General features: G+C 43.8%; 5 protein-coding genes across 7 annotated transcripts; 3 read left to right on the top strand and 2 right to left on the bottom strand.

Annotated features, from left to right (window-relative positions):
- Positions 1 to 26545: 26545 nt before the first annotated feature.
- LOC145879113 (uncharacterized) lies at positions 26546 to 35560 on the top strand. Its single transcript, XM_082974852.1, has 3 exons — positions 26546 to 27611; positions 34943 to 35244; positions 35547 to 35560. The coding sequence occupies exons 1-3, from the start codon at positions 26986 to 26988 to the stop codon at positions 35558 to 35560; spliced, it is 942 nt and encodes a 313-aa protein (XP_082830978.1). The 5' UTR covers positions 26546 to 26985.
- A 27898-nt stretch (positions 35561 to 63458) lies between these two features.
- tubb4ba (tubulin, beta 4B class IVba) lies at positions 63459 to 69282 on the bottom strand. Its single transcript, XM_014142538.3, has 4 exons — positions 69128 to 69282; positions 68762 to 68870; positions 64836 to 64946; positions 63459 to 64665 (listed from the first exon to the last, which is right to left on the bottom strand). The coding sequence occupies exons 1-4, from the start codon at positions 69182 to 69184 to the stop codon at positions 63605 to 63607; spliced, it is 1338 nt and encodes a 445-aa protein (XP_013998013.1). The 5' UTR covers positions 69185 to 69282; the 3' UTR covers positions 63459 to 63604.
- An 8455-nt stretch (positions 69283 to 77737) lies between these two features.
- Positions 77738 to 90607, bottom strand: glipr2 (GLI pathogenesis-related 2). The gene is made up of 12 exons (XM_014142552.3): positions 90479 to 90607; positions 84266 to 84292; positions 83664 to 83873; positions 82685 to 82762; positions 82227 to 82415; positions 81935 to 82027; positions 81496 to 81708; positions 81059 to 81136; positions 80296 to 80523; positions 79851 to 80069; positions 79487 to 79564; positions 77738 to 79177 (listed from the first exon to the last, which is right to left on the bottom strand). Exons 1-12 carry the CDS (start codon positions 90495 to 90497, stop codon positions 79011 to 79013), a joined length of 1599 nt encoding a protein of 532 aa, XP_013998027.1. The 5' UTR covers positions 90498 to 90607; the 3' UTR covers positions 77738 to 79010.
- A 9636-nt stretch (positions 90608 to 100243) lies between these two features.
- Positions 100244 to 112088, top strand: fpgs (folylpolyglutamate synthase). 3 transcript variants are annotated; one of them, XM_014142582.3, is made up of 15 exons: positions 100244 to 100455; positions 101547 to 101675; positions 101810 to 101863; positions 102001 to 102065; positions 103196 to 103310; positions 103895 to 103972; positions 104467 to 104528; positions 106343 to 106445; positions 106684 to 106761; positions 107171 to 107318; positions 107475 to 107558; positions 107901 to 108051; positions 108215 to 108290; positions 109782 to 109848; positions 110271 to 112088. In XM_014142582.3, the coding sequence occupies exons 1-15, from the start codon at positions 100312 to 100314 to the stop codon at positions 110651 to 110653; spliced, it is 1737 nt and encodes a 578-aa protein (XP_013998057.3). In that variant the 5' UTR covers positions 100244 to 100311; the 3' UTR covers positions 110654 to 112088. The 3 variants fall into 3 exon arrangements, with proteins under 3 accessions (XP_013998057.3, XP_013998048.3, XP_013998066.2); XM_014142573.3 differs by having other exon boundaries at positions 103196 to 103313; XM_014142591.3 differs by having other exon boundaries at positions 103196 to 103313; positions 107901 to 108065.
- A 1154-nt stretch (positions 112089 to 113242) lies between these two features.
- Positions 113243 to 140397, top strand: gpr107 (G protein-coupled receptor 107). Its single transcript, XM_014142605.3, has 18 exons — positions 113243 to 113404; positions 113811 to 113933; positions 114121 to 114171; positions 114313 to 114404; positions 117702 to 117850; positions 118074 to 118105; positions 119503 to 119559; positions 119654 to 119764; positions 120055 to 120188; positions 120696 to 120771; positions 120939 to 121012; positions 121118 to 121235; positions 121479 to 121609; positions 121790 to 121833; positions 127669 to 127718; positions 128535 to 128618; positions 128869 to 128987; positions 139069 to 140397. The coding sequence occupies exons 1-18, from the start codon at positions 113306 to 113308 to the stop codon at positions 139157 to 139159; spliced, it is 1635 nt and encodes a 544-aa protein (XP_013998080.1). The 5' UTR covers positions 113243 to 113305; the 3' UTR covers positions 139160 to 140397.
- The last annotated feature ends 3782 nt before the right edge of the window (positions 140398 to 144179 follow it).

The raw sequence follows: 144179 nt of genomic DNA, 5'->3' as shown, positions 1-144179 counted from the left end.
TTAAGAAAACTTCCAACTTGATTAGATTGAGCTGCTCTCCCTCTGCTCTCTCCCTCCTCTCTCTTTTTTCCTCTATAATTTCCCTCAACCGCCTTTCCACACCATCTCTTTCTCCTCCACTGCCAGTATTTCTATACAGTAGGAATGCTTGTAACCTCTTAAACTATTATGTCCTAGTTAACGAAATCTCGCATTGATCTATGTTTATGTTTTCATATGCTAATAGAGTATTGCCAAACCGCATGACAGCTGCCTACCCAGACACTGGAGGAATGTGTGTGTGTGTGTGTGTGTGCGTGCGTGCGTGCGTGCGTGCGTGCGTGTGTGTGTGTGTGTGTGTGTGTAGGGGGTTGTAATGTATAGCTGCAGCAGACATCCCTGAGGGAATTCAAAGGAAATTCCAAGGATTTCTATCTGGGTTTTCAGAAACAGCTCCTGCTGAGGATAATAAAGATATCAACATTTAGTTATGTCATATTTCGACTTGAGCTATTTGGCTGGTGTTTGTCAATGTAGCTCAAGGCAGCCGAGCTCAACATTTGTCTTCGTTATATGATGTGAACTCAGATCAGTCCTGAAATATATTTTTTTTAATTCCTGATTTCACGCGGAACGAGGGGGTTTGTTGTTTTGGAAAGGTTGTTGTTTTGAAAGTGTATTGGAAAGTTTCTTAGTAGCTAGCTAACTTTTTAGTTTGGATCCGGCCACGCAGTTGGCATCAGTTGCTGCGCCTGCTAGCCTAGCTGCTAGCTAGCTGCCTATCAAGCTAGTGGGGTTTCTTGAGGACTTGAACGCAGCCCACGATGTGGTTAGCCATTGTGGCTAGGACCGCTGATTGTCCCATGTTTGTGGCTGTCTGGATCCATGCTGTTTGTTGTTTTAAATCTTCACTGTGACCTGTCCTGTCTGGAACTGTGAGGAGTAACAGCGTAATGTACGTTGCTAGCTACAGTACCATGACAAAGACCAAAGCCAGCGGGAGTACCGTTGAGGACAGTGGTGTCTCTCTATCATAGGTGAAGGATCTTTTAAACAAACAAAAAGAGATGTTACAAGAAAATAGCTTCAAGTGTTTTGTCCAAATACTGGTGGATTCAACTAATAAAATAATGAATGACCTGACCACAGAGGTCCAGGGCCTGAAGAACAGTTTGCAGTTCTCCCAGGGTCAGCTCGATGAGTTGAAAAAGGAGAATGGCAAGATGACAACAATCTGTAAGTCATTGAGAGAGGACATCAGTTCTGTGTGTATCCATGATAACAATGATGGATAAATCAGACTATCTTGATGGACAATCTAGGTGGAACAAGATGGTTGTGGACAGAATTACAGAATCTCCACATGAGACCTGGACAGAGTGAGGACAAAGTGAAGGAAATGATCTCTGAGAAATTGAAGACAGCCGCCAGGAAGATTGAGGTGGAGCTAGCCCACAGGACTGGAAAACCCATCACCGGCCCGGGTGACAGACCCAGGCCGATAGTGGTGAAGTTCCTGAGGTTCAAGGACAAGGTAGCTGTTCTGGAAAGAGCCAAGAACTTGAGAGGAATGTATATCTTCCTCAACAAGGACTATCCTGAAGCTGTGCGCCAGAAATGGAAAGAACTTATCCCAGCCATGAAAGCTGCCAAAGCGCGTGGGGACATTGCTTACATCCACTATGACAGGCTCATTGTCCACTCTCCCTCCCAGAAGCCTGGAAGAGATGAGAAAGCCAAGCCTATGGATTTGTAGCTTCAACCGCGCAGCACACACACACACACACACACACACACACACACACACACACACACACACACACACACACACACACACACACACACACACACACACACACACACACACACACACACACACACACACACACACACACACACACACACACACACACACACACACCAATTGATTAATGGACTGCTGAATGTATATTTTGTTTCTCTTACTTTGTTTGCTCTTTTCCATAGTATGTCTATCTCTGATAAGCTACCGATGAAAGGCTGAAAATACCCCATATTAATTAGAGGTCGACCAATTAATCGGATTGGCAGATTAATTAGGGCCGATTTCAAGTTTTCATAACAATTGGAAATCTGTATTTTTGGACTCCGATTTTTTTTTTTTACACCTTTATTTAACTAGGCAAGTCAGTTAAGAACACATTCTTATTTTCAATGACGGCCTAGGAACGGGGGGTTAACTGCCTTGTTCAGGGCAGAACGACAGATTTTTACCTTGTCAGCTCGGGGATTCAATCTTGCAACCTTACGGTTAGCTAGTCCAACGCTCTAACCACCTGCTTTACATTGCACTCCACGAGGAGCCGGCCTGTTACACGAATGCAGTAAGAAGCCAAGGTAAGTTGCTAGCTAGCATTAAACTTATCTTATAAAAAACAATCAATCAATCATAATCACAAGTTAACTACATATAGTTGATTATATTACTAGTTTATCTAGCCTGTCCTGCATTGCGTATAATCGCTTAGGTACACATTGCTCCAACGTGTACCTAACCATAAACATCAATGCCTTTCTTAAAATCAATACACAAGTATATATTTTTAAACCTGCATATTTAGTTAATATTGCCTGCTAACATGAATTTCCTTTAACTAGGGAAAATGTGTCACTTTTCTTGTAACAGAGTCAGGGTATATGCAGCAGTTTGGGCCGCCTGGCTTGTTGCGAACAGTGTGAAGACAAAGCCAGCCCACTTCGCCAAACGGGGGATGATTTAACAAAAGCTCAATTGCGAAAAAAGCACAATCGTTGCACGAATGTACCTAACCATAAACATCAATGCCTTTCTTAAAATCAATACACAGAAGTATATATTTTTAAACCGGCATATTTAGCTAAAAGAAATCCAGGTTAGCAGGCAATATTAACCAGGTGAAATTGTGTCACTTCTCTTGCGTTCATTGCACGCAGAGTCAGGGTATATGCAACAGTTTGGGTCGCCTGGCACGTTGCAAACTAATTTGCCAGAATTTTACGTAATTATGACATAACATTGAAGGTTGTGCAATGTAACAGGAATATTTAGACTTAGGGATGCCACCCGTTAGATAAAATACAGAACGGTTCCGTATTTCACTGAAAGGAAAAACGTTTGGTTTTCAAGATGATAGTTTCTGGATTCTACCATATTAACGACCTAAGGCTCTTATTTCTGTGTGTTATTATGTTATAATTAAGTCTATGATTTGATAGAGCAGTCTGACTGAGCGGTGGTAGGCACTAGCAGGCTCGTAAGCATTCATTCAAACAGCACTTTCGTGCGTTTTGCCAGCAGCTTTTCGCTGTGCTTCAAGCATTACGCTGTTTATGGCTTCAAGCCTATCAACTCCCAAGATTAGGCTGGTGTAACCGATGTGAAATGGCTAGCTAGTTAGCGGGTATGCGCTAATAGCGTTTCAAACGTCACTCGCTCTGAGACTCGGAGTAGTTGTTCCCCTTGCTCTGCATGGGTAACGCTGCTTCGAGGGTGGCTGTTGTCGATGTGTTCCTGGTTCAAGCCCAGGTAGGAGCGAGGAGAGGGACGGAAGCTATACTGTTACACTGGCAATACTAAAGTGCCTATAAGAACATCCAATAGTCAAAGGTATATGAAATGCAAATTGTATAGAGAGAAATAGTCCTATAATTATAATAACTACAACCTAAAACTTCTTACCTGGGAATATTGAAGACTCATGTTAAAAGGAACCACCAGCTTTCATGTTCTCATGTTCTGAGCAAGGAACTTAAACGTTAGCTTTCTTACATGGCACATATTGCACTTTTACTTTCTTCTCCAACACTTTGTTTTTGCATTATTTAAACCAAATTAGACATGTTTCATTATTTATTTGAGGCTAAATTGATTTTATTGATGTATTATATTAAGTTAAAATATGTGTTCATTCAGTATTGTTGTAATTGTCATTATTACAAATATATATATATATAAAAAATAAAAGAAAATTTGGCTGATTAATCGGCAGCGGCTTTTTTGGTCCTCCAATAATCGGCATCGGTATCGGCGGGGGAAAAAAAATCATAATTGGTCGACCTCTAATATTAATATGCAGTGCATTCGGAAAGTATTCAGACCCCTTGACGTTTTCAACATTTTGTAACGTTATAGCCTTATTCTAAAATGGATTACATAATTTCCCCCTCATCAATCGACACACAATATCCCATAATGATGAAGCAAAAACAGGTTTTTAGAAATGTTTGCACATTTATTAAACATACAAAACTGAAATATCACATTTACATAAGTATTCAGACCCTTTACTTTGTTGAAACACCTTTGTCAGCGATTACAACCTTGAGTCGTCTTGGGTATGACGCTACACCTACTCGACAGGTGCTCTCATTTGTTGACTTCTGTAACCATAAAAGCCTTGGTTTCATGCATGTTAACATTAGAAGCCTACTCCCTAAGTTTGCTTTATTCACTGCTTTAGCACATTCTGCCAACCCGGATGTCTTAGCCGTGTCTGAATCCTGGCTTAGGAAAACCACCAAAAACCCTGAAATTTCCATCCCTAACTATAACATTTTCCGCCAAGATAGAACTGCCAAAGGGGGCGCTTAACACCACGGCCATCCTACAATCTAAGCTTGATGCCCTCAATCTCATACAAATTATCAATGAACATACCAGGTACAACCCCAAATCCGTAAACACGGGCACCCTCATAGATATCATCCTAACTAACTCGCCCTCCAAATACACCTCTGCTGTTTTCAACCAAGACCTCAGCGATCACTGCCTCATTGTCTGCATCCGTAACTGGGTCTGCAGTCAAACGATCACCCCTCATCACTTTCAAACGCTCCCTAAAACACTTCAGCGAACAGGCCTTTCTAATCGACCTGGCCGGGGTATCCTGGAATGACATTGAACTCATCCCGTCAGTAGAGGATGCCTGGTTTTTCTTTAAAAGTGCCTTCCTCACCATCTTAAATAAGCATGCCCCTTTCAAAAAATTTTGAACCAGGAATAGATATAGCCCTTGGTTCACTACGGACATGTCTGCCCTTGACCAGCACAAAAACATCCTGTGGCGTTCTGCATTAGCATCGAATAGCCCCCGTGATATGAAACTTTTCAGGGAAGTTAGGAACCAATATACACAGGTAGTTAGGAAAGCTAAGGCTAGCTTTTTCAAACAGAAATTTGCATCCTGTAGTACAAACTCAAAAAAGGTCTGGGACAATAAAGTCCATGGAGAATAAGAGCACCTCCTCTCAGCTGCCCACTGCACTGAGGCTAGGAAACACTGTCACTACCGATAAATCCACAATAATTGAGAATTTCAATAAGTATTTTTCTACGGCTGGCCATGCCTTCTACCTGGCTACCCCTACCCCGGTCAACAGCCCTGCGCTCCCCACAGCAACTCGCCCAAACCTCTCCCACTTCTCCTTCACCCAAATCCAGATAGCTGATGTTCTGAAAGAGCTGCAAAATCTGGACCCCTACAAATCAGTCGGGCTATACAATCTGGACCTTCTCTTTCTAAAATTATTGCAACCCCTATTACTAGCCTGTTCAACCTCTCTTTCGTATCGTCTGAGATTCCCATAGATTGGAAAGGTGCCGCGGTCATCCCCCTCTTCAAAGGGGGAGACACTCTAGACCCAAACTGCTACAGACCTATATCTATTCTACCCTGCCTTTCTAAGGTCTTTGAAAGCCAAGTTAACAAACAGATTACCGACCATTTCGAATCTCACCGTACCTTCTCCGCTATGCTGTCACAGGGTCGTGGAATGGAGACCAAGACGCAGCGTGGATAGTGCTTATTTTCAATCTTTAATGAAGACACTTTAACCAAAAAAACAACAAAAACGACCAACAGTCCCGTCAGGTACAACGACTAAAACGGAAAACAACTACCCACAACCCCAAAGGAAAAACAGGCTGCCTAAGTATGGCTTCCAATCAGAGACAACGAAAGACACCTGCCTCTGATTGGAAACCATACCCGGCCGAACATGAAAACCAACACATAGAAATAGATAACTAGAACAAACCCACATAGAAACAGAAAACCCAAAATACATACAAAACAAACCCCCCCTGCCACGCCCTGACCATACTACTATGGCAAATGACCTCTTTCACTGGTCAGGACGTGACTTATGCAATTTGGTTTCAGAGCTGGTCATGGGTGCACCTCAGCCACACTCAAGGTCCTAAACGATATCATAACCGCCATCGATAAGAGATTACTGTGCAGCCGTATTCATTGATCTGGCTAAGGCTTTCGACTCTGTCAATCACAACATTCTTATTGGCAGACTCAACAGCCTTGGTTTTTCAAATGATTGCCTCGCTTGGTTCACCAACTACTTCTCCGATAGAGTTCAGTATGTCAAATCGGAGGGCCTGTTGTCCGGACCTCTGGCAGTCTCTATGAGGGTGCCACAGGGTTCAATTCTCGGGCCGACTCTCTTCTCTGTATACGTCAATGATGTCGCTCTCGCTGCTGGTGATTCTTTGATCCACCTCTACGCAGACAACATCATTCTGTACACCTCTGGCCCTTCTTTGGACACGGTGTTAACTAACCTCCAGATGAGCTTCAATGCCATACAACTCTCCTTCCGTGGCCTCCAACTGCTCTTAAATGCAAGTAAAACTAAATGCATGCTCTTCAACCGTTCGCTGCCCGCACCTGCCCTCCTGTCCAGCATCACTACTCTGGACGGTTCTGGACCCTTCTCCCCCGATTGCTCAGTTTGGCCAGGCGGCCAGCTCTAGGAAGAGTCTTGGTGGTTCCAAACGTCATCCATTTAAGAATGATAGAGGCCACTGTGTTGTTGGGGACCATCAATGCTGCAGAAAGTTTTTGGTACACTTCAGCAGATCTGGACCTCGACACAACCCTGTCTCGGAGCTCTACGGACAATCCCTTCGACCTCATGGCTTGGTTTTTGCTCTGACATGCACTAACTGTGGGTCCTTATAAAGACAGGTGTGTGCCTTTCCAAATCATGTCCAATCAATTGAATTTACCACAGGTGGACTCCAATCAAGTTGTAGAAACATATCAAGGATGATCAATGGAAACAGGTTGCACCTGAGCTCAATTTCGAGTCTCATAGCAGAGGGTCTGAATACTTTCCGAATGCACTGTATGCAGCCTTAGAAATAAGGTTTATGAAATCAATAACTTGCTAACATCAGATAACATTAATATATTCTCACTTAGATAATTCATTTGATGATACAGAAGTAGCAGTACAAGATATAACATCTATTGAAGAGACAGAAATTCTTATGGGGGAGGTGTTTGTTGTGTATTGTCACGGATCCCTCTGGAACTTTCATTGCGCACACCTGGCCCCTATTCCCACTGATTGTATTTGTATATATGTGCCCTTTGTTCACCATGGTGGGGTCAATTATTGTTACTATGTCCGTTGGTGCGTGTGAGTACCTGTGCTGTGTGTTTTGGGCTTTCATGCCCTCGTGGATTGCGCAGATGATTACGGGTCTCGTCCAGTGTGTTTATCATCGTGCGTGTGTTATTTTGTTATTTATTCAAGGTACTCATCGCTCTTTTGTTTGGGGTTCAACCCTATGTTTTTGTTACGTGTTTGTTTGGTCTTCGTCCCCGTGCCTTTACACAGCACGCTGTAATTTGGGCTGAATAAAAACTCCTATTACGCATTCGGCATCGCCTGTCTCACGAATCTCTTCATGCCAACGTGACAAAATAATCAACCATTAAGGGAGACAGCGGGAATGGCCCGTCCGACGACGCTGCGACTGGTCCATCCAGCGCCACCGCAACTTTGGCAGCTGCCACTGGGTCCTCCGACGTCGCCACCATGGGTCCCTCCGACGATGCAACTTCAGCAGCTACAACTGGCCTGTCTTGACGCTGCCACAACCGGTCCGTCCAACGCCACTGCTACTGGTCCGTCCGACGCCGCCGCAACTTCAGCAGCGGCAATTGGCCTGTCCGTCGACGACGCAACTTCGGCAGCTGCATCGGGTCCTGATCGATCCGCACTGCGTTCCTGTGATCGTCCTCGAGGCTGGTGTCGCTGCTGGTGCAGCGCGTCACGGATCCTTCTGGAACTTTCATTGCGCACACCTGGCCCCTATTCCCACTGATTGTATTTGTATATATGTGCCCTTTGTTCACCATGGTGGGGTTGATTATTGTTACTCTGTCCGTTGGTGCGTGTGAGTACCTGTGCTGTGTGTTTTGGGCTTTCGTGCCCTTGTGGATTGAGCAGATGATTACGGGTCTCGTCCAGTGTGTTTATCATCGTGCGTGTGTTATTTTGTTATTTATTCAAGGTACTCATTGCTCTTTTGTTTGGGGTTCATCCTGTGTTTTTGTTACGCGTTTGTTTGGTCTTCGTCCCTGTACCTTTACACGGCACGCCGTAATTTGGGCTGAATAAAAACCCTATTACGCATTCCTGCGCCTGTCTCCCGAATCTCTTCATGCCAACTTGACATGTATTCAGAGCCATATCCCTGTAATGCTTAGAGAAGATCTTATGTCAAGTGTTATTGAAGTGTTGTGGTTGCAGGTTCACTAATCATATCTAAAGCCTTTCCTTTTGGGGTGTTGCTATAGACCACCAAGTGCTAACAGTTAGAATCTAAATAATATGTGTGAAATGCTTGATAGTAGGGATGCACAATATATCAGTGAACATATCAGAATCGGCCGATATTAGCTACAAATGCCAACATCGGTATCGCCCGATGTCCAGTTTAACGCTGATGTGCAAAACCTGGTTCAAATCCAAAACCGATGTCAAAGCTGACGTGCATACCTATATAACGTAGGTACATGACGTAATGACGCCATGTAAAATGTTGCACTACACGTGCAACACAGCATTCCTAAACTAGCCCACAATGTGTGCTGTGGGGATCGAGTAGTCAACAAGTCGAGCAGTCATTTGAAAATTTCAGCGAGACAACTCAAAGGCGAAATCCATTAACGCCAAGGTAATGATATTCATTGCCCTTGACAATCAACCGTTCTCTGTCGTGGGTGATGTTGGTTTTTGCCGACTGGTCGAGCACCGGTACACACTACCAAGTGCCCTATTTTTCAGATGTTGCCATACCGGAGTTACACAGTAACAGCGTCACTGCTATTAGCCTTACGACTGACATTTGGACCAGCAATATCAGCCCAATAAGCATGTTGAGTCTGACAGCACAATGTGTCGTCAAGGATTTCGTACTGAGGAAAGTCGTATTGCATTCTCATGAATATGCTGGTTGTCACACCGCTGCTGCCATTTCAATGGCATTTGAGAACATGTTTGAAACTTGGAAACATGAACACACTAGCTAGCTCAATTCGAACAACTGACTCGAGAAATAAGCTCATCAACTGCGCCTGCAGCAGACGTGATACCCTCTGTCATGGCATTACAACGCCTGCTCAACAGAACTGCCCACACTGGCTGTGAACAAGCGATTCGGTGGTATTCTCTCTTTACTGTGTCGCCACCATGCTCGATACTATGTACAAGGACCACTACTTTGATGCAGACAAGAAACAGGGTTTACGTGAAATGTTACATACACAGCTGGACAAGATGGAAATGGACACAGTGACAGTGCGCACCGAGGAAGAGAGGCCAGACAGACAGAGCTGAAAATTCACTGCTTTTGACATGTATGATGAAATCTTGGTTTAGAATGAAACGACTGAACAAATGAACAACGAAACAGCACAGCAAGTAAGTGAAAGAAATAGATTTTGATTATGTTTTACTGGTAATGGGGACATGCATAAAAGCCAACAAATTCATTTTTGGGTCAGGGTGGTGTGTGTGTGTGTAACCTTTATTTAACTAGGCAATTCAGTTATTTACAATGACAGCCATCGCCGGCCAAACCCAGACGACGCTGGGCCAATTGTGCACCGCCCTATGGGACTCCCAATCACGGCCGGATGTGATACAGCCTGGATTCGAACCAGGGACTGTATTGACGCCTCTTGCACTGAAATGCAGTGCCTTAGACCGCTGTGTCCATGTGTGTGTTAACTATTTAACTGTACTAGAATGCTTAAAAGGCCACTTTAAAAAAAATATTGGATATCGGTATAGTTTTTTTTTTGTCAAGGAAAATATTGGATATTGGTATCAGCCAAAAATGTAATATCGGTGCATCACTACTTGATGTATGTGATGCAAACAGAGAGGTCTACTTTCTTGGTGACCTGAATATTGACTTGTTTTCATCAAACTGTCTACTCAAGAGGAAGCTTCTCACTGTAACCAGTGCCTGTAATCTGGTTCAGGTTATTAATCAATCTATCTGGGTGTTTACAAACACTACAGAAATAAGATCATCCACATGTATTGATCACATTTTTACTAATACTGTAGAACTTTGTTCTAAAGCTGTGTCCGTACCCGTTGGATGCAGTGATCACAATATAATGGCTATATCCAGGAAAGCCAAAGTTCCAAAAACGGGGCCTAAAATAGTGTATAAGAGTTCATACAAAAGATTTAGCTGTGACTCTTATATGGATGATGTTAAAAATATTTGTTGTCTGATGTAATTAATAAGGAGCATCCAGATGCTGCACTTGATGAATTTATGAAATTGCTCCTTCCAATTATTGATAAACATGCACCTGTTAAGAAACTGACTGTTAGAACTGTTAAGGCTCCATGGATTGATGAGGAATTGAAAAACTGTATGGTTGAAATAGATGGTGCAAAAGGAGTGGCTAATAAGTCTGGCTGCACATCTGACCGGCTGACTTACTGCAAATTGAGAAATGATGTGACTAAACTCAACAAAAAGAAGAAGAAACTGTATTATGAAGCCAACATCAATGACATAAAGAATGATGGGAAAAAACTTTGGAGTACTTTAAATGAAATTATGGGCAGAAAGACAAATTCAACTACATCTTTCATCTAATCAGATGGTAATCGAATCAGATTCATCACAAAACCATTTGATGTTGCCAATTATTTTAATGATTACACCATTGGCAAAGTGGGCAAACTTGAATAGTGAGCCATCATATTCATTCATAAAAAAAATAATAATAAAAGAAAAGCATTGCAAGTTAGAATTTTGGGAAGTTAGTGTGAGAGAGGTGGAAAAATATTGTTACCGATCAATAATGACAAACCTCCTGGCATTGACAACTTAGATGGAAAGCTACTAAGGATGGTAGCTGACTCTATAGCCACTCTTATCTGTCATATCTTTAATCTGAGCCTAGAGGAAAGTCTTTGTCCTCAGGCCTGGAGGGAAGCCAAAGTAATTCCACTACCCAAGAGTGGTGAAGCAGCCTTTACTGGTTCTAACAGCAGACCTATCAGCTTGCTACCAGCTGTTGTAAAAAATGGTGTTTGACCAAACAACGCTATTTCTCTGTAAACAAATGAACAACAGACTTTCAGCATGCTTATAGAAAAGGACACTCAACATGTACTGCACTGACACAAATGACTGATGATTGGTTGAAATAAATTACTAAGAAGAAGATTGTGGGAGCTGTACTGTTAGATTTCAGTACAACCTTTGATATTATTGACCATAACCTGTTGTTGAAAAAACGTATTTGTTATGGCTTTTCAACTTCTGCCATATCGTGGATTCAGAGCTATCTTATCACGTATGAAGGTAAGACCCAGATGCAGACAACGTCGAATTAACAATGGTTTAATAATCCAATGGGGCAGGCAATAGACAGGTCAAGGCAGGCCAGGGTCAGTAAACCAGAGGTGGGGCAATGGTATGGATGGCAGGCAGGCTCAGGGTCAGGGTAGGCAGAGGTCAATAATACAGAGGTGGGGGAAAGGTACAGGTCGGCAACCAGACTCAGGGTCAGGGGCAGGCAGAGTGGTCAGGCAGGCAGCTCAGAGTCAGGACAGGCAAGGGTCAAAACCAGGTGGGCGAGAAAAAGAGAGACTGGGAAAAGCAGGAGCTGAGACACAAAAACGCTGGTTGAGTTGACAAACAAGACGAACTGGCAACAGACAAACAGAAAACACAGGTATAAATACACAGGGGATAATGGGGAAGATGGGCAACACTTGGAGGGGGGTGGAGACAATCACAAAGACAGGAGAAACAGATCAGGGTTAGACACAATCTATCTAATAGAACTCAAAGATTTTTCTTTAATGGGAGCTTTTTTTAATGTCAAACATGTAAAGTGTGGTGTACAGCAGGGCAGCTCTCTAGGCCCTCTACTCTTTTCTATTTTTACCAATGACCTGCCACTGGCATTAAACAAAGCATATGTGTCCATGTATGCTGATGATTCAACCATATATGCATCAGCAACCACAGCTAAGTCACTGAAACCCTTAACAAGGAGTTGCAGTCTGTTTTGGTGCCCAGTAATAAACTGGTCCTGAACATCTCTAAAACTAAGAGCATTGTATTTGGTACAAATCATTTGGTACAAATCAAGTTGTAAACCTCAGCTGAATCTGGTAATGAATGGTGGGGCTTTTGAACAAGTTGAGGAGACTAAATTATTTGGCGTTACACCACACTCCAAAAAGAAAGTCCTGCAGGCTCTAGTTTTGTCTTATCTTGATTATTGTCCAGTCGTGTGGTCGAGTGCTGGAAAGACCTAGTTAAGCTGCAGCTGGCCCAGAACAGAGTGGCACGTCTTGCTCTTCATTGTAATCAGAGGTCTCATATAAATGCTATGCATGCCAGTCTCTCTTGGCTAAGAGTTGAGGAGAGACTGATTGCATCACTGACTCCTTGCTGTCCCCAGTCCACCTGGCCGTGCTGCTGCTCCAGTTTCAACTGTTCTGCCTGCAGCTATGGAACCCTGACCTGTTCACCGGACGTGCTACCTGTCCCAGACCTGCTTTTTTCAACTCTCTAGAGACAGCAGGAGCGGTAGAGATACTCTCAGTGATCGGCTATGAAAAGCCAACTGACATTTACTCTTGAGGTGCTGACTTGTTGCACCCTCGACAACTACTGTGATTATTATTATTTTACCATGCTGGTCATTTATGAACATTTGAACATCTTGGCCATGTTCTGTTATAATCTCCACCAGGCACAGCCAGAAGAGGACTGGCCACCCCTCATAGCCTGGTTCCTCTCTAGGTTTCTTCCTAGGTTTTGGCCTTTCTAGGGAGTTTTTCCTAGCCACCGTGCTTCTACACCTGCATTACTTGCTGTTTGGGGTTTTAGGCTGGGTTTCTGTACAGCACTTTGAGATATCAGCTGACGTAAGAAGGGCTATATAAATACATTTGATTTGATTTGATCCCTTCTTCTTTTTATAACAAACATTAACGTGTGGAAAATCCCAAATTGTTTGCATAGTGTCACGCCCTAACCATAGAGAGCCCTCTGGGTTCTCTATGGTGTATAGGTCAGAGCGTGACTAGGGGGGTTTCTAGTGTTTGTATTTCTATGTTGGTGGTTTGTATGGTTCCCAATTAGAGGCAGCTGGTAATCGTTGCCTCTAATTGGGGATCATATTTAGGTAGCCCTTTTTCCAACCTGTGTTTGTGGGATATTGTTTTGTGTGAGTGCATTCAGCACCACGTAGTTCACGTTCATTGTATGTTTTTTGTTTAAGTTTTCACTGCAAATAAAGATGTGGAACTCAACACACGCTGCGCCTTGGTCCGTCCATTATCACGACCATGACACATAGTCAACTTACACACAGCTCTGACACACACACTTACCCAACCAGACATGCCACCAGGGGTGTTTTCACAGTCCCCAAATCCAGAACAAATTCAAGAAAGCGTACAGTATTATATAGAGCCCTTATCGCATGGAACTCCGTTCCATCTCATATTGCTCAAATGAATAGCAAACCGGGTTTCAAAAAACAGATAAAGCAATGCCTCACGGCACAACTCCTCTCCCCTATTTGACCTAGATAGTTTGTGTGTATGTATTGATATGTAGGCTACGTGCGCCTTTTTCAATTTTTTTTAATTGATGTAGTTTCATCCTTGAGCTGTTCTTGTCTATTAAAGTTCTCTATTATGTCATGTGTCATGTTTTGTGTGGACCCCAGTAAGAGTAGCTGCTGCTTTTGCAACAGCTAATGGGGATCCTAATAAAATATCAAATACCCCAAAAAATGTAGTTTACAGTACATGCCTGGCTTGATAAATTGCTCAAAACCTGGAGGCATTACAGGGTTTTATATCATTTAAAATAATTTGCGTATGGTTAGCATACCTTTTGGATTATGTGACGCCTTTTTCACAAAATGTAGCATGTTACAAACGATGCCCCGTATGGAACAACTATCTCTACTTGCCAAACCTTTGAAAGACAGTGTAGTAAGAGCTTGTACGCAAAAACTTGACTATTGAGATGGATTTTTCCCTTATGAGTACTCCACATCTCATGACAGAATACTTATCTTGCTCATATTTAAGTTGAGATCAACTGAGAAAATAATGTTGACTGAAAATGAATATGACAACACCTTGCTCTAACAGTCAAGTGGAACTCTTTTTCACCCCAACACCATTTCAGATGGAACACCTGTGCTGTTTGATTTCGCTCACAATAAATGAATTCCCTTAAGCACTTGCAAAATACATGTTTGCATCAACTTTGTAATGTTGTAATGGAAACAGTTTTATTCTTAGAATCCCTCTTATCCTGACTAATCATAGAAACTGGGTGGGTCTGTGTTGCCCTGTACCACCAGCCTCCTTGAGCCAGTGCCAACACGCCCGCAACCCTTCACCACCCACCCCTCTCTCTCTCACACTCACACTCACACACACACACTCCCCCCTGCCCGCACCCTTCCACCCCTTTCCCCAAATCTCCAATAGCAGGAGGGAGGCAGTCCAGACACAATATCACTAATTGTCCCGTTAAAGTCGACACACAGAATCCAAGCCAAGGGCCCTAATTAGACACCTAAAAATAAAGGAAGGGGACTTTATGGGGAGACGTGGCCAGTTTGGGGAATGTTTTAATGAGGAGGTAGCGCTGAGAATAGCGTTGTAGTCATTTGTTGACTCAAACCGTGCCCCCATCCACACACAAACACACCACCCTATCATCAGGACTACAGTCAGTACAGCCAGCCACTGCAGGTTGAAGGCTCTCATCAACCGCTCATGTAAATCAGAAATGTTTGTTGTTAGCTACATCTTTGCACCACGTGTATGGTTAATAGGTAAATTACACCAACATTTTGACCTTCCTCAGGGAGTATCTTGTATTATGTTCATGTAACCCAATATTCAGACTAAACCCACGTTTCTATTGGCACTTTGAAGTTAACCCAGGTTGCCAGTGCCAGCCAGACTCAGAGCCATGTATTTAGCTTGCTGACGTTAGCTAGCTAGCTGAACGGTTAGCATTGTCATTAACATAACAGGCTAGCTAGCTGGCTTAATTCCTACCTTGTTTGCCATGATTGGCTATTAGCTAGCTAGCTAACCAAGCAAACTAGATGAGAGGTTTGATATGATGTAGCTAGCTAGATAGCTTTCAATACGACCTGGCCAGCTAGCTAAGTAGCTTGTTTCAACTCTGTTTTCAAATAAATAATATATGTAATGGACACATGCGCCAAATACAACAGGTGTAGACTTTACCGTGAAATGCTTACTTACATGCCCTTAACCAACAATGCAGTTCAAGAAATAGAGTTTAAAAAAAAATTACTAATTAAAATTAAATTAAAAGTAACACAATAAAATAACAATAATGTGGCTATATACAGGGGGTACCTGTACCGGTACCGAGTCAATGTGCGGGGGTACAGATTAGTCAAGGTAATTTGTACATGTAGGTAGGTGTAAAGTGACTATCCATAGATAATAAACAGCGAGTAGCAGCAGTGTAAAAACAAAGTGGGGAGGTCAATGTAAATTGTCCGGGTGGCCATTTTATTAATTGTTCAGCAGTCTTATGCTTGTGGGTAGATGTTAAGGAGCCTTTTGGACCTAGACTTGGCGTTCCAGTACCGCTTGCTGTGCGGTAGCAGAAAGAATAGTCTATGACTTGGTTGACGGGAGTCTTTGACAAATTTTTGGTCGTTCTTCTGACACCACCTAGAATATAGGTCCTGGATGGGCAGGAAGCTTGGCCCCAGTGATGTACAGGGCCGTATGCACTACCCTCTGTAGCACCTTATGGTTGTACGCCGAGCAGTTGCCATACTAGGCAGTGAGGCAACCGGTTAGGATGCTGTCGATGGTCCAGCTGTAGAACTTTTTGAGTATCTGGGGACCCATGACAAATCTTTTCAGTCTCCTGAGGGGGAAAAGGTGTTGTCATGCCCACTTCACTTCTTGGTGTTTTTGGACCATAATAGTTTGTTGGTGATGTGGACACCAACGAACTTGAAGCTCTCGACCCGCTCCACTACAGCCCCCGTAGATGTGAATGGGGATGTGTTCGGCCCTCCTTTTCCTGTAGTCCACGATCAGCTCCTTTGTCTTACTCACGTTGAGGAAGAAGTTGTTGTCCTGGCACCACACTGCTAGCTAACATTAGGTAGCTAGCATTTGAGGGTTGACTGTTCTAATAAAAGTTTATTGTGTAGTGCAAAAATGAATGAAGGATCCAGCTATGGTGGTAATTTCTGTCATGTCAGACTAATGTAGTACTGCTTGTCCATGTGCTAGCTAACAGCAACAAGCCCAGATGATCTAAACGTTGTGCCAGTATCCAGCAGTGATCAGTTTGGTGGTTGCATAGTAACAACGTCACCAGCCCCAATTATAATAGAGCTGGCACCAGTTTTGAAACTGGGCTGCGCTGGCCCGGGTTTCCCTCGACCCAGCTCAAATTTGAGAATTACATTCGAGCCAGCTCGAATTTGGCCCTAATTTTAAGTGCCAGTGGAAATGGGGCTTAAGTGAGATATTGAAAATCAAATCAAATCAAATGTTATTGCTCACATACACATATTTAGCAGATGTTATTGCGGGTGTAGCGAAATGCTTGTGTTCCTAGCTCCAACAGTGCAGTAGTATCTAACAATTCACAATAATACACACAAATCTAAAAGTAAAAGAATGTAATTAAGAAACATATAAATACTAGGATAAGCAATGTCGGAATGGAATTGACTAAAATACAGTAGAATACAGTATATACATATGAAATTAGTAAAGCAGTATGTAAACATTATTAAAGTGACTGGTGTTCCATTGTTAAAGTGACCAGTGAGTCAATGTCTTTGTACATAGGGCAGCAGCCTCTAAGGTGCAGGGCTGAGTAACTGGGTGGTAGCCGATTAGTGATGGCTATTTAACAGTCTGATGGCCTTGAGATAGAAGCTGTTATTCAGTCTCTCGGTCCCAGCTTTGATGCACCTGTACTGACCTCGCCTTCTGGATGCCAGAGGGGTGAACAGGCCGTGGCTCGGGTGGTTGATGTCCTTGATGATCTTTTTGGCCTTCCTGTGACATCGGGTGCTGTAGGTGTCCTGGAGGGCAGTGGGCCCCCTGTGATGCGTTGGGCAGACTGCACCATCCTCTGGAGAGCCCTGCGGTTGCGGGCAGTGCAGTTGTCATATCAGGTGGTGATACAGCCTGACAGGATGCTTTCAATTGTGCATCTGTAAAAGTTTGCCAGGGTCTTAGGGACCAAGCCAAATTTCTTCAGCCTCCTGAGGTTGAAGAGGCGCTGTTGCACCTTCGTCACCACACTGTCTGTGCGGGTGTATCATTTCAGATTGTCAGTTATGTGTACTCCGAGGAACTTCAAGCTTTTCACCTTCTCCACTGCGGTCCCGTTGATGTGGATAGTGACGTTCTCCCTCTGCCATCTCCTGAAGTCCACGTGCCACTCCACTCCAAATTCTGTCTGGATGAGGTAACCCGCTAATGGGTTGAATTGAGTTGATCTGAAAGCTCTTTAAGGTTCACCTCTACAGATGTACCTACAAAGATTCAATCAATTGCAGATAAAGGAAAAGTTTGCTTCAAATGTTTTCATTGTATCGGAGGTGTCACCCATGTTAAAACCACACAACCCACAAGCTGTTCCTCTCGTAGACATTTTCCTTGGATATGGACTCAGAAAGACATGTCCTTTAAACACAACATAAACATTCACAATGTGGTTTTCCTATATCTGCAACTTAATTCAATTGAGGTCTATAGTGCCCATGTCTCCCTCAATCTCTCTTAAAACATTTGAGGGCAGTTTCCTCTGCCTGCTCTTCAGTGCTTTGTGGTTACTGCTGCTTCAGACAGCTGTTCCACTGAACTGTCTAAAAGTAGAGAGACAGAGCGCTAGAGGAGAGAGATAACAGGATATCTGGCCAACAGTCGTCCCCCCTTTCTCTCCCCCTCCTTCATTTGCCGACTATCTGTGTCTTTATCTGGCCAGACTCCATTTGGTCAGCAGTACTCTAATCCCAGACAGGATCCATGTCTGGCCACCGAACACTTCAGAGAGACACAGCACCAGAACTGGAGTCTGGCTGAACAAGCAAAATGTCACAAAGAGCCTATTCACTAAAGTGACAGAGTAAATAGCAATACATTAAGATCCCTCTGATTGCTCCCCAGCTGAACCTAATCCCGGATAGCTCCCCATTGAGCTCACCATTAAAGTTCTGACTTGTTCTCATCACAATTCTCTAACATGGGTACAGACATTAGTCTTGTCTCTCTTTCCACAATGTCAGCTTCTGATATCCGTCAAGCCATGGGTAGCCCACTAAATTGTTAGGATTTTCCACCATCTTTTTCTTACCCTGGGAAGAAGTCCATAGGCCATAAGTGACTGTAACTTGCATTAAGACTTTCTTTGTTTTGCTACAGCTACTACAGGCATTATGAACTTTCAGCATTGATGACTTTCAAAGCCAGGTGCAAAATGTTTTGGATAAATATTTAACCCCTTTTCAAAGCTACGATATATAGAATACATTTCTGAAGAAAAGCAGCTCACTGTCAGATGTCTGCCATGACAACCAGAATTGTCAACTTTCACCAGGGGCATGTCCCCCCCCCCCCCCCCCCCACATTCTCAAATTGCATTTTTGTCCCCCCCCCCAGTTTTATCATTGGAATGTGATACAAAATGAGGCACCGGTGTGCTTTAAGACCATGTGGACGACTCCGAGCGGTCGGGTAGGCTGTTTGGAGTGTTTATCCGACTGGATATAAAAAAAATCTAAAACGTATAATTATTATGTCCCCCCCACTTCTAAAACCAAAGTTATGCCCCTGGTCTTCACCACCAACTGCACATTTGCCAGCCACAAAATAACCCCTGTAACATAATGTACTACTACAGTACCCATAATGCTCTGTTCAAGATATCCACTTATCTTCGTAAAGATTCTTCTTAAGCTAACAAAATGGTGTCTCGTCTCCTTATCGTTACTGTACATGGTGTCAGAAGTGGGGTCCTTATCTGTTTACGTTACTTTATTTTCATGTTTTAGAAAAGTATTTCCAACTCAACAACTCCTGCTCAACAGTCCTGGAGTCCAAACTTAGAACTAACAAACTACAAAATTGTGTAAAACTCATCACTGTCAACACTGTCGTAGCATAATTAGTTTTCTGGACTGCAGACTTAACTGCTTTGCATGTGTTGCCTTCAGTAAGACATTTGATCCACACTGACTCCTATGGAATATAGCTGTAAAAATGATGAAACTTGTACGATTCAAAGCTGGTCTGCATCCCCCAATTTCCCTGGGATAAGACCGTCTGTTGGGTAAATAAACCACTTCATTGAGTGTGAGGTAATGCAATTTGATTTAATGTAATGTGATATTCATCTGTAGGAAATTGCTCACCAGCATCAAAACCTGCGGAGGCCTTGGGGGAAAACCCAGCTGGTTGAACAGATGAGATGGCGGCTCAGGAAGGTATTAACGCCAGTAGAGTTCCATCTAATGTATACCTCCTTTCATTTTCCCCTTCTCACCGGGGGCGAGCCGATTTGAAACGCACTGAAACATAAAAAAATCCCTCACTTTTCCTCAAATATCATCAACAGCTTGGCTCTGAAAGATAATTTTAAGTGATCTACATCCCTCCTCATATATCCTCAAATCCTTTTACACTGTATATTAGTCTTCTATACAGTATATTACTAGTATTTTATACTGTATATTACTAGTCTTTTATACTGTATATTATTTGTCTTTTATGCTGTATAATAGTATTTTTCCTTAAACATTCTTTGTAGAGCTCAGGACTGACCAATGTAGACAGGGCCTAATCCAAGTACATGTTAGCCAGTTAAGCCATACCTGTGTGTATTTACGAGACATTTATGTCGACAGACATCTCTGCCAACTCCTCTCTCCCTTCACCGTTCCTCCTCTTTTCCCTCAATCTGCATGCGCTGTAACAGGGAAAGTGCTCCGTCTTTCCGCTTCAGCTGGGGTTGGCGGAACTGATTAGCATTGCAGGGACAATTAGCAGCAATCTGAGCACCCAAAATAACCCCAGCCGCCATTATCAGCCTACGGGACATGATGCAACAGGGATGGAAATCTCTTGGCCCCAATGTCCGATGACAACGTCACCACAAACACTTGCTGAAGTTGAAAGTTTGTTATGGGTGAATATCTTTCCTGTGTTGTTCTTATGGTTTACAGTATGTGGTTGGTTAGGTGAATGCTGATATATCGGTATATTGTCATCATTATCTGTGCTTTTTCACAAAGTATGTTAGATCAGAACAGCTAGAAAGAGTAAAGTTTCTGGGGATACTCTTTTGCCATGATCTCACATTTGAAAAGGCCGGGCAGAGTTGAGAATAATCATCTCAAGCTCTATTGTCATGCTATGTTTAACAGAAATAGGCACACAATGAAATATTGCCATTTCGCTTGCCATTTTGTTATGTCTGATTGTATTGCTGCCAGCGGAAGCCTCATTTTAAAAGTCCAAACAATCATTTTGAGTGATGATCCGTCCCCCATGTTTCCCACCCTCATGAATGGTCGCTATGGACAATGGGAAGAGATTCTCAAAACAATTGGTAACAAGAGGCCTGGACCAGGGAATACCTGAATCTACCTTTCAACTTTGCACCCCTCTCCGTCGATGTGGTGCGTGAAAGACGCCAGCGTTGTTTTTGATCCGCGACAAGCAGACCATCATATAGACTAGTGATGGAGAGAGGGATTACTGGAGAGAGAGAGGGTAAAGGAAATAAAGTAGGCTCACTAGAATGCACCCGGTTCACTCCTCCATCCATCTACCTTTTTTCTCTCAGTTTTTGTCCATCTCTCAAAGTTTTGAGAACAGGACAACTTTCTATTTTACTGTGCTTTCACAAACCTTGTCAAGGACAGGTCATACGGGTGGGACAGGTTGTTTTTTGGGGGAAAGGGGGACAGTGAGCCTTCTTAAGTGAGTGTTATGGAGAGAGAACAAAAGGGATCTTAATCTGTGAACATGTGGCTCTGATTACGAGACAGCGGAAAATAAACCATAACAGTGCATCGAAACCCAGCTCAATCTAGTAGAGTGGGCTAGGTCCAGGGCTGAACACACACACACACACACACACACACACACACACACACACACACACACACACACACACACACACACACACACACACACACACACACACACACACACACACACACACACACACACACACACACACACGTAAACACACGTAAACACACACACACACGTAAACACACGTAAACACACACAGACATGGTTGACCCTCATGGCCATCTCATTACAGACCGCTGACAGCGTCCAAATGAAAAGTCTGGCCTGGTATTCTATGGCTAAGTGACTCTACCACACATACACAAACACACGTCCTCAGAGGCCACACACACGTCAGGCCGCTTAGGCCCACTCCTGCAGCTCACTTCACACATAATCCCCAAATTTCCTGCAGCATTCCAGCATCATGCTCTCTCTTTTTCTCTCTCTCCCTCCTCTCTCTCTCCCCCTCTCTCTCTCTTTCTCTCTCTCTATCCATAACCCTTTCTCTTTCCGTCCCTTTCCCCTTCCTAAGCCTGTATGTTCAGGGTCACATCTGTCTCTCACTCCCCCTTATTCACACTCCATCTATCTCTGTCTTTCTCCCTCTCTCTCTCTCTCTCTCTCTCTCTCTCTCTCTCTCTGACACACACACTGACACACACACACGCTTGCACCAGCACACACACACACACACACACACACACACACACACACACACACACACACACACACACACACACACACACACACACACACACACACACACACACACACACACACACACACACCTAGCCACGTCCCAAGGGACTTCTAAATGAGCGTCCCTGAAGGATTTACAACATGTTCTCAGATTTATACCGTTTCTCCTCCGCTCAATAACGCAGGTGTAAAGTTGATGTGAGATGTGCTGAAATGCGTCCCTCTGTCTCTCGCCCCGACTAGCTGTTATTGGTTCCTTGTCGGTTTCTTGTCGGTTACATTTAAAAATGTATATATAATAATAATCTTTAACCTTTATGTAACTTGGCAAGTCAGTTCAGAACAAATTCTTATTTACAATGATGGCCTACCCCAGGCCAAACCCTAACCCGGACGATGCTGGGCCAATTGTGCGCCGCCCTATGGGACTCCCAATCACGGCCGGCTGAGATACAGCCTGGAATCAAACCAGGGTCTGTAGTAACGCCTCTAGCACTGAAATGCAATGCTTTAGACTGCTGCGCCAAATTTCACACTATCCTCTATAGTGCACTACATTTGACCAGGGCCCATTGATCTCTGGTCAAAAGTAGTGTACTATGTAGGGAAAAAGGGTGTCCCTTTGGAACGCAATCCATGATTATGTTTCTTTAATCTTTTACCGGTCCAGGGGAATATTGGTTATAACGTAACTGTGTTTTCGACCACAAACTGGCTTCCTTGTCTTTATTCTATGGGTGCCTGGAATTCAATACAACACTCTTTAGCAATGTTTTCACAGAGCACACAAATTTCATCTGCCTCTTCAGTCATATCAGGTAAAGGGTAAGGAAGAGCACAGAGGATAGGAAACCACTTTAGAGGATTGGCCAGCCTCAGACTTCATTACATTCCTAATCTCTGTCTGTTGGCGGTCTCCCAGTTTGGCCAAAGTAATCAGGGTATCTCAATAACATTACAATCACAGTAGAGAGAGAGAGAGAAGTCATGCAGAAGAACAGCTCCTGATTTGTAATAACTTTCTGGTTGTTGAGAGTGAGATTAACACGATTAAATTAGCAAAAGATGCATAGGTAATGAAATTGTACAACTGAAGATCAACACAGGAAGAAAAGATTGACAGAGAGTGAGTTAAAAAACCAATCTTAATCGCGCTAGCTAGCCAAATTCAAATCTGTCAGCTAGTTTACCGTCTAGCTCCAACTGTTTACTGGTGGTAACCATAGCAACATGGCCACTGAGGCAGCGCTAGCAACAGCTGCAGCAGCAGAGACTGAGAGACTTTCCCCTGCTTTTTTAAAATTTCCAGCAGAAATCAAATCAGAGAAGGGAAGAAGCAATTTTAAACACAGAATTCTGAGGGAGAACCCGGAAACTTTATTTACCGACTGCTCACACAACAGGACAGTTACAAACCTGTTATTTTACACAGACCACACTACTGCCTGGCATACAGCTGTAACCAGGCATTTCAGCTATACCACAAAGAAAGGCATCTGCAAGGGAAGGCAAATCCACATTTTTGAGGACAGCAATAAGGACCAGGAAAACAGGTTTCTGATGTTAACATGTACCAGAACGGTACTGTCATGGTCCAGGGCAGTGAGGCTGCACTCAGCTCTTTTGTGCAGGACTTCCCCACCCTAAGGAAGATAGGGGAAACAAAAAAAGACAAGGACAGCACCCCGATCTCTCCCCTCACCTCTGGCACCCCAACAGCAGGAGCCCAGGCCCAGACCTACACCCACACAACAGGTCTATTCTCCCGCCTGCCTACAACCACCAGAGCCAAGACTACCATCAGCCTGCTGAGAGACAGGCTGGCTCTGTTAGAGGTATGGGTTACTGAAGGAGCAGCCCCTCAGCTACACCACCTCCAGCCCAGACACAGACCTTCTACAGAACCAGATCAAACAGTGCAGGACCCAGCTGAAGAACTCTGTCCAGGAGCTGAGACAGAGCCTTACCACAGTGCTTGAGGAGGTAAAGGCCACCATGAGGAGAGAGCCTTACCACAGTGCTTGAGGAGGTAAAGGCCACCATGAGGAGAGAGCCTTACCACAGTGCTTGAGGAGGTAAAGGCCACCATGAGGAGAGAGCCTTACCACAGTGCTTGAGGAGGTAAAGGCCACCATGAGGAGAGAGCCTTACCACAGTGCTTGAGGAGGTAAAGGCCACCATGAGGAGAGAGCCTTACCACAGTGCTTGAGGAGGTAAAGGCCACCATGAGGAGAGAGCCTTACCACAGTGCTTGAGGAGGTAAAGGCCACCATGAGGAGAGAGCCTTACCACAGTGCTTGAGGAGGTAAAGGCCACCATGAGGAGAGAGCCTTACCACAGTGCTTGAGGAGGTAAAGGCCACCATGAGGAGAGAGCCTTACCACAGTGCTTGAGGAGGTAAAGGCCGCCATGAGGAGAGAGCCTTACCACAGTGCTTGAGGAGGTAAAGGCCACCATGAGGAGAGAGCCTTACCACAGTGCTTGAGGAGGTAAAGGCCACCATGAGGAGAGAGCCTTACCACAGTGCTTGAGGAGGTAAAGGCCACCATGAGGAGAGAGCCTTACCACAGTGCTTGAGGAGGTAAAGGCCACCATGAGGAGAGAGCCTTACCACAGTGCTTGAGGAGGTAAAGGCCACCATGAGGAGAGAGCCTTACCACAGTGCTTGAGGAGGTAAAGGCCACCATGAGGAGAGAGCCTTACCACAGTGCTTGAGGAGGTAAAGGCCACCATGAGGAGAGAGCCTTACCACAGTGCTTGAGGAGGTAAAGGCCACCATGAGGAGAGAGCTGGTGCGGGTAAAGGAGGAGATGGCAAAGGAGTTGTCTGTCATCAAGAGGGTGCTGCAGCACAGAGAGCAGACTGTAGAGACTCCTAGAGAGAAGCTGCATCCGCTCACCACCCCTAACAACCCCACTGACCCACCTTTACCCCCTCATACCGACAACCCTTTACCCACACACCCAGTCAACAAGGAGGCTCACATGGTGACCTACTACAGAGAGAAGCTCTCTGGCCCCCCTGACACACATCCACACACCCCTCCATGTACACAGGCCCTGTGTACCCCAGCCACAGACCGTAAACCCACTAATCTGGTAAAACCCACTGAGGTGGCCATCCTCTTTGACTCAAATGGGAAATTCATCCAAGAGGATAAACTCTTCCCTCACCACAAGGTGTCCAAAATATGGTGCCCAAAAACGCAGGATGCACTCCACATCCTCTCCCAGCCTGACTTTGGCACACCAGGCCACTTCATTATTCACACCGGCACCAACAACCTGTGAGAGGAGCAGGAGAGAGTAGGCAGCCTGGTCAACAGAGTAGCAGAGAGGGCCTCTGAGTGGTTCCCCAACTCCCACATCACCATCTCCACTCTGCTGCCCCGCAAAGACTTTCATCCCTGTACCATTCAGAAAGTCAACGCTGACATCACCAGAGGGTGTGGCCTACTCTCGAACGTGCATGTTGCGCACCACCCAACAATTACCCCAGAGCATCTGCACGACCACTCCCACCTGAGGAAGCAGACAGTAGGGATGTTTGCCAAGTCTCTAAAGGACGTGGCACTTGGTAGACAAACACCCTATGCCGCACTGGCCAGAGGACCACCCAGAGACCCCTACCAGACCACAGCACCACCAAGGAGCCCCAGGCCCCCTCAACACTCCAGCAGACCCAGCGCACCCCACAGGCCCCACCCACCACCAGAGCATCACCACTTCCATCGGCTTAACCAGACTGGACCGGGCCCAGCCTACTACACTGCACCAGACCACCACCTCTACCAGAGGGAGGAGGGGGGGGAGGAGGGGGAGGAGGGGGTAGCAGAGAGCTTCCTAGGGTTAGAGGCAGATGCTTGGAATTTAGAGTGGTAGAAAGTGGCTTTAGCAGCAGAGACAGAAGAGGAGAATGTAGAGAGGAGGGAGTGAAAGGATGCCAGGTCCGCAGGGAGGCGAGTTTTCCTTCATTTCCGCTCGGCTGCCCGGAGCCCTGTTCTGTGAGCTCGTAGTGAGTCGTCGAGCCACGGAGCAGGAGGGGAGGACCGAGCCGGCCTGGAGGATAGGGGACAGAGATGCAGAAAGGATGCAGAAAGGGAGGAGAGGAGGGTTGAGGAGGCAGAATCAGGAGATAGGTTGGAGAAGGTTTGAGCAGAGGGAAGAGATGATAGGATGGAAGAGGAGAGAGTAGCGGGAGAGAGAGAGCGAAGGTTGGGACGGCGCAATACCATCCGAGTAGGGGCAGAGTGAGAAGTGTTGGATGAGAGCAAGAGGGAAAAGGATACAAGGTAGTGGTCGGAGATTTGGAGGGGAGTTGCAATGAGATTAGTGGAAGAACAGCATCTAGTAAAGATGAGGTCAAGCGTATTGCCTGCCTTGTGAGTAGGGGGGGAAGGTGAGAGGGTGAGGTCAAAAGAGGAGAGGAGTGGAAAGAAGGAGGCAGAGAGGAATGAGTCAAAGGTAGACGTGGGGAGGTTAAAGTCACCCAGAACTGTGAGAGGTGAGCCATCCTCAGGAAAGGAACTTATCAAGGCGTCAAGCTCATTGATTGAACTCTCCAAGGGAACCTGGAGGGCGATAAATGATAAGGATGTTAAGCTTGAAAGGGCTGGTAACTGTGACAGCATGGAATTCAAATGAGGAGATAGACAGATGGGTCAGGGGAGAAAGAGAGAATGTCCACTTGGGAGAGATGAGGATTCCAGTGCCACCACCCCGCTGACCAGATGCTCTCGGGGTGTGCGAGAACACGTGGGCAGACGAAGAGAGAGCAGTAGGAGTAGCAGTGTTATCTGTGGTAATCCATGTTTCCGTCAGCGCCAGGAAGTCTAGGGACTGGAGGGTAGCATAGGCTGAGATGAACTCAGCCTTGTTGGCCGCAGACCGGCAGTTCCAGAGGCTGCCGGAGACCTGGAACTCCACGTGGGTCGTGCGCGCTGGGACCACCAGGTTAGAGTGGCAGCGGCCACGCGGTGTGAAGCGTTTGTATGGCCTGTGCAGAGGGGAGAGAACAGGGATAGACAGACACATAGTTGACAAGCTACAGAAGTGTAGCCTACTACGCCACACCAGACCACCACCTCTACCAGACCAGAGAGGAAGCCCCACGGCCCAGACCTGGCCCTCCTCCACTCCACAGGGCCCAGCCTACTACCCCACACCAGACCGCCACCTCTACCAGACCAGAGAGGCAGCCCCACGGCCCAGACCTGGCCCTCCTCCACTTCACAGGGCCCAACCTACTACCCCACACCAGACCGCCACCTCTACCAGACCAGAGAGGAAGCCCCACGGCCCAGACCTGGCCCTCCTCCACTCCACAGGGCCCAGCCTACTACCCCACACCAGACCGCCACCTCTACCAGACCAGAGAGGCAGCCCCACGGCCCAGACCTGGCCCCCCTCCACTCCACAGGGCCCAACAGCAGGACCAGCGCAGCTACGCAGAGGTCGTCAGAGGACAGGAGAACCCTGTAGAATTGAGTGAGATTAAACAGCTCCTCTGCACTAAACTGCACTAAACATGCACACACACGGACGAATACACATATACACACACACACACACACACACACACCTATTGTACTAACAGTTTACTTGTTCAATGAATAGGAATATATATATATATAAAACATATTTTTTTGTTGCTGTTATCCTGTTTATCTCACGCAACAACTTATTAGTTAATAGTTACTGTATTTCTGACTGCAACATGAAATCCCTGTCAGTTAGCATGTGGAACATTCAGGGTCTAAACTCATCAACCTATCAGTTAGCATGTGGAACATTCAGGGCCTAAACTCATCAACCTATCAGTTAGCATGTGGAACATTCAGGGTCTAAACTCATCAACCTATCAGTTAGCATGTGGAACATTCAGGGCCTAAACTCATCAACCTATCAGTTAGCATGTGAAACATTCAGGGTCTAAACTCACCAACCTATCAGTTAGCATGTGGAACATTCAGGGCCTAAACTCATCAACCTATCAGTTAGCATGTGGAACATTCAGGGTCTAAACTCACCAACCTATCAGTTAGCATGTGGAACATTCAGGGTCTAAACTCATCAACCTTTAGACTGAAGAGTTTAGCACTGGAGTTCAACACACATCTTAAAGATGTTGACGTCATCATTCTGCAGGACACATGGTGTAAGGCAGACATTGTCACTCACTGTCACACAGGCTACAGAGAGGTAATTGTGCCATCACAGAAACACAGCTCTGTCAATAGAGGCAGAGACTCTGGAGGACTGATCATTTGGTACAAATCTGAACTACAAAACCTAATTGATCCCCTCAAAATTGGTAAATATCACATTTGGTTAAAACTGAAAAAATAACTTGTATTGACAGAAAAATATGTGTTCCTTTGCACAATATATATCCCCCCCTCAGAATCCCCATATTACTCAGAGGAGATCTTCCCCACCCTTGAGGAAGAGACGTGCCATTTCCAGGCCCAGGAAAATGTGCTCATCTGTGGGGACACAAATGTGCCCACAGGAACACTACCTGATCTAATGACCACACGAGGGGACAGCTTTATTACAGGCCATACTGTTTCTAACTGTCTTCATCTCCCCCATAGAAACAACAGTGACAGCACCATCAACAAAAACGGAAGGGATCTGTTGCAGCTCTGTCGAAGCCTGGGTCTGTACTTTGTCAATGGTAGGTTACGAGGGGACTCTTTGGGGAGATTCACCTATTGCTCACCTCTTGGCCACAGCACAGTAGACTATGATTACAGAAATGTTTAATATAATTGTATTTTATTTCACCTTTATTTAACCAGGTAGGCAAGTTGAGAACAAGTTCTCATTTACAATTACAACATTGACCCTTTCTCTCTCAGCTCATTCACTGTCAAGCCACTAACCTTTGTCTGATCACAGCCAAATTACATTGTGCCTCCAAAGAACAAACATGGAAACAATCACACATTCACAGCCCAGTAAGCTGTACAACATCAGAAATTCATACAGATGGGCCCAAAACAGCACAGAAGAATACCAGAAAGCAATCTGTAACCAAAATATCCAAACACTCTTAGATAACTTTCTGGATACCACATTCACTCACAGTAAAGAAGGCATCAATCTAGCAGTAAAAAACATAAACTATATATTCAGGCAAACGGCAAAAGAAGCACAACTGAAATTGATAAAAAACAAAAAGACCACAGATGACAACTGGTTTGATGCAGATTGTAAAATTATAAGGAAAGAACTTAGAACACTATCCAACCAAAAGCACAGAGACCCAAATAATGGTGGCTTACGCCTTCATTACTGTGAGACTTTAAAACTCTATAAACGTACACTGAGAACCAAAAAAGTACAGTACAACAGCAAGCAGCTGACACTAATTGAGGAGTCCACAAACAACTTCTGGCAAAATTGGAAGAAACTAAACAAATCAAAACCAGAGGAATTAGCGATACAAAATGGTGACATATGGACAACCCATTTTAAAACACTCTACAACACCGTTGAAATTGACACAAACGCAGAACAATGCAACATTCATGAGAGGTTGAATGGATTAGAAAAAGCTAGAAAGGACAATGAAAATCCATTGGACTCCCCAATTACTGACCAGGACCTCTATAAGAAACTTCAGGCCCTCAAATTTAAATATGCATGTGGACCTGATGGCATCCTAAATGAGATGCTCAAACTCACTAGTGTGACATTTCAATTGGCTATATTAAAACTGTAATTTGATCCTGAGTGTAGGTTATTTCCCTGACATCTGGAATCAAGGACTCATAATCCCAATCTTTAAGAACGGAGACAAATTTGACCCTAACAATTACAGAGGCATTTGTGTAAACAGTAACCTGGGGAAGGTTTTCTGTAGTATTATAAATGTAAGAGTTCTAAACTTCCTTAATAAGCACAATGTCTTGAGTAAAAGCCTAATTGGATTTATACCAAAACATTGTACAACTGATCATATTTACACCCTACACACTCTGATAGATAAACATGTCCACCAAAATAATACCAAAATGTACGCTTGCTTTATCGACTTCCTAAAAGCATTTGATTCTATTTGGCATACAGGACTGTTCTACAAAGTTATTGAAAGTGGTGTAGGGGGTAAAACATATGACAGAATGAAATCACTGTATACTGGCAATACGTTAGGCATCAGAATTGGCAAGAAAACAATGGAATCCTTTAACCAGGGGCGGGGCCTTCGCCAGGGTTGCAATCTGAGCCCTGCACTCTTCAATATTTACATAAACAAATTGGCCACAATTCTCGAAAAATCCTCAGCCCCTAGTGTTAGTCTCCACAATTCAGAAGTTAAATGCCTACTCTTCGCAGATGACCAATGCCTGCTGTCACCCACAGCACATGGCCTACCGCAGAGCCTGGACCACAAAAAGACCCAAAAAGACTAAAATAATGATTTTCCAGAGAAGATCCAGATCTCAGGGCATTAGACCAAAGTTCTTAATTGGTACAAAATATATAGAGTACTGCACACACTACAATTACTTAGGGTTAAAAATAAGCTCAACTGGACACCTTAATGATGCAGTGAATGAACTGAGAGAGAAAGCACGCAGGGCATTTTACGCCATTAAAAAACAAATACATTTGAAATACCTATTAGAATTTGGCTAAAACTAATTGAATGTGTCATTGAACCAATTGTACTTCATGGCAGTGAGATGTGGGGTCCACTTGCAAAACAAGATTTCACCAAATGGGACAACCACCCCATTGAAACCCTGAATGCAGAGTTCTGTAAGATTCTCCTACATGTCCAGTGGAAAACTACAAACAATGCATGCAGGGCAGAATTAGGCCAATATCCACTAATAATAAAAACTCAAAAAATAATAATTAAGTTTTGGAAACATCTAAAATACAGTGACCCCCTCTCATATCATTACCAAGCCCTGCAATGCCAAGAGCTGAGCAAAGAAAAGAGTCCCCTCATCCAGCTGGTCCTGGGGCTGAGTTCACAAACCTGTTCTACTAACACACTGTAACCTCAGAACCAGAACATCCAATCAATCAGAATAAAACAAATTACAACGCAGTCAAAACAAAACAGAAGCACAAAGCAAAATGTAGTGCTATCTGGCCCTAAATCGACAGTACACCATGGCAAACTATTTGACCATGGTTACTGATCAAAACCTTAGAAAAACCTTGACAAAGTACAGGCTCAGTGAGCACAGCCTTGCCATTGAGAAGGGTAGACACAGTAAAACATGGCTCCCTGTAGAGGAAAGGCTGTGTAACCACTGCACAACAGCAGAACCTGAGACAGAGTTGCATTTCCTGACAAAATGTCAAAATATAAAAGAATTAGAGAGTGTAATTTCTCCAAATTTGAAACCCTTAACCCTTAGAGAGAGAGAGAGCGAGAGAGAGAGCGCACCTCAAAAAAAAATGTACACAGGTAGGTGTGTGTGCATGTGTGTGACAGCCCTAGTAGTCAGTGGAGGCTGCTGTGGGGAGGACGGCTCATAATAATGGCTGGAACGACGCAAATGGAATGGCATCAAACACATGGAAGCCATGTGTTTGGTGTATTTGATACCATTCCACTAATTCCGCTCCAGTCATTACCACGAGCCCATTCTACCCAATTAAGGTGCCACCTACCTCCTGTGCTAGCGGTGTTTATGTAGTGTTTATGTAGTGTGCCTGTGTGCATACTAGTGAGTGTGTGGTTTTGTTGGGTGTGTATACTCCTTGTGGGTGAGGGAGTATAGATAGAAGGTACCCTAACCGCACAGATTCAGGGTCAGACTTTTTTCACCAGCCCACTTGGTTAAGGTTAGGACTGGGGCATTTGGTAATCTGATCCTAGATCTGTGGTTAGGGGCAGATGAGGGCTCTCACATTGAAATGCTGTGTTGGAGAGTTGCTGGGAGGTTTCAATAAAGCTATTTAATTGCGTAGGTGAGGCTCCACTTATAGAGCTGGAGCTAATTGGCTATAAATGAGTCCATCTGGTTTAATTTGCAGCTCGGAGGCAGGGGGTGGGGGGGCTGAGTTTAACCCTATCCATGCTTTTTCTCTGCACACATGCCCACCATAGCGTTTGTGTGTGTGTGGAGACGTCATCTACTTTGTGACTGTCAGTGGTGGCAACCAACTGGCTTATCAGATACCCAGAGAGAGACCATTACAGAGACGAGAGAAGCAGACAGAGACAAAGGAATAGATGGAAAGACAGAGACATTAGGAGAGAGAGAGGCAGAGAGAGGTAGAGAGAGAGGTAGAGAGAGAGGCAGAGAGAGAGGTAGAGAGAGAGGCAGAGAGAGGTAGAGAGAGAGGCAGAGAGAGAGGTAGAGAGAGAGGCAGAGAGAGAGCCAGAGAGAGAGGCAGAGAGAGGCAGGGAGAGAGGCAGAGAGAGGTAGAAGAGACAAAGACAGAGGCAGAGAGACAGAAGAACAAACGGAGACAGGAGAGCGGCAGAGAGACTGAGGCAGAGAGACTGAGGTAAACAGAGACATTGGGGAAGACAGACAAGGAGAGAAACAGAGGTGGGTATAGGGCTCATGATAGGCCTGGGCCTCTGCCATTGAAAACAGAGCGGCCTTCTCATTATAAAGCCCCCCACCTCGGTGAGTTGAGGACTGAGCAGAACGGCACGCTCTCCCCAACCTGCAGGAGGATCCTCCAGGAGATGGCCGCTGTGTGTGTGTGTGTGTGTGTGTGTGTGTGTGTGTGTGTGTGTGTGTGTGTGTGTGTGTGTGTGTGTGTGTGTGTGTGTGTGTGTGTGTGTGTGTGTGTGTGTGTGTGTGTGTGTGTGTGTGTGTGTGTGTGTGTGTGTGTGTGTGAATGTATGCTCTCTTGAGCTGTTTAGAGAGACGATGGCTTCGTGGCCTGGCAAGAAAAAGAGAGAGTAAAGAGAGAGAGAGACACAGACAGAAGGCCTTGTGCATGCACTGACGAGTGATGTCCCAAAGAGAGGAGGGTCTGTGTTGCCCTCTGCTTTCTGGTCTGTCTGTATCTGTATGTGGTGTTGCCTGCCCATGGCTGGCTGGATGGTCTGTCTGTATCTGTATGTGGTGTTGCCTGCCCACGGCTGGCTGGATGGTCTGTCTGTATCTGTATGTGGTGTTGCCTGCTGGCTGGCTGGATGGGATGGTCTGTCTGTATCTGTATGTGGTGTTGCCTGCTGGCTGGCTGGATGGTCTGTCTGTATCTGTATGTGATGTTGCCTGTCCACGGCTGGCTGGCTGGTCTGTCTGTATCTGTATGTGGTGTTGCTTGCCCATGGCTGGCTGGATGGTCTGTCTGTATCTGTATGTGGTGTTGCCTGCCCATGGCTGGCTGGATGGTCTGTCTGTATCTGTATGTGGTGTTGCCTGCTGGCTGGCTGGATGGTCTGTCTGTATCTGTATGTGGTGTTGCCTGCCCATGGCTGGCTGGATGGTCTGTCTGTATCTGTATGTGGTGTTGCCTGCCCATGGCTGGCTGGATGGTCTGTCTGTATCTGTATGTGATGTTGCCTGCCCATGGCTGGCTGGATGGTCTGTCTGTATCTGTATGTGGTGTTGCCTGCTGGCTGGCTGGATGGTCTGTCTGTATCTGTATGTGGTGTTGCCTGCCCACGGCTAGCTGGCTGGTCTGTCTGTATCTGTATGTGGTGTTGCCTGCCCACGGCTGGCTGGATGGGATGGGGTGATAGTGGTGGAGGGGTCTTTGGGGGGTTAGTGTCACAGGCGTCCTCGCAGATTGCCTGTTATTTTCTTTACCCGGGCAGCTCAATCAGGCTGGGTGTGTTTGCGCAGCTTGTTAATCAGCGCGTGTGTGATTACCACTGAGCCACGCTGATCAAGCCCAGAGGAGAGGAGCCAAGGCCCCCACCTTCTTTTCCCTTTCCCATCCTGCTCCCTCTCTTACCCACTCACACAGTCACAGGGTGCGTCCCAATACTCTAAACTGGCTTCTCTCGTTCATCTGCACCGATACAACAACAGAATATGTGAAGGCAATGTGGTGGATCCATACCAGGTATTTGCGGTCAACAAGACAGTTTTTATTTTATTTTTTACATTAGTTTAGGAAAGGAGACAGGAAGAGGAAGATACTTTAGATTGAGGGTTTCCCAAACTCGGTCCTGGTGCCCCCCGGGGGGCACATTTTGGGGTTTTACCCTAGCACTACACAGCTGATTAAAATAATCAAAGCTTGATGATGAGTTGATTATTTGAATCAGCTGTGTAGTGCTAGGACAAAAAACAAAACGTGCACCCAGGGGGGACCCAAGGAACTGAGTTTGTAGACTATTGAGATACACCCACTTTCTCCCTGGCTGGCTGACTGGCTGACTGAGGCCTTTGTGCCTGTGTGGTGGTGGAAGGTTCCCTCCATTGTAAGGTCTGGCACCATCGCCCTCTAGAGGTCTACTATAGCAGTGTGCATACAGGACATCCTACATTAACTCAGTACCCTACGCAGGTCTCAGGAAGGACCTTTCCTCTTGCCCAGAACATGGAATCAGTTTTTTTGTTTACTCATGGAAGTGTTTTGTCTTTGTTGTTTGGGGTCATTAACTGCAATGCACAGTTTTGATATGTACTCCTTGTTACTCATTGTCCATTTCGACTGATCCCACAATACATTGCAAAGCCAGTTGTTCTGGAGGTACTTCTGCAGAACTTTAGCAGTGGAGCTAACCAGGGCTAGCTGACGAGCCAAGGAAACATCTTAAAATAACACACTTGTGCTCACACACACACTTACCCCAAAACATTCAACTACACAGTCCTACAACACATTTAGAGGTGGACTTTTATCTCACAATCTTTAAATATGATTTGCTGCAGGTTCTACGTGGGGAGGAAATCGCCAACTGCTCAGGCACAGCAGGACAAAAGCAGAGGGGACGACCGGTGTGGCGGTGGCGGTCCACCACAGGACGAGCGGTGTGGCGGTGGCGGTCCACCACAGGACGACCGGGTCAAGCGGAGCTGCCCTCCCTGGAGCGTGAGCGCAAACAGAGGCATCCTGGGGAAGTCCAGCGGCTGTTGTACGGAGATTGTGTGTGTGTGTGTGTGTGTGTGTGTGTGTGTGTGTGTGTGTGTGTGTGTGTGTGTGTGTGTGTGTGTGTGTGTGTGTGTGTGTGTGTGTGTGTGTGTGTGTGTGTGTGTGTGTGTGTGTGTGTGTGTGTGTGTGTGTGTGTGTGTGGGCGTAAGGAGATTGTGGACCAAAGAGAGGATGTGACTGGGCCGTGAGATTTGAGTTTTGAGGCATCAGCTTTTTTAGGACCGCTACAAAAGGGATTTTTCCCAGTGCGGTCAAAGAGTGGTCAAAGGTATTTCTGTCCTACTGTTGTGAATGTCATAGGTCTCAGGTCAAGGGCTAAATATCAGTCTCTCTCATGAAATACACCCCATAGTTGTTTGGTGCATATTTTGTCTGTGTCTGTAGGTGTGCATGCATGAAAAAAAAAACGTTTTAGCATACCAGTTGACAGTTAGATGTGTTTGTGTGTGCATGCAAGTCTACATGCATTCATGCGTGTGTGTGTGTGTGTGCGTGTGCGTGTGCGTGTGCACATGCATGCATTTATGTGTGTGTCTTCATTTCACAGGATGTGCTGCACCCCCACCTCCTCCCCATGGCTGTAAAGTGAAAAGGCGTTATTTGCATCTGTGTGGAGGGGTGGTAACGAGCAGAGTTAGATAATTAGTCAGCCTCTCGGGTATAAAATGGTCTCGTTAAGAGAGAGGGAGACAAGGAAGGGCTCTGTCCCAATACTTCTAAATAATGTCCTTTACTTTACGTCCTTTTAGAACAGTAGTGATGTGCAGAAATGAGGAAAGGAAGCTACTCTAGTATTGTATTGGGACACTGCACAATGTGGTTGGTAAAAGGCGAAGAGTGGGAGCAGACCCCATCTTTGGATATTCCATCTGTGAAGATGCTATCTTCATAAAAGACTCCCCTTATATCCCCCTTATGGTTTCAATTATAAGCATTTATCAAATAAAGGCAATGGAAGAGTATTTGATTGATTTGTGAAGTTTGTGGAGATGTATCAAATGAATATAATGAAAACAGCTTGAGGCACTTTGAGTCTATTTTGGATAGCATCTTTCACACCATTTTCTCACAGCTCCTTTCTGTTTCTGCCTCCAAATGACTTTCACATTTTTCTTGGGCCATGGGTCTTCACACAAACTTTTAGAGGGCCGTGGAATTCTTGGAGGTCTGGAAATGCTCTGGATGGGTGGATAACTAGGCCTGGGTGGGTCTCTGTCTCTAACTAGTCCTGGGTATGTCTCTAACTAGGCCTGGTGGGTCTCTAACTAGTCCTGGGTATGTCTCTAACTAGGCCTGGGTGGGTCTCTGTCTCTAACTAGTCCTGGGTGGGTCTCTGTCTCTAACTAGGCCTGGGTGGGTCTCTGTCTCTAACTAGGCCTGGGTGTGTCTCTGTCTCTAACTAGGCCTGGGTGGGTCTCTGTCTCTAACTAGTCCTGGGTGGGTCTCTGTCTCTAACTAGTCCTGGGTGGGTCTCTGTCTCTAACTAGGCCTGGGTGGGTCTCTGTCTCTAACTAGTCCTGGGTGGGTCTCTGTCTCTAACTAGGCCTGGGTGGGTCTCTGTCTCTAACTAGGCCTGGGTGGGTCTCTAACTAGGCCTGGGTGGGTCTCTAACTAGTCCTGGGTGGGTCTCTAACTAGTCCTGGGTGGGTCTCTGTCTCTAACTAGTCCTGGGTGGGTCTCTAACTAGTCCTGGGTGGGTCTCTGTCTCTAACTAGTCCTGGGTGGGTCTCTAACTAGTCCTGGGTGGGTCTCTAACTAGTCCTGGGTAGGTCTCTAACTAGTCTTGGGTGTGTCTCTAACTAGGCCTGGGTGGGTCTCTAACTAGTCCTGGGGGTGTCTCTAACTAGGCCTGGGTGGGTCTCTAACTAGGCCTGGGTGGGTCTCTAACTAGTCCTGGGTGGGTCTCTAACTAGTCCTGGGTGGGTCTCTAACTAGGCCTGGGTGGGTCTCTAACTAGTCCTGGGTGGGTCTCTAACTAGTCCTGGGTGGGTCTCTGTCTCTAACTAGTCCTGGGTGTGTCTCTAACTAGGCCTGGGTGTGTCTCTAACTAGGCCTGGGTGGGTATCTAACTAGTCCTGGGTGGGTCTCTAACTAGGCCTGGGTGGGTCTCTAACTAGGCCTGGGTGGATCTCTAACTAGTCCTGGGTGGGTCTCTGTCTCTAACTAGTCCTGGGTGTGTCTCTAACTAGTCCTGGGTGTGTCTCTAACTAGTCCTGGGTGTGTCTCTAACTAGGCCTGGGTGTGTCTCTAACTAGTCCTGGTGGGTCTCTAACTAGTCCTGGGTTGGTCTCTAACTAGTCCTGGGGGTGTCTCTAACTAGGCCTGGGTGGGTCTCTAACTAGTCCTGGGTGGGTCTCTGTCTCTAACTAGTCCTGGGTGTGTCTCTAACTAGTCCTGGGTGTGTCTCTAACTAGGCCTGGGTGGGTCTCTAACTAGTCCTGGGTGGGTCTATGTTTTGTGGGGCCACTGAGCTGGCGGTAAAGACTCCCATGTTACAGCAAGACCCTCACGGAATTCTGTTGTTGACATATTATACTCGTAACCTTGACATAAGGATGGCATGAGGGCTGCCATAAGAAGCTATGACCGTTCATAACATGACGTGAATTTCATGACACTAAAATTGACAAAAGCAAAACAGTGTAGGTAAATTACAGTTTGTGAAAGTGTTATGTACGCTCCCATGCGTACATAACCGTTTTCTTTTTACTATCACATGTTATGTCAGGTGACATGACATTCTTATTACAGCATCATAACGGTCTTATGGCAGTGTATAACCCCTCTTCCTTCTCTCCCAAGCACTTTCTCATGCCCTCTAACATAGTACCATACTCTCTCCTCTCTCCCTCTACTTCTCTTCTCTCTCTCTTCTCTTCTCACTCTCTCCTCTGTCTCTCCTCTCTCTCTCTTCTCTCTCTCTCTCTCCCCTCTCTCTCTTCTCTCTCTCTCCCTCAATTTCAATTTAAGGGGCTCTATTGGCATGGGAAACATATGTTTACATTGCCAAAGCAAGTGAAATAGATAATAAACAAAAGTGAAATAAACTATAAAAAATGTGCAGTAAACATTACACTCACAAAAGTTCCAAAAGAATAAAGACATTTCAAATGTTATATTATGTATATATACAGTGTTGTAATGATGTGCAGATAGTTCAAGTACAAAAGGGAAAATAAATAAACATAAGATAGATATGGCAGTTTATTAAAATTTGATTTGTTTTCAAATTCTTTGTGGGTCTGCATAATCTGAGGGAAATATGTGTCTCTAATATGGTCATACGTTTGGCAGGAGGTCAGGAAGTGCAGCTCAGTTTCCATCTCATTTTGTGGGCAGTGTGCACATAGCCTGTCTTCTCTGGTCTGCCTTCGACAGCCTTTCTCAATAGCAAGGCTATGCTCACTGAGTCTGTATATAGTCAAAGAATTTCTTAATTTTGAGTCAGTCACAGTGGTTAGGTATTCTGCCACTGTGTACTCTCTGTTTAGGGCCAAATAGAATTATAGTTTGCTCAGTTTTTTTGTGAATTTTTTACAATGTGTCAAGTAATTATCTTTTAGTTTTCTCATGATTTGGTTGGGTCTAATTGTGTTGCTATCCTGGGGCTCTGTGGGGTCTGTTTGTGTTTGTGAACAAAGCCCCAGCACCAGCTTGCTTAAGGGGCTCTCCTCCAGGTTCATTTCTCTGTAGGTGATGGCTTTGTTATGGAAGGTATGGGAATCGCTTCCTTTTAGGTGGTTGTAGACTTTAACAGCTCTTTTCTGGATTTTGATAATTAGCTTGTATCGGCCTAATTCTGCTCTGCGTGCATTATTTAGTGTTTTACACAGAGGATATTTTTTCTGAATTCTGCATGCAGAGTCTCAATTTGGTGTTTGTCCCATTTTGTGAATTCTTGGTTGGTGAGTGGACCCCAGACCTCACAACCATAAAGGGCAATGGGTTCTATAACTGATTCAAGTATTTTTAGACAGATCCTAATTGGTATGTCAAATGTATGTTCCTTTTGATAGCATAGAAGACCCTTCTTGCCTTGTCTCTCAGATCATGCACAGCTTTGTGGAAGTTACATGTGGCGCTGATGTTTAGGCTGAGGTATGTATAGTTTTTTGTGTGCTCTAGGGCAACGGTGTCTAGATGGAATTTGTATTTGTGGTCCTTGCAACTGGACCTTTTTTGGAACACCATTATTTTTGTCTTACTGAGATTTACTGTCAGGGGCCAGGTCTGACAGAATCTGTGCAGAATATCTAGGTGCTGCTGTAGGCCCTCCTTGGTTGGGGACAGAAGCACCAGATCATGAGCAAACAGTAGACATTTGACTTCAGATTCTAGTAGGGTGAGGCCGGGGGTTGCAGACTGTTCTAGTGCCCTCGCCAATTCGTTGATATATACAGTATCTCACAAAGTGAGTACACCCCTCACAGTTTTGTAAATATTTGACTATATCTTTTCATGTGACAACACTGAAGAAATGACACTTTGCTACAATGTAAAGTAGTGAGTGTACAGCTTGTATAACAGTTTAAATTTGCTGTCCCCTCAAAATAACACAACACACAGCCATTAAAGTCTAAACCTCTGGCAACAAAAGTGAGTACACCCCTAAGTGAAAATATCCAAATTGGGCCCAAAGTGTCAATATTTTGTGTGGCCACCATCATTTTCCAGCACTGCCTTAACCCTCTTGGGCATGGAGTTCACCAGAGCTTCACAGGTTGCCACTGGAGTCCTCTTCCACTCCTCCATGACGACATCACGGAGCTGGTGGATGTTAGAGACCTTGCACTCCTCCACCTTCCGTTTGAGGATGTCCCACAGATGCTCAATAGGGTTTAGGTCTGGAGACATGCTTGGCCAGTCCATAACCTTTACCCTCAGCTTCTTTAGCAAGGCAGTGGTCGTCTTGGAGGTGTGTTTGGGTCGTTATCATGTTGGAATACTGCCCTGCGGCCCAGTCTCCGAAGGGAGGAGATCATGCTCTGCTTCAGTATGTCACAGTACATGTTGGCATTCATGGTTCCCTCAATGAACTGTAGCTCCCCAGTGCTGGCAGCACTCATGCAGCCCCAGACCATGACACTCCCACCACCATGCTGGACTGTAGGCAAGACACACTTGTCTTTGTACTCCTCACCTGGTTGCCGCCACAGATGCTTGACACCATCTGAACCAAATAAGTTTATCTTGGTCTCATCAGACCACAGGACATGGTTCCAGTAATCCATGTCCTTAGTCTGCTTGTCTTCAGCAAACTGTTTGCGGGCTTTCTTGTGCATCATCTTTAGAAGAGGCTTCCTTCTGGGACGACAGCCATGCAGACCAATTTGATGCAGTGTGCGGCGTATGGTCTGAGCACTGACAGGCTGACCCCCCCTCCCCTTCAACTTCTGCAGCAATGCTGGCAGCACTCATACGTCTATTTCCCAAAGACAACCTCTGGATATGACGCTGAGCATGTCCACTCAACTTCTTTGGTCGACCATGGCGAGGCCTGTTCTGAGTGGAACCTGTCCTGTTAAACCGCTGTATGGTCTTGGCCACTGTGCTGCAGCTCAGTTTCAGGGTCTTGACAATCTTCTTATAGCCCAGGCCATCTTTATGTAGAGCAACAATTCTTTTTTTCAGATCGTCAGAGAGTTCTTTGCCATGAGCTGCCATGTTGAACTTCCAGTGACCAGTCAGTATGAGGGAGTGTGAGAGCGATGACACCAAATTTAACACACCTACTCCCCATTCACACCTGAGACCTTGTAACACTAACAAGTCACATGACAACGGGGAGGGAAAATGGCTAATTGGGCCCAATTTGGAAATTTTCACTTAGGGGTGTACTCACTTTTGTTGACAGCGGTTTAGACATTAATGGCTGTGTGTTGAGTTATTTTGAGGGGGCAGCAAATTTACACTGTTATACAAGCTGTACACTCACTACTTTACATTGTAGCAAAGTGTCATTTCTTCAGTGTTGTCACATGAAAAGATATACTCAAATATTTACAAAAATGTGAGGGGTGTACTCACTTTTGTGAGATACTGTATGTTGAAGAGGGTGGGGCTTCAGCTGCATCCCTGTCTCACCCCCTGACCCTGTTTTTTTGCCAATTTTAACCGCACACTTGTTGTTTGTATACATGGATTTTATAATGTTGTATGTTTTTCCCCCAACACCACTTTCCATCAATTTGTATAGCAGACCCTCATGCCAAATTGAGTCAAAATCCTTTTTTAAATCAACAAAGCATGAGAAGACTTTACCTTTGTTTTGGTTTGTTTGTTTGTCTATTAGGGTGTGCAGGGTGAATGCGTGGTCTGTCGTACGGGAATTTGGTAAAAAGCCAATTTGACATTTGCTCAGTACATTGTTTTTCGCTGAGGAAAGGTACAAGTCTGCTGTTAATGATACTGCAGAGGATTTTCCCAAGGTTGCTGTTGACACATATCCCACGGTAGTTATTAGTGTCAAATTTGTCTCCACTTCTGTGGATTGGGGTGATCAGTCCTTGGTTCCAAATACTGGGGAAGATGCCAGAGCAGAGGATGATGTTAAAGAGTTTAAGTATATCCAATTGGAATTTGTTAAAGTAGAGTGTGATTTTACTGTGATCTGATAGGGGTGTCAGTGGACTGACTGTGAACGCTCTAAGAGACTCTGTGTTGAGGTCAGTAATAAAGTCTACAGTACTACTGCCAAGAGATGAGCTATAGGTGTACCTACCATAGGAGTCCCCTCGAAGCCTACCATTGACTATGTACATACCCAGTGTCCGACAGAGCTGCAGGAGTTGTGACCTTTTTTTGTTGGTTATGTTGTCGTAGTTGTGTCTAGGGGGGCATATGGGGGAAGGAATGCTGTCACCTCCAGGTCGGTGTTTGTCCCCCTGTGTGCTAAGGGTGTCGGGTTCTTGTCCAGTTCTGGAATTTAGGTTGCCACAGACTAGTACAAGTCCCTGAGCCTGAAAGTTGTTGATCTCCCCCTCTAGGATGGAGAAGCTGTCATCATTAAAGTATGGGGATTCTATTGGGGGGGGATATAGGTAGCACACATGAGGACATTTTTCTCTTTTGAGATCATTTCCATATTCATTTCTAGCCGGATATAAAATGTTCCTGTTTTGAATATTTTAATAGAGTGAGTTAGGTCTGCTTTATACCAAATTAGCATACCCCCTGAGTCTCTTCCTTGTTTCACACCTGGTAGTTTGGTGGATGGGACTACCAGCTGTCTGTAACCTAGAGGGCAACCAGTGGGTCCGTCTCCTTTATACCATGTTTCTTGTAGGATGACAATGTCTGTATTTCCAATTTCTTTGATGAAGTCTGGGTTCCTGTTCTTTAGGCCAAAGGCAGATGACCTCAGACCTTATATTCCAGGATGAGATAGTAAAATCTTTGTGTTCCATAGTGTCTAGTGATGTTTTTGTGTGGTTTAGGCCTGGACCATTACAGTAGGTGTGAGCAGAGCATGTTGAACATCTGATACATACCTCTTAGGTTGCAGGATGGGGCTTGGGCGGGTGTAATAGTGGGGGTTGGGGCCTGTTGCTCTGCTCACGGCCTGGGCATATGGCCTGCTGTCATGTTGAGGTCCTTACCGCAGGGCATGGGGTGGGCAGAAGGGGCATAGGTCTGATATGAGGGGACCTGTATATGGTCTGGCCGGCGTTTGCTTGGGGTGGCCTTAGCTGGATGGGGTGTGGCTGGTGATGCTCTGGTCTGGGTGTAGGTCCTCTTGGAGTGGGTTTTCTCGGTGCAGGTCCTTCGAGAGGGGCTTGCAGGTCTGGGAGGGTGTCTTTTGCTCTGTTGTTCCTGTTTGAAGTGCTGGGGCTACGGTTGAGGGTGACGTCCTTCAGGGTCCTGGCAAAGGTTGGGATTGCTGCCTTGTAGAGATGGACCTGGTCGTAAAGGCCAGGGTGGAGTGGTGGGCCAGGTAGACATTAGGTTTTGAGGCACAGTCTCGCAAAATTATTGCATTCACCCGCTGTATGGTGGCAGGGTGAAAGTATTTTTGTGGTAGCAGGGTGGAGATAACCACTTGTGCGTTGGGGAAAGTGGAAGAATCTTTTTCAATCACTCCCTTGAGTGCTGTTGCCACCCTTTCCTGCTGGGCCCTCAGGTCATTTGTGCCCGTGTGAATTATGATGTGGCTGGGGGACCCTAGTCTGTCCTCTGACAACAGCTCCAGGGCATGCTTTGTGTTTGGGCACCAGAGTTTAGCCACTTTGTGTTTGTGAAAAAGTTTATCCTCTTGAATGTATTTGCCATTTGAGTCAATGAGGAGCACAATCTCTCTCTCTCTCTCTCTCTCTCTCTCTCTCTCTCTCTCTCTCTCTCTCACTCTCTCTCTCCCTCTCTCCCTCCCTTTCTCTCTCTCTCTCTCTCTCTCTCACTCTCTCTCTCCCTCTCTCCCTCCCTCCCTCCCTTTCTCTCTCTCTCTCTCTCTCTCTCTCTCTCTCTCTCTCTCTCTCTCTCTCTCTCTCTCTCTCTCTCCCTCCCTTTCTCTCTCTCTCTCCTCTCTCTCTCTTTCTCTGCTTTGTTCATTGTGAGTGGTCAACAAAGGAGGAGGAGACGGAGCACACAATCAGGCCACTACAGAGTACAGTATCTGTCTCCCCCTCTCCACACAGATGCCGGATGGTGCATTTGGGAAGCACTGATACCGCTTCCCTTATCAACTCTATCACTTCCTTTTTCCCCGGCGACCTAGGAAGAGCATTGTGATGTCACACCGACCCTTCCATTTTCCAGGGAGAGCGAGTGCAGCTGAGAGACACCGACGGATGCCGCACAATAAACAGAGAAATACTTGGTCTTGGGTTGTTTCTTCGGCTCTCTGCACAATATTGTTTTTTTGTTGTTGAGTATGGTACAGCAAAAATGTAAATGTGTTATTGGTCAGACTAACTGTCTGGCGTGCACTTGGTAGGGGTACCAAGTTATGACAATGAGGTTGTTGTTGCTTTGTTTGTGACGTTTTTTTATGAGAACAGATCATAAAATGATGGACTATAAGTTGAAAGGAAGTTGAAAACTGGGTAGAGGGAGAGTATGTTACATCATTCATTTTCATTACACATCCAACACAGAGTAGTGTGTGATTTCAGAGGTCCAAAGGGATCTAGGGAGTTGTGGAAGAGGAGAGGAAAGAGGAGTAAGGGGGAAACTTCTAGAACCCTGTCTGATCCCAATCTGAACCACGGTCGGAAATGAGCGTTGTAATAGAACACTGCAAAACGTTGCACGACCCCGCAGGCAAAGACCGCACCGCCAGCCCTCGTAATACCCTACAAAACAACACACCCTTCAAACATGGCTCCAGCCCTCTTCTCCCTTGTCGCCCACACGTTTTCCATATAAAAAAAAACCTCTCCTCCCCTAATCCTACCCCCTTCTCCCTACCTCCTCCTCTTTGCCCGCCCTGCTCCTGCACAGGAAATGAAAACCATTTTTAAATCATTTCTAAACCGCAGGGGCTTCAGACCAGGAAGTAATCAGCGTGGGAGTGCGAGCTAGTGAGTGGCCAAGGGCCAAGGATGATCTAGGGGTTGAGGTTAGGGTTGGGACAGAGCTACCCTCCTGTCCCTGTCTCTCCCTCTCTCTCAAATTCAAACAAGCTTTATTGGCATGAGAAGAGCAATGCAAATTGCAATTTTGGCTGAAGCAAACCCAAAATAGATAAATCATACAAAGTTACAGTAAAAATAAAATACACCCTAAATACCTTAAGAGAAGTTTCCATCCCTGTGTCCTATTAACAAGTCCTTTCGTATCTGAAGTACTGCAGTAGCCTACTGTAGGTGGTAGGGCCGAGGTGACAAAATCAGGCCATCTTCCTTCCACATTTCAGTGACATCTAGGTAATATAATACATTGGAAATAAAGCTTAAAAGTTTTTGGAGCGATAGCAAATCTCCTTTACATCTTTCTCTCTGTCCGTCCGTCTGTCAGGTCCTCCCTCCTTCCCTCTCTTTTTCCTCAGAGGAGGGTCGTACAGTAAATTGGAAGATGTTCGCATTCGTCTGAGTTATCATCCCCTTTTCTGTCCCTTTGCAACCTCCGCCGACCTCGGAGCAAAGTCGCAAAAGGTGGCCACCTAGGAGACGCTCTTCACTGAATCCAGCTGATATCATCTCCTCTGACATTTCCCCCTCCATTCTATCTGAAAAGACCCAGCCACTGACATTACAGCTAAGCAGCTCAAAAGCCCAGTCAAAGCCCAGTCAAATGGCTCTTTCTTAGACTGCTGGCAGGTCAGTCCCTCTGGGGACCCTGGCTGAGGAATCACATAAAGGGGGATATGACAGGACGCGTCTGGGTCTCAGAGGCTCAGAGACATCGTGCCAAAGCAGGATGGGTCACATGTAACATTGGGAGACCTCAGTTGTCCATAAATATTTTGCTGTGTGCATGGTTTCATCGCTGTATGGTTTGATATAGAGATAGATAGGCCTTGAGCGGCATATGCCTATATGTTTTGACTTCCGGTTTGACCATGAAAACAGTGATAGTTTGTACCAATTTATTCCCACTAGGTTGATAAGGGACTAGGGAGTTTTAACTGTAAAACAGACACATGGTTTCAAATATAAAACATAGAGATGCGTTATGTTGTATTGTAGACAACAAACTAACCCCTCATTTTAGCTCTTGTATGTGGCCAAGCTTACTCTCTAACCCTTCACTGCCCCCTGGTGGGAAGAAACACCTGTTAGTCACACTATAGAGTTGAGGTCAATTCAACAGGAATGTACCCAATGTGAGAGCAATTGATGGAATTGACTGGAATGTTGATGGAATTGCTCCCAACCTTTTGTCTGTCAGCACACTCACGCCTGAACGTCATTTAAACCCCTCCACTCTGCTTGTCTCCATGTATAAGAAAACTTATTTGAAACCAGTTCTAACTGTTTTCTAAATCTCGCTTTATGAGGTAACATGCAGTTACCACGGTTACTTTGTCTTGTTTTGATGAACAGCATTAAAATCTGCATAAGTCTGAATATGTGCTCTGAGACGGCATGTGCCATCTCCACACGAGGGATGTAAGGAAAAAGGGATGGAGGGAGGGATGATGAGCCCTGGTGGGCGAGAGAAGATCAGTGCTTCTGAAAACAGCACGGGTCATTTCTCTTCGCTTCTCCCTTTCATTCCTCCCTCTTTTCTCATGGTGGCGTGGGAGGGTTCATGAGATGGGCAGACCCCACTCCTCCCCCCCTCCCTGGAGACAGATGGAGCGTTCCACTAGAGCTCCTTCCAACTGCAGGGGGCAGAGCGGGGAGAGTGTGACTGACAAGCCGCTCCAGGGGAAAAGACAGAATAGAAGAGAGGGGAAAAATAGAAGAGAGAGGGGAAGAGGGCGAGAAGAAAAAGGAAAGAGGAGGAGGTGAGAAAAGATGAGAGGAGTAAAAGAGGGGAGAGAAAAAGAGTGGGAGAGGAAGTAAAATGTGTGAAGATACACACACAGACATACACACTTTCTTCATCCTTGCAGAGGTCATTCCCCTTCAACACCAGAATAAACTTGAATACCAGAATACGGTTTGAAAGATCCTCAACCAAATGTACCATCTCTGGGATAAGCCACATCCCACAACAACCATAGATAAAGTAAAGCCGCACTGCAACCTTACTCAGAATGTTTGCATAGAATGTTTGCATTCTAAAGACAGGTGTGGTTTCACGTCAATATCCAATGGCAATGTCCACAAGGGGAACGCTTGTTGGGAGTGTTGGTTGTACACTAACATGTCTGCCCCTTCCTATACAGAGTGGACATTCCAAGTCAGTGGTCACTTTTGGAGTCAAAAAGCAAGCCGAGATCTACCGCTCAGATTTTATTATACACGACTTATGCAACATTAACCTAATAAAAACGGTTCTGTAGGAATGAGGTTTGTGCAGTACACCTAATACATTATCACAGCATATTGGCTATGCTTGTCCTGACAATAATGTTCTTCTCAGACCATATTATATTTCAAAACACTAGCATTGATAACAAAATAGATCAGTTGTTGTTTCACTTGCGATAAATGGGAGAAAAAAATGCTATTTTATTTTATTGGACTGATGGTACCTGCATCTGATAGTCAGTCTCAGCAGAGGGAGGGAGAGAGCAGCAGAGGGTCCGCCTCTCAAGGTCCCTGTTCAAATCAAATCAAATTGTATTGGTCACATACACGTGTTTAGCAGATGTTATTGTGAGTGTAGCGAAATGCTTGTTTTTCTAGTTCCGACAGTGCAGCACTATCTAATAAGTAATATCTAACAATTTCACAACAAATACCTAATACACACACATCTAAGTAAAGGAATGGAATAAGAATATATAAATATATGGATGTGCAATTTCAGAGCACACAGACTAAAATACAGTAGATAGTATAGAATACAGTATATACATATGAGATGAGTAATGCAACATATGTAAACATTATTCAAGTCCATTTATTAAAGTGGCCAATGATTTCAGGTCTGTATGTAGGCAGCAGCCTCTGTGCCATTCTCTCCTTTCCTCCGGTGAGACTGACCAGAGAGAGGGGACACCGTCTTCCACCTGATGGTAAAACTGGAGTCGCACCACATTATTTCTGCCTCATTGTCACGAATTCCACCGAAGGTGGCTCCCCTGCCTGCTCGGGCGGCGCTCGGCGGTCGTCGTCACCGGCCTACTAGCCGCCGCTGATCCCTTTTTCCTTTTCGTTTCGTATGTCTTATTGTTTGCACCTGTTCCCCATTTGGTTCTCTTGGTTTATGGTTATTTAAGCCTGTTTAGCCCGCCCAGGTTTGTGCGGGATTATTTGCATCAGTGTTTTGTTATTGGATGTGCTGGCGATTGTATAGTATTGTTTTATGTGCGTGCTGTGTACCTGTTGTTTTTGGGCACCTCGCATTTTCACGCCGGTTGTGTTGGCATCGACCGTTTTTTGTTGTGTTACGGAATAAACACATTATCTCCTTACCTCTGCTCTCTGCGCCTGACTCCTTCCACCACTCCTAGCATTTACTGACAGAATCCCGCACCAGCTATGGAGTCAGCAGGAGCAGCCTCCCCTCCTCTCCCATCGATGGAAGAACGGGTCCTCCATCATACCACCATTCTCCACCGAATCGGCTCAGCGATGGATCAGATGATGGAGAGGATGGACCGATGGGAGAGGAGTGGCCTCCCTACCGCATCCCCCGCACCAACTCTCCCCCCAACAGCTACCCCTCCACCGGCGTCCGGACCCGGAGCCTTGCGCCTGGCTCTCCCCAGGGAGTACGATGGAGCGGCGGCTGGGTGCCAGGGGTTCCTGCTACAGTTGGAGTTGTACCTGGCTACCGTTCGTCCGACTCCCTTGGGAGAGGAGAGCGTAAGCGTCCTCGTCTACTGCTTAACGGGACGTGCCCTGGAGTGGGCCAACGCAGTGTGGTATGGCCCAGACTCGGCAAGGGATCACTACCCCGAGTTCACCCGCCGTTTCCGGGCCGTGTTCGACCACCCAGCAGAGGGCCGGGCGGCGGGTGAACGGCTGTTCCACCTGCGGCAGGAGACGAGGAGCGCACAGGACTTTGCTCTGGAGTTCCGGACCCTGGCTGCTGGAGCGGGGTGGAACGACAGGGCCCTGATGGACCACTATCGTTGTAGCCTCCGGGAGGACGTCCGCCGGGAGCTAGCCTGTCGGGACACTACCCTCTCACTGGATGAACTAATAGACATGTCCATTCGTCTCGACAACCTGCTGGCTGCTCGCGGGCGTCCGGACCGGGCCCTGTTGGTTCCACCTCCAGGTCCTCCAGCTCCCGTCCCTATGGAGCTAGGGGGGGCCGCATCCAGGGGAACCGGAGGAGGAGGCTCCTCCTGTACCCAGTGTGGTCGGAGAGGACACACTACCGACCGGTGCTGGGGGAGCTCCTCTGGGAATCGGGATGGCAGGCGGAGCACTCCTCGTTCACCTCAGGTGAGTAAGCACCAACCTCACCCAGAGCTCCCTGTTGGTCATATGTTAGTTTTAGTAACTTTCCCCTTGTTTTCTCCCTCTTTCCAGCATAAGGCGCTTGTCGATTCAGGCGCAGCTGGAAACTTTATGGATCGTGGGCTCGCGTTAAGGCTAGGGATTCCCCTGGTGTCATTGGACCAACCTTTCCCCGTGCACTCCTTAGATAGCCGACCATTAGGGTCAGGACCGGTCAGGGAGGCCACGGTGCCACTGGACATGGTAACGCAGGGGGATCATGGGGAACAGATTAGTCTCTTCCTCATTGATTCGCCTGCATTTCCGGTGGTGCTGGGGATTCCCTGGCTGGCCAATCACAATCCCAATATTTCGTGGAGACAGGGGGCTCTCAGAGAGTGGTCAGAGGAGTGCTCAGGCAGGTGTAAGGGAGTTTCCATCGGTGCGATGACGGTGGAGAGTCCAGACCAGGTTTCCACTGTGCGCATTCCCTCAGAGTATGCCGATTTGGCTATCGCCTTCTGTAAAAAGAGGGCGACCCGATTACCACCTCATCGACGAGGGGATTGCGAGATAACCCTCCAGGCAAACGCTACACTTCCCAGGAGTCACGTGTACCCATTGTCACAGGAGGAGACGTTGGCTATGGAGACATATGTCACGGAATCTCTGAGACAGGGGTACATTCGGCCCTCCATGTCACCCGTCTCCTCGAGTTTCTTTTTCGTGAAGAAAAAGGATGCAGGGCTGCGTCCGTGCATTGATTATCGAGGTCTAAATTCTATCACAGTAGGGTTTAGTTACCCGCTATCTCTCATCGCTACGGCGGTGGAATCATTTCACGGCGCACGTTTTTTCACGAAATTGGACCTCAGGAGCGCATACAATCTGGTGCGTATCCGGGGAGGAGACGAGTGGAAAACCGCATTCAGTACCACATCGGGCCACTATGAGTACCTCGTCATGCCGTATGGGTTAAAGAATGCTCCAGCCGTCTTTCAATCCTTTGTTGACGAGATTCTCAGGGACCTGCACGGGCAGGGGGTGGTGGTGTATATTGATGACATCCTGATCTATTCCGCCACCTGCGCCGCGCATGTCTCCCTGGTGCGCAAGGTGCTTGGGCGACTGCTGGAGAATGACCTGTACATTAAGGCTGAGAAATGTGAGTTTTTCAAACGAGCCGTTTCCTTCCTGGGGTATCGCATTTCCACCTTGGGGGTGGTGATGGAGGATGACCGCGTTAAAGCCGTGCGTAATTGGCCAACTCCGACCACGGTAAAGGAGGTGCAGCGGTTTTTAGGGTTTGCCAATTACTACCGGAGGTTTATCCAGGGTTTTGGTCAAGTTGCTGCTCCCATTACCTCACTGCTGAAGGGGGATCCGGCATGCTTGCACTGGTCAGCAGAGGCGAACAGAGCGTTCAGTCGCCTGAAGGAGCCGATTACCGACGCTCCCGTGCTGGCTCATCCGGATCCCTCTTTGGCATTCATAGTGGAGGTGGACGCGTCCGAGACTGGGGTGGGGGCCGTGCTATCACAGCGCTCGGGCACGCCACCCAAACTCTGCCCGTGCGCTTTCTTTTCCAGGAAGCTCGGGCCGGCAGAGCAGAACTATGACGTGGGGGACCGGGAGTTGTTAGCTGTGGTCAAGGCTCTGAAGGTGTGGAGACATTGGCTTGAGGGGGCTAAGCACCCTTTCCTCATCTGGACTGACCACCGTAATCTCGAGTACATCCGGGCAGCTAGGAGACTGAATCCGCGTCAGGACAGGTGGGCCATGTTCTTTACCCGTTTCCGGTTCACGATCTCTTATCGGCCAGGTGCACAGAACACGAAGGCCGACGCACTGTCCCGCCTATATGACACCGAGGAGAGGGCCATCGATCCGGCTCCCATCATTCCAGCGTCGTGCTTGGTAGCTCCGGTGGTATGGGAGTTGGACGCGGGGATCGAGCGGGCGTTACGGTTGGAACCTGCACCATCGCAGTGTCCGGCAGGTGTTCAGTACGTGCCGCTTGGTCTCCGGGATCGATTGATTCGATGGGCCCATAATCTCCCCTCTTCGGGTCACCCTGGGATCGAGAGGACAGTGCGGAACCTGAGGGGAAAGTACTGGTGGTCCACCTTGGCCAAGGACGTGCGGTTGTATGTTTCCTCCTGCTCGGTGTGCGCTCAGAGCAAGGCTCCTCGACACCTGCCTAGAGGGAAATTACACCCCCTCCCCGTTCCACAGCGGCCGTGGTCGCACTTGTCAGTGGACTTCCTCACTGACCTTCCCGTCTCTCAGGGGAACACCACTATCCTGGTCGTTGTGGATCGGTTCTCGAAGTCCTGCCGTCTCATCCCGTTGCCCGGTCTCCCTACGGCTCTGCAGACTGCGGAGGCCCTGTTTACCCATGTCTTCCGGCACTACGGGGTGCCCGAGGACATCGTTTCTGATCGGGGTCCCCAGTTCACGTCCAGAGTTTGGAGGGCGTTCATGGAACGTTTGGGGGTCTCGGTCAGCCTGACCTCAGGTTTCCACCCCGAAAGTAATGGGCAGGTGGAGAGGGTGAACCAAGAGGTGGGTAGGTTTCTAAGGACGTATTGCCGGGACCGGCCCAGGGAATGGGCGAGATACGTCCCATGGGCAGAAATAGCCCAAAATTCCCTACGTCACTCATCGACCAACATGTCACCGTTCCAGTGCGTGTTGGGCTACCAGCCGGTCCTGGCTCCATGGCACCAGAGCCAGACCGAGGCTCCTGCGGTGGAGGATTGGGTGCAGCGCTCGAAGGACACTTGGAGAGCCGTCCAAGACGCACTCACTAAGGTGAGTGGACGGCAGAAGAAGAGCGCTGACCAGCACCGCAGTGAGACCCCTGTGTTTGCACCAGGGGATCGAGTCTGGCTCTCGGCTAGAAACCTGCCCCTCCGCTTGCCCTGCTGGAAGCTGGGCCCGCAGTGTGTAGGGCCGTTTAAAGTCCTGAGGAGGATAAACAAGGTGTGTTACCGGTTACAACTTCCATCTTACTACCGTAGTAACCCCTCGTTTCATGTGTCTCTCCTCAGGCCGGTGGTGGCTGGTCCCATGCAGGAAGGTGAGGTGCCGGAGGTTCCTCCACCCCCGCTGGACATTGGGGGGTCCCCGGCGTATAAGATACGCGCCATTCTGGACTCCAGACTTCGGGGGGGGGGGGGGCCTACAGTACCTCGTCGGCTGGGAGGGGTACGGCGCGGAGGAGAGGTGCTGGGTACCTAGGAAGGACATTTTGGACCCCCCACTACTGAGGGAATTCCACCGCCTTCATGGGGATTGCCCTGCGCCTAGTCCTCCGGGTCGCCCTCGAGGCCGGTGGCGGCGCGCTGCGCGAGCCGCGCGTCAGGAGGGGGGTACTGTCACGAATTCCACCGAAGGTGGCTCCCCTGCCTGCTCAGGCGGCGCTCGGCGGTCGTCGTCACCGGCCTACTAGCCGCCGCTGATCTCTTTTTCCTTTTCGTTTCGTATGTCTTATTGTTTGCACCTGTTCCCCATTTGGTTCTCTTGGTTTATGGTTATTTAAGCCTGTTTAGCCCGCCCAGGTTTGTGCGGGATTATTTGCATCAGTGTTTTGTTATTGGATGTGCTGGCGATTGTATAGTATTGTTTTATGTGCGTGCTGTGTACCTGTTGTTTTTGGGCACCTCGCATTTTCACGCCGGTTGTGTTGGCATCGACCGTTTTTTGTTGTGTTATGGAATAAACACATTATCTCCTTACCTCTGCTCTCTGCGCCTGACTCCTTCCCCCACTCCTAGCATTTACTGACACTCATGTACAAATTCATGTTGTTCTTCTGACCAGAGAAAATGAAATATTCCTCCATATTAAAGTGAGACAGGAAGAACAAGCTGCTAATAATAAAAACGCAGGGCTGCTGATACACTTAGCTATTCAATCATTGCAGCTGCAGCACAAGTGGAAGTAGGTAAAGCGAGTTTTATGTTTAGTAAAAGTGTTGAATAAAAACAGTGTTGGCAGTGCTGAATAAAAATGTAAATATTAACTAAATTGTAAAAACAGCAGCTCTTTGCTCTATTCTTTAATAGTGTCTTTCTGATCATGGTTTTAAAAATTATGAAATATTATGTAGGCTAGTATGAAACTTGGGATTCGTGGAAGTTGTAGGCACGGTGATTTGAGCTATTCGATTGGCCAGCATTGTAGGCGCACTTGATTTAGCTCTCCTGGTCTGCCGGGGAGGCAGAGTTTGTCCCTTCAGATAAATGAAATAGTTAAAAATGTGAACACTTTTCGTATCCAGTGGCCAGGGCTTCTGAATGAAGTGCACCTACCACAACAGCGCAAGACGAATAAATAAAAAATAGGAGGGCAAGGCTAAATCGTTGGCTTTTCTACAGAAACGTTAGTTGATCGACTAGGAATGCCTTGCGAACAACCGGTTGGTGACCAATGTTCTAAGTGAATCATAGTGCTGTTTTCTTTATCTGCATTTGATTGAATTTGGGCCTCGGTCTGGGATAAAACAGACGCCCTGCTTTTATGCCGCGTTAATGTGCTATCGGAAACTGAGAACCTGAAGTATTCAATTTAATGGTTTAGTTTATACTGTGCTTCCAAGTGGTAAATATCAGTAGGAAACTCAGATAGCGTCGTGTACCCCTGTAGTTTCCTAGTTCCCGAGTAGCACAAGAACGCAGCATTAGACTCAATGATTCTGATTGACTGAACAAGAGTGAGGTGGGTTTCAACCCGAAGGGATTGAAAGAGCAGTCTTCTGCCTGAAGCTCTGAGTGTCACAATATTCCCATTTTACTCCCATGAGTCCCAATTTTGCAGTGACACCATGGGCATTTCAGTAACACTTTCTATCAACCAACTGTGTGTAATGCATTGGGAATACATTTATGCATTTATGTAGGTTAGTATAAGGAGTTGTGAACTGGGATAACGCTTACAGTAAGCCTTACAATGCAATATATTGTTCCAGTTTTTTTATATTGTTCCAAGTGCTAGGCTTTTTGTGTTTGCAAGATTTGGACTGTATGACATTGCACTGCATGTCTGTGTTTGTGTACAGCGTTCACATGTCTGAATGTTTGTGAAGCATCTGAAAGTGTGTCAGTGTAAGAGAGAGTGCCTTGGACAACATCTTCTCTGTATGATACAGACGTCTGGCATAACACACACACGTACACACACGTACACACACACGCACACACACACACACACACACACACACACACACACACATACACACACACACACACACACACACACACACACACACTGAACCCCAGGATTTCGACAGCTCCAGTGCGGCAGGCCTTGATTGATGAGCCCATTCCAAATGTTTTTTCATCCAAATCAGTGGGAGTTTAGCTGCCGCACGCATTTTAATACCAAACAAAACATTAGCCTGAGAGTCCCTGGGCTGCTTCCCTCTCCACGGATTTCATTAGTCATCTCTCTGTGGCGAACAAACGCATGGCTCCGCATGGCTCCGGGACACGGAGGGGTAGAGATGGAGAGATGAGAAGGAGGAAGGGAGGAGAGATGGAGGGCAGGGGGCCATTAGAGGATGATAATCTCCTTCTGTGATGCTTCACCGATAGGGAAAATCCCAGAAAGATTCTGTGGAGAATGTGTTCTTCTTTCCTGGAGCTGGTTTCAACCTGAGTTTTGCTTTTTGTTTTTCACCTCAGGACCTCTCAGTCGCTGTTTTGAGGTACTCTCTTGTTTAGCAAAACAGAGTGGTTCTCCAACCCTTATTAGCAAAGGGGCCACGGCTAATAGGGCAATTGTAGAGGAGGGCTTTGGGTTTATTTTTTATATATTTTTTTACTTTATTGGCAAGAAGTACAGGAACAAAGTGCCCTGCTTGATTCCAATGTCTCCTGAAAATAAAAGTTCAAATGAAATCTCAACCCTATTCAACCACTTCCACTCTCCCAACTCCCTTGTCACTGTGGAAAGGGAAAGGATAGCTTCAGCCAGCCAAGCCTTGGCATAATATGATAATATATGCCACTCCACCACACAAGCCATACTTGTATGACTGCGTGTGCCCCTCTGGAGCCCCTCTGGAGCCCCCCCCCCCCCCCCCCCCCAAAAAAAAAAATAAAGATTTATGTGTGGGTAATGGCTCATACGGCCCCAGACTGGGTTCATTTCAGCATAACCCTGCTCATCCTGTCCCTACTGGGCTCTAATGCAATTACACCCCCACATCTGCAGGGGGCTCTCTCTCCTCTCTGTTGCCCCGGCCCCCGTTTTTGGAGGGGCAAGTCGGGGAGGAGGTGGTGGAGGGTTTGAGGCGGGAGGTTCGCGTTCATGATTCGCGGTTAATCAATCATCGCGCCGCCTTAATGACGTCCCGCTGCTCCCCTAATGTCTTCTGGCAGGGGCGGCCGCCGCTGGCTCGGAGCTCACGCAGGCACACATATGGCCGCCGCGAGTGAGTGACAGGACCCCTTTTGCGCGTGGCGCCCCGCACGCCGGATGCCATCAGCCACACACAGCCGCCGCCGGCAAGGAGTGAAACGATGGAGAAAAAGGAGAGGAAAGAGAAAGGAGAGGCGAGAGCCTCTTGAGTCCTGCGTGCCTGCCTGCTTCGCTGGGCTCCACTGTCAAAAGTGAGGTGTCAAGAACAATACAAGTAGCGCATGTGAGAGACTTAGTGTATTATCTCCAACTTATTTTTGTAACACCCCGAAGAAGTGTGAGCTCAGTTCATTAACTTTTTCACAGAATTAGTACAGAATATTACATGATTGCATCCTCAGAGAGACTCATTTTGTGGTTTCTTTTTCAGAAGATACTAGGGAAGATACTTAAAATGTACAGTACCAGTCAAAAGTTTGGACACACCTACTCATTCCAGGGCTTTTCTTTATTTTTAACATTTTTTTTACATAGAATAATAGTGAAGACATCAAAACTATGAAATAACACATATGGAATCATGTCGTTAAATAAGTTAAATGAATCAAAATATATTTTCTATTTGAGATTCTTCAAAGTTGCCACCCTTTGCCTTGATGACAGCTTTGCACACTCTTGGCATTTTCTCAACCAGCTTCATGAGGTAGTCACCTGGAATGCATTTCAATTAACAGTTGTGCCTTGTTAAAAGTGAAGTTGTGAAATGTCTTTCCTTCTTAATGCGTTTGAGCCAATCAGTTGTGTTGTAACAAGGTAGGGGTGGTATACAGAAGATAGCCCTAAGTCCATACTAAGGCAAGAACAGCTCACATAAGCAAAGAGAAACAACACTCCATCATTACTTTAAGACATGAAGGTCAGTCAATGCAGAAAATGTCAGGAACTTTGAAAGTTTCTTTAAGTGCAGTCGCAAAAACCGTCAAGTGCTATGATGAAACTGGCTCTCATGAGGACCGCCACAGGAAAGGAAGACCCAGAGTTACCTCTGCTGCAGAGGATAAGTTCATTAGAGATACCAGCCTCAGAAATTGCAGCCCAAATAAATGCTTCACAGAGTTCAAGTAACAGACACATCTCAACATCAACTGTTCAGAGGAGATTGCGGGAATCAGGTCTTCATGGTTGAATTGCTGCAAAGAAACCACTACTAAAGGACACCAATAAGAAGAAGAAGACACTTGCTTGGGCCAAGAAACATGAACAATGGACATTAGACCGGTGGAAATTGTGAGACGCAGAGTAGGGGAACGGATGATCTCTACATGTGTGGTTCCCACCGTGAAGCATGGAGGAGGAGGTGTGGGGGTGCTTTGCTGGTGAAATTGACTGTGATTTATTTAGAATTCAAGGCACATTTAACCAGCATGGCTACCACAGCATTCTGCAGAGATACGCCATCCCATCTGGTTTGCGCTTAGTGGGACTAGCGTTTGTTTTTCAACAGGACAATGACCCAAAACACACCTCTAGGCTGTGTAAGGGCTATTTGACCAAGAAGGAGAGTGATGTAGTGCTGCATCAAATGACCTGGCCTCTACAATCACCCGACCTCAACCCAATTGAGATGGTTTGGGATGAGTTGGACCGCAGAGTGAAGGAAAAGCAGCCAACAAGTGCTCAGCATATGTAGGAACTCCTTCAAGACTGTTGGAAAAGCATTCCAGGTGAAGCTGGTTGAGAGAATGCCAAGAGTGTGCAAAGCTGTCATAAAGGAAGCGGGTGGCTACTTTGAAGAATCTCAAATACTACATGATTCCATATGTGTTATTTAATTGTTTTGATGTCTTCACTATTATTCTACAACGTAGAAAATAGTAAAAATAAAGAAAAACCCTTGAATGAGTAGGTGTGTCCAAACTTTTTACTGGTACAGTAAGTGTGTGACATTTAATCCTGTTCATGTACAAATGGCCCTTTTCTTTCACATTCCTTTAGGATGGTAGGTAGTGGAATGGTTAGAGCGGGTCAAATCCTCAGGTCTGACAGGAGAATATGGTGGCAGTGAGCCGGTGATGGTTTCTGGCATCAATCTCCTAGATGCTGTCCTCTGCCGTTGTGCCCTTGAGCAAGGTACGTAACTCCTTTCTTCTCCAGGGATGCTGCACTGCTAACATGATTGGGCTCAACTCTATTTTGATTCATTCCATTTGAGAACAGAGTTCAATACAATAATTGAATAAAAAAATGGCATTAAAAATCCTCATAAAAAATCAATGCCACTTTTTGATCATGGAAGAGGAATTTCAAATGAATCTCCTGAACTGACTACAGTGAAATGGAAACAACCCCACAACCAGAAAAGCAAATGACCCAACAAGAAGTACACCAACACTGGCATTTGTGAGCAGTGTGCATCATTTTCCATCCTGGCCTCTCTCATTGGTGGAGATAATCCATAGTGCCGTTTCCATGGCGAGGTAGAAAGAGAGTGATGGAGGAGGGGAGGTGAGGGTGGGGGGGTACTCTTTGGTCGTTGGCATTTGCATGCAGAGGGGGTGATGGTAAGCCCCATCTGTCCACCGGAACGCTTCCTAATTTATGTTAGCTGTTGTTGTCGTTGTTGTCACTGCTCTCCACATCCAACATCCCTTCCCATCTCTCTCTCCTTCTCTCTCTCCTCAGTGGTAGTGACAGCAAAGTAGCTCTGGCACTAAAAGAGCAATCCATCATCCGTTTAGAGCTCCACTTTGACACCATGAGCAGAACAGTGTGTGTGTTAACACTGGGAAGATTAAAACTAAGGGGCCTCAGGTGATTGGTGATCGCTAGAGAAATAGGAGACATCTGATGACAAATACAAATAGACTCCCACATCTGATACTGTCAAAAACAGAAAAGTAGTGGTCAAGGCTTAGCATGGACTACTAGATGTTTGTAACCATTTCTGTAGCCTGATCCCAAATCTGTTTGTACTATCATTTCAGCTCCTTGTATGCCAAAGGAGTGGCAAGCAGTGGAATGATGGTACAAACAGACTGGTACCAAGGCTACCATTTCTGCAGTTACCATGCATGAACCATCATTGCAGGTTGGATGTTTTATAAAGGGAAATGACTGGTTTGTTGTGATGCAGAAGAAAGATTTTGGCAGAACTTGCCAGGGATGTGTCTCATTAAGTATTACAATGTGATGGTCATTGTATTGAACAGTGTGTCATCGAAACATGCTCAAGGCATGACCGCACATCATAGAAAGGTTTTTAAAGAGTATCTGTTGCTTTTTTCAGCTTAAAAAACAGAGACTAAGGGCTCAATTCAATCCGTATTGCGACAGTTCAGCACTATAGCGAGATTGAAATTGAAGGACAATGTTCCCGCGTTTGCGGAGACTGCATTCACAGTAAACGCTGCATACAGTGCATTCGGAAAGTATTCAGACCCCTTGACTTTTCCACATTTTGTTCCATTGCAGCCTTATTCTAAAATGGATTAAACATATTTTTCCCCTCATCAATCTACACACAATACCGCATAATGACAAAGGAAAAACAGGTTTTTAGAAATGTTTGCACATTTATTAAAAATAAAAAACTTAAATATCACATTTACATAAGTATTCAGACCCTTTACTCAGTACTTTGTTGAAGCCCATTTGCCAGCGATTACAGCCTTGAGTCTTCTTGGGTATGACTCTACAAGCTTGGCACACCTGTATTTGGGGAGTTTCTCCCATTCTTCTCTGCAGATCCTCTCAAGCTCTGTCAGGTTGGATGTGGAGCGTCGCTGCACAGCTATTTTCAGGTCTCTCCAGAGATGTTCGATCGTGTTCTAGTCAGGGTTCTGGCTGGGCCAATCAAGGACATTCAGAGACTTGTCCCGAAGCCACTCCAGTGTTGTCTTGGTTGTGTGCTTAGGGTCGTTGTCCTGTTGGAAGGTGAACCTTCGCCCCTGTCCACGGCCCTGAGCGCTCTGGAGCAGGTTTTCATCAAGGATCTCCCTGTACTTTGCTCCATTCATCTTTTCCTCAATCCTGACTAGTCTCCCAATATCTGCCGCTGAAAAACATCCCCACAGCATGATGCTGCCACCACCATGCTTCACCGTAGGGATGGTGACAGGTTTCCTCCAGATGTGACGCTTGGCATTCATGTCAAAGAGTTCAATCTTGGTTTCATCAGACCAGAGAATCTTGTTTCTCATGGTCTAAGAGTCCTTTGTGTGCCTTTGGCAATCTCCAAGCGGGTTGTCATGTGTCTTTTACTGAGGACTGGCTTCCTTCTAGCCACTCTACCATAAAGGCCTGATTGGTGGAGTGCTGCAGAGATGGTTGTCCTTCTGGAAGGTTCTCCCATCTCCACAGAGGAACTCTGGAGCTCTGTCAGAGTGACCATCGGGTTCTTGGTCACCTCCCGGACCGAGGCCCTTCTCCCCCGATTGCTCAATTTGGCCGGGCGGCCAGCTCTAGGAAGAGTCTTGGTGGTTCCAAACTTCTTCCATTTAAGAATGATGGAGGCCACTGTGTTCTTGGGGACCTTCAATGCTGCAGACATTTTTTGGTACCCTTCCCCAGATCTGTGCTTCGACACAATCGTTTCTCTGAGCTCTACAGACAATTCCTTCAACCTCATGGCTTGGTTTTTGCTCTGACATGCACTGTTAGCTATGGGATCTTACATACAGTACCAGTCAAAAGTTTGGACACACCTACTCATTCCAGGGTTTTTCTTTATTTTTACTATTTTCTACATTGTACAATAATAGTGAAGACGTCAAAAATATATTTATATTTGAGATTCTTTAAAGTAGCCACCCTTTGCCTTGATGATAGCTTTGCGCACTCTTGGCATTCTCTCAACCAGCTTCACCTGGAATGCTTTTCCAAAATGTGCAGACGTGCAGTTGCAAACCGTAGTCTGGCTTTTTTTATGGCGGTTTTGGAACTTCCTTGCTGAGCGGCCTTTCAGGTTATGTCGATATAGGACTTGTTTTACTGTGGATATAGATACTTTTATACCTGTTTCCTCCAGCATCTTCACAAGGTCCTTTGCTGTTGTTCTGGGATTGATTTGCACTTTTCGCACCAAAGTACGTTCATCTCTAGGAGACAGAACGCATCTCCTTCCTGAGCGGTGTGACAGCTGCGTGGTCCCATGGTGTTTATACTTGCGTACTATTGTTTGTACAGATGAACGTGGTACCTTCATGCATTTGAAAATTGCTCCCAAGGATTAACCAGACTTGTGGAGGTCAACAATTCTTTTTCTGAGGTCTTGGCTGATTTCTTTAGATTTTCCCATGATGTCAAGCAAAGAGGCACTGAGTTTGAAGGTAGGCCTTGAAATACATCCACAGGTACACCTCCAATTTACTCAAATTATGTCAATTAGCCTATCGGAAGCTTCTAAAGCCATGACATAATTTTCTGGAATTTTCCAAGCTGTTTAAAGAAACAGTCAACTTAGTGTATGTAAACTTCTGACCCACTGGAATTGTGATACAGTGAATTATAAGTGAAATAATCTGTCTAAACAATTGTTGGAAAAATTACATGTGTTATGCAAAGTAGATGTCCTGACCAACTTGCCAAAACTATAGTTTGTTAACAAGAAATTTGTGGAGTGGTTGAAAAACGAGTTTTAATGACTCCAACCTAAGTGTATGTAAACTTCCGACTTCAACTGTATATACTGTATTCTATTCTACTGTATTTAGTCAATGCCACTCCGACATTGCTCGTACTAATATTTATATATTTCTTAATTCCATTCTTTTATTTTTATATTTGTGTGTATTGTTGTGAAGTGTTAGATACAACTGCAGTGTTGGAGCTAGGAACACAAGCATTTCACTACACATGCAATACACATATTTAGAAGATGTTATGTGACCAGTGGTGGAAAAAGTACCCAATTGTCATACTTGAGTGAAAGTAAAGATACCTTAATAGAAAATGACTCAAGTGAAAGTCACCCAGTCACTATTACTTGAGTAAAAGTCTAAAAGTATTTGGTTTTAAATATACTTAAGAATCAAAAGTAAAAGTATAAACCCTTTCAAATTCCTTAAGCAAACCAGATGGCACAATTTTTAAAAATGTTTTATTACGGCTAGCCAGGGGCACGCTCCAACCCTCAGACATAATTTACAAACCAAGCATGTGTTTACTGAGTCCGCCAGATCAGAGGCAGTAGGAATGACCAGGGATGTTCTCTTGATAAGTGTGTGGATTAGACCATTTTCCTGTCCTGCTAAGCATTCAAAATGTAGCAAGCACTTTTTGGTGTTAGGGAAAATCTGTGGAGTAAAAAGTACATCATTTTCTTTAGGAATGTAGTGAAGTAAAAGTATAAAGTTGTCAAAAATATAAATAGTAAAGTACAGATACAAAAAAAAAACTACTTTCAAGTATTTTTACTTAAGTAATTTACATCCCTGTACGTGACCAATATCATGTGATTTGATTTAGAAAGCTGAGACTTTTGAAGACAGAAGGATGTGCAGATTTCACAGAAAAGAAAGAAAATAAAACAGATTTTAAAAGGCCCAATCGTAAGAACCCTACCCATTAGTCAATGAAACTGTAGGAGAGATGGTATTCTATTCAATGTCTTCATTATTCACGTTCTTGTCTGGAGTAGTTCTTCATTGTGATTGCGCCATCTGCTGGATGTGGTCTATACACAACTCTGGGGCTGCTGCAGTCCAATTCTCTACTCTTCTCACAGAAATGTGCACTTGCTAACCCTACCGCAATGATTGGTAAGGCATTGGATTGGTATGCCAGAGCAAGGGAGTTTCTTACCCCAGTCCATTTGCTAACACATGCCAGATCTTACAACGCCTGGATGGGTATTTCAAGTATCAGGTAACCACATATGTTACAGCAACCTGTCAGTCAATGAAATGGCACGCAAGCATTGGTTATTGCGTGTAACGTCGGAGCAGGGGAAAGCAGCCAAAATCTTGGGACAAGTTCCTCTGCCCAAGCGTGGCTGACGCATGCCAGCGGCTGGATAGGTATTTTACTTATCTAACCACATATGTTATAGCAATGGTCGAGTTCGTTCGACGTGGCTTGGTGCCCCAGGTGGGCGGAGTTTGCGAATTTTAGACTATTCCATTGGTCTATAAGTGAAATCTCCATTCACCCGGGGCACTGGGCCATGCAAAACGAACTCCACCAATCTCTGTCTTGACGCAGTCGATGACGTGGCACTCTACCTTCTTGCCTTTGTGCTGTTGTCTGTGCCCAATAATGTTTGTACCATGTTTTGTGTTGCTACCATGCTTCCATATTGTGTTTCTACCATGTTGTTATGTGTTGCTGCCATGCTGTGTTGACATGTGGTGTTGTTACCATGTCTTAGGTCTCTATGTCATGTGGGTTTTGTCCTATATTTTTAATTTCCCATACCCACAGGAGGCCTTTTGGTAGGCCATCATTGTAAATAAGAATGTGTTCTTAACTGGCTTGCCTAGTTAAAGGTTAAATAAATAAAGCAGAGGAACGCATCCTAAAACTGACACCAACCTTAACCAAACCCAACTTTAAACTATTCAGAAATTAAATATGGTTTTTCCCTTCAGCCATAGTCTTCCTCTATGCTTGGACAGATAAAAAGCAATTGGCAAAATACTTTGAAACAAATACTAGGCAAGTTTGACTTGAATAAATATGAAGGCTTACAAGTGGCAACAATTCCATATAAAAAAAAGTTTAAACGTTATGCATAAATGAGCTAAAATCTACCCTCCAAATTAAATTATCACTAAATTTTTCAAGACTCAGTAAAATATTTTTTTTGCAGGTGACTGGATTTAGCCCTTTACATGGTCAGTATTGTGAATTGATTACTGAAATATTCCACAGCCAACCTTAAAATCACATTTCTATGTGGAAGTGGGCCATTTGCAATGATTGTACCTAAAGTGTGTTGTATAATTGATTTGAACACTGAGGTGGATTGACTTAAAGAGCACAGGAGACAAAATGCTATCAAAGTTATGCCTTTAATAGAGATTTGGTTCGAAAGCTGGAATTTGACAGCTTGAGAAGGCCACAGTGAAAAGGGACAGACAAGACAAACAGGACACTGAAAAATGTCAGTAAGGCATGTGAAATACACATGACACGTCTTTACGCCAGCTCCTCCTCTCCTTCCTCCTCAAACTCTCCCTCCTCCTCGGCGGTGGCGTCCTGGTACTGCTGGTACTCAGACACCAGGTCGTTCATGTTGCTCTCAGCCTCGGTGAACTCCATCTCGTCCATACCCTCCCCGGTGTACCAATGGAGGAAGGCCTTACGGCGGAACATGGCCGTGAACTGCTCGGAGATGCGCTTAAACAGCTCCTGGATGGCCGTGCTGTTGCCGATGAAGGTGGCGGCCATCTTGAGGCCGCGGGGAGGAATGTCGCAGACAGCGGTCTTGACGTTGTTGGGGATCCATTCGACAAAGTAGCTGCTGTTCTTGTTCTGGACGTTCAGCATCTGCTCGTCCACCTCCTTCATGGACATGCGGCCCCTGAACACTGCAGCTACGGTGAGGTAACGGCCATGACGTGGGTCGCAAGCCGCCATCATGTTCTTGGCATCGAACATCTGCTGGGTGAGCTCGGGCACAGTGAGGGCCCTGTACTGCTGGCTCCCCCTGCTGGTCAGGGGGGCGAAGCCCGGCATGAAGAAGTGGAGACGGGGGAAGGGCACCATGTTGACAGCCAGTTTACGGAGGTCAGCGTTGAGCTGGCCAGGGAAGCGCAAGCAAGTGGTGACCCCGCTCATGGTGGCTGACACCAGGTGATTGAGGTCGCCATAGGTGGGCGTGGTAAGTTTAAGGGTACGGAAGCAGATGTCATACAGAGCCTCATTGTCAATACAGTAGGTCTCGTCGGTGTTCTCTACTAGCTGGTGGACTGACAGGGTGGCATTGTAGGGCTCCACCACAGTGTCTGATACTTTGGGCGAGGGCACCACACTGAACGTGTTCATGATACGGTCGGGGTACTCCTCGCGGATTTTGCTGATGAGCAGGGTGCCCATGCCCGAGCCTGTGCCCCCACCCAGGGAGTGGGTGAGCTGGAAACCCTGTAGACAGTCACAGCTCTCTGCCTCTTTCCTCACCACATCCAAAACAGAGTCCACCAGCTCTGCTCCCTCTGTGTAGTGGCCCTTGGCCCAGTTGTTTCCAGCTCCACTTTGGCCTGCAGACAAACAAAATGGACCAGGAAGTTTTAACAACATATAGTAATGCCCCAAATGAATACAATATCCATTGTAGCAATATTAAGACGCTTCTTCCTTAGGATTTAGTCAGTAGTATTCATGAATACAAGTCATTCTCAAAATCCCAAAGCAGAAAGCCAGGGCTCACCGAAGACGAAGTTGTCTGGTCGGAAGATCTGTCCAAAGGGACCCGACCTCACAGAGTCCATTGTACCAGGCTCCAAGTCCACCAACACCGCACGGGGGACATACTTGCCTCCTGCAAAGCAAAAGAGAAGCGTTTGAGGCATTGCATTGCCCACGAAACCATGAACGACCACCAAATACATTGGTCACTAATTTTCTAATCAAGTTCAACCAGTGGTGTTATGTGCGGGAGCGCAATTCTATACTTTAAATGTCATAATTACTCAAAGTTTGTACCGACAGATTTAATATCATTATCGAATATGCATAAAATGCATTGCATTCATCACTGTCAATCGTGAATGATAATTATTCACGTTTTACCGGTGAAATGTCCAAACGGCATCTGCATGCTAATCATTTGATCACAAATAGTTGAATAGGAATATGCATTTAGATCTTCTTGAATTACTGTTTCGTGAGCAAATTACAGTATATGGTGTTAAACTATTACCCTTCCTTGTATTTTGTTTCAATGAAAGCATAGGTAGGGCCAGATTAATGCAGGGGCTTACTGGTGCTGAAGCCCCTGGGCCCAGGCCTGTGGGGGACCCAAGAGGCAGCAAAATGTTTTTCCTAAATAAGGATAGAGATATATATATATATATATATATACACACAAATACATTTAGTATACATACACAGTATACATATACACACACAAATACATTTAGTATTTTTTATTTACTGCAACCGCCAACGACGGACTCAGAGCCCGCTCTCAATTAGCTAATCGTCAGATAGGGGAGGAGATGAGGTAGGGGCCCACATGGGTAACTGGGGGGCCCTGCCTTGATTGGGTAACTGATTAATAAAAAATAAACTGCATAATAAATAAATGTGACTGTTCAATTGTATGAGTCAGGGGCTGGGCCCATGTCCAGCCCCTGACTCACACTATTTTTGTCACTTGTTGCTGCAGTTTGGCAACGCACTCAGCAAGTTGGTTAACTCTAAACTGCTATACATATTTGGTTTGTTGTAGTTCATGGAAAATTTGTGGTAATTTAGTATAATTTATTTAGAATGTATGCATGTATATATATTTTTATCCAATCACAGGAGCCCGCTCGCAATGTTCAAAATACACCAGAGAGCATAATTTAGCCACAGAGGGGTCAATAGTAAAAAAATGAAATAACTGGACAAAGTTTTAGCACAAGCAGGTAACTGCTAAAATAAAGGAAACACCAACATAAAATGTGTTAAAATGGTGTTAGGCCACCACGAGCTGCCAGAACAGCTTCAATGAACTTGGGCATAAATTCTACAAGTGTACATAACCATGCCAGGTAAATGCACCCCACACCATAACCCATACTTTTTATCCCTTGTTTACTCAAGTGTTTCTTTTATTTTGGCAGTTACAGGTATGCCTACAGCTGGGAAGGTCATTACTTTGGGCAGCATGCGTGCCAAACATACAGCTTGTTTGCATTGTGGCCATAGACATAATCCATAGAAGGGTTTTACAACCTCTTACCATGGCAATTTGACTTTTAAACTCATGGGTACATAAGCAATGGCTGCCAGTCCTGACTTGAATGGGAACTGCCATCTATGGATTCAATTAAGGTTGTTCGAGGCTGTAGGTTTGCCTTTTGCAGAATTCAAAATACAATTGCGGGAAAAATGTACAGTTTGGAAAGCAAATGTCTACTGCTGAAAAGGGAAGACAAATCTTCCTGTAGAACCCAAAAAATATTTTGCAAACAGCACTGTTTTTCAAAGTAGTTCATCTTGAGGCTATTACCAAGTCGAGCGTATCGGCCATCACCGTGTTTAGCCTATGGCTTCATCTTCATCAGGTGAGTCAGTGTGCCACTGGACATTTTATTGAGTAGTTTACTGTTAGAGACATGGATGTCATGTACATGAGGTAGAATTGCATGAAATTATTTTTTTCTCAGACCCCTGCCCCCCCAAAAATTCCCCTGTAGCTTATACCACATCGCAAATGTTATTATGGCTTTATTATAAAGGGACTTTTCCTTAAACAGTAAATTATGTACTGGAAGGGGGGGGGGGGCTATAAAAATACAAATCCCTGGGGCCTAGGATTTCTTAATCTGTCCCTGAGCATTGGCTAGATCCTGCCTACTGGTGCAAGCTGTTGAGTTTCGGCAATGCAGCTTCAGCGAGCTAACCATCCTAAAAGCACACAAGAAATGACTGAGGAGGTGTTCTTGGTGTAACAGTAAAATAGGCCTACTGTGCTATATGCTGTTATGTTCTGTAAAATAGGAAGTAGTGGAAAAAGTAACCAATTATCATACTTGAGTAAAAGTAAAGATACCTTCATAGAAAATGACTCAAGTAAAAGTAAGACACCCAGTAAAATAGTACTTGAGAAGAGTCTAAAAGTATTTGTTTTTAAATATACTTAAGCATCAAAAGTAAATGTAATTGCTAAAATATACTTAAATATCAAAAGTATAAATAATTTAAATGTATTATATTAAGCCTCATTTTCTTGTTCTTTTTATTTACAGATAGCCAGGGGTACACTGCAACACTCAGATATAATTTACAAACGAAGCATGTGCTTAGTGAGTCCGCCAGATCAGAGGCAATAGGGACGACCAAGGATGTTCTCTTGATAGGCTCTCCAGAGGATGGTGGTGCGGTCTGCACAACACATCACCGGGGTCAAACTACCTTCCCTCCATGACACCTATAGCACCCGATGTCACAGGAAGGCCAAAAAGATCATCAACCACCCGAGCCACTGCCTGTTCACAACGCTACCATCCAGAAGGCGAGGTCAGTACAGGTGTATCAGCGCCGGACCGAGAGACTGAAAAATAGCTTTCTCTCAAGGTCATCAGACTGCTAAATAGCCATCACTAACTCAGAGAAGCTGCTGTCTACATTGAGACCCAATCACCTGCCACTTTAATAAATTGATCACTAGTCACTTTATACAATGCACTCTAAATAATGCCACATTAACACTATTATATATATATATATATATATATATCTATAGCCGCTCGGCCATCGCTCATCCATATACTTACATGTACATATTCTCATTCACCCCTTTAGATGTGTGTATTAGGTAGTTGTTAGATATTACAGCACTGTCTGAACTAGAAGCACAAGCATTTCGCTACCCTCCATTAACATCTGCTAACCATGTATATGTGACAAATACAATTTGATAAGTGCACGAATTGAACCATTTTCCTGTCCTGCTAAGCATTCAAAATGTAACAAGTACTTTTTTTTAGGAATGTAGTGAAATAACAGTTGTGTGAAAAATATAAACAGTAAAGTACAGATACCCCAAAAAACGACTTAAGTAGTACTTTCAAGTATTTTTACACCACTGAAAATAGGCCTACTAATCATTATGCGATCTTACAAGACACTCGGACAGCGTCGTACATGAGTCCCAAGTCCATAACAAACTGTTGAGGACAACCCCTCGTAGTTCTGTCTGGAGTTCCTATTAGGTTGGATTTGGTCTGCTCAAAGTGTGCGCAGAGCGCTTCGAAGTTGGGCCAGGTAAGAGCTCGCCACCCAGCGCGTTCCCATACGCGGCCTAGTTTGGGGTATATTTGTGGTAATTTAGTATTGTAACGACCCTGGGTTTATTAGAACGGTTATCGACTCTGCCGCTTCAGCATGCTTTTGCGGCACAGTCGATAGCGCGCTAGACTTCGGGCTAGAAGGTCGAGGGTTCGAGACCTGCTTCCTGGCCGTTTCATTACAGTATAATATATTTAGAATTTATCAGAATACATTTTCCAAATATATTTTTAACCAGCTCCGTGTAGGCCCCTATTCTCAAATTGAAAAAAATGTGATCTAGCAGCACTACAACCATATTTTGTTTAAATGACTAGAGAATATATAGAACTAACAGGCTAATAGAGGACCTACCCGTGGCTTCGTTGTAATACACATTAATTCTCTCCAGCTGAAGGTCACTGTCCCCATGGTATGTGCCAGTGGGGTCGATGCCATGTTCGTCACTAATCACTTCCCAGAACTAGAGGAAAGAAATGGAACAGGTGTTAGCTCCAACTCACATCCCAAAAGATATGCTAGCGAAGCAATTTACAGGGAATGAATCAAATACAGAGCAATTACAATACAGAAAACGTGCATATGTAGCCTAATAGTAGTAGCCTAGCTAGATAATTTATTTATAACTAACGTTAGATAGATAAATTACAGACAATGCAAGGCAGGGCTACGTTACTGAGCTTTAATGAAGGGTGAAATAGTCTGGAAAGTTGAACCAACCTTTGCTCCAATTTGGTTGCCGCACTGACCAGCCTGCAAATGCACAATTTCCCTCATTTTGAGTGAATTAATATTTTTTTTAAAACACAGGTGAAGTATAACTGCCGCTTTCGGATACACTGAAGCAAGAAAGAAGAATACGCGATTCAAAATCGGAGGACTGATTTATAATCAGTGGCAACGGAAGATTATGAATGCTATTGGTTTAAACACCCGTCAATCATAGTACAACTGTATTTCATTGGATAACAAAAGTTGATTCCTAGCTTTGATTGGCTCTCACGATATAGTAACCTGTTGTCAGTGGTTACAGAAATGGAAACATTGGAGAGTCGCTGGGATACTTTGGGCTAGGAACATAAAGAGATCTCTTTATGTTCGGGGACTTTGGGGATACTTTTGTATTCTTTGGAACTAGGAAAGCTTGCAGGCGGTATCATTGAATACGAAGCTGGCCAACAAGGTTTATTGCTACACAGAAAATGTAACCAAACAGCACTCAAGATATACATTTTCATGTAAAAACATGTTACAAGTTTGATAAGGTTTCCTCAATTTCTTCACTTTTGAAACAATGCATTACATGAAACTAATGCTTGCTAGATAGTAATTTTACAAGTAGCATAGGTGCAAGCGGGTATAAAACTATAAGAAGGTCATAGCAATTCATCATGGGATATGTTTGAAAAGAAAATAGAATTTATGACTGGAATGACATTTAAATTGTGCCAGATATTATCTTTGTATTACCTGCAAATACATTGTGAAGTAAAAAATAGTAAAGGGGCTATAAAAAAAAATATTGAGTCATCAATAGGCTAAACTTATTGACATGGCTGCATTGATGAAATGAGAAGAGCAACAATAATGATTGAAAAAACATTCAAGTCCACTTGCATATATAATAATAATAATAATCATACATTTTATTTGTAATATGCTTTTGTTTTATTTCATATCAGAATTTCCCTAGTAGTTTTAAGACCAGTTATTTGCTATCATTCTCTAAACATTGCGTACAGGCTGCATCAAGTTAACACCCTCAAAGCACTTTGCTGCCATTGAGAGAGATAGAGATGTGAATAACACATAATGGCAATATATCGCTAATAGTAGACCTGGAAAACATTAGATTAACAAAATGTGACTAAAATGTTCATCCTTAGGAAAGAACTGAGGGTTCCTGAGGCCAATGCTGTCCCTATATCCAGTAGAATGTGATTTAGGCTATGAAGTATTTGTTTTGTTTGGAGACAACTGATGGCGACCATGGTGATAGTCATGGTGATGACAGCTTTGGAGGAGGTTGTGCGTTGACTTTGGACAGAGTCCACCCGGCATAATAACTTGACATGCAGTATTGAAGTTCTTTACTTTTTACAACAACTTTCCATTTTGTGAGTGACAAATAAACTATGAATCATCAAGGTAGTTTAGTTTCACTTGAGAATGATTTTCTATGCCCCCAGTCTATAAATGTTTAAGTAGTTTGTATGCAACTCAGACACATCAAGTTTATTAGATATACATTTGTAATTCAAGCGATGGAGATTTCCAGTGGATATGAATGACCTACAATACAGCTAAAGTACCCCATTATTTTTGTATTTTACCTTTATTTAACTAGGCAAGTCAATTAAGAACAAATTCTTATTTACAATGACGGCCTAGGAACAGTGGGTTAACTGCCTTGTTCAGGGGAAGAACGACAGATTTTTACCTTGTCAGCTCAGGGATTCAATCCAGCATCCTTTCAGTTACTGGCCCAATGCTCTAACCACTAGGCTTCCTGCCTAGTGATGCAGCTACCTGCAGGCTACCTGCTGCCTGCCTAGTATTAGCGATGCTTGACCATCTCACATATCTCTTCTTCCTATAGGTATTTACTTCCTATTAAAAAGACACCTGTATGACCAAGGCTATGCTAGCAAAGAGTGCAGGGATTGACCATTGTGATGCAGCTCCAGAATGCACACAGTAAAATCACTTTAAAGGGGCTGAGGAGAACATTTTCCAAAACGAGGACATGGGAAAATTGACTTGCCGTCCTTTGTTTCTATTCCAGGATGTTTCTATTGTCCTCATTTAACCAGACTTCCTTTGAGTCACCACTTTCTGTTGTTTAACCCATATTTTACCAGGGTTTTTATTATGAATACATAAATAAATTCCCCACTACAGAAGGTCAGTGAGTTGAACACAGTTGAATTCAGTAGCTTGGCTTAAACCTCACTACTGAATGTTGTGGTGGTAGTAAATATTGGCAAGACTGCAACAGGACTGTCTGTACCTTCTATATTAATCTTCACACCATATGTATGGGTGCCTCATTTCATTGGCGAGAACAATACTGCCTTTATAAAGCACTTTAAAATGTTATAGAGAGGCTTGAAGGGCCTTTGCTCCACTAGGAGTTGAAAAATAATACATTAAGTATATAGCTGTTTGTACTTAAGTCTCAAAGTACTTTAAACAGTATCCAGCACAATACTACCTACATAAGGAGAACCTCCCTGAAAGTATTTTTTAACATTTTACCTTTATTTAACTAGGCAAGTCAGTTAAGAACAAATTCTTATTTTCAATGACTGCCTAGGAACAGTGGGTTAACTGCCTTGTTCAGGGGCAGAACAACAGATTTGTACCTTGTCAGCTCAGGGATTCAAACTTGCAACTGTTTGGTTACTAGCCCAATGCTCTAACCACTAGGCTACCTGTCTCTAACCACTAGGCTACCTGTCTCTAACCACTAGGCTACCTGTCTCTAACCACTAGGCTACCTGTCTCTAACCACTAGGCTACCTGTCTCTAACCACTAGGCTACCTGCCGCCCCGAGCTGGGTGTACTTCACGTTTCACTGGCCTGAGACTTTCATCAACAACCCTTGTTGGAGTACTGGTGCACTAGTGATTTCTAAGCAAATAATTATCCCAGATACTGGACTACTGGACAACTGCTGAGCACTCTAGTACAAAATGTCTGCTAATCACCAAGTTGGCTGCTATACACATTGGAGGTGGATGGGGTGAGTGACCCACACAATGTAAATCAGTGGTTCCCAACCAGGGGTACTAGGACCCCTGGGGGTACTTGGCCTATGCACAAAGGGTACTTGAGAAGACTCATGAGACCATAGGCCTACTGGTAGAATGGACTTGAGGGCGTACTTCAGGGGTACACTGGGCAGAGCAAAATTCAGTTGGTGGTACAGTAACCGAAAAATTTTGGGAACCACTGATGTAAAGTACTTGTAGAGGTGAAAAAGTTGAAGACATTTAAATAGAATCCCTTACTATCACAATGACTAGAACCTGAACCATCCCTTCAGATAATCCCCTCTTTCCCCAACACAATTTTATTGAGCTAAGTATCCATACCACTATTAGCTGGCGAGCTAATTGTCAACGCAGAGAGATCCCCTAGGCAACCCCCGGAGGTCCCAGTGCTGTGTTGTACATGTCGGTTCTGCTGTGTCATTTGGTTTCCCCTCAAGGCAGAAGCGTTGTGTGAGGCAGCACTTACATTATTCAGAGCTAACATGAGATGGGTGTGTGCATGTGTGTGTGCTTGTGCGTGTGTGTGTGTGAGGGAGAGCAGGTGCGGAGGAGACCTGAGCAGGCGCATCACAGCATCAAATGAAAGAAGGGAAGAGAAACCTGTCCTGGCAAGAGGTAATAAAGTAATTGAAGGCATTATATGCCATATGTTTGCATGCTTGGATGGAAGTGAACTTGTCAACTCATCTGATATGGGTAGGGTTGTTCTCAACTCATCTGATATGGGTAGGGTTGTTTTCAACTCATCTGATATGGGTAGGGTTGTTTTCAACTCATCTGATATGGGTAGGATTGTTCTCAACTCATCTGATATGGGTAGGATTGTTTTCAACTCATCTGATATGGGTAGGGTTGTTCTCAACTCATCTGATATGGGTAGGATTGTTTTCAACTCATCTGATATGGGTAGGGTTGTTTTCAACTCATCTGATATGGGTAGGGTTGTTTTCAACTCATCTTATATGGGTAGGGTTGTTCTCAACTCATCTGATATGGGTAGGATGGTTGTCAACTCAATTGATATGGGTAGGTTGGTTGTCAACTCATCTGATATGGGTAGGATTGTTGTCAACTCATCTGATATGGGTAGGGTTGTTGTCAACTCATCTGATGTGGGTAGGATTGTTGTCAACTCATCTGATATGGGTAGGGTTGTTGTCAACTCATCTGATGTGGGTAGGATTGTTGTCAACTCATCTGATGTGGGTAGGATTGTTGTTAACTCACCTAATAAGGGTAGGATGTAGTCAGCTCATCTGATAAGGGTAGGATGTAGTCAACTCATCTGATAAGGGTAGGATGTAGTCAACTCATCTGATAAGGGTAGGATAGAGTCAACTCATCTTATAAGGGTAGGATGTAGTCAACTCATCTGATAAGGGTAGGATGTAGTCAACTCATCTGATAAGGGTAGGATGTAGTCAAGGGTAGGGTTGACAACCTGGTACAAGAGCTGCTGAAAGACAGTACATTCAGATTATCACGCACGCACACACACACACATACACCCACGCCAACCTGAAGATAAGTAATTTAGCAGTAACTTCCTTGTAAGTGTCTATTAATTGACTTGTCAGTTTACAGACAAATACTAATTTATCCAGATTTTTTATGTTTCGAAGTTGACCATATTCATGTATAGTCATCCTCTTCAGGGTTGGGTATGTTACTTTCTGAATGTAATCCATCACTAGTTTCCTGTCCAAAATTGTAATCAGTAATGTAACTTTTGGATTGCCCAAACTCAGTAACGTAATGATCTGATCACTTTCAGTTACTTTTGGATTACTTCCCTCATAAAAGCCATTAGACGAAGACAAAAAGGATCCATCAAACGCATTTGGTGTGTCATAGGGCTTGCTCAGGTGGAACAAACTTAAAACTTGCACCTTTTCTGAAGAAAAAACAAATTTGCAAACATCCTTTCTGAATTTAAAAGTAATCCTAGAAGTAATCATCTACTTTTTCAAAAGTATCTCTAATCTGATTACAATATTTTTGCTGGTAACGTAATATATTACAGTTACAGTTTTTGTTGTAATCAGATTACATGTAACTGATGACATATAGCTGATAACATGTAACTGATTACATGTACTTATTACATATAGCTGATTACATGTAGCTGATTACATGTAATCAGTTACTCCCCATCCCTCATCCTCTTGTATTATACTGTACATGTATTATCATGTATTATGTATTATCATGCAGACTTTTTAAACAAAGGACCAAAGAAGGGTCTCTAACGAAGATACTGTTACATTGAGGGTCTGAGACTAGGTCAGTAGAGTAGTCACAATAGAGTGGCCTGCAGTGCAGACAATACTGCCAATGAGAAAGAGAGAGACAGAGAAAGAGACAAGCGGGAAACATTTGTTGAAATTACATAATTGCAACATGAAACCGGTTGAAATGACATAATTATAATGTAATTTTTGACCAGTTTTGACCAGTTTTGCCCACCAGGAGAGTGAGGGAGAGAGAGAAAAAGAGTGCAAACGTAAAAGAGAAGGAGGGAATGAGAGAAAGAAAGAGGTTATCAATAATGTAAGCCTGGAGTGCTTTACGCTGTCCAACTGGCTCCACCACCCAGTGTTTGTGTGTGTGTGTGTGTGTGTGTGTGTGTGTGTGTGTGTGTAGGTCTTTAAAGCTCACTGGTATCGGCTGTTTCCATAGAGTTGTTTTTGTTTTATCAGTCAGAGGGGAGCTTTTGTTCCCACCAAAGTAATTTCCTCTGGAGATCACCCACAATAGGGGAGAAAGAGAACAATGTTGGAACACCTGCGCGCACGCACGTCAGCACACACACATGCGCGAACATGCACACACATACAACTCTAGCACAACTTTTCTGACCATCATGTTCTAAGTACTCAATTGTTTTATACTTGAAAAGCTGTTTAGATTATCCATGGATATTCATTACAGCAAAGTCTCAGTGTCAGTTATGCAGCAGTTGAGATTTAAATGTGACTCTTTATCCTCCTGTTTTATTTCCTAATTAGTCAAGTGAGCTGCCCGGCATTCCACAGTGTTCGTTACGGGTGGGATGTGTGTGTGCTGCTTGTGTGTGCTGTCTGTGAGTTAAACAAATACACCCAACTGTCAAACTTACTTAACTCGTGTTTAAAAAAAAATGCGCCCAATCAGGTTGCCCCTGAGCAGTCAGGGGAGGACCAATCATCACATTGCCCGCCAAGCTTGACTTACATTTCTGGCTTGCCAACGGAGCGCCAGATACAGAACACCTGGAGGCATTTTAGAGCGGGTCTCACCCTCGAATGGAAAAACATGTCTCACTGCCTACCTATTTAATAACATGACCTAATGTTTTTGTCTGACTTCTATTTGGGTGGTAAAGCTACAATGATATGCTTAGGCATTATGAGAATTCTGGTCCAAAATGGGTCTTATCAGGTCAAAGGAAAATATTATGTTATGTCCTGTTTTAATGTTCAAGACACACGCAATTGATATCAAATCATTGCTGCACTGTTCACATTGTTAGTTATGCAGAGAATTTAAGATTCAAATGTGCCTCTCTCTTTACCTTCCTTTTTTTGTTTCCCAATCAGTAAAGTGAGCTGTCTGGTGTTTCACAGTGTTTGTTAGGGGGGTGGTTTTTGTGTGTGTGTGTGTGTGTGTGTGTGTGTGTGTGTGTGTGTGTGTGTGTGTGTGTGTGTGTGTGTGTGTGTGTGTGTGTGTGTGTGTGTGTGTGTGTGTGTGTGTGTGTGTGTGTGTGTGTGTACAAGAAGGGGACCTCACCTAACTATCAAACTGATTCAACTCAACTTAAAGGTAGAATAATATGCTTAGGTTATAGCTGTTATACGAATTTTGTTCCAAAATGGATTGGATATGTCAAAGGGAAATATTACGTTATATCCTGTTTAATGTTCAACACACATACAATTGATACCCAAACCATTGCTACACTGTTCACAGAATGTTTTTGGTTGGAATATTATGGACGAGTACCCATATCTTTGGACAGATGGAGGTTTAAGGGAACAATTATTGACCTAAAACTTTCTGGGATTCGACAGTGTTGGCTGGCTAGCATCCCACTCACCCCTCCCTTGGGAGGCAAGGCCTCTGGCCCACATCCTATCCCCTAACATACTCTTAGCTTGTTTTCTTCTCGTACCACTCTGTCGCCTCTCGCACGCACACAAACATGTATTGTGTAACATGGGGACTAAATAGACCAGCCTGATCACTAGAAATAGGCTCTGATTTCGGACGTTTGAAAAGGTCCTGAGAACAGGGCTCATCGCAAAAATGTAGAACTATTGCCACTGGCCTGAACTCATTATGCTTGGAGGCGGAGTGCGCCGCTTAGGCCGAAGCGTGCTGTTGTGACCACTGCGCCAGGGCAGTTCACAATGCTCTACCAAGCCAGGAGAATAGATTATACCTGATGGAAACAGCATGTTTAGCCCTAACCTTACTCGGAATTAATACCTAAACTTAACCCTTTGAGTTGTTTTTGTTTTAACCCTGTAACCACGCAGAATTAATGCGTTAAAAATAAACTTTCATCCATAAACATTTATTCGAATTTTGACTGTTTAACTTTAAATTTGATCCCCTACTATTACTTTGATATCAGTGTTCTTTAGTTACCAGGTTGTATGTACAGAGTTATTAACATGTTACAGTAACTTGTCAGGTGTTTTTCATTTTCAAAGTGATAACAGAATGTTCTCGATGTTGTGTTTGTCATTACCAAATAAGCTCAATTAATATTCCAAACTATAAACACAGTAGTTATAATTCTCAAAGCACATAGGTAGAAAACAGTTTCGTGCACCATATTCCTGCTTTATTGTTATTATCCTATTTGATCCCTGTCTATTCAAACTAGAATGCAAAACCAAAAGCTTCTGAGCTTTTATCTGCTGACCTTGTTTAAAATGTGACTATGATGGCTCTTATATAACAACGCGTCACTTTTCCTCCTAGGGATATAGAGAACAATGGTGCAATGTGATGCCATGCTATTCTAGTTTCTGTTTGCATTCTCCATGCAAAGCCTGTCTGTCCCTGTGGTTACAGAAGCAAGTAACGATTGTTCACCCTGTCTGTCTGTCTGTCTGTCTGTGTGTGTGTGTGTGTGTGTGTGTGTGTGTGTGTGTGTGTGTGTGTGTGTGTGTGTGTGTGTGTGTGTGTGTGTGTGTGTGTGTGTGTGTGTGTGTGTGTGTGTGTGTGTGTGTGTGTGTGTTTTAGCATACCAGTTGGCAGTTAGATGTGTTTGTTTGTGTGTGCATGCAAGTGTACATGCATTCATGCATGCGCGCGTGTGTGTGTGTGTGTGTGTGTGTGTGTGTGTGTGTGTGTGTGTGTGTGTGTGTGTGTGTGTGTGTGTGTGTGACAGATTCTTTACATATCTCCAGTTAGAATGCCTGTTTATTTGACTGGGAATACAGTGAAAAGTAACAAGCTGCTTCCCTCGGCTGGTGGAAGACGGCAGCAAGGATGCTAACTAGATGTAAACTCTAGTTTCATATTTTTTTCAGCGTGTGGCACAAATGTTACAACCTACAAACATTTAATTCCACCATTTATTGCTCCTTGTATGTCAACACAGTGCAGTCTCGGTCTGTATGTCAACATGTTTGATAAACATCAATGAATACATTTAAAAAGCGAGCATTTCTTTATTCATGTACAGTAAATGACAAAAACGTGCACGAGATGAAAGGCATTACATTTCGGGTTTTAAGTAACTGTCCAGTGTTTCCAGACTTCTACGAAATATGACCTATAGCTAATCGCATTAGCGCACATTAGCTCAACCGTCCCGGGGGTAGGACACCGATCTGTAGAGATCCTTATTATATTTGTTTGAATGGTGTGGACATACCCCAACAACAGAATGATGTGGGAGTATACCGGTCATTAGAAATGTTCATGCAAGTTGACCACTGATTGGCCAGCTCAGCGGGCCAACATGACATCATGTTCTATGAGGAAATAGCAAGCGTTTATGAAACCGTCTATTTGAGATAGAAGTTTTAAAAAGTTAAGTTCAAGTTACACTGATGGCTCCTGGCAACTGCGTGTCGCGTTAGAATGGCGCCATCTATGGAAGACAATGAACTAACAAAAAAAGATTTGTAGCCTTCCAAAAGAGGACAAATCATAGCAACAACCAAAGATAACAGCAACAACGTGTTTGCCCAGATAAGCACCCCATTCCTATAGAAACCTTTGGTAGTGCCGGCATACATACTACATATGTACATCCTTTGGCCGTCTCTCTTTCCAGTTCTCTGCTGCCAATGACTGGAACGAACTACAAAAATCTCTGAAACTGGAATCACTAATCTCCCTCACTAGCTTTAAGCACCAGCTGTCAGATCAGCTCACAGATCACTGCACCTGTACATAGCCCATCTATAATTTAGCCCAAACAACTACCTCTTCCCCTACTGTATTTATTAATTTTATTTATTTTATTTTGCTCCTTTGCACCCTATTAACTCTTTTTCTACTTTGCACTTTCTTCTACTACAAATCTACCATTCCAGTGTTTTACTTGCTATATTATATTTACTTTGCCACCATGGACTTTTTTTTTTGCTTTTACCTCCCTTATCTCACCTCATTTGCTCACATTGTACATAGACTTATTTTTCTACTGTATTATTGACTGTATATTTGTTTTACTCCATGTGTAACTCTGTGTTGTTGTATGTTGTCGAACTGCTTTGCTTTATCTTGGCCAGGTCGCAATTGGAAATGAGAACTTGTTCTCAACTTGCCTACCTGGTTAAATAAAGGTGAAATAAAATTAAAAAAAATAAAAATATGACTCAGACTAAAATGTGCTTCCTTTGGTTTTCACGTTGTCATGGAAATAGCCTGGGTTGGTGATGTTGCCCGCTGGGTCGTAGAACGCCACGGCGATAAACGTTCCCCGCCCACTGGTCGCCAAACCCACGCCTACTTGCTTTGAGGACTTCCAGACCATTTGAGTGAAATTACCTAGGACAAGAGTACCACCAATCAACTGATTTTCTTTTTCAAACAAACGCCAAATGCAGAAAATAATACATTCTCGGCCAGCATGTCTCACTCCTAACAATTTCTTATAGACTTTAATTGTGTTTCATGTCGTAGGGGTTGTTGATTATGGTAAATTCACTGCCAGGGAGCACTGTTGTTTTCCTGATTTTGAGTTTTATTAAATAATAGCACAAAATACTTTCTATATTGTACAGTGACTGTTGTGGATGAGGTTATATATCAATAGCATTGTGTTGTTATGAGGTGTCAGGGCACTGGACACCTTACCTGCTCCACTCTGAAAACCAGGGGATGAGAAGTTATACTTCTCAATCTCCTTGTACCAAGACTCGGCCACATCTGATCCTATAATTCATATGCAAGAGAAGGACAATATATAAATGATTTCACATTTTTGGGAACTTTACAAGCATTGTGCAGAGCCTTCTCCTGCGACCCCATACAACAACAAACCAAAGTTTTGGGCAATTGACAGAGACTTTGGATTGTCGACTACTATGTGAACATCATATCCAGTATCGGAGTTAGTTCATGTTACTCATACTTCATATTGGAATTAGGCCCTTGACTTTCTTTTTACTCATTGGCCCTTATAAGCTGTATGTCATTGCAGTGCAGGTATGTGCCTCACCAGTAGGGGTCGCTGTGCTGGAGCCAGAGCAGTAGAATATGTTCTCCCCGTGGCCTTTGCCGCTGTTCATCAGTGTGTTGATGCTCACCAGGTGAGCCGCCCAATCCTGGGCCTCACTAGTGAGGGCAGGGCTTAGCACCAGAGGTAATGCCCCATGCTGGCTCCGGTATTGGTTCAGAGACTTCAGAAGAGCCCGGCCGAACTGGCCAAGCTCATTGGCTATACGGGACATGGAGAGTTACATGGTATATTAAGTCTTTATTAATCATTAAAAAGGTATGAGTGACACTTTGTGACCCCCACTCATAGTGCCTTCACAACAATGTTGTAAGTCGCTCTGGATAAAAGCGTCTGCTAAATGACTTAAATGTAAATGTAAATGTCGTAAACCTGTCATAAAGCATCATAACAAGGTTCACATTACACGCTCTGTGATGCTGCTCACCTGACAGTGAGTTCACAGCCAACGCCTGCATTCTCGAAGTGACGACCTCCACTGGCTTATCGGTAACTTTCGACCCTTTTGGCATCACATTCTGAGCGTGGTAACCGGGGTTGCTGATGTTGCCAGCCGGTTTAAAGTGTGCCACCACGACAAGCATCCCCGTGCCACCGTTTGCCATGCCGACGCCCACCTCCTTGGAGCTACGCCACACCAGTTGTGTGAACTGCCCTGAAACAGATGAACAGAGAAGAAAAAGAGAGGGAGAGGAAATGAAAGAGAGGGAGCGATGATTGACAATGGGGCACAATTATCACCAAATTATTTTGGATTATCAATACGTTTAACATTGAGGAAAATATCAACGCAAGGCGGACTTTAAACATGACACGCTGTGGTCAGAGTTGACTGTTTAAAGCAAGGTGTAATTTTTAGAGCAATTTTTTTAGACCCCTTTGGCGTAGCACATTACATTACTGTATACTCCCAAGTGGCTCTCGAGTGGTGCAGCGGTCTAAGGCACTGCATCTCAGTGCAGGAGGCGTCACTACAGTCCCTGTTTCGATTCCAGGCTGTATCACATCCTGCCAAGATTGGGAGTCCCATAGGGTGGCGCACAATTGGCCCAGCGTCGTCCGGGTTTGGCCGGTGTAGGCCGTCATTGTAAATAAGAATTTGTTCTTAACTGACTTGCCTAATTAAATAAAGGTTACATTTATTTTTTAATAAAAAATACTTCTTCTTCTTTTAATGCTGATAGGTTTACCTGTTTTTTCCTGATGTCCTGGTTTGGAGAAGTCATAGTTCTCCTCTTGTTTGTACCAGGCGTCCACCACCTCTTGACCTTATCGGAAAAAGAAAGAAATAAGTCATACATTAGATGAAAAATGTGCACACCCTGAGGGATCCCCTGGGAATGTAATTCTTGAGAAAGAAGTGGATGTTCAGCCGGCAGATCCAATGGTTAGGCATATCCAAAGGTTAGGCATAGGGTTCAAAATTGGTTAGGGTTAGGATTAAGGTTAGGGTCGGGGGATGGGGTTGGTGAGGTTAGCGTCAACGTTAAGGTTATGGTAAGGGTTAAGGTTAGGCATAGGGTTAGCGATCCCCATCCGGAACCATTCAAAATATGCCAGCCATATATACTGCCTATTGAGAAATCCCTGTCCCTGCAGACCATCCAGTGCTCCTGGTTCTCCCTACCCGTAGCAGTGCTGCCCGCTGACCCCGTCTTGGCCCAGATATTTTCACCATGGGGGGAGGATGAGTTCTTCAGCACCCGCTCTCCCAGTAGAGTTTCTGCCCATGCCTGTGCCCCCTGACTCAGGGCTGGGTTCAGTGTGAGGGCTGGGGCTCCGTGTGCCATCCGCTGGTTGTTACACGCCCGTAGGAAGTCTCTGTGGAACTGGCCCAGGTCTTAGAGCAAGCAGACAGACAGACAGATGGACTGCACTTTAAGTTGAAATACTTGTTCCAATTCCTAACGACCGAGACACTTGCGAGTATTTGAAAGGATTGTATGGCTGTAAGATTTATGGCCAAAATTCAGAGGGCAAAATTAGGCCTACAACCTATCCAATATTATTATGTTATCTTTACATAATGGGAGACATTTACTGAAAATGTATTTAAAACATCTCACCAGTGCCGTTCGCCTGAGGAGGAGCCTTATATGCAGGTGAAAAGGATCTGGCCATTTTAGACTGGGGTACACTCAGGCCCCCTCTTTCTCCGGCTGTAAGAAAGAAAATATATTTGTCGGTTGAGAGATTGAGGTATTTGATGCTGTGTCATACAATGGGTTAATTCAGAAATACCTAGTTTATCTTTAGTAGTAGCTTATTTGCCGAGAGACAATCGTAACTGGGCTGTTGTATGGGATTTAAATATAATTGTCTTTTCCAATTTTTGTTCACCAATCAATGATGTGTTACCTGTGGGGACACATTTGGGTGCGCTAGAGGTGGAGCTACCCAGTGGTAGGACATTCTTCTCAAAGTAGCCCGCGTTGCACATGTTGCCAGCTGGGTGGTACTGGCCCACTACAAAGATCGTTTGCCCATCTGTGGCCAGGCCCACACCTACCTCGCTGCAGTCCTTCCAAACCACCTGGGTGAAGTGACCTGGAAACAACAGCAGGGGGCACTGTTAGAATAGAAGTCAGTATATGTATATGCTCAGTATGTCGAGGATGGAGAGCAACAGGTACTGTAGGAGGCCTATTTGGACACTGTCAGTGATTGGAAATAGAGTCAGATGTGGTCTATGAAATTAATCCAAATAAACAGGTGATTCATTGGCAAGGTTAAACTCCATGAAATAACTTTTCTTTTTTATTGTGGTGGCAGTACACACCTGTTTTACCCTAGAGTCTGCCGATTGTGTATCTCACCTGTACCAGAGCTGAAGCCAGGCTTATTGAAGTGGTAATCTTTGATTTCACTGTACCAACTGTCCACTGCATCCTTCCCTTTAAAATACAATCAGAAAGAGATAAAAAGCAGAACCAATTTGTTATCAAATGAGCATTCAGGAAAATGATCCACTCAAAATCAGTCTGCATATGCTAGTTAATAAATGGAGAGGTTAAGTTGTGTACACAAAATATCCACTGTAGGCTCTATTCAATACTGTACTTTCCACTAGTTGAGCTCTGCTTCATATTCTGTTACGCAGGGCGGAGCAGGTGAAGCCAAGTGCAGACTCAGACGAGGAGACAGGGATAAGGTAACTAAGGTATTTATTGAAAAGCGGGGGGGGGGGGGGGGGGTGCAGGCCAGGGGAAGCTCGGGCAGGTAGCAGGGAACCAGGAACTGAGGCTGGGGCAAGTGGAGTAGGGGCAGGGTATGTTGTTCCGGAGCGGAATCCAAGTAAGCAGTAGAGCGGGGGTCCAGGGCAGGGAAGCAGGACTGACAAGACGAGGGACTGGAGGCAGGGACCAGAGTCAGAGTGGACAGAACTGTAGCAAAGCAAAAAGCAGCGTCAAGCTAGGGAAAACCATGCAACAGGATAACACGCTCTATGCAGGAACAAACAGCTTGAACCACAGACTGACTGAGCAGAGGCTACAAACTGGCAGTGTGGAAATGGCAGGGCTGAGTGTTTGTAGATGCCTTGATTATGGAACAGGTTGCAGCTGGTGGGGATCTGCTCTGCCTCCAGCACACCTGTCTCCCCTCACACAATCACATACACACAGAGAGAGAGAGAGAGAGAGAGCACTAGGGGAGTGGTGGCAGGTTAGGGAGACACAGTATGAGAAGTAGAGGGTGTGGCAGGAGCAGATGTAACATATTCAATGTATTGCACAATAAAGAATTTATTAGATTTTTTTTCATTTTTTTCATTTTTTCTTTCTGACATATGCTCACCAACAGGTTTTTTGGGGATTGAGCTGTATGCGTAGTAAAGGTTTTCTCCATGATCGGTGGAGCTATGCTTCAGGCTTTTGATTGACAGAAGATGGTCTGCCCATTTCTGGGCGGAGTTACACAGGTCTCTGCTCAGCGCTAGGGGCGGGGCACCATGCTTCCTGCGATAGTCATTATGAGCATCCACAAACTCCCTCTCAAAACCACAGTCTGGAAGACAGACACACACACGCGCACACACCAAAGATAACCGGTATTACATATTGTGTTTCCAATTACTATAACTAAGCAGTAAAACCATTTTTTAAACATCCCTCACAGCTACAGTTAGACTGAAATCATTTGATATTTTCCCTGAAAATCATTCATCTTTAAACTTCTTTACAGTTCAAAGGAAAATATTCTTCCTTCAAGGTTCAACCATATTGAAGTTATGTTTGATTGAGGTTAGCTAACAGAATAACAAGACTAGTTAATGATGTAGCTAGTAAATAGGGAAGTCTATGAAAAGCAAAAAAAAGGAGGGACAAAAATAAATCCTTTGGCATAGAGAACAATAATGTCTGATGTAGTGGAATGATAGTGGAAAAATATTTACTCACCTGTCATTGTTTTGTTCTTCCGCTGAACTGCAACAGGAACAAGAGTCAACATTAGTGATTATCGTGACAGATTATCTGTTGGAATGTTGGAATCATGTACTAGTTTGTTGAAGGTCAGTCAAATCGGAAAATTTCATGAACTTTTAATGTTCTTCAAGTGCAGTCGCAAAAACCATCAAGCACTGTGATGAAACTGGCTCTCATGAGGACCGCCACAGGAAAGGAAAACCCAGAGTTACCTCTGCTGCAGAGGATAAGTTCATTAGAGTTACCAGCCTCAGAAAATGTAGCCCAAATAAATGCTTAACAGCGTTCAAGTAACAGACACATCTCAACAGCAACTGTTCAGAGGAGACTGCATGAATCAGGCCTTCATGGTCGAATTGCTGCAAAGAAACCACTACTAAAGGACACCAATAAGAAGAAGACACTTGCTTGGGCCAAGAAACATGAACAATGGACATTAGACCGGTGGAAATTGTGAGACGCAGAGTAGGAGAACGGATGATCTCTACATGTGTGGTTCCCACCGTGAAGCATGAGGAGGAGGTGTGGGGGTGCTTTGCTGGTGAAACTGACTGTGATGTATTTAGAATTCAAGGCACACTTAACCAGCATGGCTACCACATTATTTTGCAGCGATACGCAATACCATCTGGTATGTGCTTAGTGGGACTATCATTTGTTTTTCAACAGGACAATGACCCAACACACCCCCAGGCTGTGTAAGGGCTATTTGACCAAGAAGGAGAGTGATGGAGTGCTGCATCAGATGACCTGGCTTTCACAATCACCCGACCTCAACCCAATTGAGATAGTTTGGGATGAGTTGGACCGCAGAGTGAAGGAAAAACAGCCAACAAGTGCTCAGCATATGGGGGAACTCCTTCAAAACAGTTGGAAAAGCATTCCAGGTGAAGCTGGTTGAGAGAATGCCAAGAGTATGCAAAGCTGTCATAAAGGCAAAAGGTGGCTGCTTTTTGAAGAATATAAAATATAAAATAGATTTTGATTTGTGTAACCCTTTTTTGGTTACTACATGATTCCATATGTGTTATTTCATAGCTTTGATGTCCTCACTATTATTCTGCAATGTAGATCATTGTAAAAATAAAGAAAAACCCTTGAATGAGTAGGTGTGTCCAAACTTTTGACTGGTACTGTATATCTTAATTGATATATGGTGCTTGATTTTGGACCATATTCCAGACCTAGACTAATTGATTTTTGTTATTTGTGTGACAGCCTGAGATCCCTCCAAAGTCTCTTGCTTATTGCTACAGTGAGTCACCACTTAGCCCACCACCCTCCAGACAACCATTGGCATTCACTCACTCATATTCACACACACACACACACACACACACACACACACACACACACACACACACACACACACACACACACACACACACACACACACACACACACACACACACACACACACACACACACACACACACACACACTGCCACCACCCTAATCAGTAACCTTCCCTATAGTTCTGTTGAGCATTAGACTGCTTCCCCCTCAGCATCTGCCTGTCCACATATCATAGTCAAAAGATTAATGCTCCTCTTCCTGCTACCCTCCTCTTAGCCCTCCATGTCTCAATTATAGTGCATCTAGACCAGCTGATCAATTAAATTGTTGGAGAATTGCCAGAGAAATTGGATTACCCCAGTGTTGTAGGTCTGAATGAATGGTACGAGTATTTTCTCGACTGACATGTTCTATAGTCTGGCATCACTACAGTCCCTATCTGTTTTTAGAGCTTAGAGAGCAAAGTATGATTTTTTTTAAATAAAGATATTCTAACTATCATTATTATCTACACTCTTAGAAGTAAAGGTGCCTGGAAGAACCTTTTGGGTTGCCACACTGGCGGAACCTTTCCAGTTGAAAAATGTTCCTTGAGGAACCCCACTGAAAGGGTCTTCAAGGAACCCCTGTGTAAAAGTTCAAACAGGAATCTTTTTGTGATGGGAGGGGTTACATTTTGAACCTTTTTAAAATAATATATCGTAGAGGTGGCAGATTGGAGATGTGGCTTTTTAGAGGCATGGCTTTCAGATAGTTATTTTTGGTCACCCGTAAATGTCATTCCTGTTCATCATCTTAAGTTTGCACACTGCAAATTATAATGTTCCCTGAATATTTATGCATATTACATATTCTAATATAATATGAATCATATTAACATTGCTGATTACACACAGTAATAAAGTGGTAACTATTCCAACTTTGGGATTTACACAGGCTCTTGAGGAACATATACACCTCTGTTAGCCTCATTGAAGCTAAAACACTGTTAGTGTTCAACCTTAACATGTGACGACAATACAACAGAACAGATGAATAAGAACTACATTTACTCAAAAAAATCTAGCTTAAAGCCATGCCCCTACTAAGCAACGCCTCCACTCCAGGGATCCGACAGGAATCCATTGCGACATTGAACCAATAAAGATTCTTCCAAGAATCCCTCAAATAACCGAAGGTGCAAATATGAACCATTGACTAACAATGGTTCCTTGAGGATCTCCAGGGTTCCTCAAGTCACCACTAATTCTAAGAGTGTACCTGGATTGTTATTACTGTATTTTCATTAGTAGTAGTAGTGGTAGTGGTAGTAGTAATAGCAGTAGTGGTAGAAGTAGTGGTGGTAGTAGTAGTAGTACTACTGGTAGTAGTGGTAGTGGTTGTAGTAGTGGTAGAAGTAGTGGTGGTAGTAGTAGTAGTACTAGTAGTAGTGGTAGTGGTAGTGGTTGTAGTAGTGGTAGTAGTGGTGGTGGTAGAAGTAGTGGTAGAAGTAGTAGTAGTAGTAGTAGTAGTGGTAGTAGTAGTAGTAGTCATGGTCATGGTAGTAGTAGTGGTAGTGGTAGCAGCAGTGGCAGTAGTCATGGTGGTGGTAGTAGTAGTGGTAGTGGTAGTGGTAGTAGTAGTAGTAGTAGTAGTAGTAGTAGTAGTAGTAGTAGTAGTGGTGGTGGTAGTAGTAGTAGTAGTAGTAGTAGTCATGGTCAAGGTAGTAGTAGTAGGAGGAGTGGTAGTGGTAGCAGCAGTGGCAGTAATAGTAGTAATAGTATCTGATTTCACAAACCAACTTCTTCACCTCTATTGGAAATGGAAAAGCTTCAGCACAATGTCCAATAGCCAAAGATGAAAGTAACCTAACACCATTATGCTTGCCATGCGGAATCGAAGAACAAAATAAATATTGTCTCAAGTTCACCCTGACAAGGTAGCAACATATTACAAACACATTTCAAAGAACAGCATGTGTATTTCAGTAGAAAAGATCATGGTGGACCAACAGGTTTCCAGGTCAGACGGTGTCATGTGGAAGAGGCAGTCAAATAAAGCTATGTTACCTGCTTTTTACTATGTGAACTATACACGATTGTCTTTCATCGAGTACAGGCTTTGACTACTAGAGAGCTTCACACACCCAATATTTCGTTTTTGTTTTTGCCTAACATAATAATAATTTGTTCATAAAAATATTGAAGATAAAAGTTAATGACATAAGCAGTTTTAGGTTGTGCAATACCAACTGCTAATATGTGTTTGTCACTGGTATCCCTGTATTATTGTATAATTACTGTATTGTGTATTGGTAAAATATATTCTCAAGCCCTGGCGGCAAAATACACTCTTACTGCATGATTACATGATTACATGTTTAATTTCATTGATTTTCCCATTTTTGCTATGTATGTACTGTAACTGACTAAATGTATTCATATTTCATTTAACATTATTATTTACATATTTTGATTTTGATTTATATATCACTCACAGTAAATCTAAGACTTACAGTCAGTCTAAAATACATTTCCAGCTAGTATAATAGCCTCGTGCAGTGCTAGAGGCGTCACTACAGACCCTGGTTTGATCCCGGGCTGTATCACAACCGTGATTGGGAGTCCCATAGGGCGGCTCACAATTGGCCCAGCGTCGTCCAGGTTAGGGGAGGGTTAGGCTGGGTTAGGTCGTCATTGTAAATAACAATTTGTTCTTAACTAATTGCCGGGTTAAATAAAGGTTAAATAAAAAATAAAAATGCGTACCTTATTAAGATTCCCAGTGATGCACCACTTCCTCCTCTGCCCCTCTCTCTCTTTTTCTCTAGTTGTTTCACTGATATCTCCCTCTCTCTCTGTTTATTGCTGTGTGTGGTGATTGCGCAGTCCTATATGTACAGCAGGACAACCCATCCTCCATTCCATTGAAGGAGAGATTCCAAATAAGAGCTATCGGCATTTACAAACAAATTCATACGAAAGAACATCACACACACACACACACACACACACACACACACACACACACACACACACACACACACACACACACACACACACACACACACACACACACTCACACATACAAGCTCTAACCTGCAGCATCAGTTCTATGCTGTTTCTTGTCTGTGTTGTCACTCTTACAATAGGAATTCCATCTCACTGACGATTATGTTGATAATGTTCTAGCTTTGTGATGGAAAACTTACTATAAACGTTGTCATTGTAGGAATCTGGAAAAGCAACACATTACCATGTATAGCTGCATAGCTGAATATTTATGACGTAATCTTAACTAGTTATTTGTCATTTTAATTTTGGTGTGACTGACAGAAAAAAAACGAATAACTGATTGCATTTATATAGCACTTTTCCAGATGCTCAAAGTGCTGTAAGGGGGAAACTCACCTCTTCCACCACCAATGTGTAGCACCCTAAGGTGATGCACGGCTACAATTTGTGCCAGAACGCTCACAGCACTTACGCTATCAGGTGGAGAGGTGAGGAGAGATATATTCCAATTGGAAATCAGGGGATGATTAGTTGGCCATGATGGAAATGGGTCCGGTTTGGGAATTTAGCGAGGACACCAGGGTTAACACCCCTACTCTTGCGATAAGTGCAATAAAAAAAAATTGGACCACAGAGAGTCTGGACACTCGTTTAACGTCCCATTCGAAAAGGCGGGTGAAACAAAACACAACACAACAACACAACCACACCGACAAACAAACACTACCACAGAAACAAACAGTACAACCATACAGTGAACAACAGTTAAGAAACGAAACAATGCCCTATTATTTGTACCAGAACGGAGAGGTGAGGAGTGATACAGTATAATTCAGAGTAAAGTGCTTGGTATTGACACCAATCTCTTCAATATGGTCAACCAAGTATGTGTGCAAGGTATTATGTTTAAGGAAGTGCTTTGTGAGTGTACACACCAAGAACACTTTACATTCATCAAACTACTAACATATAAAACCAAAAACAAATGGCAATTATAGTACGCCTTTAAAATACATTTTACAACACAATTTCAAACCATGTCATTGGTTTGTCCATACTGCTTACAAGGTAAGTAGACAAATAAGAAACTTTGTAATTTGGGTGAATGTGCAATGGTATGTAATTGTGTTTGGGTTTGTTTTGTGTGTTCCATGTTGTACATTTCTATAAAAAAAATGATTAAAAGAAGGTTTCACTAGCATCGATCTATACAGGATCTAACACCTTCCTGACAGGAAACAGGAAATGAGTGACTCAAATTTGTAATAGTGCATCTCTTTATGCAGACTGAAGATTATATTTGAGTTTTGTTATCTGGTACACTCAAGACTCACTATCTAGGTTAACATGGGTGTATAACAGTGGCATAAAGTCTGGGGAATTTCACATTGAAATGTCAAGCTTATATACACCAGATTTACCATCTCTGACTCACTGTGATGTTAACTCATCGACCCAGAGTGAAACTCAGACTGTTGTGAATATGGATATCAGTTTTGATCTGCCATCAGTTTTTACTCTGGCATCTAACATCAACCAGACATTCTTTCAACGAGGTTATACCTTGAAGGAATTCTATTTTTCTTGGAACTGTCACACACACAGTAAACTAGTTACAGATTAAGTGATTTGAGACAGCTCTACTGGTGTTTTTAATGTTCCTGTATTGTTAGTACAGTAGTTTATCAGACCCTGTCATATCGGTTACATTTGTGTGTTTGTGTGTGTGTGTGTGTGTGTGTGTGTGTGGTGTGTGTGTGTGTGTGTGTGTGTGTGTGTGTGTGTGTGTGTGTGTGTGTGTGTGTGTGTGTGTGTGTGTGTGTGTGTGTGTGTGTGTGTGTATAAATGCTGATGTAGAAGTAATTCATATCTGCAAGGTGTGTTGGAGACCTCTCACCTGCAAATCGGAAGGCCATGTTGACACTACAGCCTCAGCTTGATCCTTTTGGGTGGGAGTAAAGTGTAGTGAAGTATATTCAGATTTCTTTTGCACCCTACATCTAGAGAGTACACTCATCTGACACACAGGAAGGAAGCTGTGTCACCAGTTGGGAACGTTCCTCTATTGTTCATCGCAACACACCGCAAAATGTAAACAAGAAAACAACACACACGTTAGTCAATGATACTTCTGATTCTGTTGTGACAGAGTGGCCTATTAAGATGTGATGTTGTCCGGCGTATTCAATCAAAACCGCTAACCAGGTATACAGGACAAATGAAAAAAGAAAAAAGATTCCTGTGCAAACATTATTTTATTGAGTTCATGATTTTCTTTAATGTGCGTTCTTGCAGAAAAAGGGAATTGTTTATAATGAAAATCTGGTTACCAGTTTTGGTCATGGAATTGAATAAACGGGAGAGAGTGCCGACCTAACCGATCCATTGAAATGTCAGAATGAACCAAAAATCTATTCTTTGTAGTTTACAGTAACACTTTATTAAGTACAGTACTGGTACCTATGCCATTAATGACAGCAGAAGGAAGGGGTCTTTTTACAAATACAATGCAGATTTACAGTAAAAAAATGTATCCACTGTAGAAATAATACTGTATGCCAAGCCACCCTGTACGCAATCTGTATGCAATCTGTATACCTATCTCTGAGAAGGTGCTATGTACGTATAACATAAACGTCTAGTTAACTTTAACCTTAACCCCTTACTCCTAACCCTAACCTTAACCCTAACAGTAACCCATAACCCTAACCTTAACCCCTAACCCTACTAAGCTAGCATATGGAATTATTTTAAGATGATCATACCAAGGGTCATTTAGCTTGGACCTTATTTTTTTATATTTTCAGTGGTATTGTTAACAAACACGCCCCCATAAAGAAAATGAGAATTAAAAACAGGTTCAGCCACTGGTTCGACTGTGATCTTGCAGAGTTACTCCACCTCAAGAATTGCATTTGGCGAAAGGCTCGGCACACGCATACTCAGGCTGACTGGCTCTCGTTCAGGCAAATGAGAAATAAGTGCGCTCAAGCTATCCGGAAGGCCAAAGTTAGTTACTTTAAGGAGCAGTTCTCTCTCTGTGGGTCTAACCCCAAGAAGTTCTGGAAAATGGTTAAAGACCTGGAGAATTAACCCTCCTTCTCACAGCTGCCCAAGTCCCTTAAAGTTGATGATGTGGTTGTTACTGACAAGAAGCACATGGCTGCGACTATCCCAGATGCTTCTCCCTCTTTTTCCCCTGCCCCGCAACAAAGTTTCTCCCTGCAGGCAGTCACTGAGTCCGAGATGCTAAAGGAGCTCCTGAAACTTGACCCCAAAAAAACATCTGGGTCAGATGGTGTAGACCCTTTCTTCTTTAAGGTTGCTGCCCCTATCATCGCCAAGCCTGTCTCTCCTTTCTGGTGAGGTTCCCATTGCTTGGAAGGCAGTCACGGTTCGTCCTTTATTTAAAGAGGGAGATCAAGCTGATGCTAATTGTTATAGGCCTATTTCTATTTTGCCCTGTTTATCAAAAGTGTTGGAAAAACTTGTCAATAATCAACTGACTGGCTTTCTTGATGTCTATAGTAGCTTCCGCTCAGGTTATGGATGTGTCACTGCAACCTTAAATGTCCTCAATGCTGCTATTTTTATTGACTTGGTCAAAGCTTTTGATACGCTAGACCATTCCATTCTTGTGGGCCGGCTAAGGAGTATTGGTGTCTCTGAGGGGTCTTTGGCCTGGTTTGCTAACTACCTGCAGTGTAGAAAATCAGAAAATCTGCTGTCTCAGCCACTGCCTGTCACCAAGGAAGTAGCCCAAGGTTTAAGCCTAGGCCCCACGCTCTTCTCAATTGACATCAACAACATAGCTCAGGCAGTAGGAAGCTCTCTCATCCATTTATATGCAGATGATACAGTCTTATACTCAGCTGGCCCCTCCCCGAATATTGTGTTAAATGCTCTACAACAAAGCTTTCTTAGTGTCCAACAAGCTTTCTCTACCCTTAAACCTTGTTCTGAACACCTCCAAAACAAAGTCATGTGATTTGGTAAGAAGAATACCCCTCTCCCCACAGGTGTGATTACTACCTCTGAGGGTTTAGAGGTTTAGGTAGTCACCTCATACAAGTACTTGGGAATATGGCTAGACGGTACACTGTCCTTCTCTCAGTACATATCAAAGCTGTAGGCTAAAGTTAAATCTAAACTTGGTTTCCTCTATCATAATCGCTCCTCTTTCACCCCAGATGCCAAACTAACCCTGATTCAGATGATCCTACCCATGTTAGATTACGGAGACATAATTTATAGATCGGCAGGTAAGGGTGCTCTCGAGCGGTTAGATATTCTATACCATTTGGCCATCAGATTTGCCACCAATGCTCCTTATAGGACACATCACTGCGCTGTATACTCCTCTGTAAACTGGTCATCTCTGTATACCTGTCACAAGACCCACTGGTTGATGCTTATTTATAAAACCCTCTTAGGCCTCACTCCCCCCAATCTGAGATATCTACTGCAGCCCTCATCCTACACATACAACACCTGTTTTGCCAGTCACATTCTGTTAAAGGTCCCCAAAGCACACACATCCCTGGGTCGCTCGTTTTTTCAGTTCGCTGCAGCTAACGACTAAAACGAGCTGCAACAAACACTCAAACTGGACAGTTTTATCTCAATCTCTTCATCCAAAGACAATCATGGACACTCTTACTGACAGTTGTGGCTGTTTTGCGTGATGTTTTGTTGTCTCTACCTTCTTGCCCTTTGTGCTGTTGTCTGTGCCCAATAGGGTTTGTACCATGTTTTGTCCTGCTACCATGTTGTGTTGCTACCATGTTGTTGTCATGTTTTGTTGCTACCATGCTGTGTTGTCATGTGTTGCCTTGCTATGTTGTTGTCTTAGGTCTCTCTTTATGTAGTGTTGTGTTGTCTCTCTTGTCGTGATGTGTGTTTTGTCCTATATTTATAAAAAAATATATATATATTTTTAATCCCAGCCCCCGTCCCCGCAGGAGGCCTTTTGCCTTTTGGTAGGGCATCGTTCTAAATAAGAATTTATTCTTAACTGACTTGCCTAGTTAAATTAAGGGTAAAGACATTTTAGAACCCCTTTTGGTGTCAACAAATATATTTGATGAAAAGAAATTGTACACTCGGTGTATACTTCCATTCATTTTTTTAACTGGTACTGGGCTACATTCAGACCAGTCTTGTGAGGCTTGTGGGTGTCCTAGAGCAATGTACGTGTTCATGAGAGTCTCACCTTTCCATACAGTGGTCATTTTAGTGTGTAGCCCAAACTGTTTGAACACTACAGACATAAGTTGGCAGATCGGCAGTAGAGCAAAACGGAGAACACCATTGTGTTGGTGAGAGTCTCATCCTTCCATAGAGTGGTCATAACACATTGTGGGCCAAACTGTTGAGACGCTACAGATGTTTTCGTGAGAAGACCGGTTTTCACCTCAGATGCGGAAGGCTGACATCGGCGGATGCGATGTATTGAGTTGCAGCCCATGCAAAAAAACAGATATCTCTAGCTTAAAACAGACAGATTTATTATTTTTTATTATTTAAATGTTATTATGCCGGTGGCGGAACTCAGCGATGAGGGCTGGTCCAGGATGTTCCAAGCAGGGACCTAGCACCCCTCCTCTGGGCCATAACCATCTCAGTCAAAAAAGGAACTGGAATCCCCTGCCCCGAGGTCGAACACTCAGGAGGCGCCTCACCGGGTAAGTGGATGTCCGTCGATGAGATGGGGGAGAGGGGTGGGCCTGGAAACAGGAGACAAAGGGCTGTGAGACAGAGGTTTAATCCTGGACACATGAAAAGTGGCATGTATACAGAGGCTAAGAATCTTAGCGATGTGGAAAGGGCTGATAAAACAGGGGGAAAGTTTACGGGACTCCACCCAGATGGGCAGATCCCGAGACAGCCATCCCCTCTGCCGAAGACAGTAGCGGGGAGCAGGGGTCCGGTGGCGGTCCGCCTGTCACCGATACCTGGAGGTAGTCTTGAGAAGAACAGACCGGGCTCTCTTCCAGGTAGGGCGACAGCGGCGGACTAACTTCTGGGCCGAGGGTATGCTGACCCCTTCTTCAGGGAAGAGCGAAGGCTGATATCCTATGGAACACTCGAAGGATGAGAGACCAGTGGCCGAGCAGGGAAGGAAGGGTGTTGAGGGCGTATTTCATCCATGCAAGTTGCTGGCTCCAGGTGATGGTGTTGGAGGAGACGAGGCAACGAAGAGCCGTCTCCAGGTCCTGATTGGCTTGCGCCGACTGGCCGTTAGACTGGGGTGAAAACCAGAGGACAGGATGGCCGACGACCCAATCAGTGTGCACAATACTTTCCAGAACCGGGACGAGAACCGCGATCAGAGACCATGTCCACCGGAATAACCTGTGTTAAATATAGAGAGTCTGGGAACATCAAACAAATGGGGAAAAGGAACCATATTTTGTTAAAAAAACCAGTTGGAAATATGCTTGATAACGTAATGAGTATGGATTTCATTTCAGTTGTCATCTGAGACATTATGATTGATGACAGGACGACATAAACTGTACCTGGGAAAGTATCCACCCTCTAGTTATCAGAGTCACATGGAATTGTTATGCAATTGAAATGTTTGATATTGAAAATGTTTGTTAGGAGATGAAATGTAATTTTAGCTTCCAAACGAGAGAATTGGGTTTTCATAAGGAAAGTGCCCTGCTCGATCAGTGGCCCAACCCTGTGAAGAGACAGCGGTTATAAACGATGAAACACCTCCCTCCCCCTCTCCACTATATAATCCTTTGACGAAAAGATAACCCGGTAGTTCCAGTACGGGAGGTCTGCAGCCTCTACGTTAGAAGGACACACATGTCAAGTACAGAACTAAGCCAACCTCGGCGTGAGCTTTGGTGGCGAATGGTATGAACTTTGAGCTTATTCACTACAGAAGTGCTACTTCCTAGCCGTTGAGTTAGCAGCGGCCACTGCTTACGTGGGCTAGGAAAGGACGGACGACGGATCCAGTCTAACAGACGGACGAAGATACCACCACTTATCCAATTTACCACCAGAGACATTCTTAAGAGTTTACAGGAAGATCTGTTGGCCAACCCGGCCAGCATCTACGACCAATCTACCGAAGCGCAGCTCAGAGTAAATATTTATTGCATTTTCCTTTTCCAAATGGGCGGTAATTTAGAATGCATAAGATAATGTATTTACGATAGCATAGCTGCTGTTTCTCTGTTCCTAAATCTTCCCGCTCTTTCATTCAAGCCCAACCCCCTTTCCTTTATGTAACCAGCTTTCATACAGGTTCCGTTCACCAGGGACGTTTTCTGTATGACATCATTGTATTCTGTGTATTTGTAATTCTGTGTGATTAGTTAGGTATTTAGTAAATAAATAATTAAACCCAATTTGGTATTGCTGATTCAACTTGTTAGCCAGGGTTCGTGAAGATAACCAAGAATTTACAACTTTCATTATGAGACTGAAAATAAGACAAGGGTTAACATTGACTGCTATCGATGTAAAATATTACTAAGTATTTTAAGAGTTTATTCGGAAGATAACGGCTCTATAAACGTTCTTCCGTGGTGCCCCGACTTTCTAGTTAATTACATGTACATGATTAGCTTAATCAGGTAATATTAATTACAGAGAAATCATTTTATAAGTTAGCATGTCATATCACTTAATCCGGCATAGCCAAAGACACGACAGCAGAGTCCAGGACAAACATCTGGTTAGGTCCAACTTTGAGAAGATCGTAGCCCCCGGAGAGGCTCGAAGACCGAGGAGATCAGTGGTAGCGGGTATTGTTTTTAACTGTGATGCCATTAAGGCCCTGGTAGTCGATACACAGGTGCAGGGTTTTGTCCTTCTCCACAAAGAACCCTGCGCTGGCGGGGGAGACAGATGGCCGGATACACCCTGCAGCCAGGGAGTCCCCAATATACCCTTCCATCGCCTTGGTCTCCAGACCTGACTGGGAATAAAGCCACCCCCCTGAGGTGGTGTAGTGCCCGGGAGAAGGTCGATAACGCAGTCGTAGGGCCGATGCGGAGGAAGTGCTGTGGTGCGGACCTTGTTGAAAACCTGGAGATCCTGGTACTCTGTGGGAACAGCGGAGAGGTTGGAGGCTTTTCCCAAGCTCGCAGGAAGATGTCCTGTGCCGACTTCAGACAATGAGCGTAGCAGAACGGGCTCCAACCCTTGATAGAACCAACAGTCCAGGCGATGAGGGGATTGTGCCTCTGAAGCCTTGAAAACCCCAATACCACGGGTACCTGAGAAGATTCGATGAGCAGAAATTGCATAGACCCACTGCCTGACACTGCCTGACACTCGCAGATTGATCGGAACCGTATTGTGGGTGACTGCCAATAGAGTGAACGTCCGGCGCTCTGACGTCCATGGGAATGGAGAGGGGTTGAGTGGGGATACCCAAACTTTGACACCAGGGTAGCGTCTGTAAAACTCTAGTCAGGCCCAGAGTCAATGAGTACCCGGAGAGATTTAGACCGGTCATCCCACAGCAGGATGGCATGGAGCGCAGTACAATTAATGGGAGATTGGAAATTCTCTGTATGGCCCACCAGCGTACTCGTACTTACTGATGAGCCTGGTCTTTTAATGGACAGTTAGGAATTATATGTCCTGTAGTTCCACAATACAGGCAGCTCTTGGTGTTCAGTCTGGGTAAACATTCGGCAGGAGACAATCTAGCTGTGCCAAGTTGCATATGCTCCGGAGGAGGCAAGTCGGCAGACCTCTGTGATACCCGGGGGAACTCGGATTCTCTTGGTAATGTTGAGGCCGGGGACTTCCGGGATTCCTCAGAGGTAAGGTGGATCCGTGGATGAACGAATGTGACTGGGAACAGACCACTCCCTCCTACGTTCCTGTAGTCGCCCATCAATCCGTATGGTCAAGGCGAGGAGAGAGTCGAGATCTATGGGCAGCTCCCGGGCTGTGAGCTCATCTTTAACCTCCTCCGATAATCCATGAAGGAACGGGTCGAACAGGGATTCCGTGTTCCAGGCACTCTCGGCGGCCAATGTGTGGAAATCGACAGCATAGTCTGCCACACTACAGGAGTCTTGACGTTGGAGGAGTACCTTCTGAGCAGCCCCTCTCCCAGACAATGGAGAATCGACCACCTTTTTTACCTCTGCCATGAACTCCTCCAGACTGAAGCACACGGTAGATTGTTGCTCCTACACCGCCATAGCCCAGGCGAGAGCCCTCCCGGACATCAGCGTTATCAGGTGCTCTAACTTTGAGCAGTCCGAGGGTAAAGAAGAGGGCTGCAGCTCGAAGATGAAGGAGCACTGGGAGAGAAACACCCAACAGGTTCCTGAATCTCCAGTGTAGCGCTCCGGAGGAGGTAAGCAGGGTTCTCGAGGAGCCTGGGGAGACCCGCTGCTGACAGCGGGGTTACTGTGAGGCTACTGTTATGGCTGGCTGCCTAATAGATAATCTGCGGAATTGCTCCAGCAATGTGTTGAATGTGTGGTCATGACGTTCCACTAAGTCTGGAATCCTTCCATAAGATTTTGAAGTAACTCCTTGTGTCTTCCAATGGTGGCTCCTTGGGAGGATACGGTGTTGCAGAGCTGGTCCGAGTCTGCTGGGTCAGTGATAGCCAGTTCGTAATGACAAGACTCAGGAAAAGACCCAGATGCAGACACAGGAGGCAGATAGTTTGAATCTCAGATGTTTATTAAAAAACAGGGGCCAGGCAAACGGCAGGTCAAGGGCAGGCAGAGATCAGTAATTCAAGGCAGAGTCAAACAGGGACAGAACGGCAGGCAGGCTTAGGACAGGCAGAATGGTCAGAACCGGGTGGACTATAAAACAGAAACTGGAGTTACTGGAAAACGGGAAAACACACTGGTAAGACAAGACAAGACGAAATGACAACAGACAACCGCAAACGCTGGTATAAGTACACAGGGGATAATGGGAGAAAATGGGAGACACCTGGTGGGGGTTGGAGACAAGCACGACAGGTGAAACAGATCAGGGTGTGACAAAAAGTCACCTTTTATTGTGATATTGAAGTAATTAAAGGTGTGGAGAGAAAATATTTGAAAACTGACTTCAATATTTTATGGTGCTATAAAAATGTCCTGCAGTGAGTTATAAAGTATTGGTTTAGAATGGCAATGACATATTAACTGTATTAACTGTATTGTAACATCCAGCTCGGTCTCGCATATTCATGCATGAATAGGACTTTGAATGCACAATGTTGTAACTACAATTCGGTCCCCATGCTTTTCTATACCAAGTCCCTCATGTGTACATGCCTCTCCGATGGCCTTAATGACCGTTCTGACACCAATGTAGCAAATTTGGCGATAACCCTGACTGGGACTACGAACCCAGTTCCAGCGACTGTCAACCCAACATCTCAGCCGTTACACCAAGAGATCCACAACTTTTGACAAGGTCACTACATTAAGGTCGTTCCAATATCCTCTCTATCACCTGTGGCAAACAAAATCAACCTGAAACAAACACACTCACAACATTGCCGATACTGTTACGGATTGCACCTTTAAGCGTCTTTGACATGACCCACTTGGCTCAGACGTCAGTTCAACGTCTATTCCACATTGGTTCAATGTAATTTTATTGAAATGACTTGGAAACAACGTTGATTCAACCAGTGTAGAGGTTTCAAGATTGTTTCCTGTCCTGGATTTATTTTTTACATCCACTTTGATATACCACTGTATAATTAAGCAATAAGACTCAAGCGGGTGTGGCTGTTCTTAAGCACAACATGAAGCGGAGTGCCTGGACACAGCCCTCAGCCGTGGTATATTGGCCATATACCACAAACCCACGAGGTGCTTTATTGCTGTAAAAAAAGAACAGTAAATAAGTATTTTTGTGTCATACCCGTGGTATATTGTCTGATATACACACGGTTATAATCGCAAACTGAGAGACTAAAATTGGAATGTACTGTATATGATTCGGATAGGTCATGTTGTTATACCGCTCATAGTAGTATGGTGCCACCTTGTGGAATATTTCGAAAGGAAATACTCTTACACCAATTCCACATCCAGAACAATAGATGACAGTAATTGATGGAGAGAGAAAACAATACTAAAAAAGCCATGTCAAGGTCCTGCAGAAATTTCTATGAATTAGCAGCTAATTAGCATTTCATTTTTGAGGGATAATACAGGCAAATATATTGATAAAAGTCACCTTGGCCTCATGTAGGGTAAGCCTACACGAGACACAAACCGAACGAATGGTGTAAAAATGATTGGAAACATTTCCCTGTTTGACCGCTAGGTTATATGGGTAGTATGACTCAGGTAGTATAATGCGGTACTCTATAGATTCCTGCCCTTGGTGTGGCTCTTTCACTGCTCCTGGCATCACTACACCACCACTGTCCATATGATTCAATTAGCCACTGACTTGCTCATTTGCACCTTCACATCCATCTCCTCTCTCCTATGAGCATAATGTGTAGAACATCATTAGATCCAGCTTCAAAAATGTTGCTGTCTTTTTTTAAGAGAAACGGGGCTGGCAGGTAGGATTTAGTTCCTCCTTGTTTCTGGCCCACACTCCAGTACAGTAGGTGGCGGTAATGCACCATAACGTTGGATGCCAACCGCCGATAAACCCACAGAACAAGAAGAAGACATTTCTCTCAAGAGGCGTGGCGTGACGACACCACGCTCTGACAGGAATATCGCCCAAATTTGGCGGCAGTTTCCTGTGTGCGCTTACACAAGCCCCATGATGGTACGCTTTTCTCGCGTGTTGGAGCGGGGCTCCGTATTTGCCGCGTTCCTCCGCCAGAAGGACTGGTCGTCCAAGTTTACCACAGTGAAGTATTCAAGTACAAAGGCAGAACCGCGACTTCACAGAATGGAGTATCAGGTAAGATACTGTGGCTATCATCTGCTAGCCAATATGCTAGCAAGTTAACGTACTATCTAACGTTAGCTCGCTAGTTTGACAAGTTTATGGCTCACGTTCAACTTGATCAACAGCTTGCTATACATACAAATAAATGAGCCATTTTGCTGCTTCGCCATCTATCTAGTAATCATTTACCTTCAAATCAGCAAACTAGTGTCCACGTGCAAGGGACATATACTATTAAAACTACCGAATGTTGCTGGATTGGACTGGTTTTGGGGTGAACATTAGCTAATCTGGTCTCTGCTGCAAGTTATTAGGCTAGGCAGCATGGCGCGTGTCCGTTTTAGCAAACTTCGCAGCATGAATGTGTTGAAGTTATTTGTCAATAATAATAAATGTTCCACTGAGCAATTGAAATTTTTGTTAGCCTACTTAAACTACTTAGTATGCAAACCCCAACGCCCCAATTAAAAAAGTTCGTGTGTACTGTTAAGACAGTAAATGTAGCTACTGTACCAACCATACCTGCTCAACTTTCACTTACTTGCAAGCTAGCTATTTCCACAAACGGTCTCTACTATCTCTAGCTGGATAGCTCAGCCCACAGCCGGCTACGTGTGGCTGGTAATGTCATGGTGCGAGATTATTAACAAAGTAAATATAGCTACCATGGTAAACTCATGCATTCAACAGACAGTGACAGTCTGCTTAAAGTTTAGACCGTTCTGTAGCATGTGAAATGATTTTGTTAAAATGTAAGCATTTTTCCCCCGTTATCAACTATAGTCTTAATGAAACACGTGTGTGTATTGAACACTACAAAGTGGAATTGGCAAGGTTTTCATTTCATGGTCGGCAGGTAGCCTAGTGTTTAGAGCGTTGGACTTGTACCCGAAAGGTTGCAAGATCGAATCCCCGAGCTGACAAGTAAAAAAAACTGTCGTTCTGCCCCTGAACAAGGCAGTTAACCCACTGTGCCTAGGCCGTCATTGAAAATAAGAATTTGTTCTTAACTGACTTGCCTAGTTAAGTAAAGGTAAAATAAAATGCCATCCAAGAGATATTAAAAACGACATGCACTCTTGTGTTTTTTTTTGCCACTACAGGACGCAGTGTGCACCCTCAATACCCTACAGACCAATGCCTGTGCCCTGGAGCAAGTGCGTCGAGAGCGGGGTCACCCTCAACTCCAGCTCCAGGCCATGAGGGGCTTCCTGGAGCGAGCAGGCCTGGTGGTAAATATATTCTACAGCAGTGTCTCCCCCCTACCATTTATTCTGGAGTAGCTAGCTCTCTTCTGGATTGTCATTTGAAATGGTCAAGAATTGATTATCTACTAATCTAAATGTTTTCCCGTTTTGATTCCAAGGTGGAAGAACTTGACCATCTCAATATCATTCATGTCACAGGAACGAAAGGAAAGGTGTGTGTTTAAATCCACTAATTTATGAGCTAGCCCCAAGCTTGTATATTGTGCAAAGTTTGCCAAACAAATGTTGTAAACAACTTGATATGGCATTGTGGGAAGAAGGTGAGTAATGTTTCAAATTTATCTTTCAGGGGTCAACGTGCGCCTTCACAGAACATATACTGAGAAGTTACGGTTTTCGGACTGGATTTTACAGGTACATATCAAGAAGTATCAAAACCAGAACAGTCCTGCCTACAGAAAATTAATTGTTGAAAAAAAGGGCTGTTTTGATGCTGAGTTAAGGACATTTACTTGTGGTTACCAGCCTCATCCAGTTAACCCAGCCATAATCTGTCATCTGATTTCCTGCATGAAACATTATTCATTAAGTTCACTGACTGCTGAGCCAACGTTCTTGTGTAGTAGTTACAGAGCAGTGGTCACGATCGACTGTGGCTAAATCGAGTGTGCCATTTGCGCTGGCCAATCGGATAGCTCAAATCACCAAACAGCATCCACAACACTGGCCACAGCCTATGTGAGATTTCATAACTTTTAAAACCATGGCCAGAGACTGTCAAACAATACAGCAAAGAGCTGTGGCTTTTGAGTGAGTTCATGTCTGGTTTTTATTCAGCTCTGTTAACACTTTTTTTTAAATATATATTCAACATTATTACAAAACACAACGCACTTCTCCCTACATCCACTCGTGCTGCAATTAATGATTAGCCAAGTGTATCGATAGCCCTGGGTTTCTATTGTTATTAGCAGTTTGTCTATTTTAATATTGAGGAACATTTCACTTTCTTTGGTCATAGGAACAACATGAATTTGTGCATGATGCGGTGCAAGACAACTGGGAAATCGGAAATCTCCGCCTTCAGTGCGTTCAAGACAACTGAGAACTCAGAAAAAACGACCCCACTGGGAAAATTTGTTTTGAACAGTCATCCAAGTCGGAAACTCTGGAATCTTTCTAGAGCTCAGACTTTCCGACCTGAAGATCAGACGTCATGATTTTACCAATTATTATTTTATATAAAAAAAAAAAATATTTATTAGACCTAGCCCGCTGCATAAACCTCATTCGTACAGAACTGTTTTTATTAGATTAGTGTTAGATAAACATTCCCGTGTTTTGGATTTTTAACCCTTCTGAAGATGTATTGGAGAAATGAGACTCATTTTAGTCATAAGAAATTGAGAAATGTTTCAGTGAAGTTCTACTCTACTGCAAAGGTTCGCTTACCATACCCCTGTTTTTAAGAATGAATAATCCTCAATGATATTTTAAGTCTTCATGTTTTTGACTGTTAACACATCCTTTTCTGTCGATTGCAGTTCCCCACATTTGGTACAAGTCAGGGAGAGGATAAGAATTAATGGAAAACCAATCGGCAAAGAACTCTTCACAAAATATTTCTGGCAGGTGTATGGACGGCTGTATGAAACCAAGGTAGTTGTGTAAAAAGGTTCCGATTCCAATTGTAGTGAAGGTTTGGAGTTCAGCTTTCTGTGCTCCTGGTCTTTGACCTCCAAGGAGATGGGTGTGTCCTTAATGTGTTTCAGAATATGACACATTCTCCAACCATGACAAGTTGCTCCCTCTTTTCCTGTAGAGAAAATAAAATGTAATTAATAAATTCTTCAAATATCTTCAAGTTGGACGTACTAATCAAGTACCACTGTCTGAACTTGAAACTAAACGAGTTCTTTTCATTCATTTAAAATAGCAGGGCCATTCACAATTTGCCTGTAAGCGTTATACATCTGGGCCTGGGCCATTGCCTGAATTCAGCCCACTTTACCTTGTGTAGTATTCCTGTCTCTAGCCTTAAGAACTGATAATTGAGTTTAGGAAGGAAATGAAAAACATCTCGTCCTATAATGACCAGTGCATGTGTGTCATATGATTTGTTGTAGATGTCCCATGCTGTAGCTGTCGCCCTTAAATGAGGTTGTGTATCTGCTCATTGAGATGTTGAAGAGATATTACAAAGCTGTTATAGTAATATCCTGTTGACCTTTGACCCCTCTCAGGACACTCACGGGGGGAGTATGCCTGCTTACTTCCGCTTCCTGACAATCCTGGCCTTCCACGTCTTCCTGCAGGAGAAGGTAGGTCGCTATAACCAGTGTACCACATCTCTCATATCAGGTCCTGTATTACCCATCATACCTCTGGTGTCCCTGTGCAGCGTTGCTGGGATGTCTGGGGCTGGTGGTTGCTCCCTTTCCGTTCAGTCCTTGTTCATTTCGTCACACACCTGATAGGATTGGCATGAAAAAGGAGACAAGGGGGCCATCATGTTTTCCAGGCGCTTTAATGCATAGTGGTGACCCATTGGTGACCTTTTATATTGGTGGTGGTGTCTTCATGGCTACTAATGAGTCACAACCTGTACTGGTAAACGTTTCTCCAGAGATTTATGGCCTATCTGTCACAGGGTGGGATCGACTCATCAAATCAGGAAGTAAATTACGTTTCATGACTCAATTCTTCTTGGTTAAAAAAAAATGGCACTCATCAATTCTTTCAATTGACCTCTTGAAATGACTGAATAGAAATGTGGGTTGAGCTCAGCCACCCATATTGTCGTCTTGTGATGCAGGTGGACTTGGCAGTGATTGAGGTTGGGATTGGTGGAGCCTACGACTGCACAAACATAATCAGGTAAGAAGCATGGATTTGGATCCTATGGGATGGGAAACAAACAGGATTTAGTTCAATGGTCCATAATCACCTTTAATTCGATTAGCATCATAGAGATCTATTTCTATCAGCTGCAGCTGATGTAACCATTCCCTCTCATGGAATCCCCCTCTGCAGCATACCCTAATTCCCCTCACTGTACCCCCTGGCTCAGTTCCAAAGTCTCTAGTGACTACTGCTGTGTGCCTAATGTCTCACTGAACTCACTCAACAAGCCCTTCCACCATTTTGTCCTATGGTGCGACCTCATTAACAAGGCGTGACTGACTGTCTCGTCAAGCCTCCCATTTGTTAGCAGCCCCATTTTGCAATGAAAGGTCTCCATTTATTGTTAAAAATCAAATTTATTGGTCACATACACATGGTTAGCAGATGTTAATGTGAGTGTAGCGAAATGCTTGTGCTTCTAGTTCCGACCATGCAGTAATATCTAACAAGTAATCTACCAATTCCACAACAACTACCTTATACACACAAGTGTAAAGGAATGAATATGTATATATAAATGAGTGATGGCCGAACGGCGTAGGCAAGATGTAATAGATGGTATGGAGTACAGTATATACATGTGAGATGAGTAATGTAGGTAATGAAAACATATAAAGTGGCATTGTTTAAAGTGGCTAGTGATACATCAAGATGCAGTAGATGGTATAGCGTACAGTATATACATATGAGATGAATAATGTAGTTTATGTAAACATTATCTAATATAAAGTGGCAATTCATTACATACATTTTCCCATTATTAAAGTGGCTAGAGATTTGAGTCAGTTTGTTGGCAGCAGCCAGTCAATGTTAGTGATGGCTGTTTAGCAGTCTGATGGCCTTGAGATAGAAGCTGTTTTTCAGTCTCTCTGTTCCAGCTTTGATGCACCTGTACTGACCTCGCCTTTTGGATGATAGCGAGGTGAACGGGCAGTGGCTCGGGTGGTTGATGTCCTTGATGATCTTTTTGGCCTTCCTGTGACATCAGGTGGTGTAGGTGTCCTGGAGGGAGAGTTGATAGAGCGAGAGAGACATTAGGTGCTATTTTAAGAGGGTTGTTGAGAAAATACTTTTTTAATGAGCTAAACACTCAAAAGATGTGATGTAGGCACAAGCATTCAGGTTTGATATGCTTATCTACTTCTAACTATGTATGGCATACATTTTCTACGCTGGACAAATTATTCATTTGACTTGCCCCTGTACTTTCCCATAATTGAGATGCAAATCATTCTCGCCTGTAGGACCTCTCCATGGTCAGATCAGAGCTAGTACTACGGTAGATGGTCACCAACACGAGAACTGGCAGATCTGACATGCAGTTAATTTCTGTTCTCACCCTTCACCCACTGGTTACACTTCCAAAACAAGCAGCTAATACAGACTAGTTAAAGGTAGCGCTATGACGTAGATGCACAAAGTAAACCACCTAGTGGGTCAATTTCCGCAACCACTAAGAGCGTTGAAACACGAGGCTCAACTTCTCTGTTTTGTTCCCGTGGCTACCACGCTCTAACAGCGTGCAGTGAACCCGTGCACATGCGCAGATGCTGTGAGATCGGAGTGTTGCGTGTCGCTCACCTCTACCACATGGCTGTCATTTAGAGTCTACCTTTAACATGAAATCTGATTAAAAATCTAATTCATGCAGCCTCTGCATGCAGTATCATACAGACCATTTATCTCACTCTCACTTTCCCTGCTGTATAAACAAAGTTATTTTGTGTGACGATCCATTGAGTCCACTGAACTCTGTAGTCTATGCTCTGTATGTCCTCCTCTGACAGGAGGCCGTGGGTGTGTGGCATCGCCTCCCTGGGTATAGATCACACTTCAATACTGGGGGACACCATCGAGAAAATTGCCTGGCAGAAAGGGGGCATTTTTAAGGTTAGATTGCAGTACAGTGTAACTCTTGCGTTGTCAAGGCTGCACTTTTGATACATTCTGACTCAGAACTTTTTCAGAACAGCACCTCTAGAATGTAATAAAGTAGCCTCAATTGACGCATGATTGTTTAATGCATGTAGTAAAACACCAATAAAGCCACAAGTGCTAACATTTGACTATGCTGAAATAAACAGTAGTAGTTACTGACGTTATTTAATGATTTCTCGTGTCTCCTCAGCCAGGTGTTCCTGCCTTCACTGTGAAGCAACCAGACGGCCCTATGATGGTTCTCAAAGAGAGAGCAAAGGAGATTGGGGTGAGAGCCAATAAAGAAGTCATAAAACAAGATACATTGTCTGTAGACTGTTTGTAGATACTTGGCCTACAATCAAGTATGAACACTGTTTCCCCTGTATTTAGCAGTGGTGCACCACTTGATACATTTTGGAGTAAAATGTCCTTTTAAAAAGTCACCAGAAGTGACCTCAGTGGTTTAATGGAAAACATTATCCTGGGCGGGCATATGACAAGTTTCAAAGAGCCTCGTCAAAATTCTATGATGTATGCAAGCAGTAAATGAGCAAATAGTTTAATAATGTCACATTTCAGGGTAACACAAACAATGGCATAATATCTGACTTTGGTGTAAATTTTGATCGTTGATATCTATCCCTTGGACTATCCTTGAATAACTTGACTTTCTCCTACCCTCTCTTCCTCCTCAGTGTCCTCTCTGGGTGTGCCCAGAACTGGAGGAGTACCCTGCTGACTCGGAACCTCTGCGTTTGGGCCTGGCTGGCCACCACCAGCGCTCCAACGCCTCCCTTGCCCTGCAGCTCAGCCACAGCTGGCTACAGAGACGCTGCCTTCCTGGTAGGTGGGAGTGAGTGTTTGAGGCTGGTCTGTGGGTGGTAGGGTTAAGGAACAACCTGGGTGTACACAGGTGTGAGATTATTGGACACGGTATGTTTTGATTGTGTGGTGATTTCAGGTCATGTGTATTCCTCATCTTCTACTCTTCTCCTGTAGACCAGAGCATCCCTTCCCCCGCTGACGAGAGTAAAGGCGTGTCGCCGGCCGCTGGCTTCCAGCCAAGCCCCATTATGGCGAAAGGTCAGTTCAAAAGAACAACTCCAACACACTCACCTGCAAAATAACAGCCTCTGAAACCCACGGGGGTGAACACAATCACCTGAGCATTGATAGGTCATGAAAATACTAAGTGTTTTTCTCAGAATTTGAGGATGGGGAGGGGGGGTTGGCTTTATAGCAGAGGACTATGTGGACTGTATATCAAGGTCCATGGTTCGTTCCCCTGTTTCAGCACCAACAACCAAGGAAGCCTCCAGCGCAACTTCCTGCTTACACATATCCAATCATTTTAGATCTGCAGTAGATGCTAGGGTTCCATTTTGGTATTCAGCAACAGTACATCGCTCTCCTCTTGGGCGGTAGGGCTGGAGGACACTGAGTGGCCGGGGAGGACCCAGACTCTGAAGCATGGCCCAGTCACCTACTTCCTGGACGGGGCCCACACCACCCGTAGCATGCTGGCCTGTGTAAGCTGGTTCAGCGAGGTTGCCTCTCAACACGAAAGAACCACAGGGTCAGTATCTGCGTGTGAGTTTGTGCTCCATTACGTCTGTGTTGTCCTGTCAATTGTGGTCTATGCACCTTACTATTTGTTGAGCTCTGCAATTCAAGCGAAGTCTGTCAGTTGATAAACTCTGGTATCCTAACCGTATACCTGCCCCTATGTCTCCTCACAGTGGTCCTGTGGTCAGAGTGCTACTGTTCAACGCCACAGGGGAGAGAGACTCTGCAGCCATGCTTAAGTTACTGGTGGTGAGTACACTAGGCTGGGTTAACTGCCCAACAATGATAAGTACTAAACATTCAAAATCAATGTTTCCAATCACAAATGATGTCAGCCCATCCTGTTGTGATGGTATTGTCATATAGTGCATTTGAAAAGTTTTCAGACTCCTTTCCTTTTTCCACATTTTCTTATGTTAAAGCCTTATTCTAAAAGGTAGAAACAATGATTTCATCCATCTACACACAATACCCCATAATGAGAGGGAAAACATGTTTTTAGAAATGTTTGCAAATTTATTACAAATAAACAGATGCATACAGTTGGAAGTTTACATACACTTGGGTTGGAGTCATTAAAACTCATTTTTCAACCACTCCACAAATTTCATGTTAACAAACTATAGTTTTGGCAAGTCGGTCAGGACATCTACTTTGCATGACACAAGTAATTTTTCCAACAATCGTTTAGACAGATTATTTCACTTATAATTCACTGTATCACAATTCCAGTGGGTCAGAAGTTTACATATACTAAGTTGACTGTGCCTTTAAACAGCTTGGAAAATTCCAGAAAATCGTCATGGCTTTAGAAGCTTCTGATTGACATAATTTGAGTCAATTGGAGGTGTACCTCGGGATGTTTTTCAAGGCCTACCTTCAAACTCAGTGGGGATGTTTTTCAGCAGTAGGGACTGGGAGACTAGTCAGGCTCGAGGGAAAGATGAACGGAGCAAAGTACAGAGATGAAAACCTGCTCCAGAGCGCTCAGGACCTCAGACTGGGTGATGGTTCACCTTCCCACACAACGACCCTAAGCACACAGCCAAGACAATGCAGGAGTGGCTTCAGGACAAGTCTCTGAATGTCCTTGAGTTGCCCAGCCAGAGCCCGGAATTGAACCCGATCGAACATCTCTGGAGAGACCTGAAAATAGCTGTGCAGCGACGCTCCCCATCCAACCTGACACAGCTTGAGAGGATCTGCAGAGAATAATGCGAGAAACTTCCCAAATACAGTTGTGCCAAGCTTGTGGCGTCATACCCAAGAAGACTCTACTGGCAGCAATTTACAAAGGTGCTTCAAAAAAGTACTGAGTAAAGGGTCTAAATACTTACGTAAATGTGAGATTTTAAATTTACAAACATTTCTAGACATGTTTTTTCCTTGTCATTATGGAGTATTGTGAGTGGGGGGAAAAACTATTGAATACATTTGAGTAAGGTTGTAAAAAAATGTGGAAAAGGTCTAGGGGTCTGAATACTTTCCAAACGCACTGTATGGACAGCAGCTAGCCTAGTGGTTAAGACCGGTGGGCCAGTAACTGAAAGGTCACTGGTTCGAATCCCCAAGCCGACTAAGTGAAATCTGTATGTGCCCTTGAGCAAGGCATCTAACACTAATTCCTCCTGTAAGTCGCTCTGGATAAGAGCGTTTGCTAAATGACTAAAATGTAAAAATATATGCCATGTTTGTCGGACAACTGTAACTGATAGTTTTTTTTCTGTATTGGGTTTTCAGCCATGCCATTTTGACTTTGCTGTGTTCTGCCCCAACATCACAGAGGCCATTGCATCATGTAACGCAGGTAAATCACATTGTGATTTTTAGCCAGGCATAACATACATCAACTACGTTGTCAATGACTGCGGCTTGACAGATCAAACAGTAGCCTAGTATGACTAAATGAATAGCTCTGCCGTTGTAATTATGCAGCGCTATCTGTGTTAATCATTGGTGTAGATGTGAGCATGTTCTCACTTCACTGTCAGTGGAAGGGCAAAGAAAGATGTTGCTGTGTTAACATGGTGTCCATACCAGCAAACATTGTCATAAATCTATTGGCCGACGTGTTGCTTTTCTGTTCTGGCTATTAATGTTTGAAAAGTGAAAATAAAATAGTTCTGCATGGTACAATCTGCCATTTTAAATTATACCCATTTTGATTCTGGAAGAATCTAGCATAGTAGCATTGTGTAACCTTTCCCCCCCGAACGCCTTCCCTCTCAGACCAACAAAACTTCAATGTCTCCGTGGAAAACATGCTCACCCGTTGCCTGGACAACCAGAGGAGCTGGCGCCTGCTCAACGGCCAGGAAGAGAAGCCCGGCGCCCAGCTGCTCATCTCCCGCGACGCTCTCCCCCTGGTGGCAGCCGAGCGCCGCAGCAAAACCCTAGTCTTCCCCTGCATCCTCAGCGCCCTCCAGTGGCTCAGCCAGGGCAGGGACTCTGTCTTGGCACACCCGGACAAGAGGGTCATCCCTGTCAAGCCCAGTGTGACAGCCAAAGCCGCTCCGCTAAGAGATGCCGCTGGCATCCACGTCCTCGTCGCTGGAAGCCTCCATCTGGTTGGGGGCGTCCTGAAACACCTCGACCCTTCCTTTGCCTCTTAAAGGGATGGTTCTGTCAGAACAGCAATAGATCAGATTGATTTGTCTGGTAAGCAGAATCAAGAAGAAACCCTCTCTGGAGAGGAAACCCTCTCTGGAGAGCTAAATGCTGGGATATCATGCAGCCTAAGGGAAAGCTTGTTAGCTATGCTTACTGGCAGGTTATTACATTTGTACCAGGGAACAGGGTTTTATGTCACCCCCAGTCCTTGGTAAGCCTAATAGAAATGGCCATTGCTAGAACCTTCTATTTCAATTGATAAATAGAGGGCTCTGGCCAATACAAGCTCATGTCAAATGTTTTAGCAAGTACCACACAGAGCCTTACTGAGATCACACGTTATTTTATTTTGGCAGGGAGTCATTTGGAGACCTTGGTCTCTTTTACAGATGAGCCCTATAATGACATTTAACATGTACACTATGAAAAGAAATCCAGAGGTACAAAACAATCAGTGTAAGGTTCTGGTACAAATTCCAGACAGACACCAAAGGAAGCTTAAACTAGATGTATTACACCCAAGGTGGATGCTACAGCTCCATAGCACACAAACCGGTCACACATGCATGTATATTTCTACCTTCTGGCTAGGTGGGGTCACCTCTTTGTGTCTAGGATAAATAGTCAGTCTTTGCTGGGCAAGAACTGTCTGTTCCTCCCTCCTATTGATGTTGGCATGAGTCCAGATCCTTTGTGGGCAGGTGTGTGTAAGAGAGACTATAGTCTCTCACACACAATCTAAACCCCCCCCCCCCCCCCCCCTGCACTGCAATAAATCTCCAGTCCCAACATCCTAACCAATGACAAGTTATTACTACTAAGTGGATTATGCAATTATAAACTGGCTCATGCAACACAAACAGATTCAAGTCAAATAGTCTCCAACAATAGAAAACACATATTAACCCTAAGTCTTATACTTGAAGCCAAAACTGTTTACATGGACTCTTGGGGGGGTTAATTTGTGCGCCTTCCAGTATGACACGGATGTTGACTGTTATTGTTTACGCGAAGTGGTATTGTGCTTTAAAAGCGTTTGAGAAGAAGGCAGTGGGACGGTAGGCCACTAAAATGACAGGTTATCCAAAGAAAGTGTGGAAACGGTTAGTCACCCAGTACGTTTCTTTGGGTTGTGTACAAGAATGGCTTTCTTTCCTGTCCATTTCATTGCTACCAATAAAAGACATAGGGAGAGGGTTGCAACATGAACTGGATTTCTTACAAAGAAAACAGTTTAATTTTTGTTTTATTTCACTATTTCCTAGTGAGATCCTCATTTGCCGATCTCGCAGACTTGCATTATTTGTTGACTGTTCTTAAACATTTCAAATGTGCTTTGTGTAGCTATCATTGTGTTGGTAAATCAGATATTCTCCACTGTTAAATAAAAAATGTAACACCTCTACAATAAAACTAGACCTTTAGCGTTGAGCACGATGTAAACTAACATGTCTGTAAATTACTCTAAGGTGTCATAACCGATAAGTATTTTATACTGCAGTTGCTTTGTGACCATTAACATTTCAGAATGTTCACTGCCTTGTAAATGTGTGTCTGAGAGCGCAGTTGTATGTCCACTGTAAAGAAACCCACAATCACACTCGAGGTAGGGTGTATTCGTAAGTCGGTATCTGTTGCAAAGTAATCTAGTAACCAAATGAAACAAAACCGGGAGGGACCTACCTAAATTTGTCCAATAGAAACTATTTTTAAAGTTTTCTGGTGTGGAGGAAACTGTTTCTGATGGAAAATGTTTGGCAATGGAAACTGACTAATGAATAAACCCACCTCCCCCACACAACAACAACAAAAAATCACCAGGGGTGTAATCACTAGGAACCAAATGGAATGAAACGGGGAGGGCTCTACATGAATTTTTCCAATAGAAAGTAGAAATTCTTGTTTCTTGTTGCAAAACGTTTTGGGCTAATGCTTACACCCACAGTACCATGAAAATTAGCACTTCAGGTGAGTAATTGGCCCTGTTCTAGTCTGATTATATTGCAGTCATGCTGCAGTACACACAGCAACTAATGGGTGCCCTATTATCGACTGCACAGCCAGGTATAAGATTGCTACGTCATATGCTACAGGTAGCTGATATGATCCAGGCGTTGTGCGATCTGGCAGGTGACTGCAATGTAGTTGGCCTGGAATGCAGCCAATATTTCCCTGGGGTTTGGAAACTGCTAGACTATTCCCAAATCTCTTTCAAAGTGGTCTTAACATTTCAGAGAAATTCTATAGTTTTAAATGTATGTGCACTTAAAATAAATTAATAATTAACAGATGTGTTTTCTTATGCATCATATTGTCCAGTTTGGAAGCACTAGTATTAATGTGGTTACTGCATTTTCAACTCTTTCCATCATTGATATTTGGTGATTGACTTGCTTTGTATACGGCCTGGAATGTAGCCAATGTAATGAAGATGAAATTGTTTTACATTCTCAATGTTTCAAGCAGAACATGTAAATTGTTGTTAAACAAACTAGGGAAACTACCAAAAATACAAGGAAAAATGTATTACCCAAAACAAAAGATTATCTTAAACGCAAAACAAGAAAAACGTACGACGTAGCAGAATTTTTTTATGCGTCACTGCGTAAATCCTGCCGGAAGTGTGTTGCTTGCAATTATGCTTTTTTAGAAAAATGGCGACCGACAAAATATATATGTTTACGGCTACTATTGTATTATTTTTGTTATTTCTCAGAGAAAGCCATTGCAGGTTACATCATCTTAAACTCGAGGTAGGTTTATTTGCCAGTTTCATATTGCCGCTTACTGTCTCAAGTGAATAGGGTTTCATATGCCAATCAGACCTAGCTGCTAACCAGCTAGCGGTTCATCAAAATAAATGCATCGTCTAGTGTAGGTAATTACGCGTGAATACGACATGAGGTCTCAGTACTTGCTCGTCTCTAATTGTATTTAACATGTTTATCCACTGAACGTTTTAGCTAACAAGCAACACTTGTTAGCTATGTTGCTTTTGGTTTAATAGCTGGCCACCTTGTACTATGATTTGAAAATGGTAGGCCACAATTATTGACTAAGTGTGGTGGCCAGCTAATCTCTAATTCCCTGATACTACAATGTCAATTAACAGTGACCTTGATCAAAATCACATTTTGTTTGTCACGTATATTCTTTCAGGATGACATTCGGCAGAAAGTCCACCTGAACACTTTTGGCTTCTACAAACATGGTTACATGATAGTGAATATGTCCAGTCTTACCCTTACTGGGGAGGATCTGGACAAGATTGACAGCTCCACGGTAAGATCCATTTAAATGTCTGTCAGTGGTCTGTTCAATAACTGTTCTAGGAATTGTCATTGCATGAGAAGTCCCATTGAGAAATCTCAACATTGGGAAATGATGTAGCCAGGTACATTTAATCTTCTTTACAAAATGCATGGCTCTGACCAACATCTATTTTGTAATCTGCCTGTTTCCAATTCAGGTTGGATTCAGTCTGGATAGGACAAGCAGCAATGGCTTCTCTACGTATTTAGTGAGTATCCGTTCTAGTCTAGGATGATCTGTTTGTTGTTATTACTGAAGCTTTTCAACATGGACTAGGCCTACACAGGAGCTACTCCTACTAACAGGATGAGATCAATAATGTTTGGTGTGTGTGTGTGCGTGTGCACAGGATGATCAAGATCTGGACTACTGTGTCCTTAAGAAGTCTCCCAGCAGTGATGTCGCTGTGGCACTGCTGTTATTTGACTTCAAGAAAAATGAGTGAGTTTCTATCTGACCGCAGGGAACCCCATGTACCCTTCTACAAAGTGTTACCATTGTTTACAAATAGTTTTTTTATTTAACCTTTTATTTAATCAGGCTAGTCAACTTGATGGCTGCGGTTTTACAGTCCCCTAACCAATTGTGCTATTATGTGGGGGGTTTTCACGTTATTTCTAACTGTTTTGTACATAATGTTTCTGCCACCGTCTCTTATGACTGAAAAGAGCTTCTAGATATCAGGACAGCGATTACTCACCTCGTACCGGAAGAAGATTTTTTTCTTTAACGAGTCGGACATGAAGGATTTACTCCAGACACCCGACAAGGCTCTCATCATCATTTCATTCACAGGAGAAAGAGACAGATAGATATATATTGGGGATGTAGGTCTGGGTGCCTTGTAAGGATCTGACGGCGAGTGGGTAATCTGCCTTTGTACATTGGTAATCATTTAAGAAAATAGACTCACTACGCGCACATACATCCTACCAACAGGGCATTAAACTGTAATATCTTATGTTTCACCGAGTCGTGGCTGAATAATGGCATGAATAACATACAGCTGGCCCTTTTTTACACTTTTTTGGCAGGATAGAACAGCAGCCTCTGGTAAGACAAGGGGTGACGGTCTATGTTTATTTGTAAACAAAAGCTCGTGCACGAAATATAAGGAAGTCTTGAGGTTTTGCTTGCCTGGGGTAGAGTTTCTCATGATAAGCTGTAGACCACACTATTTACCAAGAGAGTTTATCTATATTCTTCGTAGCTGTCTATTTACCACCACAAACCGATGCTGGCACTGAGTGCAGTCAATGAGCTCTATATGGCCATAAGCAAACAGGAAAACGCTCATCCAGAGGCGGCGCTCCTAGTGGCCGGGGACTTTATTGCAGGGAAACTTAAATCTGTTTTACCTCATTTCTACCAGCATGTTACATGTGCAACAAGAGGGAAAAAACTCTAGACCACCTTTACTCCGCACACAGAGACGCACGCGTACGAAGCTCACCATACATTTGGCAAATCTAACCATAATGCTATCCTCCTGATTCCTGCTTACAAGCAAAAATAAAAGCAGGAAGCATCAGTGACTCGGTCAATAAAAAAGTGGTCAGATGAAGCAGATGCTAAGCTACAGGACTGTTTTGCTAGCACAGACTGGAATATGTTCCGGGATTCTTCCGATGGCATTGAGCGTGGTTCAAAAGACTTCTTAACAACTTCTACCCCCAAGCCATAAGACTCCTGAACAACTAATCAAATGGCTACCCAGACTATTTTCATTGCCCCCCCCCCCCTTTTAACACTGCTACTCTCTGTTTATTATCTAAGCATGGTCACTTTAACTCTCTTCTACATCTATATATTACCTCGACTAACCGGTGCCCCCGCACATTGACTCTGTACCGGTACCCCCTGTACAGTGGGGGGAAAAAGTATTTGATCCCCTGCTGATTTTGTACGTTTGCCTACCGACAAAGATCAGTCTATAATTTTAATGGTAGGTTTATTTGAACAGTGAGAGACAGAATAACAACAAAAATATCCAGAAAAACACATGTCAAAAATGTTATAAATTGATTTGCATTTTAATGAGGAAAATAAGTATTTGACCCCCTCTCAATCAGAAAGATTTCTGGCTCCCAGGTGTCTTTTATACAGGTAACGAGCTGAGATTAGGAGCACACAGAAGCAATCAGATTCCAAACTCTCCACCATGGTCAAGACCAAAGAGCTCTCCAAGGATGTCAGGGACAAGATTGTAGACCTACACAAGGCTGGAATGGGCTACAAGACCATCGCCAAGCAGCTTGGTGAGAAGGCGACAACATTTGGTGTGATTATTCGCAAATGGAAGAAACACAACAGAACTGTCAATATCCCTCGGCCTGGGGCTCCATGCAAGATCTCACCTCGTGGAGTTGCAATGATCATGAGAACGGTGAGGAATCAGCCCAGAACTACACGGGAGGATCTTGTCAATGATCTCAAGGCAGCTGGGACCATTGTCACCAAGAAAACAAGTGGTAACACACTACGTAGTGGTAACACACTACGCCGTGAAGGACTGAAATCCTGCAGCGCCCGCAAGGTCCCCCTGCTCAAGAATACATATACCTGCCCGTCTGAACTTTGCCAATGAACATCTGAATGACTCAGAGGACAACTGGGTGAAAGTGTTGTGGAAAGATGAGACCAAAATGGAGCTCTTTGACATCAACTCAACTCGCCGTGTTTGGAGGAGGAGGAATGCTGCCTATGACCCCAAGACCACCATCTCCACCGTCAAACATGGAGGTGGAAACATTATGCTTTGGGGGTGTTTTTCTGCTAAGGGGACAGGACAACTTCACCGCATCAAAGGGACGATGGACGGGGCCATGTGCCGTCAAATCTTGGGTGAGAACCTCCTTCCCTCAGCCAGGGCATTGAAAATGGGTCGTGGATGGGTATTCCAGCATGACAATGACCCAAAACACACAGCCAAGGCAACAAAGGAGTGGCTCAAGAAGAAGCACATTAAGGTCCTGGAGTGGCCTAGCCAGTCTCCAGACCTTAATCCCATAGAAAATCTGTGGAGGGAGCTGAAGGTTCGAGTTGCCAAACGTCAGCCTCGAAACCTTAATGACTTGGAGAAGATCTGCAAGGAGGAGTGGGACAAAATCTCTCCTGAGATGTGTGCAAACCTGGTGGCCAACTACAAGAAACGTCTGACCTCTGTGATTGCCAACAAGGGTTTTACCACCAAGTACTAAGTCATGTTTTGCAGAGGGGTCATACTTATTTCCCTCATTAAAATGCAAATCATTTTATAACATTTTTGACATGCGTCTTTCTGGATTTTGTTTGTTGTTATTCTGTCTCTCACTGTTCAAATAAACCTACTATTAAAATTATAGACTGATCATTTCTTTGTAAGTGGGCAAATGTACAAAATCAGCAGGGGATCAAATACTTTTTTCCCCCACTGTATATAGCCTCCCGCAATTGTTATTTTGCTGCTGCTCTTTAATTATTATTATTATTTTTCTTTTTAACTTAACAGTTATTTTTCTTAACTGCATTGTTGGTTAAAGGCCTGTAAGTAAGCATTTCACAGTGCATGTGATAAATCAAATTTGATTTGGTTTAAGAACAAATCATTTTTACAATGACACCCTGGCAAGAGTTGTGGGTGGAATCATATTGAGGAGTGTGACTTTAAACAGCCAAACATTATTTTTGAAGTTATTGCCAGCGGCATGTTATACCATAACTTTGTCTAAACATGTATTTTGTTTGTGTGTGACTCAGGGTGAAGATGAAGATGTCATCTGAGGAGAATGTGTTCCCTGACATCCTCCCTGGCCTCCGAGAGACAATAGGCATTGAGTCTGGAGCTGACCAACAGAAACCTGTAAAGGGGAAAGATGACATAAACCCTGTGGGAGACCATGGTGATGGTATGGTTCCACATTACAGTTCATACATCTTTATTTAGGGCTGAATAAGTATTGACTTGAGATGAGGACATGTTTTAAACTTGCATTGATGGTAGATTTACGCCAAAGTTCGAGGTAGCTGAGGAATTCTGCATTTGAGCAGCGTAAGTTATGACCAATGGTTGAATATATTGTTTTATCTGTTGTACTAAACTTGTTCTCAATGTTGTCATTTAAATCCTAGGTGAGAGTAAACCCAAGCGGGATGTTGCAGAGGTAAGAGTATTCATATAACATATACTGAACTCAAATATAAAAGCGATGTGCAACTCATTCATAGTTTTTTCTGAGTTACAGTTCATATGAGAAAATCAGTCAATTGAAATAAATTCATTAGGCCCTAATCTAGGGATTTCACATGACTGGGAATACAGTTATGCATCTGTTGGTCACATATGCCTTTAAAAAGAAATGGGCCAGGATTTCCTCACGGTATTTTTGGGCATTCAAATGACCATCGATAAAATGCTAATGTGTTCATTGTCTGTAGCTTATGCCTGCCAATACCATAACCCCACCACCAATATGGGGCACTCTGTTCACAGCGCCAAAGACATGTTCTGCGGTTGTGAGGCCGGTTGGACATACTGGCAAATTTTCTAAAACAACATGCGGCTTATGGTAGAGAAATGAACATTACATTCTTTGGCAACAGCTCTGGTAGACATTCCTGCAGTCAGCATGCCAACTGCACGCTACCTTTAAAACTTAACATCTGTGGCTTTGTGTTATGTGACACAACTGCACATTTTAGAGTGGTCTTTTATTGGCCCCAGCACCTGTGTAATGATCATGCTGTTTAATCAGCTTCTTAATATGCCACACCTGTCAGGTGGATGGATTATCTTGGCAAAGGAGAAATGCTCACTAACAGGGATGTAAACACATTTGTGCACAAAATTTGAAAGATATAAACTTTTTGTGCATATGGAACACTTCTGGGATAATTTATTTCAGCTCATGAAACATGGGACCAACACTTTACATGTTGTATTTATATTTTTGTTCAGTATAGATACTCTGTCACCCTTTGACCTCAACCAATGTATGAAAATAAGTATCTGGATCTCAGTCTTGCTCCCTTGTCCATTTACCCATGCCGACGGCACGCAATAAAAAGGTACATCTTTTTCATTGAAGCCCTGGTGTCTGGCGGTTTTTGTAAGCAAATTACAAAGATCCTGAGGTCACACCATTAAAATGCGTGACCGTGTTTTCATAATTTATACAACTTTGCTCGTGCACATTTGAATTTAAGTATTTTTCAACAAAACGTTTTGTGAAACAAGTTTATTTGCACAGCAATTCCAACATGCTTTATCTCTGGGTTGGACTGTCACTGTTTTTCCTCTGAAAACTGATTAAGTGGTTTTGATTGATTTAGTGGATTTGATTCACCAAGGGACCTGTTCTCACTTATCTATGTCGGTCTGTCACCGAATAGAAATTGTACTGGAAAACCAGTGGCTCCCAAGGGCTGCATCCCAGATAAAGGGTTTTACCCAGTTACTAATTTAGCCAAGGGTTTGTGAATGAGGACTTTTTAAGGATTGCGATCCAGCTGTCGTTTCATCAAAGCACGTCTTCTGATCTCACTCTCTTGATATTCACAGAAAAAGGCTGAAGTGCCTTTTCCACTCCATAGAAACAAAGAAGTCTTCTCCTTTCAGGTAAGGCTCGTTCACCAGGCTAATATAATTTCTTTAGCTTGAGTTGGGCTACACAGGTCACAGGTTTTTGTTTTCCCCCCCTCCCTGTGTGCAGTTTCACTTCAACGTCAGCACAGACGAGCAGCAAGGCCTGTACAACTTCTACTTCCACAACTGCTACAGCAAAGACACTCAGATGGTTAACCCCCTCCGCTTCAGCATTGAAGTGAGTGTGTTTCTTTCACCCTCTTCGTAGTTTTCTTTTGTTGCAAGTTGAAGTTTGTATCTGATTTATCGGGTGGGATTTTTCCTGATTTGTCAGGAGGATGTCATTCCCTATTCATACTTCATTAAAATGGACCTAGCCCCGTACCGATATCCACTTTTTCCTCATTTTCTATGTTGTCTAAATCACATCCTGAACATTATTCTAGTCACACTTGCACATTGTGTCTGAATGGTCAAGTTTTCAGATTGCTATATCTACTGTATAACCAACATTTGTGATGCTTTCAGATCAGCATCGAGGAGAAGAACCCCAACAGCTTCCTGTCTGCTGGGGAGATCCCCCTGCCCAAGCTCTACATCATCATGTCTATGTTCTTCTTTTTCCTTGGCACACTGTGGTTGCACGTTCTCCGCACTCAGCGGTGAGTTTTTGTCCCTATTCAGAGGGGTTGGAAGACACATTTTGATTGAATGCATTCAGTTGTGCAACTGACTAGGTATTTGATTTTCTTCACTAATCTGATCAGTCAGCATGCCACAGTGTGCTAACCTTTGTCATATGTCATGACCTTTTACCTCAGAGTGCTCTGACTGCTCTATGAGCTCCTGAGCAAATGCTGTGGAAATACACTAACTGTAAGTTGGTCTAGAAAAGAGCATCTGCTAAATGACTAAAATGTAAATGAATAGCAGTGGTCTTGCCTCAGTCACACCTGCATTGTTTTACATTGACCAGTAGAGGGCACCAGATAGCCAAACATTTATCTACATACCAACGTAATATCATGGGGATTACCCTACTCTTCAAAATGTTTTAAGGATAACTATTTCCCTTGTTGAGATTAATTATTAATGTAATGGCATAAACCTAACCAATGTTAATTCCCTCTTTTCTCTCTACCCCCCCTCTCTTGTTCTTTCTCTGGCAGTGCTGATGTCTATAAAATCCACTGGCTCATGACTGCTCTCCCCTTCACCAAGTCTCTATCACTCATCTTCCACGCGGTGAGCACACTGACTACAATCCAAGCCTTGCTGTATTTAACTGCAAAAAAAGGGGTGCTTCCAAGTTTTGAAGTAAAAATTCAATCAAATAGAATATAGTTTAGTTTGTCCCCCTTTTCTATATCAGCTTGAGTCATTAACTGATGTCTGAGACATTTGTCTTCCAGATTGACTACTACTACATCTCTAACCAGGGCTTCCCCATAGAAGGATGGGCTGTGGTCTACTATATCACTCACCTGTAAGTCTCACCAGTAAAATGGCCTCTGTATCTCCGCTTCACCTGCACTGAAACTTATCAATGTCACCTGGTATGAGCGAGCAGTGCTTGTGTTTCTTCCTGCAGACTGAAGGGGGCACTCTTATTCATCACCATTGCTCTGATAGGGACCGGCTGGGCTTTTGTCAAGCACATCCTCTCAGATAAGGACAAGAAGATCTTCATGATTGTCATTCCACTACAGGTACAATACCATCCATCTAGAACCATCTAACTGTTGAGGCAAGATTACCATTGTACTTGATAACATCTACAATAACATGGTAGGCTGATCCTAGATTTGTGCCTAAAGGCATGGCTACATGATGATGGGTCATATTTATATAGTGACAAGGGATAGGCTGATCTTAGAAATCTTTACCCAAAAAGCAACCTAGTGGGGACTGCAGTGGCACTGATGGGAGCACATAACCATTGACCCCTCCAGGTGCTGGCCAACGTGGCGTACATCATCTTAGAGTCTACAGAGGAGGGCACCACGGAGTACGGCCTGTGGAAAGAGGTGCTCTTCCTGGTGGACCTGCTGTGCTGCGGCGCCATCCTCTTCCCTGTGGTCTGGTGAGTTCTGAGGTTCTCTATGGGCAGTGTTTCCCCTAGGTTTTGGTTTTCTAGGTGCCCCGCCCCAAAGTACCCAGAGACCAGCTGATTTCTTTGAAAGAGCGATTATTTTAGATAATGGCTGCTCTCCTCCAGTTTTTCACTTGGTATGACATTTCTCATGTTCTCACTTGTCCACAGGTCCATCAGACATTTACAAGAGGCCTCATCAACAGATGGGAAAGGTAGGCTTCCTTTTCGCTTAAGAAAACGTTCATTTTTGTGAGCCAGTGCTTCTCTGCAGTTGGCCACCTTACTGCGACAGCATATTCAATAACAAGGGCAAGCAGGGAGTTAAAATCTTTCATCTAATGGGACATTTCCACTTAAAATCAACTCCATATCCTCATGTCCATGGTCCTACTCCCAACCACAAATTTTAAAACTGTGGTCTGGAATAGTTTTTCACCCCAGCTATTTTCCTGTTACAACCCAAGTAACCTCTCATAAAAGTTGAAACAATTCCAAAGTCTTTTGAGAAAAAGAACAAAGTAGTTAGTGGAGTGAAATGGTGGTCTGTGAATATTTTAAGGGCAAATCCTGATCTAGGTCATGGGCAGTGTTATTTTTGACTTTCTCCTAAAAGCTTAGTTTTATAGTGAGTGTTTTGCTCTGTCGTAGCTGGATGCTCTCTGACTGACTAACTTATTCATTGCCCTTCACTGTTTGTACTTCACCCTGCATTCGTCATCATAGTTGGTCATAGTTCAGCTTTATTTGAACCATTCACTCATCCCTCCCACGCATTCAGACATTGAGGAAAGTTGGGGTCATTGGGGTGGTTCATTTTGAGGTTTATAAGAGCTTTGATTGGTTAAAGCTCTGATTGGCATATGATGGTCAGGAGCTGTGGATGTGAATGAGAGCCTTTAACTATTTCCATGCCAGGGTTTACATGCTTATAGATGCACAGTTCCACAATCTTTTGTTGGTAAACCAATGTCTCGGTAGCTCGTGTGGCTCAGTTGGTAGAGCATGGTGCTTGCAATGCCAGGGTTGTGGGTTCGATTCCCACGGGGGACCAGAACGAACATATGCCGCTGCCAAGTCATATTTACAAGGAACTTGCTATAGCTCATACAAATGTGAAGGCTCCAGGTTTATTTATTTCATTCAAAAGAAAGATGGATGAGTCAGATGGATGAGTCAGGAGAGAACCAATAGAAGCTTTTTTCTGACTACGTCACCCATCGCCTGCCTGTAGCATGCTGTGCTACCCATAATGCTCTACAACATATTTGGTTTTCTCAGTAAAGATATGCTGAAGCTAACATAACGGTGTCCCGTCACCTTGCCAATGCACTGCCAAATAGGGTCCTTTTTTAGCTTTTTGTTCTGTGAGCGTAGTCAGTCGACAGCAGTAAGGCCTCTCAAAGCATAGCAGGATACCCTATGGCAGGGGTAGGCAACCCTGTTCCTGGAGTGCCACAGTTACTGCAGGGTTTTGTTCCAACTAGGCACCACATCTGGCCAACTGAGCTCATTGGTCAGTTTAGTGATTGCCTAAATTCAACACACCTAGTCTTCCAGGTTGGTTAAATCAGAAACATGAAGAACCAGGGTCGCCGACCCCTGCCATATGTTCTCACTGCTGTCCCTAAGCGCTCGTCTTTAGAAAACTACACCAGGATCTAATGCCATTGCCTTGGTGTACGAATTGGCTTTCTTTTCTTCCCGAAACGCTTTATCTTTGTCCTAAAAGAAAATAAAAAGCTACTAAAATGGCCTGTTCCTGCTCACCAACATTTCCTCCATATGTGATATATAATATGGTCTAGTGCCTTTGAAACTCAAAGCCAGTTCCATTGCATTTTTTTATCGATCCCCTCTAATCAGGGACTGCTTTAGACCTGGGACACCAGGTGTGTGCAATTATACTGAACATAAAACGCAACATAACAATTTTACTGAGTTACAGTTCATATAAGGAAATCAGTAAATTGAAATAATTTTATTAGGTCCTATCTATGGATTTCACATGACTGGGGAGCCAGGCACAGCCAATCAGAAGGAGTTTTTCCCCACAAAAAGGCTTTATTACAGACAGAAATACTCCTCAGTTTCATCAGCTGTCCGGGTGCCTGGTTTCAGATGATCCTGCAGGTGAAGAAGCCACATGTGGAGGTCCTGGGCTGGCGTGGTTACACACGGTCTGCGTTTGTGAGGCCGGTTGGACGTACTGACAAATTCTGTTAAGCGGCGGCTTATGGTAGAGCAATTAACATTACATTCTCTGTCAACAGCTCTGGTGGACATTCCTGCAGTCAGCATGCAAATTGCACGCTCCCTCAAAACTTGCGTCATCTGTGGCATTGTGTGACAACACTGCACATTTTAGAGTGACCTTTTGTCCCTGATGAAATCATGCTGTTTAATTAGCTTATGATATGCCAGACCTGTCAGTTTCGTGGATTATCTTAAAGGATAAATGCTCACTGAAAGACGTGAACAAAATTTGAGAGAAATAAGCTTTTTGTGCATATGGAACATTTCGGGGATATCTTATTTCAGCTCATGAAACATGGGACCAACACTTTACATGTTTTGCGTTTTTTATAATTTTGTTCAGTTTAATTATCGGGTAGAACAAAGAACCATCACTCTCCAGAACTCTTAGGTTAACCGTAGAATACCACTGGCCTATTGTGCTCCCCTTCTTGTTCCATGCAGAAGTTTTTCTATTGAAGTTTTCAGCCACCTCATTAATTCCCGTTCTACTCATGCGCTCATGCCCATTCTACTCATGATTAGACCAGGCGAGGAAAGGGAAAAGCACAGCTACCAGATCTGTTTCATTACTGAAATGTCAGGCCTTTTCACATGCATCCAGTTTGGGCTCATCTCATCAGGGCACTGTAACAGACATATTTTTTTATAGCACTTGTCAATGAGCTGGCTCTCATGACATTCCTATCATGAATGGGAGCTCATAGAAGGTTCTGTCTGTGTGTGAATAGGGTCAAATGTCTCATTTTGGACATTCCACCGTTTTTTAATTGAACAATAGGCAGTATGATATAGGACAGATCTCACCAAATCCACAGCTGTTAGTCACCAAGAGATTTGTTTGTGCCATTTTGACTGTAGAGGGAGTTCATACCATATATTCTTGGTGTTGGTGTTATAATTACTAGTTGTTTAACAGATCAAATAGAAATGTAGTTTTGGTTAGACAGCAACCCATCGCGTACAATTCAATACGAGAAAAAGTTGATTTTCAGTCAACATTCATGAAGATTAAGGAATCATGCCTTCAAGTGCTTTTTCTCTCTCTGAGTGACCTTTAAAATGTAATTGATTGACCAGTTCCACGTGGTTGCTCCTTAAAGTCAATGAACAGCCCATCGAGATAATGGAGTAACCATTCCAAATGAACTACTCACTGTTTGGTTCCATGCAGCTAATTGAGTTTTGTTTCCTCCTCAGTGCACCTGTATCAACTCCCTTAGCGCTTCGCTTCTTAGTGTCAAAATTGTGTGTGCGCGCACGCACGTTTGTGTACAGTATGTGGGGTACATATGATTTATTCATCAGAGCAGACGTAATCACTCAGTCACATGAATGTCTGTATGTCTACCTCGTCTGCTAGAAAGCGCAGGAGACTTTTTCTAAATGATTTAGGGTTGAATAACCTTGTGTAGCTTCAGAAGTCTGTCTCTATGGGTAGGTAACCACCATAGGCTGAGTAGATTACGGCACAAAGCGTTAAAATTCCTCGATTCAACAGTAGGTTGTTATGGCACTTCCATAATTGCTCACCTGGTTTCAAAGTGGCCTTTTTTGTCCTAACTAGGCCACAGTAAGATCCACACTTGATGCTTACTGTCCCCTTTTTGAAGTCCCACTTCTGTGGAGGAAGTTGTACAGTGTGAGAATGATAAATGACTGTACAAGTCGCCCTCCATTTCTTTCCCCTCGGGTCACATTTCTGTTGGAAGGGGTTCAGATTGTATCAAGGCACTTTGCAGTGTTATTACATCCAACACAGCCTTCTCTGATGGGGCCTTTTTAGCCTTCTACGGATTTATATTGGGCCAAACGTCTTGGATCACTTGCTTTTTGAATCATCATGCAAAACTCATAAAATTAGAGTTTTAATAAAAAGTCTCATACTCTACTTATAGAAAACCTTTTTCTTCATCTCCTAACTGCTCTAAAAGGTGTCTCAAATGAGCCATGTTTATTTTTGGAGGGAGATGACAGATGTTGTGTGTGGAGGTCGACCGATTATGATTTTTTTTAACACCGATACCGATTATTGGAGGACCGCAAAGAAGAAAAAAAGAGGCGCTACCGATTAATCGGACGATTTTCTTATTTTTATTTATCTGTAATAATTACAACAATACTGAATGAACACTTATTTTACCTTAATATAATACATAAATTTAGCCTCAAATAAATAATGAAACATGTTCAATTTGGTTTAAATAATGCAAAAACAAAGTGTTGGAGAACAAAGTAAAAGTGCAATATGTGCCATGTAAGAAAGCTAACGTTTAAATGCCTTGCTCAGAACATGAGAACATATGAAAGCTGGTGGTTCCTTTTAACATGAGTCTTCAATATTCCCAGGTAAGATGTTTTAGGTTGTAGTTATTATAGGACTATTTCTCTCTATACGATTTGTATTTCATATACCTTTGACTATTGGATGTTCTTATAGGCACTTTAGTATTGTCAGTGTAACAGTATAGCTTCCGTCCCTCTCCTCGCTCCTACCTGGGCTCAAACCAGGAACACATCGACAACAGCCACCCTCGAAGCAGCGTTACCCATGTAGAGCAAGGGAAACAACTACTCCAAGTCTCAGAGCGAGTGATGTTTGAAACGCTATTAGCGCGCACCCGGCTAACTAGCTAGCCATTTCACATCGGTTACACCAGCCTAATCTTGGGAGTTGACAGGCTTGAAGTCATAAACAGCGCAATGCATTGTGAAAGCTGCTGGCAAAACGCAGTAAAGTGCTGTTTGAATGAATGCTTATGAGCCTGCTGGTGCCTACCACCGCTCTGTCAGACTGCTCTATCAAATCATAGACGTAATTATAATAAACACACAGAAATACGAGCCTTAGGTCATTAATATGGTCGAATCTGGAAACTATCATCTTGAAAACAAAACGCCTTTTTCTTTCAGTGAAATACGGAACCGGTCTGTATTTTATCTAACGGGTGGCATCCATAAGTCTAAATATTCCTGTTACACTGCACAACCTTCAATGGTATGTCATAATTACGTAAAATTCTGGCAAATTAGTTCGCAATGAGCCAGGCAATGAACGCAAGAGCAGTGACACAATTTCATGTTAGCAGGCAATATTAACTAAATATGCAGGTGAAAAAATATATACTTGTGTATTGATTTTAAAGAAAGGCTTTGATGTTTATGGTTAGGTACATTGGTGCAACGACAGTGCTTTTTTCGCAAATGCGCTTGTTAATTCACCCGTTTGTCGAAGTAGGCTGTGATTCGATGAGAAGTTAACAGGCACCGTATCGATTATATGCAACGCAGGACACGTTAGATAAACTAGTAATATCATCAACCATGTGTAGTTAACTAGTGATTATGTTAAGATAGTTTTTATAAGTTTAATGCTAGCTAGCAACTTACCTTGGCTTCTTGCTGCCCTCGCATAACAGGTAGTCAGCCTGCCATGCAGGCTCCTCGTGGAGTGCAATGTAAGGTTAGAGCATTGGACTAGTAACCAGGTTGCAAAAACGAACCCCCTAATCCCTCCCGAACAAGGCAGTTAACCCCCGTTCCTAGGCCGTCATTGAAAATAAGAATGTGTTCTTAATCTGACTTGCCTAGTTAAATAAAGGTGTAAAAAATAATATAAAAATAAATCGGCAATCGGTGGCCAAAAATACCGATTACCGATTTGTTATGAAAACTTGAAATCAGCCCTAATTAATCGGCCATTCCGATTAATCGGTCGAACTCTAATTGTGTGTTACTGAAAAGCTCTCACAGGTCTTTGCTATTTTACTAATGAATGTCATTTTTTTTTGCAGCTGCCATCAACCTTGCCCAGTTGAAGCTCTTCAGGCACTACTATGTGATGGTAAGGTTCCTCTTTTCATGCCCTTCAGACACTCTGTCTCCTCACACACAGCTCCATCAATACACACTGCAGGTGTGATGATAGGTCACACAGACACGCTTGCACACACCGATGCATACACACAGCCACATGCACGCCTTTTTAAATGGAAACAAACCAAGCATTGTGTCTACGTCCGTCTGTACAGAACTCCCTAAAAACACTCCACTTCGACACAAGTGACTTTTCGTAGCAAGTTTGGAGAGCATTTTCGCTAACCCTGCTACGTTAATTATCCTGACTTGCTAGGAAAAGTGGTAGCTGTATTGAAGTGGTGTGTTTTTAGGGAGTCTGTACAGTATATGTGTACACAGGTTTTACTTCATCTTTCATCTATTCCACTTTGGTGGAGTGATTACAGCTCCCTCTTTGTATTAGTTGAATCGTGAATAGCCACGTATGAAACCCCTCCATAAAGATATTACAACTGTTGAGGTGTCTCGCTCTCTGACATTGTTTTTTATTTCTTTATCTGTCTTGTTGGTGTTTAAAATTATCATATCTTATTGTAATGTCCACTCTGCATACCAAATGGGTTGCGCTTTAGTTTTCTCGCTTTCTCCCCCATCGCTCTCTGTTGGATCGACGTTCATATTGTCAGCCAATGCCAATCTTCCTGATTATGCCTTGTAAACGCGTTTTGCTTCCTGTTTCTCCATTTGCCTGTGTCTCTTGCTCTCTAAAAAGTGACTGAAAAGAAGGATGCTCTGGTGTCTTGTTTATATCTGTGTTAAGAAAATTGTTTATCTAATGCCTGTATTTCTCTCTCTCCTTCAGATTGTATGCTATATTTATTTCACCCGTATAATCGCAATTCTCATCAAGTTCATTGTTCCCTTTCAGTGGAAGTGGCTGTACCAGGTGGGTGTCCACCTATGTTTTGTTAAACGGTAAAATTATATATATATATATATATACACAGTAGTCCAAGTTAAATACTTTAACAGTATGTTAATCCTTAGTAAGACCAGTTTTGATTGAAAAAAAACAACATTTTTGATCCATTTTGAAAGGCTTTTTTTAATTTTTTATATGTTTAGCTGTTAAAATTGTGTCAGTACATTGTTCTTTCTACCCATGTCTCTTTCTTGATCTCTCTCCTTGTCTTCAGCTATTGGATGAACTGGCCACGCTGGCATTCTTCTTCCTGACGGGACATAAGTTCCGCCCGGCCTCCTACAACCCCTACCTGCTGCTCTCTGTGGAGGACGATGTGGAGATGGAGGAAGTGTGAGTCTGACTAGCACCAAATCATTATCAAACCCAAATCATTATCAAACCCAAATCATTATCAAACCCAAATCATTATCAAACCCAAATCAGCATCTTGGAACGTATAGTCAAAGCTCAGACAAAATGTGACTGACCTCGATTCGGTCTTACGTAGCAAAATTTGAAATGGAAATAAAATTCTGCTTTGAAAATTGATAAACTTATGACCCCACTTTTGAGAAAATGGGCCTTGAATGTTGGGACACCTACTGGAAGCTCTTCTTTGTCTTAGCCCCACCCACCTCTAAGGATTCACATGAGGCCATGTGCTAAACATGGAGTATGGTAGTGTACAACCAAAGATTTCAAGATTAAAGGCGGGTTTATATTACTTCTATCGACATGTCTACATGTCTGTATACAGGTGTCGCAGTGACATCATGAATTTAGTATATGTCAATCTACCAAACCAGGCAACTAAAAGCTACTTTCTAAACAATGTTTTTTTTTCTTCTTCTAGCTTGTTAGAATGTGTAAACAGTACAGTGAAATGGTTACTTGCATAGTGGAGTCATTTGTTTAGATAGCTAAACGGTGAACTTTAATCCCAACATATAATGTTACTGCATTAATCTACAGGTAGCTAAAGCTAACCAACTAGCTTGGTTCAATGTTAGGTAGCTAGCTAACTAATGGATCTGAGATGTGAATAACATTACTACACAGATCATACACGTAACGTAACGTTAGCTAGCGAGCCAGCCAGCTAACATTAGCTAGCCAGCTAACATTAGCTAGCCAGCTAACATTAGCTAGCCAGCTAACATTAGCTAGCCAGCTAACTGTACACTTGCAATGAAGACGACTTTCTGACAAAATTAGAAACGTATAATATCTGAAAATGTATGTAGCTAGATTCTTACCCGTATATACATGGATGAACGCTTCTCCCTCTCTCACGGATGCCATGGTTGCCCTTAGTTTGAAGATGTAATCCAGACAGGTATTTTATACAAGTCTTCTGTGTTCTCTTTTCGACTCCCTCCGCATTTGCAATCAACGCCTGGATTTTCTCCATCTCCTTAGCTATCATACTCTACTTCCACCGAGCATTCCAATGATTAACTCGGTCCTCCAGAAAGTGGAGAGCCTTAGCAACACTTGTGCAGTTCTTCGTGATATCTTTCAAAAAAGCTGCGTTAGACAGGATTACCTACACATACTAAGAAGCTGATGTTATAGACGGAAGCATGCTACATGGCAGACCAAATCAAACTCATCTCTCATGTCCAGCCCATCCATTATCTCAGCCAATCATGGCTAGAGGGAAGGTCCTTTCTTTTTCTGTGGCTAAACCAACTAGGCTCATAATTTTAACAATTTTATTAGTATTTACAGATGGCATACAAGTTTGTTTTTAAGGCACATGAAAGTTCACATGTTACAGAAGGCATTTCTGCCAAAAAACGCATTTTGATCAAATAAAATAACTTTCAAATGCCTCAACCTGTGAAGTAGTGACTCGCGACATATGCCTAGTTTCCTGAAACGAGTCACAAATACCTTTTGGCTTTTGTCTCGAATTTGTCACTACAGGTCCGGGAGTATTGTACGCTTTTTCACACTGCTGAGCCAAATCAAGTGAGTCAAGTTGTACTGGTCTGGCCTGGTTATGCATCTACCATAGGGGCTCTATTCATGCTGGAAAGGACAATGTGAACGAAAAAATATTAGAGCCAGCACAGTACGGTTTGGGTTGGCATGATGGTGTCAAAATAGAACCCTCACTTACTTTAAACCAGGCACCTTGCTTTTTTGTACTTCCTCTATCCTTACTTGCCATTGTGGCCCACATGAAAAGCTGTGTGAGTTTTATCGCCTCCCCCTGTTGTTAAGTGTCACCCCTCCCAATATGGTCTGGTCTGAGGACAGCTGTGTGACTTCTCCCTATCAGCCTAGGTGCCACCTGTTCAACGCAAAGAGTTCTACCAAGGCCCCTGTGGCACCCGATGGGAGGAACCCAATTAAAGTGGAACTGACAGCATTTTAGTAACATGAAATCTTATTCAAATCTGTTCATATACACCCCCAGCAAGAATTATTATTATTTATTTATTTATTTTTACATTTTCTGACAAGCGAGAACATAGCTGAGCAAGGCACTGTTCCCTGGGCGCCGAAGACGTGGATGTCGATTATGGCAGCCCCCTACATATCTCTGATTCAGAGAGGTTAAATGCGGAAGACACATTTCAGTTGAATGCATTCAGTTGTACAACTGACCGTTTAGATATCGTCATTTTTTGTACATTTATAGAATGTTTGGGAAGGATGTATAGTAAGGCATTTGTGAAAATTCGAAGCAATATATTGGGAAAGTGGCCATGCATTTGAACAATTGATAGACACTGCAGTACATCTGTTCTGCAGTGAGTCTACACAGAGTCTACACAGACCAGTGCGCCATAGCCAATCAGAGCTACAGTAGGCCTATATGCAATGAAGCGATTTGCCACACAGGCCTGCCATCATTCACTTTGAACTGGATTGTGTGTTTACAGGCAGTAGCAACAGCGTGACTTTAGATCATTCGAAAACATTCGACAAAAGCCACAAAATATTACCTGAATGGATTTCTGCAAATGTGTAAATACCATGGGAGTCATTGTTTTTTTTGTAAAAATATGGCCCTTTATAATATCCACATGATGCTGTGAATATAGAATTTTAACATATTAAAACAAGAAATAAATTATATTTGTCCAGCCTCTGACCCTAATCAAAAAGTATTTAATCACACAAATGGAACTATAGGTCGTTGTAACATTTAAATGTATAATTTTTTTGCACAGCATGGTTCACCGGTGCGGTTGAATTCAGCATTTCTGTATGGTGCACTCAAAATGTAGCTATTGTAGTTGAGTAGCCAACCTAGGCTACTGCTCAATGTTTCTGTAATAGGCCTACATGCCCGTTGCATGGTGTTGTAGTTTTTTGGTTATTAATTGTCAAGCTTTAAAAACCAAGTCAACATTTTAGTAGCCTAGCTAGGACTGTGGCATGTCTGTACACGTTTCCCTCTGCTGCATGCTGTAAACGGGACACACGAAGGTAGCGCAGTTGAAGCTGCGAGCTCATCAGGCTGTAATTTTATAAAGTAGATGACTCAACTGTTGACTGATTTTTATACTCTCGTGTGTCCTATTCGGTCCACGGGCCTTGTTTGTCACGCGCGCTAGTCAATTAGTCACGTTATGACTGACTTGCGATAATTTCCCTTGCTAGTTCGAGTGTATTGACATTCCCAACCTTAGTTCCAGTCATCTGTGTTTGTCCAGAATATTGAGTAACTGAAACGGTGCATCCTGAATGGAGGCAGCAAACAATGTACCAGACCAGCTGTGATTTACAACCTGATAGCAATATGTTTGGGACTACCAAGAAATGTATTGGTGAATTATATTAATCATGCATTGAACTACATCCATCTATTCTGCCCACAATACCTTACTGTACGTCATGGAATTTTGATCCAAATAGAATCTATTTTTAAAACCTCTTATGAAGTTGGTTTTGAAGCATAAACCGTGAATTTGATGTTTTTGACTTATATTATGATTGTCTGTTTGTTTCATATCTGCGAAGTAGTTAAAACGCTGTCAGTTCCACTTTAAAAGGAACATGGATATTTGGTGCTCCAACCTACATACAGTACACCAGCAGACCTGCTTCCATTCACCTTGTCTACCGTTTTCTTATTTTAGACGCTTTTATCATTTTTTTACTCAATCTGTTTTTAGAGTGTCAGTATGTCGACGTCCCTGAGATACTTAATCAATGTCCTCTCGCCCTCCTCCCGAGCTTTCATCCTCCCCTCCCTCTCCATTTCTCTCTCTTCATCCCTCCATCCAGGTCACAATGGAGCCTGCCGCACTTGTCTTCCTCCCTCGTTCCACCTCTCTCCAGGCTCTTCTACCTGTTTTCTCTCCTTTTTTGTTCTTTATATCCAAAGTGTAGCTGGTGGCACCATGTGTCCTTGTTCCCTGTTCTCTCTAGCTCCCTCTGTGTAGAATGTTGTATCTCACCCAAAGGGACCAAACACTTCCCAGAACCAGCTCTATTTATCAATTATATATACTGAACAAAAATATAAACGCAACATGCAGCAATTTCAAATATTTTACTGAGTTAGTTCATATAAGTAAATCAGTCAATTTAAATAAATAAATTAGTCTCTAATCTATGGATTTCACATGACTGGCAATACAGATATGCATCTGTTAGTCACAGATACTTAAAAAATACAAGTAGGTACGTGGATCAGAAAACTAGTCAGTATCTGGTGTGACCACCATTTGCCTCATGCAGTGTGACACATCTCCTTCGCATAGAGTTGATCAGGCTGTTGATTGTGGCCTGTGGAATGTTGTCCCACTCCTCTTCAATGGCTGTGCGAAGTTTCTGGATATTGGCAGGAACTGGAACATGCTGTCGATCCAGAGCATCCGAAACATGCTCAATGGTTGACATGTCTGGTGAGTAGCCATGGAATAACTGGGCCATTTTCAGGAATTGTGTACAGATCCTTGCGACATGGGGCCATGCATTATCATGCTAAAACATGAGGTGATGGTGGTGGATGAATGGCATGACAATGGGCTTCAGGATCTTGTCATGGTATCTCTGTGCATTCAAATTGTCATCGATAAATTGCAATTGTGTTCGTTGTCCATAGCTTATGCCTGCCCATACCATAACATCTACCGCCACCGTGGGGCATTCTGTTCACAACTTTGACATCAGCAAACCGCTCACCCTCACACCGCCATCTGCGCGGTACAGTTGAAATCAGGATTAATCCGTGAAGAGCACACTTCTCCAACATGCCAGTGGCCATCGAAGGTGAGCATTTGCCGACTGAAGTCCGTTATGACGCCAGACTGCAGTCAGGTCAAGACTCTGGTGAGGAGAACGAGCACACAGATGAGCTTCCCTGAGACTGTTATGACAGTTTGTGCAGAAATTCTTCGGTTGTGCAAACCCATAGTTTCATCAGCTGTCCAGGAGGCTGGTCTCAGACGATCCCGCAGGTGAAGAAGCTGGATGTGGTTACACCTTGTTTCTGGTAATGAGGCTGGTTGGACGTACTGACATATTCTCTAAAACGACATTTGAGGCAGCTTATGGTAGCGAAATGAACATTAATTTCTCTGGCAATAGCTCCGGTGGACATTCCTGCAATCAGCATGCCAATTTCATGCTTCCTCAACTTGAGACTTCTGTGGCATTGTGTTGTGTGGCAAAACTACACATTTTAGAGTGGCCTTTTATTGTCCACAGCACAAGGTGCACCTGTGTAAAAGATCATGCTGTTTAATCAGCTTCTTGGTTTATCTTTGCAAAGGAGAAATGTACAGAAATGCCTGCACACACAACTGTAGCTCTCCTAGGAAGAAATTTGATCATTCTTGATTTAGGGCCTGAATAATCTTGGTAACCCAGAACAAAAATTGTATGTAATTTGGTCAGATGCTCAATTATTTAAGCAAGTTAAAAAATATATTAAGCACCTCCCTTAAATGGAAACTGCAAGTCTATGGACCCAATGTTCTTTCCGAAATTCAAAAGATGTGAGCACCTGCGAAATCGTGATTTTTCCAAATGATTCGCAACACAAAGATCTGCGTACTAGACCAAAGTTCCTCGTTAGTTGTTGCATCCCACAATCTGTTGACAGACGCTGCTATCATTTATGTTAGGTTCATCTGTCCACGAGAGATTAGGGCCTGAATGCCAGGAGTTGGCTGGGTGGAATAATGAGCCTATAGCACACCTAGCAAGACTGCTACAGCAATGGAGCGCGACAAAGGTTCAACTATTTGGGGCGAGAAGCAGGAGTGCCAGGTGCAGCTGGTTAACTGGGTCTAGGCTGCGCCGTCCTCCCTCTCCCCCTCCCTCTCCTGTCCGGCTTCTAGCGTCCTGCTCTCCTCCCGCCGGCCTGGATGCCCAGAATTGGGTCGCTCGCCTGGGGAGCTGGCACCAGACCCACAGACCAGGAGCTGAAGGGGGAGTGGGGACACACTCTCACACACACACACACACAAGCGTACAGTAATGACTTTAAACTCAGGGGCGTATAATACAGACTCACCTGTGAACATGTACACAAAAAAACAAATCCAATGCCTGTTGTCATGCATGCTAAAATGTGTTCAAATACATACTGTAGCATACACACACAGACTCGGGCTCCACATTTTCTACACACTTCTTTCCCCCTGTTTACTCCTGACGGGCGGGGCTTCAGTGGATGTTCTGAAAAGGAGTGTGGTATATAGTTGACTCAGCTGCCGGGTTTATGAAGATGTCTTCTCTTCCAAGCTGTTATTGAACATCATGAGGTGGTGGTGGTTGCTTTTGAAATGTCTTTCTTGGCCTTGCGTTATTGATTATTCCAGCCACAACTCCTCTTAACTCACATTCAATACATCTAGTCAGTCCCAGTACACATGTTTACTGAGGCAAGTCAAGAAAATATGGCTTTTGCGTTCTCAAGAGGACTTTAAATATATATTTTTTTCATGAAATGAAATGGAGGCCTGTATTCTTAAAGCCTCTCAGAGTATGAGTGGTTAAGGTCCCCTCTGTCTATTCATCATAATCTACAGGCAAAACTGATCCTAGATCAACACTCCTCCGAGAGGCTTGATGAATATGGGCCCAGGTAATGTGGCTTGATTCTCTGTCTGGAGGTCAGGAACTTCCCTACAACTGTTTTGTTATATGCATGACCTAGTCTGTAACTGTTTTTTTCTAGTGGCTCATCGAAGTGCATTCAACTAAGATAGGAGAAACAACCAAAGTATGTGATCAGAGTAAAATACACTATGCTGCCATGGGTTATGCCCAACTGTGGGATCTCATGTGGTGTCCCTCAAGGCTCTATTTGAAGCCCCATTCTATAAATAATCAACATGCTCTCTCTTGTCCTCCTGATTTAACCCTCCTGTTGTGTTTGTTTCATGTTAATTCATTCTGTGTTCCCAGTCCAAAATGACCGCCCCATTATAGCTGATTCTAAATCCATAATAATACATATATTATCACCTAATGTTAGATATTTTTGTCAACTTAAGTTATTGTGAACATTACAAGTTTTTAACTTCTATTTGCTATTTATGGCCTGTAGGCCTCATTGACCTGAGTTCATACAACTCGTTGTTGAGTAAAAAAAAGCACCATGTATGGATTATTCTGACTATAACAAATACTCAGATGAAACGTATTGTGCTATTTATCACAGACTACTTTGTGTCAAAGTTTAACAAGGACTCTCCTCACCAGTGTCATGATCAAAGATATGATCAAGAGCCTCACATACATACATCGTTTGGTCATTATGCTGCCACAGAATGAATTGTGAGCAGGGCCTTAAAAATGCTTTAGATACCAGAGCTGTGAGAAAAGTTGGATATATTATTGAAACAATGTTGCGATTGTTTGTGAGAATGCCAACAGGTGTGGTTCCCGTGGGGGGGGAAAGATTCTATTGAGGAAAGGTTCCCATGGGGGTTGCCATGGAAGCCAAGAAGGGGAGTGAGGTGTGTGTGTGTGTGTGCTCAAACGCATGCATGTGGGGGTCTGGGAGAGCAAGTGGGTCCATCTGATGAATGGGCATGTGCCTGAACTCAATTTTATACACTTATTGTAGTTTCACCGATTCACTTCTAATGACTGGTCATTTTTGACCGGGAACACCACGGCTGTAAAAAAGTTAAATAAATCACCCGAAATGTAATGAAAATCATCAAAATGTATTTTGTATGTTCAGATGTCTTGTGTGGACAAAGTCATGGAACCTTATGACAATCAGATTAAATTAACTACATTTTTCAGAGAGAACTTGTAAATCGGTCCAATTCGACCAGAACACAGCAGGTGGGTTAAAAATAATGGTGTTCACTTCTGTGTGTCGTCAGTCTAACATTAGATCTACATCAAAACAGACCTGGACACCCTCGTGTACATAAAGAATCCCACACCGGAGGACTATATACAATCTGTATTTATACTATACCATTTAAATTCATACACTACGTGTTAGGGACATTTTCAAAGTGGGACCACATACAGTATGAATTAAACATGCGCTGTATGTTTGTGGAGGAGCCTGAGGAGGCTTTCAAAGAAAGTGGAACATTCTGAATATTTCAAAAATTCCTTCGGGTTCTTTAGATGGTACTTCCATTTTGTGTGCTTGAGGCAGGTATTTGGTCAAACTCTACCTAGAGGTAAGCCTTGATTTGGATGCCTAGATTTAAAAAATATATATATTTCACCTTTATTTAACCAGGTACGCCAGTTGAGAACAAGTTCTCATTTACAACTGCGACCTGGCCAAGATAAAGCAAAGCAGTGCGACAAAAACAAGTTACATGTGGGATAAACAAACGTACGGTCAATAACGCAATAGAAAAATCTGTATACAGTGTGTGCAAATGAAGTAAGGAGGTAAGGCAATAAATATGCCAATAGTGGCAAAGTAATTACAATTTAATAATTACAATTTAGCAATTTACACTGGAGTAATATATGTGCAGATGAGGATGTGCAAGTAGAAATACTGGTGTGCAAAAGAGCAGAAAAACAAATATGGGATGAGGTAGGTAGGTAGTTGGTTGGATGGGCTATTTACAGATGGGCTATTTACAGATGGGCTGTGTACAGCTGCAGCGATCGGTAAGCTGCTCTGACAGCTGACGCTTAAAGTTAGTGAGGGAGATATAAGTCCCAAGTTCAGTGATTTTTGCAATTCGTTCCAGTCATTGGCAGCAGAGAACTGGAAGGAAAGGCGGCCAAAGTAGGTGTTGGCTTTGGGGATGACCAGTGAAATATACCTGCTGGAGTGCGTGCTAAGGGTGGGTGTTTTTATGGTGATCAGTGAGCTGAGATTAGGCGGAGCTTTACCTAGCAAAGATTTATAGATGACCTGGAGCCAGTGAGTTTGGCGACGAATATGTAGCGAGGACCAGCCAACGAGAGCATACAGGTCGCAGTGGTGGGTAGTATATGGGGCTTTGGTGACAAAACGGATGGCACTGTGATAGATTGCATCCAATTTGCTGAGTAGAGTATTGGAGGCTATTTTGTAAATGACATCGCCGAAGTCAAGGATCGGTAGGATGGTCAGTTTTACGAGGGTATGTTTGGCAGCATGAGTGAAGGAAGCTTTGTTGCAAAATAGGAAGCCAATTCTAGATTTAACTTTGGATTGGAGATGCTTAATGTGAGTCTGGAAGGAGAGTTTACAGTCCAGCCAGACACCTAGGTATTTATAGTTGTCCACATATTCTAAGTCCGAACCGTCCAGAGTAGAGATGCTAGTCGGGCGGGCGGGTGCGGGCAGCGATTGGTTGAAGAGCATGCATTTCGTTTTACTAGCATTTAAGAGCCACGGAAGGAGTGTTGTATGGCGTTGAAGTTCGTTTGGAGGTTTGTTAACACCTTGTCCAAAGAAGGGCCAGGGCCAAGAAAGAATCACCAGCAGCAAGAGCGTCATCATTGATTATATAGAGAGAAAAGAGTCGGCCCGAGAATTGAACCCTGTGGCACCCCCATAGAGACTGCCAGCGGTCCAGACAACAGGCCCTACGCTTTGACACACTGATCTCTATCTGAGAAGTAGTTAGTGAACCAGGCGAGGCAGTCATTAGAGAAACCAAGCCTGTTGAGTCTGCAGATAAGAATACGTGATTGATTATCTTTTGTTCAACTAACTTATTAAATGTCAACTGTCTGCAACATGCAGCTGTTTCTTATACTGGTTGGGTGGCTAGGGATAGCTAATAAACCTGGTTATTTGGGTAATTTAATGGTCTGGGGCCAGTTTATCATAGTACTTAATCCAAATCCAATGGTCCTTGCCCCTGAGCTGCCCGGATGAGGGACTATCCAAATGAAGTTAGACCAATGTTTAAAGATGCTTGTTCCATCTGTACTGAATGTTGGGATGTGGTGGAGGTTTTCAGGGTTTACATTTATTTATAAAAAAAAAATGTTTTGGGGACTAAATCCTATGCCTTTTCTGCTGCCTCCTCAGAATAACAACCTCAACGGCGATGGGGGACGGAGTGAAGAAAGTGAAGAGGAGTGCAAATGGACCGACGGAGGAGCGGGAGAGCATGGCCTGATGGGAGATGTAGTACCCCAGCTCAGCCAAATACAGCGACTCTGGACTATGTGGCCACAAGTGTGGCGACGGACACTCATTGCCCAGACATGAATTCTTAACCCACTTCACTTGTGTGGGTAGCAGCCCAATATTAACAGGGGAACCCCCAACTATGGTTTAACAATGGTGGTTCTAACTGTATCTATGTGTATGTTAATGTATATCAATGAAATGACCCCCCTGAATCAGAATTCCCTTTGATGTTAGAGTGAAGGAAATGTGGGGACTCCAAGTAACTAAGTCCACAATTCCTTGTCTGTTTTGATTGATACACTGAGGCTGCTGTGCTAGGTAATTATTTATCTTTATTTATTTTGTAATGTACATACAGCATGATATCTCCTGTGACTCACCATCTGCCACACACACACTCACAACCAGATACATTCTGATGAGGAGACAATGTCAAAAGCCAGTGGTAAAGAACAAACACTGTATATTTATTTATCCCTTCTTGCAAACCATAAAGTGGAAAAACTTAAATTATAGTTTTAATGAAATATACCATCTCACATAAACTGACAGATCTCTTTTCTATTCACCTAAGTTATTTGTGTTGTGCATCAGAGTACTGCTGTCTGCCCTATTCTTCCTTAATTTGTGGTGCTTCATTTGCAGTGGAGTGGTACTGTGACTTACGTTTGTGAGATACTTACAGATGCCCATTTGGGTCAAGGTTCCCTGCCTCGTGTGAGTCTAGCTTGTGGGTTGCAATTTCTTTTGTCAGCAATAGTCATTTTCAGGGAAAAATCCATTGGCCTGTCAAGTTTTATTTTTGGTAGCAATGAAACTTGTCTAACTGCTTGAGAAACTGAAACGCCATATAGAATATACAATATTCTCGATATACCATATGTTCAGAGGTGACTGATAAATTTATGTATTTAAAGTCAGTATGGCCAAAGCGGAAGACCACATCTTCTGTGGCGGAGAGGGGTATACTGACCGATGATGCCATTATTTGTTGATCAAGATGTTGGTATAATGTCTATATTTTGTTCATATAACAGTAATGCAAAACACATTGGCCTCCAGACCAGAAAGCAATGGGAGATAGATAATTATGTTTGCTGATGTTTGATGTTGCACATAAGCTGTGTTTGTTTAAAGACTCCATATATCGTTAAATTACAAAAGGAGATGAACAACCATGTAAATACTTTATCCTCTGTTCATAAAGGCTTTTTTGACCCTCAATTGACGTCTTTTGTTTTTAAAGCTGTCTTATTAATTGTCCCTAAATGCTATGCATCACATTTTCAGAGCTCAATTAGAATTTTGATGGGGACATGTTTAAAAGGGGGTCTGGAAGAGAGGCATGTAACAAAAGCCCTCGCCCACCCTTTCTTGTTTGTTTGGGAACAGGCTTTTTTGATTTCTGTGGCCTTTGAGGGAGACAGATGGATGCTTTCAATAATACATTGACAGGCTTGAGATGTGTGGGAGGTTGGTTAGTCTGGCAGCACAATTCGGAGGGACTGCTCTCTCGTCATGTACAGGAGGCTGCTGAGGGGTGAACGGCTCATACTAATGTCCGGAACGGCGCATATGGAAGGGCATCAAACACCTGGAAACCATGTGTTTGATGTATTTGATTCCATTCCACAAATTCCGCTCCAGCCATTACCACGAGCCCATTATCTCAAGGTTCCACCAACCTCCTGTGTTGTGTGCCACTGAAAGCAATTTTACAGATTTGTTAGAACTGTAAAAACATGAATACACAAAATGTATTTATACATTGATAAAATGACAGATAACGGACCTTAAAAACACTTTTATTGTAAAGTAGATAACAATAGAAAAGTCTAGTGGATATTGCTAATAGTCTAGTTTTGTAAACATCTGTCAAAATTATTTAATTACGAATATACTTTTTTTCTCAATTTGCTTTGAATAAAGCATCTTTGTTTAACATTAGCCCTACACATTGCGGATACTGTAGTAGCCTGATATCAAGAAAAATAATCGTCCATTATGTTTGAATTTATTCAAATGCCTGTATTTTGGTACTGCTTTTCGAATGAGACTAGAAATGAGAGAACGGGTCATGTGACCCTTGCATGGCATTGAAAGGGGAGATTTCATTAAAACACGCCACTTCGATACAGCTAGGACTGGAAGTACATTTTTTGTAGCAGGTTAGGAGAATTAGTTTAAGGTTAAGAAAAAAGTTAGGGTTTGCGTAAATGTTCTCTTAACCTGCTACGAAAGGTCACTTCCGGTCGTAGCTGTATAGAAGTGTGGGGAGACTATAAGGACACAGATTACGTTGGGGGTCAGACGTGTCCTTATAGCCTTTTCCATAGAAGAGCCATGGTGCAAGCTTTTAGGGTGTCCCATTGAAGGGGTCGAAGGATCACGTGATGTCAGACTAGGGGACACACTCACTTCAATCCACTTTGATATAAAGTGATTTTCATAGCAGAGAGCATTTTCCTAAACTTAATTTAAGTCTCCTAACCTGCTATGTTAATTATCTTAGTCTGCTGTGTAAATTTCTCCTAACCTGATACGAAAAAGTCACTTCAGTATCGGTGTTTCATGTCAGACTAGATGAGCTGGAGAGCAGTTCAGTCAGTTGGCGACTTGGCAGAAGTGGACAGAGAGGGACAAGAGTCAGCACCGACAGGACAGGTGGCACTGACTTCGTGCAGAAGGGATGAATGAATAGGCCTACCCACATTATCTGCTTCAAAGGCGAAGAGGGAAGTCCATCCCACATTTTTCGACTGTCCAAAGCCTAAAACGTTCCTCTTTTTTCAAATTCATGAAGAGGTGAGCCTGGTGAGGTGAACAGCAAGTGAGGTAAACATTTGACAACAACAAAAACATGTTTTTGAAAATGACACTTTTTGGCAGGGTCCATAGGCTAGGCCTACAGAATAGACCGCAGTCTAGCACGAAGATAATTTTTAAATAATAATGTTTACATTTCTTTCTTATCTATAATCTCTATAATGAATGGATTGGAACTTCAATATTGCTCCAAACTTGCTATGCAGTCAAATGTACTCGTTTTGACCACCTTGACCAACATGCAGCCTACTTGTAGGTCTATTTTGGTTCAATTACATTTTTATTCCAGAATTGCACTCATATTTAGTATAGGGCCCTTAAGGAGCCCTCTGATAGACATCTCATGATTTTCATTTAATCTCTTGAAATAACTGAATTAAAATGCATTCCCAAACATATTCAAGACTTGCCTCTTGTATTAGGCTATTTACCCATTAAACAGGCAAAAATATGCCATCCTATAATATGCATTTTGTTTTTACTTCAACCCAACATTTAATGCCCCCCCTCCCCCCACAAACTCTATTTCAAGATGAGCATGTCTATTCTCGGATTACCCTACTTTGCTCATCTCTCTTTCTGTTCAAAGTGTGTGTACTCATCTTCTTAAGGCACACTAATTGTGTGGTAGGCTGCTTAACCAGCTCAGACCACAGCAAAGTAGTGTCAGCTATGCCTCGCTCCTGGCCAGGCTGGATTAAAGGGTGGGTAGCATAAACATAACCACATGTAACATATGGATTTGCATTAGTATACACACCAAAAGTCCCAATACAATGTTACACCTCACATTTCTATTTTTGGAGTTACTTAAAACCGATCATAATTCTGAAGAATGTGTGATGTAATAGAGAGGACCCGGCAAGCCAGCCTATTCCCTATAATGCTATAATGTAAACGCTAGCAAAAATGACTCCAAATTAAACCAAATTGTTTGCACTCATGACTACTGGTTTCAATAACATTTTCAGCCAATTTATAAGCAAATACTTTATGAATTTGTTACAAATTGACTTGCAAGGTTGCTAGCCAACTAGCCTGCTAACGTTAGCCCTACTAACCTGCTAACGTTAACCCTACCAGCCTGCTAATGTTACATTAGAATGAGTTAGCCAGTCAGCATGGCTACGGTCGGCATGCTAGAGCCCAACTACTGGAGACCAGTTAGAACACAACTAACACAACACAACTCAGGGAAAATCCAATAGCTATAGCAAATTAAATACAAAAAATATAGATTTCAGATGTCAGTCAGCTAGCGCTCTAGCACTTAGCCAAGATGAAAAAAGTTACAAAGTCCCGTAGCCTACCTCACAGAGAACATGCCGAAAAGTTCATAAAACAAAAAGGAGAACCTACGAGGTACGTTACACAATTAGAGCAAGCAGGTATGAATTTTATTTTATTTGTTTTGAGCCCACGGCAAGAATGTACCAAAGGGTTCCCATTAGATAATACAGCCACAAAGTCTGTGAAGAGCATGAGGTGTGGCTAATGTTAGCCTGCTTGAGCTAGCTACAGAGCTAGCATACAAACTCAGTAGCACAGAGTAGATCCTCCATATGACATTGAGAAATACTGCATTGTGGGTAGTTCGGAAGATATCCGGGAAATAAGTTAATAAATATGTAAAAATAAACATAACTATAGTTGTAGTGTTAGGGCAAAAACCAAATCGTGCACCCCTTGCGATCCCGAGGACCAAGTTTGGGAAACGCTGGTCTAAGACATTGGTTGCTCCCGTGGGAGACCCGGGTCCATATTCTGCGTGTTACACATGCAAGCCAGGTCCCTTGGAGAGGGCCATTAGTAGATGCAAGGCTTCTCCACGGGAAAGTGGTTCAATGGCAAAGATGGACTGTCCCTCTCGTCATGTCGCGTGGTGAGGACTGTGTTCCTGCCATGAAACATGCAAAGCTTCATCAGTTCAGTTGCGAACCGTAAGGCCTCTCCCCAATGATAAAAACATCTGCAGCAATAACCGGTTGGCTTTGACAGGCAGCTGTTTGTCAGATGTATCATGGTCTATCGCTGGAATCTGCCAGTGTAAACAGAAACTCAATCTGGCAACAAATAAAACTATGATTTTCTGCAGCGAATCCATACAACATAAGCACTAAGCACTTTGTGACATCTGCTGATGTCAAAAGGGCTTTATAAATAAATTTGAACAACATAAG

Source organism: Salmo salar, chromosome 01 (assembly GCF_965601325.2).
Source record: "Salmo salar chromosome 01, fSalSal1, whole genome shotgun sequence".
Lineage (NCBI taxonomy): Eukaryota > Metazoa > Chordata > Actinopteri > Salmoniformes > Salmonidae > Salmo > Salmo salar.
Note: the sequence above shows the minus strand (reverse complement) of the source record. Positions and strands in the feature narration are given on the sequence as shown.

Bases quoted from the DNA above. Each gene is read 5' to 3' on its own strand.
- LOC145879113 (XM_082974852.1), top strand. From the start codon at position 26,986: ATGAACTCAGCCTTGTTGGCCGCAGACCGGCAGTTCCAGAGGCTGCCG. The intron at 27,612-34,942 runs GTGAGATTAAAC...GATTTGCTGCAG, and splicing joins GGAGAACCCTGTAGAATTGA to GTTCTACGTGGGGAGGAAAT.
- tubb4ba (XM_014142538.3), bottom strand. From the start codon at position 69,184: ATGAGGGAAATTGTGCATTTGCAGGCTGGTCAGTGCGGCAACCAAATT. The intron at 68,871-69,127 runs GTTGGTTCAACT...TCTTTCCTCTAG, and splicing joins GCAACCAAATTGGAGCAAAG to TTCTGGGAAGTGATTAGTGA. The intron at 64,666-64,835 runs GTGAGCCCTGGC...GTTTGTCTGCAG, and splicing joins ACCAGACAACTTCGTCTTCG to GCCAAAGTGGAGCTGGAAAC.
- glipr2 (XM_014142552.3), bottom strand. The intron at 82,028-82,226 runs GTAACACATCAT...TCTTTCTTACAG, and splicing joins ACCCAAATGTGTCCCCACAG to CCGGAGAAAGAGGGGGCCTG. The intron at 81,137-81,495 runs GTAGGGAGAACC...TTTTCCGATAAG, and splicing joins AGCGGGCAGCACTGCTACGG to GTCAAGAGGTGGTGGACGCC.
- fpgs (XM_014142573.3), top strand. From the start codon at position 100,312: ATGATGGTACGCTTTTCTCGCGTGTTGGAGCGGGGCTCCGTATTTGCC. The intron at 106,446-106,683 runs GTTAGATTGCAG...GTGTCTCCTCAG, and splicing joins AGAAAGGGGGCATTTTTAAG to CCAGGTGTTCCTGCCTTCAC. The intron at 108,291-109,781 runs GTGAGTACACTA...TTGGGTTTTCAG, and splicing joins CCATGCTTAAGTTACTGGTG to CCATGCCATTTTGACTTTGC.
- gpr107 (XM_014142605.3), top strand. From the start codon at position 113,306: ATGGCGACCGACAAAATATATATGTTTACGGCTACTATTGTATTATTT. The intron at 118,106-119,502 runs GTAAGAGTATTC...TGATATTCACAG, and splicing joins CCAAGCGGGATGTTGCAGAG to AAAAAGGCTGAAGTGCCTTT. The intron at 121,236-121,478 runs GTACAATACCAT...TGACCCCTCCAG, and splicing joins TGATTGTCATTCCACTACAG to GTGCTGGCCAACGTGGCGTA.